Here is a 140,903-nt window from a genome sequence, read left to right as displayed (position 1 = left end):
AGGAGGAGGAGGAAGACGCTGATGACCCCGACACCATTCTACCGTCCTCCCGTCTAGTTGCCACACTCACCTGGGAGGTGGAAGAGAAAGTCAGAGCCGCCGCCAAGGACCAACCCGGACCCAGCGCATGTCCGCCCGACCGTCTGTTCGTCCTGCCTGACCTCCGGTCCGAGGTTCTCCAGTGGGCCCACAACTCCCGACTCACCTGCCACCCGGGGATCCAGCGGGCGAAGGAGGTCGTCCAGCTTCGCCTCTGGTGGCCCTCCCTGGGTGAGGACGTCCGAGGGTTCGTCAATGCCTGCCCCACCTGTAACCGGCACAAACCCTCTTCTTGCTCCTGCCGGTCTTCTACACCCACTGCCGGTTCCTCATCGCCCCTGGTCTCACATCTCCGTGGACTTCGTCACCGGTCTGCCACCGTCTAGCGACAACACTACCATCCTGACCGTGGTGGATCGGTTTAGCAAGATGGCTCACTTCGTGCCTCTACCAAAGCTCCCGTCGGCCAAGGGCACCGCCAAGCTATTGTTGTATCACGTCGTCCGCCTCCATGGCATCCCGGTAGATGTTGTATCCGACCGGGGTCCCCAGTTCGCCTCTGTCTTCTGGAGGGAGTTCTGTTCACTCCTGGGGGCCACCGTCAGCCTCTCTTCAGGGTACCACCCCCAGTCAAACGGCCAAACGGAGCGGAAGAACCAGGAGATGGAGACGGCCCTTCGCTGCATGACATCACAACACCCGTCGTCCTGGTCTGAGCAGCTTTTGTGGGTGGAATATGCCCACAACAAGTTCGGCCACAGGCCTCTCCCCCTTCCAGTGCGCCTACGGCTTCCAACCGCCTCTGTTCCCGGCCCTTGAGAGGGAGGCTTCCTGTCCGTCCATCCAGGCCTTCATTCGCCGCTACCGCAGGACCTGGACCCGGGTCCGGGCCGCCCTCCTCTGAGCCGCTGGCCGCAACACATCTGCCGCCAACCGCCGTCGTTCCCAGGCCCCGGAGTACCAGCCGGGCCAGAAGGTCTGGCTCTCCACCCGGGACCTCCCCCTGAAGGTGGACTCTAAGAAGCTGGCTCCTCGGTTCATCGGCCCATTCAAGATTGAGAAGGTCGTCAACCCGGTGGCAATGCGGCTCAAGCTCCCCAGGTCCATGCGTGTCCATCCCACCTTCCATGTGTCCAAAGTCAAGCCGGTCCAGGAGAGTGGTCTGGTCCCCTTGGCGCCTCCCCCGCGCTTCATTGACGGGGGTCCTGCCTTTTCTGTCCGCCGTCTCCTACGTTCCCGCTGGCGTGGGAGAGGCCTGCAGTACCTGGTGGATTGGGAGGGTTACGGTCCGGAGGAGAGGTCCTGGGTCCCTGCGAGGCACATTCTGGACCACACCCTCATCAGGAGGTTCTATCAGCGCCATCCTGACCAGCCCTCCAGTCCGGGTCAACCCTCCCGACCGCAGACCCCACCACCTCTCTTGTCTGCGTCCTCCAGCAATGTTTCAGAGGCGGAGGATGTCGACCCTGGGGATCCCTCCTCCGATGAGGACGTGGCCCATTTAGCAGAGGACGAGGAGATGGACGGGGTCTCCGACTACTCCGATGAGGATCTCGTGGCCCATTTAACGGAGGACAAGGAGATGAACGGGGTCTCCGACGAGTACTTGCGATTTCCTCCTTATCTTCCAGGGACCACAATCATAGACCATGATCCCTGGCTGAGTTTTGTCGATGCTAGAATCCATGGTGGACTCTCTGCCAATGTGACTCCTACAGATGCTTTCAAGTCACGTGGGAACAATACAATCTAACAACTTGCTGCTCGTAACTATTATCTGTTCGTTTAAATCCATAACTACTCTACTTATATTTGAACTTATGAAAAATATATTTGGAAATGGCTTTGAACAGAAGTGCCAGCTAAGTGAGGTAAAGTAGCCAAAATGTTTGTTATTTACAACACGTTATGAAATCAATTGTCACAATTCACAAGTACATATAACACAAATACAAATGGGAAAAGATTTAAAAAAAAACCACTACAATCTACAAATCCATATTAAGAGCCATAAATGTATTTCTAAATCCACAAATAAATAATGTATTACTTGCGTTGTCGAGGCCATTTTACAAATGAATGTAACAGCCAAATGAACAGAAAATAAAGACCATTTTGCTGTCATTTCTGGTCGTGCTGCTTGTGTCATCTCGTCTGCTCTCTGTCGGGTTTTCACCGTGGGTGGGGGGCGCAGGCAGGCAGGCAGGCAGGCAGGCAGTGCCACGCATGCACGCACTTGAATTAATATACAACTATATAGGTGGCAAAAAATGGTCTTAAAATTACAATAATATTGTTTATCACTAGAGTTGGGTCGATTTCTCGTATGACCGGTCCTGTCCGGTCTACGAGCCTAAATGTGTTTGTATGTGTTGTGATGTGATTTTATGCTAACCGACTGAATTTGTCAATATGAGACGTTCTGCAAGTTAAAAAGTAGCCTACATCAGCAACTTGTGCCGACGCCACAGACAGCATAACGGAGCCAGCGCCTCCATAGCCGCGCCTCCTCCCACTCACTCACTGTGCTGTCTTCGTCTCGCCACTCGTCTCATTCACTCCGGTTTCCAGTTGACAGAGAAAACAGCAGGAGTGCTGTTTTAAAATACTTCATTGGAGGCAAAACGTAAACCGAATTCAGAGAAATGGAGTGGAGTTTTTTTTTTCCTCCAGTTTCTCAAGTTGCACTAGGTCAAAGTCTAATTGTATTTATTATTTTGATGTTTAGAAGTAGTGAAGTTCAGTTGAATGGTTGTTAAAAACAAAAATAAAAACACGATGTGTCACTCAGTTGTCCTGCTGATTTTGGTGATTGCTGATTGAAGTCCTAGTGGTAGAATTCAGTGTCACGGTCCGGTATTTGGCTTCATATCAAACCGGTTTGAAAATGTTTACATTGCAATTATTTCTGGGACAATATACTGTCCAACAAAATAAGTTATCGTGACAGGCCTAATAGTAGTCACATGCATAAAGCAATTGCACTGGAGGACCACCCAAAGCTATTATAGAGGATGGTGTGGTGGAAAAATGCATGTATTCCTGTCTGAGGAATGTACTAAGTAAATGCGCTTCCTGGCAATAAAGAGACTCTATTCATGGAAGAACGCTGACCCGAGACGTTGACCTGGACAGAGTGTCTTTCTCCTCGCCAACTGGATTGGTGTCCAATTTTCAGTGGGTGAGTCTTGGCTGCCAAACATCTTCTGTCCAAAAATAAAATTGCCGGCTACCTTGAAATGCCTGTAAACAGATCCTTGCACTAAATGCATATGAACCCAGACTGAGAGGGGGAATCTCACTCCCAGCTTGAATATGCTACGTGAAGGCTGCGAGTCCCCCTGCAGGTGTGAATACAACCCCGCAACAGGGCTCGATAGATAATGTGCTTGGGACGAAGATCTTCTGTCCACTTGGGGGATGGCGGGCCTCTCCTTTGTGTGGGGCGTAGGTTGGCATGGAGGCCCGGCAGGGTTGCAGGCGGGCGGTTCGGGTGGGGTGCCGGTCTGTTGGCACGGGACCTGGCACTGGGCCTGCCGTCCGTGCCTGGCTTCCACGGCCCGGGTTCTGCGGCTGCGTCTTGTGCCTGCAATTGGGGGTGGGTTGTATGTGAGCGCCTCAGGGGTGCAGGATCTCCTCGCATTCTCTGGGAATGGGTAATGCTCCTCGGGACCAGGTGTGGGTATTGCTCCACGGGTTTCCGGCTTCTCAGGGGACTGGGGGGTCTTTCTTTGGCTGCAGGGCAGGGTGCTCGGGGCTTTCCTGTGGTCGTGGAGTGTCTATATGGCTGGGGGACTCAGGGGTGGCGAGGCGCTACAATATAATGCCGACCTCATACACCAGAACCAATTGGGACAAGTCCCGTGCACTCATCGTTGGACACACACACACACACACACAGTCTCATCACAGGCACACACACACCACCAGCATCTGCTTTGAACACACCTCCAACACCCTCCTGGTTACATCGCTGGAACAGGATGAGACAGGAAGAGGCCATGTGCCAAATTGCTTCTCTAGTTTTCCTGGACTTAATTAACTCTGTTTTGTCGATACATGTTGTCATCTGACGTTTCTATGTTTATGTTTTTCCATGTTCATGTTGTTGATTGGTTCTATGTTTATTTGCCTCACCATGGTGATTCTCCCCCTCTTGGAGTAGTGATTAGTGGTTTATAGAGCAAAACATGGTAAGATAGTTCTCCAAAGAGGAGGATTGGTGGCACTTCTGTGCAACAAAAAGCTTTGCTCTTGTCATCCTACAGGACTGAGTTATTGCAGCAGTTCTTGATGTAACGGGTGTGGTTAGGACCCAATTGCAGCACAAAGACAGGCAGGGATATTTGGTAATGTCTTTTATTTGTAGAGCAGACGGAAGACAGGCAGGGAGCAGGCAGGATACATCGTCAGGGACAGGCAGGTTCGATAACAAGGAGTGCAGACAGAAAACAGGCGGAGTGGCAGGCAGGATACGTGGTCCGAGCGAGGCAGAGTGGGTAGCAGGGAATCAGTCCGGAGAACGCTGGAGAGTCTGGTGCAAGCATCAATGACAATCTGGCAATGGGTGACTGGTGAGAGAGGCATATATAGGGGTTAGATTAAAGATCGGGAACAGCTGTGTGCGCAGGTGAATGGAGATGGACTAATGGGACAGGTAAGGAGAGGGAGGGGAAGTAGAAGAAGGCGGAGATCATGACACTTGATGATTAAAGAATGAAAAAAGGTTGAGAAGTTAAACCCTAGATGCAATGGCACAAATACTCTGTGTTGTATGTGAACACCAAAGACGACGCAAATATCCATTTATTATCTGGTACCAGCTGCACTCGGCTCGCTGTCTCTACTCTTCGACAATGAGGTGACAAACACACACACACACACACACACACACACACACACACACACACACACACACACACACACAAAGCCAAGGCTTTGTGTGTGTGTGTGTGTGTGGGGCTTTCATCTCAAAGTGCTCTAATGCTACACTAATGCGCTAGTCCTCAAGTTTAACTGAAACATTCACACAGATTTTTTTTTTTTTTTATATTTAAATACATTTCAATTTTTTTTAAATGTTATTGAATTAAGATTATCAGAAAAATATTTTTTAATATTATAGTTATTTTCAAATTTAAAATCCCCAAATTTTAATTATTGTTAATGTTTTATAAATATGTAAAAGTTTGTACCTCGTCGTCATGTTATAGTCTTGTTATATTTATATTTTGATAAAAGTCAAAAATGTTGTTCTCAACTTATGTCTTTGAATGGGGAACAATAAATATAAGTATTTCAATGGTGTTTTTATTATGCCACTAACAACCAACAACCATAGAGTAACGAAACAACATTTTTATTTTGGGACGTTTACATTTACTTCAGGACGGTTAAATTGGTTTTTCGGGACAGAAAACTGTTGAAGTTTGGGCTACTGCAGTGGAAGTAGAGCTGTGAGGGTAACCAACTCAGTGCAATATCAATTCATCTCATTTCATCAAAACACATAGACCTGGCTGACAGGAAAACGCAGTTTATATGTTGACTGTATCCAATGTTGTTGCACAGGGGTGGCCAATGACATTTTAGGTGTGGCCACACCTTAACCCCCTAGAATGGCCACTGGCTATACCTCATCAGAGTCACTTTAAAGTACTGCAGAGCAAGTTTTTCCGTCGTAAAGGGATTCAGGAGCTTGCATCACAGTATGATGAGCTTGATCGGCTCTATCCATGCCTGAGCAAGCTTGCTGCCATTCCATTCCTGTGGGCAGTGTGAACTCTATGAGTGTGATTTCTCCACCATGAATTGTCACACAACGCATGACTGCTTTTGATTGTAATCCATCCTTAAATTTAAGAATTTACAAAATAAAGTCAAATCTTCACTTTGGTAGGTGAAAACAGACCTTGGGAACAGGCTGCAAGGAAAGCACTTGGGAGCCTGCATGAAGATTTCAACAAATGGGTCTCCTGTGGCAAAATTTCCATATCCCGTTGCCATGGTGAAATTTAAGCCAAGGAAGATAAAGTGCAGCAATGAATCTTGCACACTGTGTTCATGATGTGCTCGAGTTTTGCAATGTCTACAGACAATTTCGTCACAAACAACTTAACGATGTTAAACAAATTTGAAACTCCACTTCGTTGCCCCTCCAATAAAATATGGTCTTAGTATAGGCTGCATATTATTTAAGAAATACACTTGCTAAATGTAGTTAGTTTCTGCCTGACTACCATGTACTACAGCACATGAGACTTAACTACGGTGACCAGATGCCCTGGTTTCGAGCTGTGTCCTGGCAGATAACTGTAAAACGTTCATGCACGGTGGAAATGCTGTCATAAAATATAATACTAAAACGGCCAAGCATAAGTTCAGGTTCAAGAAAGCGATAATAATAATTTACATTAAGCAGACGCTTTTATCCAAAGCGACTTACAATTGTTCAAACACCGACGGACGCAGCCATCAGGAGCTAAGCGTCTTGCTCAAGGACACTACAGCATGCTAGCAGGAGGAGCCTGGGATCGAACCAGCAACCTTTAGATCACTAGACCACCAGCTCTACCGCCTGACCTACCATCCCCTGCATCATCATCATCATCATCATCATCATCATCATCATCATCATCATCATCATCATCATCATCATCATCATCATCATCATCATCATAATAATAATAATAATAATAATAATAATATATTATTATTATTATTATTATTATAATAATAATAATAATAATAATAATAATAATAATAATAATAATAAGCACATACATGTGCATGAACTTGTGGCTCCCTGGATAAATCCCATGGCATAGAACTCAATTTTGGCCAGGTTCAAAGTGAATTAAAAGATATATCCTCTATCATCGACATTCATTCATATTGTATCAAGTTCCGTAAAATACAGAATTCAAGATTTCAATTAAATCTTCCATCCAGTTTTGAATCAATAGGGCATTTAAATCGAAACGATCTAAAATAAAATATAAAATATGAATATCTTAATTTACAATTTAATCTGACAAAGGCCTTAAATGTCAATGTTGCCAGGTGTAGGGGATCATGCATGTGTAATGTCTGCACATTACGGTTTGAACTCACACGGAACGATGTCCTGGGCTGGCACGGTGTCTCCAGGATGTCGCGGCTTTGTACATTCCCTCCACGCTCTCGTAGAACGCGGACTTCTCTCCCGGTGGACGGAGCGCTGTCTTGTCTTATGCCGGGTCTCAAACGGACTGCCAGAGGTGGACAGACAACCGCTTAATGACTCGGAAGTCGCGAGTCACTCCGGCAAAAGAGTGGCCGGACGAATGAATCTGCCACTCAAAAAAAATAACTATTGAGACTTAATTCGCTGACACTGACTTGAGTAAAATAATAGGTTGATTACAAAAGTACAGCATCACACCAGACTTGCCTAGGACGTCCAGGAGAGAACCGAGCCGGATGGATTCTCTGCTGAATGAAACTCAGGCGAGTCTTTGATGCTTGTCCAGAGACAACGTTGACCATCGAATTCCCCTACATAGGTCACAGGTCACATTTCACCCCCCTTATCACCGGGACCCCTGGTGATGTGCTCTCTCTCTCGGGACCGTCTCTTAGTAATTATCTTATACGATGGGGCTGTCTTGGGACACCACACATTCCAAGACACCTCACTATCTATCTATCTATCTATCTATCTATCTATCTATCTATCTATCTATCTATCTATCTATCTATCTATCTATCTATCTATCTATCTATTGTTGGGATCTGGAAACCGATCCCTCCCAGGTTGGTTGATTCTTCAATAAGATGGAGACGGATGCGATGCAGATTGGATCCTTTATTGGCACAATTACAAAGACCAGGAGATGAGCCCAAAGCAAGAGCGACCCAGCAAGAGCCAGAGAGAGTGTCTTTAGACACACTCCTATATAGTTCCTCCTAGGCAAGTCATCATAAAGGCTATTTGGCAAGTCGTCATGAAGGCTATTTGGAAGAGAGATGTCATAAAGAGACATTTTCTATGTTGGGCGCCATTTTAAGTAAAATGCCCTGTAATTTCTATCAGCCGCCATTTTGTGCTCTATACTACATCCAACAATCCCCCTTTTGACCTCATCAAATATGAGGTCACTCTAAAACAGTTATCACAACATATATTAATCAAGGGGAAGGCAAATAAAACATAAAACCCACGATAAACAATTCTTGACAGTGCATTGGACCAGGAGTGATTGGGTGGGAAAAAACCCCATTTATCTTTTAGTGGGAAAACCTTACCAACATCCATATTACTGAATGTCAGGATAGTGTTCGCTCACCCCCTGGACCAATTAATAACAAAATCTCCAACAAACTGCACCGATCTAACTCTCTCTTACCTTATACCAAACTTATTATTAAACTTTTATTAACCTTACACCAAACTTAAACATTTATTAACCTTATACTAAACTTAAACTTTTATTAACCTTATACTAAACTTAACATTTATTAACCATATACTAAACTTAAACTTTTTTTTTAAACCCTATACTAAACTTAAACATTTATTAACCTTATACTAAACTTAACTTTTATTAACCTTATAACAAACTTAAATGTTTATTAACCTTATACTAAACTTAAACTTTTTTAAACCTTATACCAAACTTAAACATTTATTAACCTTATACTAAACTTAAACTTTTATTAACCTTATACTAAACTTAAAACTTCCTAAATGAGCAAACAAAAAGTACGGGGTGATTTCTAATGGAGCAGTGTCTCCCCGGGCTGCTCTTAACCTCATGCAAGGTGTGCTTACTCCGCTGTTTTGATCTTTCTCTCTTGAACCCGGGTCGACTAAAGGCGGTTGTCATTTTCACCACTTTCATCCACACCCAATCGGAGACTCTTACAGCCTTACCCGACTATTGTGCGCTAGAAACCCACACACACTCCGGCTTACATGTCCTTTTCCTCCTAAGGGTCACATCTAAAATTAGGTCTTTGCATACTCATACACATAGGAGTCATCTACCCGGGGTTCGGTCGAGAACGACATCATCTGCTCATGCACACGGGGGTTCTCCTCTCTCTCTGAGTCATCCACCTGGTTCTCGGCCAACAACGGCATTATCTGTACGTGGGGGACCGTGCTGTCCCTCTTTTCTACTGATTATCAGGCGCATGCAGAGAGCACGACAGCACGGGATGCAACAACAACCGCAAGTGACCAATAGAGCTAAGAAGGTGGCCACAGACATTAAGATGGGCATAAGTATCTTCTTCCACTTCCCAAACAACAGGTCCAACCAGCGGTTAACAGGGTTGTCCACCCCTGAGTGTTCCTTCATAGTATCTGCTAGGGTTCGCAGATCCTCCAACGCCCGGGTCACCGACCCGTCCGGTGCCGTATTGTTGGGGATGAACGTACAACAGACTTCCCCAAACATGTGACATACTCCGCCCTTCTCCGCCAACAACATATCAAGGGCCATACGTTTCTTTAGGGCAATCAGGGAGGTGGCGTCCAACTGGGAGGCCAGTCCGGCCACGGCATCTCGGGTGAGGTTGGCCAGTCTTTGGAAATTATAATGGACGTAATTAATGCGGTCAACATTCTTATTGGGAGTCACGGGGAATAAGGCAGAGATTATGGGGATATTTTCAAACCCGGTCGCCACCTGATTGGCTAACTTATACTCCTCGGGCACTCCCAGGGGGATTCCAATGGCGTCGATGTAGGTGGCGGAACCACGGGTGAGGTCAAACTGACCCGAATCTGGTTTTTGAAGAACGTGCCCGCGTCCTTGAGCGGTCAAGTCCCCATTTCTTTTAGAGGGCCCTGTGGGCCGTGGCCTTTCCCCTATCAAAGTTAGAGGAGCCACAAGTCTAACCATGGCACAGATCCCTATCGCTTTACTAGGGATACGAGTCAACAGCCGTTGACCCCCGCAGTAATAGTAGAGGCCGCACCGAGCCCAATGGCCGATAGCGGCATTTCCTGCTCGAGTGGTGTTACACTAGTCTTCCGGGATCTATCCTAGTTGAAACTGGGGTCAATCGTGTGTCAAATTGAAACAGGTATAATTACTGGCGCTTTTATGGGGCATAAACGGTCCCGTATGTGTTTCGTTGTCAATTGGCGGGAATAACCGAGCTAAGGTGGTGCAATTCGGTGGAGTCGCCTCGCGGGTCAATCTTAGCATACAACCGTACCCCCAGGCGTCCTGAGGATATAGCGGCGCAGGATCGGTGACCAGGTAGGGTTAAGCCGCCGCACACACTATGCAGTTCCCCAGCCCCTGCTCCCGGGCCGTCTGGGCCAACCAACTCATCCAGAGATTACTCTCTCGGTATCCGGTGGCCATCTGAATCACGTCTAGGGGTTTTAAGGTACCATAATCCATGGCCACGGCTCCATCCGGAGCCCGGTCCGGCGGAGGCGCGGGATCCCCTCTGCTAGCCTCATAGGTGTCGGGGGTGCGCTGAGGGGGCAAGAAATTCTACCCCTAAGATCAGGTACCATCTACTATTGGACGGGGTCTGAGCAGGGGAAACATCCCACTCCAAGGACAGGGCCACGGGATTCGAAATCCAGTCGTAATTTCGTTGTAGCTCTAATTTGTCCCATATATCTCCTCGCAGTTTCCTGGCCATTTTAGTCGGGGTCCAGGAACCGCTGGTATACGCTACCACCTGGCTCCAGGTTCTACACCAAGGCCCACTCGTATAGCCCCTTGTCACGCATTGGCGATGTATGCTGGAGTCAAAACAGGCATACAGTTTATAGCCCTGCCACTTCTTTGTCTGGGTCCATGGTTGGGGCCCACAATTAATAACAGAGCATAAATCAAACACAAAGGTCGTTTTGTGCCCCTGTGTGTAGTTCAACTCCCACCCCCCATATTTATTCAACACGCGTCCTTCCCGGGGCCCACTGGGGCGCACTGGCTCCAGTGATACCACGTGTCCCCTTTTCCCTCGAGCCGGACGGCACGGGAGGTGTGCTCGGTGACCCGATGTGGTCCCGTCCACCGGGGGTCCTCCCACTTTCGCTTGATGACCCTCAGCAGGACCCACTCGGCCGTGTAGAGCGCGGAGTCACCTGGGCTTCCCCTCATCTCCTCCACCTGTGAAACAAAACTGGCAACAAGGGCCCGCAGGTCTGCGCGCATATTTTGACCAATTTAGTTTTTAGCGTCTGATTCATTCTTTCGACTTTGCCCTGCGACTGTGGGTGGTACACCGTCCCGAACGCATGTCTAAGACCTAGTGCCGCCTCCAACCTCTGGAGGTATTTATTCTTAAAATGGGTCCCGTTGTCACTTCGGACTTTGCGCGGGAACCCGTGCCGGGGGATGTACTGATTTATGAGAAACTTGACCACCGTGGCGCTGTACTCCCTCTTAGTGGGGCATGCTTCTGGCCAGCCGGTCAGAGCATCCACACACACGAGGAGGTACCGCTGTCCCCTCACCGGGACCATCATGTCGGTGTAGTCAATCATGATTTCTCCCCCTGGGCACTCGGGAAGCGGGAACTTTCCCATTTCCATCCGGATCCCCGGTGGTGCACACTGGGCAGGACCGCACATACTCCTTGATTATGTCGTCCAAATAGGGGTGCCACCAGTGGCAAAGGTTCCGTTTCACCTGAGCCACTCCCACATGTCCCAACCCGTGGGCTTCTCCCACCACACTCTGTTGGAGTCCCGGTGGTAGCACTACCCGACCATCTGGGCTTCTCCACAATTCTCCCCCACATGTCGCTCCCCTTTGGGCCCACAATGTCTTCTCCTGGTCTGTCGCCCCCTTTTGGGCCTCACTAACCGTGTCCTCGTCTAACTCTTCTCCCATGAGGCCATCCTCACACACCATCTGAAACGCCACGTGGTAGCCGGCCGCAGCCTTTGCCGCGGCGTCTGCCTGTCTGTTCCCTCTCGGTACCTCAATGTTCCCTACCTCATGCCCTCGGCATTTCACCACTGCCACCTTTCGCGGGAGGAGGAGCGCCTTTTCTAAGTCCTGCATTTCGTGAGCATGTTTGATGGGTTTTCCGCCTGCTGTGCGGTAGTCTCCCCGTTTCCATAATGTCAACTCCACCTGGGCTGCCCCTACTGCGTAGGCCGAATCGGTATAAATGGTCACAGTTTTCCCCTCTGCCTACTCCAGGGCTGCAATGAGTCCCATGACTTCTGCCCTCTGGGCCGATTGCTGCCCTTCCATTTTAACTGATCGTATCGTCTCGTATCCCGTCGGGGTCAGTCGGACTACCGCGTATCCCGCCTGTAGTCCGTAGGTATCGTGTTTGTAACAGCAGCCGTCTGTGAACAGTTGTTCGGAGTCGGGAATCGGGTCGGTCTCGAGGTCGGGTCGTATTTTAAGCTCTGTCTGTACCAGCGCTTCACAATGGTCTGAACAGTAAGTTTGGTAAGGTCAAAAAACGTCTCAATCGGTGCTGTCTTAGCGGTGTGAGGGTGAATTTTACCGAATTCACATAGGCCAGACACACTGCGTGGTTAACACTGTTAGCGGGTGCCCATTACCAGGTGCGCGGTTTTCTGTAGTATCTTCGCCACACCTGCGGCATGTCTTGTGCACAGAGCGGGCGTGCGCAGCCCGCATAGTTTGGGACATAGGCGCGACTATATCCTGTCAATCCTAAGAATGATAGCATTTGTTTCACTGTCTCCGGGCGTGCATGATGTAATATGGAGTCTCGATGACTCGTGGTGAGGCCCACGCCTGTTTTGGAAACCACACGGCCCAGAAAGGTGACTGTTTTACACCTTGTAATTTGGTTTTGGTAATTTGGTTGGTTTTGCTGACTTTAAACCCCGTGTCTGCCAATCGGTGGAGAACCGTCAACGTGGCGGTTAAGCAGGAGTCGGCGTCGGGGGCAGCCAGTAGGAGGTCATCAACTTACTAGATCAACGTGCAGCCCTCTGGGAGGGGGCACTCGTCCAGGGCCTCGCGCAGGGCCTGGTTGAAAAGGCCTGGGGACGCCCCGAACCCCTGAGGCATACTGGTGTAGCGAAATTGCTCCCCTTTGTAGGTGAATGAGAAAAAATCCCGGCATTCCTGTGCTAATGGTAGGCAGAAAAACGCATTGGCCAAGTCGATGCAGGTGAAATACTTATGCGTGGGACTGAGACTATTTAGCGCGGTGTAAGGGTTCGGGACCGGTATGATCGGGGTTTTCAGAATGCTATTGATTGCTCGGAGATCATGTGCCATGCAGTATTTCCCGGTTCCTGCTTTCCCCACCGGGAGAATAGATGTGTTCCATGGAGAGGTAGAGGGTTCTAAAACCCCTGAGACTTTCAGTCCTTCTATCGTCTCGGCTATCCCTACTTCAGCCTCCGGTTTCCTGGAGTACTGAGGGAGTACTGCCCCCCGGTGACCTCAAAGGTCACCGGGGGGCAAGGAGCCAGGCCGATGTCCGTCGGTCCGGCTGACCACAGGTGGGGAGGGAAAGTTTCCAGAGCCTGCGCCAACCTCGGGTGGTCGGTTCTCTCACAGCCGTGGTCGCGAGCTACTTCGTCGTGTTCTGAAGGACGGCATCGCGACGTGTGAGTGAGATTCAGTATATCTTGGTCGAGGAGGAGTAACACACCTGGGGGATCTGTGTCTGAGTCCAGTCGGTCAGTGACACTGCGGTCTTTGTCATGGGTCCTAGGTCCTTAGCGTCGTGGTCGGGGTGTATGGCTAAGGAGACATGGGGAACCGCGGTGGGAGCCATTTGATACCAGACCGCCTGTTCGGGCTGAGGTCCACCACGGTTGCGACACCTAGGGGACCGACGTAAATATTGTGAGTGACAATTTCCCACTCAGTATCCTCAATTTCTCTGAACAAATCCGCGTATATTTCAGTTTGGTCTCAATCGGAAAATAATGTGACATGGGGTAGGTCGGGGGGAACGAGGTAGGGAGCCAGCAGAGAAATCCAGGGTTTCCACTGGGTGAACTGGGATGTGGTCTGCCGGGGGTAACAATTAAACCCCAGTAGATATCTGCCATTTGAGGTTCGGGGGAGGCCAATAGCCACGGGCCCCCTTCTGTCAGGGCATAACCGCAGGCCAGTTCAGTTCCATCAGGGAGAGTCACAATTAGTCTATCTGGAGAGCACAACACGCTGGCCCCCAATCGTATTAGTAGATCACGGCCCATGAGGTTAACGGGCACTTGGGGAGACAGACGTACAGGTGGAGTAGTTTTTGATTCCCCAGTCTGGTTGATAATGGCTTGGTAATGGGCAGTTGTTGTCCTACCCCAGAGAAACCCACAACATTCACGGTGTTGCTCGACATATGGTGAGGTGACAGAGGGCGGTTGAGAGTCGAATGGGTGGCCCCTGTGTCTACCAAGAACAGCAGCGAATCGCCTAGCACTTCCATCGGGAGCATGGGGTCTGCCTGGCCCCCTGCTGCCGGCTTTCTCTGTGGGGTGTGTCACTGCTGGTTCTCAGGGTCTTCCCATCCGTAATCCCGGAGCGGGAAGGCTCCTGCTGCAGGGCCAGGTGCCCGGTGGGGGTTGGGGGCCACTCGACCACCTCGGTAAGGTCCTCTGGACCCACGCATTCCCCGCGGGTGTTGGGGCTCCTGCCCTTGATATGGACATTTCTTTGACCAATGGCCTATTTCTCCACACGCGTAGCATTCCTGCCGACGGTAGGGGCATCTCCTTTTCTCATGGCCCTCCTCTCCACATGCGTAGCATCCGCCTTGCATCGGACGCCCCGGAGGTCCCCCTCTCATACCTCGCTGTCCCCATGGTCGAGCCCCATAGCCCCGCCCCTGGCCCCATCCACGCCTTTGAGGCCCTGGAGGGTAGGGGCCCTGTAGTGGGATCGGGTGCAAATCAGGAGTGGCTGGACCCAGTGGGCCGGCCTGCGCGGACATTTACTTGGCGGCCCTCGCCTTCTTTTTATCGGTTGCATCCGGTCGGGCCTTGTCTAGTTCTAATTTTAGTAGTTGCAGCTGCAGGTCCTTGACCACAGAGGCCTCCTCTTCCTTGGAGTCGAGCGCTCGCTGCATGTGGTGTACAAAATGTCTTTCCCAGGTCATAGAGGGGCATCTCAAGATGTCGGGATTGGCCATCATGTCGTCGTCCTTTACTGTCCCCGGAGCCCCCTCTAACACGCCCTCCTATACCATTCGATCGAGTTTCGGTCCTTTTCAGGGTGACTACCTGTCAAACGAGTCCATTCGTCCTTACATGCCGTCAGGTGCTCTCTGGGGGACCGTCCTTCCTTCCAGGGAAACTTAGGGACGGTGGAGGCCACAGTAGGGGGAAACCGCTTACGTATGGCGTCATTAAGTGGTAGGGCAATCATGTGTAACGGTTCCTGATCGGCCGTGTGCGTGGTTTTAGCGTTGTGTTCGATCTCTCGCGCCTCCCCCGGAGTCATACACCGCGACGCCACCCCGCGGTAATCACCCAGGGCTAGGGTGTGGCCTGCCGTTAGGCCGCTTAATTTTCCAACCACACCATGCCCCCCTCGTATATGAGTGGTAATCTGTCCGCTAGGGCCTGGAGGTCACTCAGCCCGTACGGTCAGTACACCAGAGGACCTCCACTTTCCTGCATTAGGGGTAACACTAAGCGGGACTGTGGGCCTTTGGGCCCGTAGGGTAGTCCAGTGCGAGTGTGGGCCAGACTGGTCGCTCCCCCGGCTTGACGTCGTGTACGAGCCATTTTTGTGCGCTATACTACATCCAACACTATCTATGTATCTATCTATCTATCTATCTATCTATCTATCTATCTATCTATAAAGTATAAATCCGTGCAGGTCACCCCAGCACAGACTTCGGCTTTGAAGTCTACACCAGAGAAATAATGGAGAGGGTAAGTGTCAAAAAATGATTGAGTTATGAGTTTTGCGCCTGTCAAAATTTGATAGATGACCATTGACATTCAATGTCAATAGTAAGGTCAATTCCCATGAGAACTTGGTCTAATTTTCACCTAGTTCTCACAGAAATATGGAGGTAGGGAGGTTGTGAATTACATGCTAATAGGATGACATCATCCTGGTTTTATGGAGCTGGGAATGGATTGACCTTTGACTGTTAATATTCTGTTCCCACAAGTGGTGTGAATGTTATAGTAATAATAGTTTTGTGGGAAAACATTTTATGGGAAAAGGTGGCAGGAATGTTTATAATCAGTGTCTCCCTCCCTCCCCTGATGAGTGCATGGTATGTGAGCGTCAAAGTGTGTAAAACAGTAAGTGTGTGTGTGTGTGTGTGTGTGTGTGTGTGTGTGTGTGTGTGTGAGAAAAGGGTATCACAATGGGCCCCACCACCACAGGCCACGCATACCGTGCACAATTTCTGTATTATAATTATTTTAACATGAATGAATAAATAATGAATTACTTAAAATGAATATAACTTAAATATACATTAACCTCTTCAATTAAAATAAATGCACGTTATCATCTATAGAATAATACGTAACAGTATGAGGGCCGCGCAAAAAAAACCCAACAAAAAAACCCTGCATTTCGAGAATAAACTCGGAATTTGGACTTTAAAGTTGAAATGAAGTTTTAAGAATAAAGTCGGAATTCCAATATTAAAGTCAAAATACATTGTAAGATTTAGCCCAAGCTGGCTCTTGGTCTCTTTTAGTACGGGTGCCGTTGGACCCAGGCATGGGCGTGGGGCGGGTTCTGGAGGCTGTCGCCCAGGAGGTCAGAGACCAGAACCTGCCCTTCGCCTCCCTCATGAGTCGGACGGTGGTGGTGTTCCTCAATGAGAAGCGCTAGATGGCTCGACTGGTGGAGAGCAGCCTCTCGGTGGATTGCCTATTTGTGCAGGTGTCGCTGCTGGCGCTGCCCTCCACCAGGGTGGTGATATCAAGTGTTCCCCCGTTTATTTCTAAAATTGTCAGTCTGTTTAATACCATCCTGGGTGGGTGCAAAAACTAGGAGCTGAGACATGTTGCAGTCGTTACGTAGACAGGCTCTCATGCTGCTCAGCTCCCTGGAGCTGGACCTGGAAATGTCTTGGGTGTGGGGACTGGGGACGTGGGGCATATGAAGTCCGTGGGCCGTTCCCCGACAGCATGCACCGTCCCGGATGGGGGCTCTGTTCCCTCTCCGGGCGCATCTGGGAGCTCTGTTTTGAGTGGCCCCGACACTTCCATAGAATGTTATAACAAACCAAAGCACAAAATCAGCAGCAGATTTTTTTGACTAAATATACATACCAACTAGAAAATAAGCAGTTGGAAATGGAAAATGGAAAACATAACGGAAATGAAAAGACTTGATCAGTGACTTTGCTAGCAAGACCGTACCTTTACTCTTGGTGAGTAAAGGTTACACCGCCATCAACGGGGCGCTGCAAAGCGACAGACAGCAATGCATTTCAACGACGAGCTGACCGCTTCACGGCGACAAGGAAAGTTGGGCAGGCAGAGCTTTATGCAAGAGAGCAGTGCCAAGCACTGTGCGACAGCCAACAAGAGGGAAGATATGCTCAAATGGTGCTGGTCCTTTGAAAATGGACACTCGGATCACTGCATTGTTCCTATTTTTTTCAATTTAAAATGTCACTTAAACTATTGATAAAATAAGGAACATGTCATTTTATGTTTCTTCAACAAGGACAATTCTTTATTTTAAGGGGACAGATGGCAAAATTATTTAAGCCATTTCTTCAAGAGGTTATGTATTTTGCCAAGTAAACAAACAACCCCATTTTAATAAAAAATACAGTAAGTAGACACAGTACTACCTATCTTTATCATGTACATTAAATATGGAAAAGCAGAGAGGTTTAAAATGTTTGGCACACCCACAACAGACAGTTGATTTGGAGCCAAAATGCCCACAAACACCAGGGGCACAGAAGCCAAGTCACCAGCAGTGTTACCGTATGGTGACCACTGCTTCTTACATACCATTGTTTCCTGATCTTTACTCTAGCAGTTCCCATTTCACTGTTCCTTAGATACCAATATTTCTCCAGCTGGCTGGGACTCTGATTGGCTGGGAATCTCCTTATGATTTCTCTGTTACACCATTATTTCTTCGTTCATCCTGACAAGAAAAAAATATATATGGCTAAGTGCCTTTATTGACTCTGGTTCAGGCCTAATCGCCCTTCTAATGACTATGTTATTTTCCCACTTTCCTCCCCTTTGTAACTTTAAAGTCACATACAGAATAAAGAAAAAGGAGACAAAGATATAAATCATTCACCACCCTCACTCCCCGAGCCCAAATCCTTACCAATAAAACGCTGAGTGCCTAAAACTAAGAGCAAGACGCTCCAAGGTCAAGGGTGTAAGAAGTTGTGTTTGGGTCCCTGATGGGAGGCAAACCAAAAAAGAACCGGTTTAGCAAGAAGAGGAAAATGATCTGCCCTCATGGCTATCTAACTATGCGTGGTGGTCAGATGGGTCACAGTGCTAGAACTCTTTTGATACATGTCTTATTTCTGATACAGTCCATCTGTACTAGAACCAAGAATAAATCATCATAGATATAGCTTAACGCTGTCGTATTTGATTTATAATAAATAGGTGAGCAAGCAAATACATGTAAAATCAAGCGTGATGCCTATAAGTAATATATATCAGATTCAGCCTTGGTACTTTCGATTAACATCAATACAGTGGTTATTCAAGAGACATATGAGAATATAAGGTGATATTAGGTTATGAGTATAAAATGTTGTATATGGTTATGAGTATAAAAGGTTATATAAACTATATGCTATATGCTTGTGGTGGATGGGGTGGCTTAAGTAGCCACACCTGCTGCTCGTTAGTTGGGCTAACGAGCATCAGGTTGAAAAACCCTGTCCACACACTGGCACTTTCTCAATCTGCGTTCTAGACTGTACTTATGTTCTTGTGGACTTGTGAAATGTCATCAGTCGCAGCCCAAGTACTGTTCCAATTCAAAGTGCACATCAAGCCAAGTCCAGTCCAAATGCCCGGATGTGGACTTGCTCCACCCATTTTATCGAGGATGCATCGGTGGTGACTTGTGTGGACTTGGGACAGCCAAATATCCCAGAATGCATTTCGCACCAAGTGCTGGTAATGGTATTGGTCCCCGGGAGTCTTTACTCCCGAGTCGAACTTGCCAAGTCTGAACTACCAAGTCCTCAAGTCCGGACTTTGCGTACTTGGTATTGAGAAACGGCCCCTCAGTCAGGATGGGAACCCTGTGTCATGACATGTTCCATCTGCTCCTGGCTAATTCCACCTAGCCTCATCTCTACAATAAACTGATTTTTACAACCCCCGGTCGTCTGTGTCACTGTGCCGGAGAGCCCCGAACACGCCACTTGAGTGGCATATGGTGGTGAATCTGCCACAATGCTATATTAAAGGTTACGTATTTAAAGAAGTGGGAGGAACACAGGGTGACATACAAGAGTGGAGGAAGGTGCACACAGGTGGACTAGATCTTATGCAGGAGGTGCAATCTGAGAGAGATTAGGGACTGCAAAGTGGTGGTAGGGGAGTATGGTGATAGGCTGCATCAGATTGTGGTCTGTAGGATGACTCTGGAGGCCAAGAAGAGCAACAGAGTGAAAGAAGAGCCAAAGACAAAATGGTGGAAGTTGAAAAAGGAGTGGCGCGTTCAATTTAGGGAAGAGGTAAGGCAGGCAATAGGTGGGAATGAACAGTTACCAGATGACTGGGAAACAACTGTAGAAGTGGTGAGGGTGATGGCCAAGAAGGTACTCGGTGTATCATGCGGGAAGAGGAAGGAAGACAAGGACTCTTGGTGGTGGAATGAGGAAGTACAGGAGAGCATAGAGCAGAAGAGGTTGGCAAAGAAGAAACGGGATAGTCAGAGATGAAGAAAGTAGACAGGAGTACAAGCTGATGCGGCGCAAGGTGGAGAGAAGTGGCAAAGGAAAAGGCATACGACGAGTTGTATGAGAGGTTGGACAGTAAGGAAGCCGATTGGCAAGACAAAGGGACCAAGCTGGGGAGGACATACAGCAGGCTAGGGTGATGAAGGATAATGATGGGAATGTGCTGACTAGTGAGGCGAGTGTGTTGAAGAGAGAGAAGGTTGAAGGAGTACTTTGAGGAGTTGATGACTGAAGAAAATGAGAGAGAGAGAAGAGTGGATGATGTGGAGATAGTGGATCAAAAGAGTGCAACAAATTTGCAAGGATGAGGTGAGAACAGCATTAAAGAAGATGAAGAGTGGAAAGGCAGTTGGCCCAGATGACATACCTGGGGAAGCATGGAAATGTTTAGGTGAGATGGCAGTGGCATTCCTAACGTGTGTACTGGTACCCATCTTCAAGAAAAAGAGAGATGTACAGAGCTGTAGTAACTACAGGGGAATAAAGTTGATCAGCTACAGCATGAAGCTATGGGAAAGGGTAGTGGAGGCTGGGTTAAGAGGAGAGGTGGAGATCAGCGTGCAGCAGTATGGTTTCATGCCAGGAAAGAGTACTACAGATGCAATGTTTGCTTTAAGAATGCTGATGGAAAAGTACAGGGAACTGCGTCATTGTGGATTAAGAGAAAGCATATGATAGGGTGCCGAGAGAGGAGGTGTGGTATTGCATGAGGAAGTCGGGGGTGGCAGAGAAGTATGCAAGAGTGGTACAGGATATGTATGAGGGCAGTCAGACAGTAGTAAGGTGTGTAGTAGGCGTGAAGAAGGCATTCAAAGTGGAGGTGGGACTGCATCAAGGACCACCAGATGACATTGTGATCTGTAGTGAGAGTAGGGAGCAGGTTGAGGAGAGCGAAGAGAGAAGTGGAGGCATGAATAAGAGAGAATAGGAATGAAAGTCAGCAGGAGTAAGACAGACTGCATGTGTCTGAATGGGAAGGAGGGGGGAAAAAAGCTAGGATGCAGGGAGTGGAGGTGGAGAAGGCGGATTAGTTCAAGTACTTGGGTTCGACCATCCAAAGCAGCTGAGGGTGGGGGAGAGAGGTGAAGAAGAGAGTACAGGCAGGGTCGAGTGTGTAGAGAAGTGTCCAGAGTGATCTGCGACGGAAGGTAGGACAGGTTCTTATAGTCTGTCCACACAATAAACGGGTGTTCAGCTCCTTCAAGCAAGATCCTCCATTCCTCCAGGGCAAATTAAAAAGCCAGCAGCTCTTGGTTCCGGAAATCATAATTCTGCTTGGCACGGGACAAAGGGAAAAGAAGGCGCAGGGATGAAGCTGCAGAGGTGAACCACCTCTCAAGCTTTGAGAAAGCTGCATCAGCCTCGGGGGTCCTGAGTAGTGGACAGCAGGAGATGTGAGTTGTTTGAGGGGCATGGCCACTCGGCTCTAGTCCCTGATGAGCTGATGGTAGAAGTTGTTGAAGCTGGAAGGAACTGTTGGAGCTGCTTCACTGACGAGGTCTTGGGCCACTCTGCCACCGCCTGGATCTTTTCAGGGTCTGTCTTCACTTGTCCAGTCTCAATTATGAACCCCAGGAAGGAGACTTAACTGGCGTGGAACTCACACTTCTCTGCTTTAATCAAGAGCTTGTTTTCCAGGAGCTTCTGAAGTACCTGTGTGACATGCACAACGTGAGTCCAGGGGAGGAGATCAATGGCGCAGTCGTAGGGGCGATGAGGAGAAAGAGAGAGAGCACTGTTTACTGAAAACTGAAGATAAGGAATGATAAGCAGCTGAAAAGTCAGACTAAATGTAAATGTAATGTAAGTGTCGGGAGGCAAGACAAGAGGTAGTTGGACTCACCAGAATCCCCACTGTCACTGATACTCCCCTCTTGGACGATGGGGACAGGTGGCGAGGAAGTGGCTGATGACTAGCTATTTTTCTACGACTCTCACGGAGATGGTTATCTAGTCTGGTTGCCAGGGAAATTAAAGTATTTAGATTATCTGATTATATATTATTGTCTGCAAACCGATCCTTGACTTATTCGCTAAGCCCATTAAAAAATATCCGCTTAAGTACCTCCTCTTTCCACCCCGAGTCAGCACCTACAGTTCTAAATTGTACTGAGAATTTGGCTGCACTGTGTGAACTCTGACAGAGTGAGAGGAGGCATTTACTCTGGACAGGATGGTCAAAAACCTCCCATTTCAAATACAAAATCATCAAAAGAAGATATACGGTTGACTGACTCTCTCCTACCAATATCTCTACCCAATCTAAAGTTACCCTTTAAGTAACCCAATAATATAAGCTATTTTTGACTGGGTTAGACTGTATCTGTGCAGTGGGTGAGGAGCTGCTGTTCAAAATCCAGGGTGCACTGCATGAGAAAAGCCTGCAGTTGCTGCAGGTCTCCAGCATAATGCTTCAGGGAGGGAATATGGTGATCCCTGGAGAGGGGAGCAAGCGCAGCCGGAAAGGGTGAGAAGTCGAGATTATTTCGGCTCCGTTTGATGTGGGCGGATAGGTTCTGGAGGGCTCCACCACGTTGTAAGGGAGTCTGTGTCCGCTGGATCCATGCTTGCCAGATTGTTCTGCTATGAACTCAGGTGGAACCCAAATGCAGGACACAGAGACGTCAAAAGAAAGAAAAAGTTTATTAATGGATGATGGTCTGGCTTGGAGGGGAAGTCGGGGAGCTGGATCCGGTTGCAGCAGGAGGGAGAATGGGGAATGGAGGTGTGAAGCCTGTGGGTAGTGTGGAAGGGGAAGCAGCAGCAGACAGGCAGGCAGGACAGCGGGCAGAAGTGAAGATCCTGGGGCATGTAGACATGGGTTAGCCAGGAACAAACAGGACAAAGGAATCAATGAGACTTTGATCCAAGTTGGCTAGCATGTAGTACGACGAAGGTGAAACAACAATCTGGTGAAACCGGGGTTTAAATGCTGTAGAAGCGATAAGGCGCCGATTGCCTGCAGGTGTGCCAATGGAGCAGGGAGCCAGGAGAGTGGAGACCGGAAGCCACGCCTACGTCAACATACACACACAAAAACATACAGGAAGAGACAGGACACACAAGAAAAGGGGGACAAATAGAAACACAAGGTAAACCAACAATTCGAGGCATGGCTGGGGCCATGACAAAATGTTGTTATAATCCATGAATCGTGTCATCGTGTCAGTTTTTCATCAGCACACTTTTAAAAAGATGTAAATAAAGGACGTAGGACTGTGTTTTTCTTCTAAGCGCCGTGATTAAAGGCGAGACATCCAGTGACGCCCGCTCTACATTCTCACTCGCCATTGGTTAAACCCAGAGACCTGTTTACCTGTCACAAATAACACAGCACTACTTTTAACTTTCATCAATCATTGTACGAGTGTGAATATATTTTTATTTGTAAGATTATGTTTTATGAATTATTACTTTCCACGATCCCCCTAAATTTCAGCTTTCATTGCTTACAAGGGAGCTTTCACTTCGTTCAGCCCCTCCATAAAGCTGTGCTGCAAGACATACATTTTGGGGGGGGGATTAGATTCCAGGGGTGGCCCCAGCCCTTTGCTTCTGTCCGAAACATCTACAATTGAGCAAGTACGAACGCCCTGCAAACAATGATTAAAGTCAATTCCAATTAAGGGCTGATTCGCTCCCCAGCACTCCAGAGCAGGAGGAAGCCAAGAGAGATCAGAGCAGTCCCGAGCAGGTCTCCCAGGGCTGTGAGGTAGGGAATGGAATGACTGTCGGGGTCCTTCCCCTTTTGCCATAGCCAGTAAACCGTCCAGTCAGCTATACAGAGCAAGGAAAAAACCTAGCAGGAGGAGGGTTGTATTAGAAGAAAATCAGTGACAGAAAGACAACAATCATGCCGTGACGTAAAATCCAGAGATGTTTTAATTAAAAATATATATAAATATACTGTGTATATATATATATATATATATATATATATATATATATATATATATATATATATATATATATATATATATACATACACACTACTCACAAAAAGTTAGGGATATTTGGCCTTAGGGTGAAATGTATGTAAAATGTAAAAAGTTCAAGCTACAGTGATATTATATCATGAAAGTAGGGCATTTAAGTAGAAGCATGCATTGGTGATATCCCCATCTCAAACAATTTATTGAAACAAAAGCCAACAACAGTGGTGGGTCTGCTGAGGCATGGCACCCCACTCTTCTTGAAGGGCGGCCCTCAGGTCATTGAGGTTCTGGGGTACAGAGTTACAAGCCTCTTCACGGCGACTCCGCTGATCCCATAGGTTTTCTATGGTTCTATTGTTCATGCAGGGGCACAATGACTGGATTAATGATGTTTTTCAGGTAGTATGGGCTTGTCATTGTACCATTCACAAAGTGTAGGGCAGTTCTGTATTGACTAGACACACCTGCCCAGACTAACACCACCACCACCAGAGGCTCGTCTGGTGACAACAGTGGCTGACGCGTAGCGCTCTCCTTGACATCTCCAACATTGTTGGCGGCCATCATTTCTGCTCAACGTGAATTGACTTTCATCAGAGAACAGCACTGAGGCCACTGGTCCCTCGTCCAGTGTAAATGCTCCCTGGCCCGTGCAAGACGATGATGCCTGTGCCTGGTGGTGTGGTCAGGTACCCTTGCAGGTCGTCTAGCACGCAGACCACGCTGATGTAAACGGTTTTGAATGGTCTGACGTGACACTTGGGTGCCTCTCACTTCCCTTAAATGTGCCTGGAGTTGAGTGGCATCATCATCCGGTTCCGCAGGGCACTGTTCACAATGAAGCGCTCATCAGTGTGGGATGTGGCCAAAGGACGTCCACTTCTATGCCTTTCTGTGACTCTTCCAGTCTCTGTATCTCTGTTGCAAGCTGCTGATGACACTCTGTGACACTCTAAGCTCAGTGGCCACTTCCCTCTGAGAACATCCTGTTTGAAGCCTCGCAATGGCGAGGTACTGTTGATCAGTTGTTAGGTGTCGTCTTGGTCTCATTATGTCAAAATGTGAAGAGCATGATGAAGAGGACTGTTTAAATACCAATTCTAATTGAACCAGGAAATGTACTGGTCGATTCATGGATCAAACACCTGTTGTGAATTTTGCCGTTCAGCTCCTTGTTAGAGAACAGCAAGTTGTGCAAAAAGTACTGAAACATTGAACAGTTGGACATGTGCATTCAAAAGTTTAGAGAAGGTCAAATTTAGTTCACCTGTAAGGTTATAGTGCATTTTAGGTTCATCCTGAAATTTCACCCGAAAGCCAAATATCCCTAACTTTTTGTGAGGAGTGTGTGTGTGTGTGTGTGTGTATATATATATATATATATATATATATATATATATATATATATATATTTTTTTTTTTTTGTAAATCTAATATCTTTTAATATCTAAAAACTATATTAAAAACAATTTTAAATTCAAAAACACATTTTAATAAAGGGAAAAATAAATAAATGAATAAATCCAGAGAGATAGCAGACGTACTTGAATCACGGCAGCAGACAAGAAGATGACAATGAAGAAGGCGGTTGGTAATAAGTGACCTCCTTTCATCAGGTGAACACTATATAAGAAGATCAGCTGACCGGGAATGACCAACAGCAGCAGCACTTGGGCTGATCGATGGTTTGCTCCTGCGCATTGAAAAATAACGCTTTATTTGTATAGTAGATTGTAGTTAACAGCAGATTGAGGACGTACGTATAATTAAATATATGTTACTTTACCTGGGCCGCAGAATGTATGGCAGGGCCTGTAACAGCTCTTCCGATCGCCAGGAACCTCCCCAGGTAAGCAATGTGAGTGCAAATAAGTGGCAATACGACTACACTGAATGGAAACAAGATTTCCACCAATGCCTGTGTTTAACAGGGAAAAGAAGAACCATTGTTTTTTTTTCAAAATGTATAATGGGATGTAGATGTTTTTAAGCGCAAGAAATGTATTTTTTTTCATTGTCCAGAGAAAAGAGCTCACCATTTATGACTGGAACATAAACTATGATTCCTGCCAAGTTTGGCTCTGTCACAGTTTTTTCAAGGATAATCCCTCCCAAACTAAGAGATGGGTGACGACCAAAATACATTTATTTAGAGTTTTCAGGGTTTAAATATGTGGCTGTTAATACAAATGTTCTTATATAACATTTTAAGATGGTTGCACACCTGCTAATGACCATTGCTGTAATGATTGGCTCCCAGGCCGTATAGAGGAGGATGCGACTGGCTGGGTGTCTGGACGAGAGGACTACCCAAAGAGGGATCAGACACAAAAATAGCAAATCCACCAGGTACAGCACATAGGAATAGAGTTCTGTGAGAAGAAAGCGTGGTTCCTATTTTACATGTTCATTTTGAAATTCACACTGTTTTCTAATTCAATGCAACGATGATCTGTAAGACTCAAGTGCCATCTGTTGAAAAAACTGAAACATGACAGATGAGAAGGTCACTTGCCGTGAAAGAAAATACCCAGCATACTGTATACTGTGTAGCAGCACTGGTTTCTTCAGGTTTAACATTCTGATGTCATATTTTCATTCGTCGCTAGATCTGTGGTTATTATTTTTACCTATCCACGTGTAGAACCACTGACTGAAGGTGGCCAGGAAGGCAAGAGTTATGAGGTCCCCGAAACTGGCCGCCATCGGGGTAGCCACATTGTCAGGATTGACACCCATCTTCTTGAAGCCTATGATCAGCCCCGCCATGATAGTGCCTGAAAGGGTCCAGAAGAGTTTGAAAAGTCAAGATACAAAAGATAAACTTTGGATTTCATTGAGGAGAAATTGAACCTGGCTAGGACGATCTCTCGGTTTTGCTGCTGGTTCACTGCTCAGTCATCCCCTAACCCTCGACCCCCGCACAGCCTCCTACCACTGGTTATAGTCGCCGATATAAACAGGAGTCGCTGGAGAACTTTTGTAAAATAGTCCATCCAGAGTTGATCTCGACCATATCTCACATGTTGCATCCCAGTCTGTGAAACCATGTTTTTCCCTCTCTGGAGAATATACACTTAAGGGGGGTTCATGCTACAAGATAATAAAGCTGATTTTGGGGTAAATTACCCCCTTCCAACAATTGTGAGCAAAGTGACGATTTTTTTATGTTTATTAAGATCATCGTACCAGATTATCCTGTGGTGTGAGGTATGTTCCCATTGTTTTGTACTTCCCCGATCTGCTTGGAAGTCCGTCCTGACGGCGCCCATTGGCAAATGGCAAGTATTAAATATATTATTTATGATTTGATGTCCTGTAGTGAGGGGGGAACCCCGAGGACGGCCAAAGACGGAGGCAGTGGATTGTAAGGCTGGAAGAATGAATGCCAATTGGGAGCCAAGCTGTTCTTTGATATGTTTTGTCTCCCCAGTTAACAACCCGCTCTCTAATCAGTATGTACCTATATAAGAGACCACTGGAGACAAAGATATCTCCCGGGTGTGTCAAACGCCTTCTCTTGAGATCAATAAAGAAGAATCTTGAAGCTCCTATCCTGGTGGGTTCTAATTGTTTCTCAGAGTTTATAGTTCTTGCATTTTATAGTTTCAGTGTATTAGAATTTACACAACATATAACCTTCTAACATACAGAGCAGTTTACCAAAGCAAACATTTGGAAAATAATTTGGTGTACGACTTGCAACTTTCCAGGTACAGCCACCAGAAGTTTCCTTGCAGGGATATATTCAAAGAATGGCCATGAAGTTGAATAGTTTTTGGAAATGGGAAATATGGAGATACTACTTAAGAAAGGGTATAAAACAGGAATAATGTTATTTTGAGTATTATTATTTGGGTCTATCCCCCCAAAAAGCTAGTTCTTTTGTGAGATTGGCGCCTTCTAGGAACTGCTAGGGGCAAGTTGAAAGCCAAAAGGATCAATTGTAATTGCAATAGCAATAGCTGTGCCTTCGTGTGTCTGCGTTTTTACAAAATAGATGTTAGGAAGAGGGGATTGGAGGAGGACAGGTTGTGCCCTTACCTTGTAGCAGCGAGGCCATGAAGGACGTAGCAATGCTGGCAGAACACAGCAGAACTGCATGGCTGAGGAACATCTTTCCCTCCATCATCCAACCTAAAACAATGGCCATCAGAGAGGCAAACAGTCCCAGCACTGTGGCCTGCAGCTGTGAGCAGGGTGCATGACAGAGTTATGATATACTGTAAGAGTGTTTCAAATAAAAAATTTGCTATTTCAAAACATTCTACCTGCTTGACAGCCAGGTTCCCGATGATCAAACTCCACTTCTCCCTCGCCGTTTCCATTTTTCCCATATTGACCTGACGACAGCAGACGACAACAGACTTTCAAATGTTACGTCATGACATCATGCAAAAAATTTTTTATCATTGTATACCGTTTATGAACGGCATGAGACCAAAGAAACATTTCCAGTCTTCCAGTTGAACAATAAATAATGTGATGCTCCAGAATAATTCTATCTGATTTAACCGTCAATAGAATATTGATTATTAGGGCAAGTACTCATGCATCCGTTTACAGTTTATGTGAAGCTTGTAATTCATGTTAATTTATATAATTTATCCCCTAATTTGGGAGGCACTTCACACTATTCTCACAAAGAGCATTAAGATGCCTACATTTACATTTACATTTAGTCATTTAGCAGACGCTTTTATCCAAAGCGACTTACAATTGTTCAAACACTGACGGACGCAGCCATCAGGAGCAATTAGGGGTTAAGTGTCTTGCTCAAGGACACTACAGCATGCTAGCAGGAGGAGCCTGGGATCCAACCAGCGACCTTTAGATCACTAGACCACCAGCTCTACCTCCTGAGCTACCATGCCTAAATACTCACGGTAATTAACAATAACAGCATTTGTATTCATTTGGTGAGACATCCTTGCTTAAAAAGCTAAAAGTAAATGTTATGTATGTTTTTGTGACAAAATATTTTATTTTTTATCTAAATCTTCTTTACTGACAAATATGGTTAAAAATAGATTTATGTACATTTTTACATCTAGTAAAAACAGGAGTTAAGATTTTAGAAATACATTTTTAGATAATTTAAGATGTTTTCATTGGCTATGAACTATTTGGCTGGCACACTGACTTTCACAGGTTGATGGGGATTTTCACACTAGAACAAAAACCCATGAGATGAGTATCTCATACCAAGAGAGTAGACCTGGCTTATTTTAATTAGTCCTTTGTATTTAAATGACTCTATCACCAGCCTTATCTTCAGATGACCAAAATGCTTAAGTCAATTTTGGAGACATTTCCATCTACTCAGAGACTATGTTCAAGTACATTTGAAGTTTTTTCTTTGGAATATGTTCGAGGCCAGTGCAATGCCACTCAGATTGTGCTATCTATGTTATAATAGTGTAGTTGTGTAGTGTTTATATGTTCCAAAAGTGTCTGTCTGTGCATAGGTTTCTTTCCTTACAGCAGTTGAAAGTCTGGACGCGAGAGTCATTTCCAGGTTCCCCTTCAGACCCAAAACTGAAGGCACCAGAATGAAGAGCTCGGTGATCTCCTGAAAGACATCCCAGTGCTTCACACACACACACACACGCACAACCCATCCATTTAATTCTACCAAAGTCCCAGTTGACGTCGGAAGGGGCTTCAAATGTGAAGAACTTATTTCACCACATGTTTTCTGAAACAGACAGCTCACACAAAAAAACGGACTGAGTTGTCTTATTTCAGTTTGTGTGTTAGTAGGTCCATCAGAGACCCAAATGTATGTGTACAAGCACTGAAAAAGTTAAAGTTTTGCATAATAGGTCCCCTTCAAACAACACACCTAAACAGTTAAATGCAGTTGGGTATAGAAGGCATAATAATAATAATCATAATAACAATAATAATAATAATAATAAGAATAACAATAATAATAATAATAATAATCATCATCATCATCATCATCATCGGCGGTAGAGCTGGTGGTCTAGTGATCTAAAGGTTGCTGGTTCGATCCCAGGCTCCTCCTGCTAGCATGCTGTAGTGTCCTTGAGCAAGACACTTAACTCCGAATTGCCCCTGATGGCTGCGTCCGTCGGTGTTTGAATAATTGTAAGTCGCTTTGGATAAAAGCGTCTCCTAAATGTAATGTAATAATAATAAATGGAGCTGCAGGCAGCAATACACAGGGTCCAGTTTAGCCATGTTAGATAGGTATTAAAGTTCTCCAGATTCTATGCAATGTAGCATGAGTTACAATTTTTACAACCACTAACGAACAAACCGTGGATTTATATAGTATTGGTTCATGATGTTACAAAGTGACTGTGTTCTCAATAATTGAAGCGCAGCATCACTTCCTATCGAGCCGAATGACAATTTTCCAAGTTCCCATTGAACGCAGCATCCGTTCAAACAAATCTCCTGAGTTCCCATCAAACGCGGCATTAATTCCTACAAACAATTTTTAGAGTGAAATGCAGCATCGGCTCCTTTTCCTCTCGACCCAGCGCAGATTCTGAGAAAAGCAACCAATACACACCAATGGAGTCTAGACCGCAGCGCACCGCACACCTCGGCCCATGCGACAGCCCCCCAAGAGCCACAACCTGCACATATATAACAAATTGGATGATGATGTCACAAAGCGCCCTGCTACACCAATATTCGGCTACTTACAGTAGACTGGCAATAGTTTTTAACTAATTCCTGCTCCAAAAATAGATCGTAGTGGATCAAACTTGGACCACAAAATGTCTGAACGGCCCCAAATCGAATGACACTTCATTCATGTCCGTGGGTTCAAGCGCAGATGACCACCATTTCAAGTCTACAGACAGCAGTGCCTGAGGGCTGTTCTATCCTCATTGACTTGTCTTCCTGCTTCACTTTCAGTCGGCAAAATGCCAAGAGGAAAAATAATAATAAAATTCCAAACTAAAACAATAGCAGGCTGGACTCCTAATAATAATAATAATAATAATAATAATAATAATATATAACCTATATAATAACCTTTATTTCTATAGCACCTTTCACACACAAATCGCAATTCAAAATGCTTTACATCATAGAAGCCTATTTAAATAGTAATAAAAAATTTAAAAAAACAAGCCAGCAAAATGCATGAAAATAATGTAAATATTATACTCAATTTCAGTTTGGGGTCATTGATATAGAACTTGAAGGATCATGATCATTCCTCAGGGAATGATTTTTAGTTATTGGTCTTAAATTATTAGTCTTTAAAACTGTACTCCATACAATTCTCATTAAAACATTGTCAGGTGGGTCTCCTAAAAGACGATACAGTAACTAAATAGGCATGTTTGGTTCCACTTTTTTTATATTTATTTATTCTATGACAATTTATTCCTGATTCCTTGCATCCAGAGGTGGGGAATATTCCAGGTTTGCCACATTCCAGGTTCAGAAAGTAAAAATACTACCATGTTTTTTCTCCAGCCGTGCCCGGGTCCAGTTGATTTCACTTATTGTGGACCTCTGGGTGAGCAGAGGATAATCTGTGGGTTTGCTCCTAATCCATGTGGATAATGAGCACCACATGGTTGACTCAAAATCCTGGAGTGTGATTTTACTTTCTTAATCCAGATTTTCCACCTCTGCTTAAATCCATTTCCCTGTTATCCCTCACCTGCCTATATTCCCCACTCTGTGTCCTCATTGAAGCTCCAAAACCTATAGTCCCTTTCCCTGGCTCCACCTTTTGCTTATTTCTGCATTTTAGACATCAGATTCAGATGAGGTCAGTTAACAAATGCATGAATGGACTAACAAACTAAACCTCTTCCCATCTTTCCATCCCCCTCACCTGGACCACATCAAGCAGCGTCCCGGCCAGGACAGTCCCTAACCCGGCCAGCAGAAAGGGCACAAGGATCTGCAGCAACATGGACAACGTCGACTCAGCTGGCAGGTCCTGGCCAGCGCCCTGCACTGCCACAGCCCCCCGGATCCCGCTCCGCGATGCTTTCACCAAAGTCCACCCTGCTGCAGTGTCTGGCGTGAAGCCGGGGGTCTTGCTCATGATGCAGCCTTGGGTCAGAGGAGAGTGTGGCGCACGAGTGGTGGGCCCCGGGGTCTCAGCCGCCTTCGGGGGGCAGATGGGATATGGAATGGTTGGAGGCGTAAAGGTGGCTGTCGATGTTTCCCAGGTCACTGAATGTGTTTTGCTCATGATGGGATACAGCATGACCCATAGCGTGGAGGTGTGGAAGGAGAGCTGCTTTTATAAGGTCCAGTCAGTTTATCAAACCCCAACTGGCAATGACGACCAAAGCCACCATTCAGCACTGTTCAGGACAGGACAAGACTGGAAGTCCTTGAAACAAACAAAAAGAAGAGACGGAACAATGTGTTGAAAAGTGAGGGACGTGACTTAACTTTTTTTTTTTATTATAGTATAGTATGATTATATATTTGTATATTATTTATATAACTTTGCATATTTATTGCATATTCTGTATATTCAGTGCACTGGACTGACAGACTGTGGTGTGAGGCTCTATGGGGCGCATGTTACGGGTGCTTGTGTCACCTTGTGAGGCGCACGGTGTCCACGCACTGCGTGACATGGAGTTTAAATCGAATTGCGATGACGTGTTATGACGTCAGAAACCCCTACCCCACCCCCACCTAAATTAAAAACACAAACACACACACAATTAAACTTAACTTGTGTGTTACACATGTTCAAGTTCAAGTTCAAGTTCAAGAGATTATTTGTCACATACATATACATACGGTCATACATATATGCAGTGAAATGTCATGACACCCGGTGATTAGGCACAATAAGCTCTAAAAATACTAAAAAATACCAAAATGTGCATAATCGACACAAGGTGCTCGCTGAAAGACCATATGGGCGTAGGTATAGGATTTTTACATTATTTAAAATTGAACGATAGGATGAGGAACACACTTTTTTTTATTTAGAGTTAATTTGTATTGGTTAACGCAATGGCGCTTCCTCGTGTTCCTTGTGCATAGGAATATATATTTGTTTTTTTACTTAGAACGAGGATGAAAGTTACTTTTTCTAATATTAAATAGGACGATTCCCTCTTACAGAAAAATAGGTTTCTCACCGTATCGCTTGGATTTTCCAAAATACTTAATATAGACATCTTATTTGTATAAATAAGGGATACAACTAAATGGAATTCCTTAACATAGTTGCTCCCGACTCTAATGAATAACTGAACAAATGTCAAAATAACTTGACATTATAACTTTGTATCTCGTGAAATAACTGAAATATACAAAGAAGTAATATATATTCGATAATGTGATGGTAAACAATGCAACCTCACTATGCAACCTCACTGGGTTTAAAAATGGGTTTCAAATTTTTACAGTTAATATAACAGTACAATTATTTTTAGATAATAAAGGTAAAGTTTAAAGATAGAGGTAGATGAGAGATATTACAGCATCTTACTTTATTTGACGTCAAGTCAGAAGATTTAAAAGAAAAACCCCACCTTATTCCACTTGTGAGTTCCCATTCACTGCTGCCCATGGCTCCTTTCTCACACCCTCCTCCTTTCTGAAAAAAAGTATGTTGGACCTGGTTCTCTCTCTCTCTCTCTCTCTCTCTCTCTCTCCCCCCCCCCCCCCCCCCCACACACACACACTATTTTAATTTGATCTTTAAGTATCTGTATATTTGTATATATTTATGGGATTGAGAATGATAAACTATTGAAGTACATTAATATGTATTGCATTTATTAATATTATTATTATTATAACTGTTATTATTATTATAATTATTATTATTATTACTAGTAGTAGTAGTAGTAGTAGTGGTAGTGGTAGTAGTAGTAGTAGAAGTAGTAGAATTAGTATAATTAGTATAATTATTATTATTGTTATTATAATTAGTATTTGTTTGTTTTACACTTGCTTTGGCGATGTTGAAGGATGTTTGAATTGAATTGTATTGAATCGAGCGCGCCTTCGCATCGAAGAACTACATTTCCCACAAGCACCGGCGGCTATGTCGCGTCATCATGAGACACATCATGGGATCGTTCACTTTCTAGCCTAACGCCAGTGGCTGACAGCTACTTGACAGTATGGCGGTGGAAACCATCGCGCCTGACTGGGAATTTGACCGATTTGACGACGGGTCCCAAAGTAAGTGTTGCATTCCGTTGTTGCACATGAATATTTGCACTTAGCTGGCTCTCAAAACACCGTGGGATCCGCCTAACACAGTGTTGCATGGCTAGCCGATTGGCTTCCGGGCACAGTGTATGTGCTGAGCTGAAACTATCTTAAAAACAAACCCTAAGTTTCCTCTCCTTAAGGGGCATTTGAAAATGTTGTCATTAATTCACCCTCACGGGCAACCCAAGTTAAATCTTTATCGATAACGCACGGTTTTTTGGCCGTTTTTGGGCAACGCAAAACCATTAAGCCATGTCAACATTCCCGGTATTAGTCCGAGCTAAATCAGGGCATTGTGTCAAACTACCGAGACTACTCTGAGTCTTGGACGGAAGTTAGTCTCTCCAGCTAAAACCAATAGTGGATCAATCATTACGCATTGTAAATGACGAGCAGAATGGCTGCCCGCTCATCAGGAGGAGGCTGTGGACTGTTGATTCAGTTGAACTTGGGAGCTGTGGGAAGGTTCCTCTACAAGCTGTCCAGTGTCCGCTTGGTCATGAGTTTCCCTTTTGATAGATGTGTTATCTGTTTACAACTGACTTTTGACACTTGAAACCCCATTGACGTCTACCATAATGCAGTGAGTAACTGTAGTATTGACATAAATTGGCTCATTTTGTTTAAGTGGACGAGGCTAGGGTTAGCAGCTTAGGTAAGAGAGTCATGGATCAAGTGTCACAGTCCGTCTAGATAGTACTTTGTTTAATTTTTTACACGTCTTTTATTTGGAAAAAAAAATGTCACCCCGAAGAGATACACACAGAGGTTCAGCTCAAGAATTATGGGAAGTTCCTGGAAGAATACACATCTCAGCTGAAGGGCATCGAAGAAGCCCTGGATTATTCAATAGGAGATGTCTGGGACTTTACGCTGGACCCCATTGCACTAAAGGTAAATAATGGAAAGATTGTCTCTATGATTTGCCACTGTTTGCTAAATACTGATACTGTACCACTATCTATCGGCGATCATCATGAAAAGATTCCTGTTGAAACTGTCACTAATGGGTAATAAATAATAGGGGTGGGCCGATTGCTGAGAGGAAACGACTATCCATTTTGGATATTGTGTTTTGTCCAATTAGGATTATCGGCCGATCATTTTAAGTTTATATCGGTGATTGGAGAAATCATGGTCTCATTGGGTATATCTGCTGATGTACATGTATTCATTGGGTATATCTGCTGATGTACATGTATACAGTATATGATCTGATCACGGGCGCGTGAGAACAGCTGCACACTGTCCCTCCCACAGATATAGCAAGGTAGATACCACGTTTGTGATTTGACGTGGGTGTGTGTGGTTGCCATATTGGTGCGGTCAAGATCCACTAGTAAACAAATAAAATGTGTATAGAGAGATGCAGACTTCTCTACAAAATCAACTGTAACTCGCTTAATTCTGAACCGATTTTCATGAAATTTGGTTCATGCCAAATTGCTATACGCAGACGCATAGCAATCACATACAGCAGCAGGCACTGAGGTATCTACATTTCTGTATCTATGGTCCCTCCGCTAAGCTATGGCGCAAATCAGCAGCAAAACTGCTTTATGGCAATATTCACCGTAGGGCGGAGACGGTGTGCATTACAGTAACAGGATAAAACAGAAGCTTACAAATATGCATATGGATAACATTTCAATGAGGAATTAGAAATAAGGAGAATAATATATTTCTATACGTGTCAATCGTCCAGCTCCTCCAGCTGTCAAACACAGCTCTCTGTGTGCCCCGATTGCAGAGAGCTGTACCTTGTTCATATTCGCATTGAACAGCCGAATCTGATTTGACTGATAAAATTCTGATTTGGGTACAGCCCTTGAAATTAATAATAATCAGGGGGACACACAAGAAATCCCCCATATGTTTACATTATCTGCACGTGGGAGCGTTTCACAAACATGGTTTGTGAAGCGTGGAGCTGGGAAATGACTCATTGGATGGCACAGGAGCGTCAGTTCAACTTACTTTGCTTTGTACTACCAGCCTGACCTTCTAGCTAAAATAACATCTGTTTTCTTTTCACAATAAAAATGAATAGCTCTTTTTACTACCTTTTTTTTAGGCAAGTTCTGTTTTTTCTGATTCTGACCATCTGATCACGACTATTGGGATACATTTTACGGATACAATCTGATTACGGCTATCATGTGATCGGCCCAGCCCTAATAAATACCCATTGCAAACATTCCGTTCACTGTAGCAATGGTTAGGTTTTATTTTTCTTTCTTTTTATGTTTAGTGTATGTTGACATTTCTTATTGTGTACAGTTAACTGTTAGGTTTTATTGCATATTTTCACATTTTCCCATATATTTCTATTTTCTTCGTCATATTTTTATTCTATTGCTTTATTATTATTAACTATTTTGATGTGAGCTGCTCTGACACTATAATTTCCCTCCTGGGATGAATGAAGTATTTATCTATCTATCTAGATATCTACCTACCTACCTACCTATTGCATTTCCTCAAATAAAAACCGGGCCTCTAATAAATGCCGGGGGTGTGGTCTACACAAACAAATAAAAGCCTGCCTCAAATACAGACCAGGGGGAAAACTGATCAGAGCTGCAGCACTGTTCCGGTGCGGAGCTCCGCTACCAAACAAAGCAAATAAAAACAGTGTTTTTATTGTAGATGTATTGACTCCATTTCCTACTGCTGTATAGTAGATTGCAGATGGCTTCTTGGGGGAAATGCCCTGCTCTTAGCGCTCTGGCTTTCCAGCGCTCCAAGCATGAAGTGGTGCGTTCAAGGTGAACTCGGAAAACCGTAGTTCCCCCGTCGGCTACCACCTTGATTGCGACTTTTAGGGTAGTTACTAGCTCTCTCTTTTTCCACCATACATGTGTTTGCATGGCATGTCACCCAGGCCGAACTTTGATTTAAAATTCATACTAAAATATGATCAAATGTACAAATATACTAAACAGAAGGAATTAGATACAAAAGCCTGCATCTAATATAGGCCTGCTTCCAATTAAGGCCTGGTACCCTCTGCAGTTGAGGTAAATAAAGGCCCTGGTCATTACTTGAGGAAAAACAGTATCTATCCATCCATCCATCTAAACTAACTTGTACACCTTGTTTCTTTTCTAGCTTGTTCCCTATGAGCAGTCGTCCCTATTGGAATTAATCAAGACAGATAACAAGGTAAGGTAATCCAGATGCCAAATACCACTAAGTGTGCCGTTATGGCCGTTTTTTGTAATTGTGTGTGTGTGCGTGTGCGTGTGTGTGTGCGTGTGTGTAGGTTCTGAACAAGGTCATCACAGTATACGCTGCTCTCTGCAGTGAAGTAAAGAAGCTTAAATATGAGGTAAGCAAGCACGATTTTAACTCTTGTCAAATCTGTCTTGTGAAAATCTCGATCTGTTCCCAGTGCCAGAAATCTGTGTCTCCTTTTAGGCGGAAACCAAATTCTACAATGGACTGTTGTATTACGGAGAAGGAGGTAACACTTTGGGAACTTTTCCTATTTCTTTTTCAACTTGTGATGAGACGAATTACATCCCCATTCACAGATTGTTGCGTTTTTCTTTTTGCGCGTGTGTTTTTTACTCCCCAGTGTCGGACACCAGTGTCGTTGAAGGAGAATCCCAGATTCAGATGGGAAGATTCATCTCCTTTCTCCAGGTATTGAAAGAAGCCGGTAGTGGAAGTTGGTGTTGGCTAAAATTTTGAAACGCTGCACCTAACCTTTAATAAGTTAACCGTTTCTATCTCTGCCTCAATAGGAACTGTCCTGTTTCGTGTCCAGGTGCTTTGAGGTCGTTGTCAACATAGTTCATCAGCTGGCCGCGCTTTATAACAACAGCAAGTAAGAACAAAAGGAACATGATGTAGTTACACTCGCTGGTTTAGCCTGCTAAACATGTAATTCATTCTGGAAAGAATGTCAGTATTTGGTAGCCGTGGCCCCTTTTTAGGACAACAACCCACAGACCGCTTCACTCTGTAAGTTGATCCTAATATTCGTGTCTGATTCTCCTACAATGGGATATGAACAAAAAACATGTCTGCCAAAGCCATTTTTCAACCACATTTCTCAAACCATTATTAAATTTCTATATGCTCACACTTACGCCAGTATGTTAAAAACACAAAATCTTAATATTAAAAAGACTAAAATGCTTTAGACCGGAGGAAAAAATAAAAAATAAATATATATATATATATATATATATATATATATATATATAAAACCCTATTTCTTCTCTCATAACTTTAGGGGTGCAGCGAAAATCATTGAGTCCTCTGGGGTTCATTTCCAGGTAATTTATTGTAGTGTGGGGTCTCTGCCCTCCTTCCTATATATTCTTGTTGGTACATCTATTGGAATCCAGTTCCATTTCTGTGTCCTGATATGTTAATTTTTCTGTCCCATCTCCTGCAGACAGTGTACGAGCACCTTGGAGAATTGCTGGTCGTACTGCTCACTTTGGATGAGATCATGGAAAATCACAGCACGCTTAAAGACCACTGGAAGATGTACAAGAGGTAGAGACACTCAATCTTATACATGCTTTTTAAGAAGCTGTTAACTAAAACTAGTCCAATGAACAGAAGCTTTTCAATGTTCTGCCATTGAAAGGTCCCATATTTATCCAATTTATCCATTTCTATATCGTCCCACAAAGGCTACCCGGTGTGCCAATATGTTGTTGTTTTTTCTTCCAAAAAGAATCTATGTTAATTACTATTCAATTAATTTTTTCGCATGCCCAAACCTGATTGGCTATCAGACTGAGACCTCTGCAACCTCTCCAATAGCCTGCCTACTTTCTCACTGAGCAAGTTTTATGCGAAGAAAGGGTTAAAGATGTTTGACTGAAATCCAGAATCTTTATTGGACTTGGAGCTGAATCTGATTCACTTCATTGGTATTGTGGTTTTGCTCAGAGAGGAGCTCTGGCGAAATGATGCCTTAGTTATGTTTTACATTCATTCCTATCAGAATTCTTTGGGTAACACAACTAGCAAATGGGATAACAAACAATGGAAACCAAAAGATTAGAGCTGATATTGGAGAGAATCTGAAGATATAACATGAATCACAATAGAGGCCACATTGCCTAATAAATCACAATATGTTGCAAAGCTGTCAAGTTATTTAGTCCTCATCATCTGGTGAACTTCTCCCATGGCAGGTTACTCAAGTCGGTGCACCATAACCCTGGTAAATTTGCCATTCCTGAAGAGAAACTGAAACCATTTGAGAAGCTCCTGCTGAAACTGGAGGGACAGCTGCTGGATGGCATGATACTGCAGGTCTTTATTTCTGTTGGCTGGAGGTGGTTTAGCTCACTGACCAGTCAGAGATTAAATGAAAGACTTTGTTATGATATGTGGCTGTTGTTCCTCTTTGCATCCTCTGAGTTCACCGCTGGTCTCTGTGACAGGCCTGTGTGGAGCAGAGGTTTGACCATCCCAAGGAGGGTGTGGCTGTCTCCAAAAACGGCGCATTTGCCGAAGAGTTTGCCTTTAACATACGCACCATATTCACTAATGTGGAGTCCAAGATCGGTACGTTTTGCTTTTCCCTTCCCCCACAGTTTGGATCTGGTATACGCATCTGGTGGTGTAGTGGAAAGTTGTATCACTCATGTGATGTATCTGTGTTCCAGGTGAACCTTCAGAGATTGACCAGAGGGACAAGTACGCCGGTGTGTGCGGCCTCTTTGTGCTTCACTTTCACATATTCAGGACCGTTGACAAGAAGCTATACAAATCCCTCTTGGATGTCTGTAAGAAGGTAACGCCTGGATGCCTGAATCCTTTTCCTTCCGGTCCCCTGTGCCCTGTGTCTCGCCGACCTCCAGGCTCATCTTCACCTCCTCCTGTTTCGCCCGCTCTCCAGGTCCCAGCTGTGACTCTCACAGCCAACATCGTCTGGTTCCCCGACAACTTCCTCAGCGCCAAGGTCCAGGCCGCCGCCAAGCTGATGGACAAGAAGAGTTTGCAGGCCATCAAAGCCCAGAGGGATGTGTACCTGCAGCAGAAGGCACAGACGCTCGTCAAGTCAGTCCAGTCGGAAACATCACACACCTTACTTCCTTTCTCTCTACTTTCAAATTCAAATTAGAATGTCTTTTTACGTTTTAACGGGTAAACGAAACCACTGTCCTTTGTGGCTGTTTCTTGTCCATTTTGCTTAGGGATGTCCAATCTTATTATGTGTTTGTGACTTCCTGGATGATGAAGATGGAGGCCATCCTGTCCAAAGAGCAGCGAAGTGAGAGGTTGGCTGAAGACCTGAGCAGCAGATGTAATGTCTTTGTACAGGTAAAAAAACAGGGATTGTACAACTGGAAACATCCTCAACTTGTTATCAATTTCTCAGCAGTAAATGAATGAATGGGAATGTTTAACACTTTCAACAGCTATGGCCTACACATGTATGCATTTGGAATTTCAAGTTGAAATATTTTCACGAGTACACAAGCCCCGTTTAATCCTGCTGTGACTTTTTCTGAATATGCGCATTGCGAAGGACGCATTCTAACAATGCAGGCATTGTTAGAATTTAAAAAGTGCACTCAGAAATATAGATACTTTACATTTGCTAATGTTCTGCCACAGCAATCACCACTGGAAACAGCTAAAGCCACGCTGAAAGATGTATTGGTACCAGCAGGGCGCCGTCTGCCTCTCCTCAAATTGCATAATTGTCCATTATGCAGAGACAATGGCAGGGGAGTGGCTGGAGAAACTGATAATCCCAAGTGATTATACAGTGAATCTTCTAATTTAGATCATGTCATAATAATAATGTAATGAATAGCCTGCCATACACAGATCAGCCACAACATTAAAAACACCACTAATAACCACTAATATTGTGTGGCTCACCCTCGTGCCGCCAAAACAGCTGTGCCCTGTCGAGGCAGGGACACACTATAAGACCTCTGAAGGTGTCCTGTGGTATCTGGCACCAAGACGTTAGCAGCAGATCCTTTAAGTTGTGAGGTGGGGCCCCCATGGATCGGTCTTGGTGTTCCAGCAAGTTCTACAGATGCTCGATCGGCTCGGACCCTAACCCCGGCCATCCACATGATGTACAAGAAAAAGTGATTCATCAGACCAGGCCACCATCCTCTATTGCTCCATGGTGTCCAGTTCTGACGCTCATGTGCCCATTGTAGGTGCTTTCGGGGGTGGACATGGGTCAGCATTGGTACTCTGACCGATCTGCAGCTACGCAGCCCCATACACAGCAAGAGCCAAGGTCTTTGATGTAAACGCTCCCAATGGGTTCCTCAATACGGTTTGAGATCCAATAATTCAGACAACATTCGTAGGTGGTCTGGCCGCATATGGCCACATTCTTTTAGCAGTGTAAACGTGAATCTGTCCGGGGCCACATTGTGGCATCCCCTACTCAACTGGCGTCATCTGCATAAGCGGAAGTACATACTCATCGTGCACCAACGGTATCATAATCAGTCTGGTTGGGTATAGTCTCCCGATTAAAGAAGTGCAGGATTTATTATTTCCAAGTAAAGTATTTACACAAAGGTTTTTAATAAATGAAGTCCCATAGCAATGGAAAGCAACGGGGAGACCTGTGTGACGTGGCACGGGACACACAGGTTTTGTTTTGGTTTATTCCATTACGCATTGATTGGGACAGCTTAACTCAGTTGTGTTTAAAATTTTGATTTCATACAAGTGGGAAAATAAACAAAAATAAATACATCTAAAATGAAAACACAGGAAAACTGTCACGGCGTGTACGGCACATCGCTTTAGAGATGAAGAAACTCCACATAGTTCTCTGAGTTATGTTCACGTTTTTAATAAAAAAATTTACTGTATATTTTAAAAATCAGGAAACTAAATAAATCTGTTCAGCCTGAACACTGCACTGCCTACAGTACACAGGGACCCAAAATTTCAGCCTGTATTTTGATTTTGCCCCAGCACCAAGGTTTTTGTATTTGGTCTTTGCAAATGGACATGATGTACGTGTTTATTTGCATATAGAACGGGGACGTGGGATTCGATCACAAGTGGTTACTCGAGACGCATGTGGAGATGCATTCTAATGCCAGGTGTGAACAGACATACTTGGTTAGAGCTGTCCACTTGTGATCGGATCACGGATAACCCAAGATGCATGTCAATGCCGGGTGTTAACAGGGCCTCAGGCTCCGCAAAGCCAATACCCACCCTCCCCCTCTCCACTCTGCATGTCATCTGTCTGAACAATAGGATGTGACACGTACGGGTGCGTCACTGATCGCTGCTTACTGAAAGAAAAAAAACAGTTGTTCTAGTGCAAGGTGCAGTCGCTGACATTGAACAATTAGTCTTGGTAATTAGTATTTGACAAATCAGAAATGTGAATATGCATATTGTCAATTGTACACTAATTTCAAACGGTCCAAGACAAGATTCCTGCTGTGAGACCTTTACCTCTGTCTGCCCTTCACTCCTAGGGAATCCTGTATGCCTACAGCATCGGCACCATCATCAAGACCACCATGAACATGTACATGTCCATGCAACGGCCCATGACCAAGACCTCTGTCAAAGCCCTCTGTCGACTGGTTGAGCTGCTCAAGGTTGGTCTACTTAACACAAATCTGGATGACACGATCACTTGTAAGTCGAGATTGGTAGAGTACTCAGAAGTTGTACTCAAGTTAAAGTATTTTACATGAAGGAGATATGGCCTGCGCTCTCCCCAGGCTGTGGAACATACCTTCCACAGGAGGTCCATGGTGGTGGCGGACTCTGTGTCCCACATCACCCAGCAGCTCCAGTCGCAGGCGCTCAACGCTATCGCCACGGCCAAGGTAAATAGCCAACTGCTAAAAACATACGTAGCTATTATTTATTTAGGGGTGGGATGGTACACTCAACTCATAATATAATATCATACAAATACAGGAAAGGGATCACAATACTATACTCTCACTTTAACGTGCAAATTTTGAACTCAAAATTCCTAGTCATAACTTTTGGTGGGATTACAGCCCAAGAAAGATATGAAAATATGTGAAATATATTGAAGTGCCTAAAGTAAATTAATACATTTTTAAATCTTTTCAAAGTATACTATGCAACGTTCCCTTTGTTTTTTTGCATTACCTGTGCTTTCCACTACAATTATTAAATGTTTTTATATATATTACATATGCTAATTCCTTATTTGGCAGCTGTCACAAAACCCTTTTTTCCCTCATGGTTTCTATATTGCTTGATTTTGTGGTTTGACATTTCAGCCCATACCTATTATTTTCAGACTGGGCTCAGAGCGAACAGTGTGTAGTAACTGACTTTGTCGATAATTGAATAACAATTTTATCATTTTTATTTTCCCCAAGAAAAGAGTGATCTCTGATAAGAAATACAGCGAGCAGCGTCTGGACGTCCTGTCGTCTCTGGTGCTGGCAGAGAACACCCTGAACGGCCCAAGCACCAAGGAGCGGCGCCTGGTCGTCTCCCTGGCCCTCAGTGTGGGCACCCAGTTGGTATAGTCACGTCCACTGAATTTCCACCGTTTCCCATTCTTTTCCCTTTTCTGCTCCGTGACCTGACACCGTGTTCACTCACTCTCTTTCCTCCTCATAGAAAACGTTCAAAGACGAGGAGCTGCTGCCCTTGCAGCTCGTGTTGAAGAAGTTGGATCTGATAAGCGAGCTCAGGGAACGGTGGGTGGCGGCTTTTTGTTTTGTTGAATGCAGTTATGAAAACAAAATACTTATTAGTGGGGTAAGTGGGGCTGTCACGATCACAAAATTTTAGTTGATGATTAATTGTCGTTAATTGTTGTTTTCATTTTATGTCACTGTGTAGGAGTCTAATAACAGTGAAATAATACTGCATCCCGGGTACACCCCACAAGACCTGTAGTTTTGGAGATGCTCTGACCCAGTTGTCTAGCCATCACAGTTTGGCCCTTGTCAAAGTGGCTCAGATCCTTACACTTGCCAATTTTTCCTGCTTCCAACACATCAACTTCAAGAACTGACTGTTCACTTGCTCCGTAATACATCCCACCCCTTGACAGGTGCCATTGGAACAAGTTGAGCAATGTTGCTCACTCGACCTGTCAGTGGTTTTAATGTTGTGGCTGACTGGCGTATGATCGTGGAATCTGACGATTTTACAAAAAGATTGCGATCTACACAAATAACTGCATGGGGTGATTACGCAATAAGTGTCACAGCTCTATTGCCTATGAACTGATAGAGATAGCAATAGTTCTCTGGTTTCCTCCTCAGGGTCTGGCTTCAGTGCGACTGCAGCTTCCTTTACTGGCACCGAGCCGTGTTCCCCATCTACCTGGACGACGTCTACGACAACGCTGTGGATGCGGCCCGATTACACGTAGGTTTTTTTCTGTTGAGGGGTTTGGGGTTGAGTTTGTTTATATCCTTCATACATTGTGTTACAATATACAAGACTTATTTTTGAAGCATAATTTAACCATCGGGCTCATTTCTTATCCTTTTGACATAGCCGCACAAGCCTAGGTAGTAACTTTCGTTTCACACTTTGGATAATCGTTTCAGTCGATCGCACTTTGTTTTTCTTTCTCCTCATGTGCCAATTGGCTGCTCTGGCGGTTTTCACCTGTGTTTGGACGGAGCAGTACATGTTCAGTGCCTTGAAGGACTGCGTGCCTGCGATGCTGCACGCCAAACACACAGAGTCTTGCGACCAGCTGCTGGAGAGCTACGACAAGGAGATCATGGGCGTGTTCAACCAGGTGAGGAACAAGGACGGGAAAATTCATGATGAAAGTCAACTATAGCTGAACTTTAAGATCAAAATGTAGTTGTGGTACTCCCTATGTTTTTAAGACGTTGGTTGTTGTTTTTTAAGTCTGAAAGGCTTGAGTGTTGTTACCATAGCAACCTCTCAATTTATGTAACATTTGGACTAAACGGAGGGTCCACATCTTTCCACATCTTGCCAGCAGTCACTTCCACTGTGGTCATTATCTTCCATTAAAGAGCGTCGGGGGGGGGGGGGAAGAATTTCCCCGTGGGGTTTTTTACTCACTTGAAACTTTCATCTGTGTAGAAAGTAAATAAATCTGCAGGGAAAATGGATTTCTGCATTTGTTGCCGTCATGTTACCAGTTATCCTGTGAGCAAAACACAAGACCATGCGTCAACTCTCCTGGATAGATTCACTATGATACAAAGTCCCCATTGCTGGAAAGTTCTATTAAAAAGCATATAAAAGCATATAAATAATTTCTTTTATTTTTGATGTTGTTAAGCTCCAAAAACATCGGGGAGCTGCAGATTATTATTTTCTTGTAGAATCTGTAATTTTATGTAGGAATAAAAGTGACGTTTCTTTGCACGTTAGCCTTTTTTAACATTCATTTTCATATTTCATCGCTGTAGGAGGGTGTTACAGTGAGTATTAGAGCAGGACCTCACTGTATACTGTACTTTTTTTGCAATGGTACATTGTAATGCAAAAAAGGTTTTATAATTAAGAGAAAAATGCACCTGGCTCGTTTTCGTGCACAAACTCGACCCCTCTCGCGGACATACGGTTAATTTCCTTTATTTCACCTGTAACGCGCACCTTTTCCGTTTAGCAACTGCTGGATAAGCTGTGCAGGGAGATTGAGAAGGACCTGCGTCTCTCCGTCCACACCCACCTGAAGCTGGACGACAGGAACCCCTTCAAAGTCGGCATGAAGGACCTGGCCCACTTCTTCTCCCTCAAGCCCATCCGCTTCTTCAACCGCTTCATACACATCAAAGGTGGGTCTCCAGGGTTACCGTTCAGACCCGCTGTATGTACCTTAACTGAGATACCAGTTCTTAAACAATTACAGCAAATACTGAAAAGCTCTGATTTGAAGTAGAAATTTCTCTGTTGATCTTATAGAAAGATTCCCCAGTTAGTCTCACTGTTCAAAACATATGAGGTTTATGTTTGGCTCAATAGAACTGAAGCTATTTAACTACTTGCGCCTCATAATTCGGCATCATTCACTGCAGGATTTTCAGATACTTTATACAAGGTTCTATTAGGTCCTTGAGATGCTTGAATTTCAGTCTCAGGAATGTAAGTACTGGAACACCTTGAAAAGGGCCCGTTTAGTGCTGAAGTGCTTGAAAATCCATGAAAGAAAGGCAATAATTGAAAACAGTGATATTCCCTCTGGTTTTGTTAGTCCAATCGTAACGTGATAAAAGTTTTCGAGAACCGCTTTCACGACATTGATGATGTCAGGGAAATGTACATTTAAATCAGAATGGTTGGAAAAAGAGACATAACTAGGACTGGGTATTGGTACTGAATAACTTTTAAGGTATTGACCGAATTAACACAATACCAAGTAGTATCGAAACTTCACCAGTCAAACGATACCTGCATTCACTCCTTTCTGTACCCAGATCTAGAAAAAAATGACAATTTGTTTGTATATTTGCTCGCATCCAATCACCGCAAGCATTTTCAATTTATTTATTTATTATTTATTTAACCTGTGCTGTCAGCATGCTGGGCATACAACACAGAGTATTTGTGCCATTGCATTCAGGACAGAGTTAGTCTGCAAGTCGAGTTCAAGTTCTCGACCTGCAATGCAACTCTTTATTAATTCTTAAATCATCAAGAACTGCTGCAATAACTCTGTCCTGTGGACGACCTGTAGGATGACAAGAGCACCGTTTTAGGTGATAGAGAACCACCACCAACCCCTCTTCGGAGAACTATTTATCATGTTTGGGTCTATAAACAACTGATCACTACTCCAAGAGGAGGAGAATCACCACGGTGAGACAAAAAAACATAGAAACAAACAACATTTACACAAAAACATTAACACTGGATGACAACATCTAATGAAAAACAGTGAATTTTCAATTTAATGCGACATGTGATTGACTCACTACAGCAGTCTGTTAAAGGATGGGTTCACAATTTTTCAAGTCATTCAGGTGTCCATATGAAGAGTGAAAGAGGTTTTCCTCCTGTACTTGCTATTTGTTTAAAATGACACTTCCCAAATACTTCACTGTATATTTATTTAATAAATATTTCAATAATTTGAACACTTTCAAAATTAATTTGTGTAAAAATGATTTTGATGGGGAGGAGTGGTGGCATTTTACACAACTGAATGCTTCCATTCACATGATGGGTATAGCAAAAAAAAAAGGTATTGAATGAAGTACTGGATTGGTATCGGTATCACTTTAAGGGTATGGCTCTATGGATCTGGGTTCTGTATTTGTTATCGACTGCATTTGGGTATAGACAATGAGACTAAGATTACATCATATTTTAATTAATAAAGGTCACATTGAAAATGGATTTTGTGTGAAAAAATAAAAATACTGAAGTCCTTGAATTTCAATTTGTAATGCCAAAATCAACCCTGTTTATAGAGGCAACTCTATCATTTGGTAACATGTAAATTAATTTATTTTTTAAGTATTTATCTTCCGTTAGTTGCTGTTAATGGACTGGCTGCGAGTGGTCAAATGACAGTAAAGCACTAAAATCTCTTGCGTTCACTCATCACAATGAGATGCTATTGCAGATGGTTTGGTTGCAAGGCCTGTGGAGAAACAACGTCAGTAATATTACTTTGTGTGTCTTTTCTCCCCCCGCAGCCTACGTGACCCACTACCTGGACAGAACATTCTACAACCTGACCACCGTGGCTCTGCACGACTGGGCCACCTACAGCGAGATGAGGAACCTGGCCACCCAGCGCTACGGCCTCACCATGACGGAGGCCCACCTGCCAAGCCAGACGCTGGAGCAGGTCGGGCCAAAGCTGTTGTCTGTTGAGTGTTTTTTTTTTTTTAATCGAGGGGTTACCCGGGCCATACTAGAGCCTGCTTTATATTCGCCGCAGCCATAGTGTCGTTTATTGCGCGCGCCATAATTGGCGTCATTTCAGTGCTCGCAATTGCACGGCATGGCGATTTGGCTGGGGGATGCGCACCACCCAATTTTTGGAACTCCGCACGGCGTGCTTCAGGTAATTCAGGATGGACGCGTTCGGAAGGAAGGTTGTGCGAAGAGGTCCACAGGTACATTCTGTACAATCCATCCATGCGTGACCACAAAAATTACCAGATGGTGTTGAATTCATGGAAGGAGATAGCGCTCTCTCTGTGTCTGTCCAAAGATTTGGAGTTCAGGTGCTCCTCACTTAATAACCTAACTTTTTAACGACCGTTCAGATTTACGACCAGCTCTCTGACCAATCTGCATTGTATGCTACAATACTGCAACGCACACACTGCGTGCGCAGTGTCTCAGCATCAAGCATCTCATCGCGCATCACCCTTTATGCACTATATACACTATATATACACTTTATGCACTCTATATACTACACACACTGTATACATCTCATCTCATCACCGTTCTCAGTCAGTCTCGTTCTCGCAGTCCGTCAGTCTTCACTACCCTAGTGTTGGCAATGGCCACGCCCCCTTACCGTGAAATAACACGGGTCCTCGGTTATCGACCAATTAGCTTAAAAAACACCAAAGACAGACCTCTGGGTAACTGGCAACTGTAATGTATCCATAAAAAACATTATTTCTCCTGGCAATGGGAAAGGCATTAATTGCCTATTTTTAGTGCTAATTTTGTTGTGAAAACGGTATTAGTTGTCTGAATACAAGCCAATCTGGTAGAACCTCTTGTCCTTGCCTTAGCCCAAGCCAAGTAAGCTCATGAATAGTATCTGCTAGCTCAGAGGAAAACCAGGCGTTATCATGCCCCTTCACTCCGTATCTCCTCAATAGGGAATGTGTATTTATTATTTGCGTAAAAACATTATTAAAGAATGTCAAGGCTGTCTCCACATCAGGGATCAGCTCTATTCCACTCCAATTAAAATGAAACAAATCATGATAAAACCCCTGTTCATTAAAATGTTTAAGATTCCTCTTACAAATGATGCGTGGTTTCAATTTAGGGACCCTAGTGTTCCTGATAGCTGCAACAACACAATGGTCACAGAGGTCATTACAAAAAACACCAACACCATGTTTTTGCATTTATATGAAAATGACAAGGTATCTCTGTAAGATTCCGTTGTGCGGTCGTAGTCAGTATTTTTCCTCACACTGTTTTGGTCGCATATCTGAGTGCATTGGGAGCTTCAGTATTGCAGTGGGGCTGTCAAACAAGTACTGGGATTGTATCGATTGATTGCAAAAAATGTATATGCAATAAGTAGTTAGTAAAATATAAGGCAAAAGCCTAATAAAGAACCTGTTTACAATTTGCACTAAGTGCCTCCAGGGGCAATAGATAACTTTTTTGCTTTAACTTATCATTATGAAGTTAATCTTGATTGCACAGTGTAATGGCTATAAAATAATGACACCATCGGTGGTACCGTCGGCATCGCCGTGTCCCGCTGTGTGTTCCCCACCAGGGTCTGGACGTCCTGGAGATCATGAGGAACATCCATGTCTTCGTCTCGCGGTACCTTTACAACCTCAACAACCAGGTTGGAACGCACGTCACCGCATTTGTCCTTTTCCTCCAGCCTCGATGCAAGTTTTAACTAAAAAGACGTTTTTTGTTTTTGTTTTTTTACAACAGATTTTTATAGAGAAGGCGAGCAACAACAAGCACCTAAACACCATCAACATCCGTCACATTGCCAACTCCATCCGCACCCACGGCACAGGCATTATGAACACCACGGTGAGAGGAGTGTGATTGATGGATGGATACTTTACTTATCCCTGGAGCTCACATCAAAACAGTAGAAAAAAAGAAAATGGCCATACATGGCAAATTTTGAAAATATACAATAGACCTAACTGTACATAATTGAACTGTGGCAGTTTTGGCTACCGCACGCCATCCAAGTGGCGTGTTCAGGGACCTCCAGCGCATAGACACAAAAGACAGGGTTGTAGACACCAGTTTATTGAAGTGAGAAGGCGAGTTGCATTTAGCCCAGGAGCAGATAGAGATGTGTCATGACACGGGCTCCTCTCTCTTCAGTGTGTGTGGGAATGGGGGTTTTAACGTGTTGCTCGTTAGACCAACCAACAAGCAACAGGGATACAGCCACCCTGATCCTGGGTCCCTAATTACCGAGATCCAGGTCAGGTGTAGCTGCTCGAACCACACCATCCCCACACCACGAGAACATGGCAATATACACTAAACCTAATGATATATGACGGATATCATCTAAAAATATCAGGAATAATGATAAAAAATCAAAGATAAAAATGAAAAAGACCAAAGAAAATAAAGGTGATTCAAAAGTCCAAAAGTACAATATACAATCCTATACAATAACTTGTGAAATAAGCAGTAAAGCAGAAAGATGAACTTAAGATAGAAATGGTGATAACCTTTAAACTGTAAACAAAATGTTGGCAAGCCTATAAACCCAAAGAGTGCGAGTGCATGGCTTTAGTTTCCCTTAATTTGTTCTATTCACTCTTGGCTTCCCGTCTCTTCCAGGTGAATTTCACCTACCAGTTCCTGCGCAAGAAATTCTACATCTTCAGCCAGTTCATGTACGACGAGCACATCAAGTCCAGGCTGATCAAGGACATCCGCTTCTTCAGGGAAACAAAGGACCAGTCTGATCAGAAGGTTGCCGTGGGCTCCGAGTGGGCAGCATGTGCGCATGGTCAACTGGGCCATTAAGCCACAACAGGCTCAGGAATTTCAGTGATTTTTTCAGTGAACAGCCAAGTCATTGTTAGACCTAGTGCACACTGACCTTGACTGGCTAATGGCTTTAGAATGACCAATGACCGCATGTAAATATATCTAAGTAATGCACTGCTTTTAAATGGAACAATATTTCTTTAGGGTCAAATTGAAGTGAAGTTTAACATTGCGATTAACTACACAAATATCATGCGATTAATCGTCATTAACTACACAAATATGCGATTAATCGTTATCAGCTGCACAAATATCATGCGATTAATCGTCATTAATTACACAAATATCATGCGATTAATCATTAACTACACAAATATGCGATTAATCGCCATCGGCTACACAAATATCATGCGATTAATCATTAACTACACAAATATGCGATTAATCGTCATCGACTACACAAATATCATGCAATTAATCGTGATTAAATACACAAATATGTGATTAATCGTCATTGGCTGCACAAATAGCATGCGATAAATCACACTTAAATACACAAATATGCGATTTATCGTGATTTTACTACACAAATATGCGAGTATTCATGATCGAGTACACAAATATCATGCGGTTCATCGTCATTAACTACATTAATATGAGGTTAATCATCCTTGAGTACACAAATATCATGCGCTTAATCACACTTAACTACACTAATATATTATACAATTATGCATGTATGGTAAGGTAATTTTAATGTAATAATTCATATTAATGTGTGTATATTTTTGTTATAATTTATTTCATCATGAGTTTAATTTTAATGTCTGTAATTTTTCAATTATATATTTTCAATAAGCAACATGTGTAACTGTAGCTCAACTGACAAACTCTGACATGTGGTTTGTGTTGGTAGCAGAAGTAGGAGATACTAGCAATTAGTCAATAATTAATAATTACTTGTATAAAATCGACATGACCCATCATCATACACCAAGCCACAACATTAAAACCACTGACAGGTGACGTGAATAACATTGATCATCTCGTTGCAATGGCACCCGTCAAGGGGTGGGATATATTAGGCAGCAAGTGAACAGTCAGTTCTCAAAGTTGATGTGTTGGATGCAGGAAAAATTGGCAAGCTTAAGGATCTGAGTGATTTGGCCTCCAAATTCCCTAGATCTCAATCCGATTAGAGCATCTGTGGGATGTGCTGGAACAACAAGCCTGATCCATTTGGGGCCCCACCTCACAACTTCCAGGACTTAAAGGATCTGCTGCTAATGTCTTGGTACCAGATACCACAGGACACCTTCAGAGGTCTATGGAGTCCATGCCTCCACGGGTCAGCGCTGTTATTGCAGCACGAGGGGAGCTACACAATATTAGGCCGGTGGTTTTAATGTTGTGGCTGATCGGTGTAAGTAATCCAGTGTTTACATGCAACCGTTATTCAAATTGAGACTTCAATAGGTAATATATTTTTTCTTTACTCATGTCGCGAATAATTAAACCCTTTGGCGCCACCTTCACCCTGACAATGTTTTTCCATCCTTGTCCCGTGTGTTTTATCTCGCGGTCCAGTACCCGTTTGAGCGTGCAGAGAAGTTCAACCGCGGCATCAGGAAGCTGGGAATCAGCCCTGACGGACAGAGCTACCTGGACCAGTTCAGACAGCTCATCAGCCAGATTGGTGAGACAGCCACACAAACTCAGAATTGTTCAGTTCAAGCAAAATAAATGATAACGCACACAAATGCACATAAATGATAAAGTAAACAATGCCTAAGGTGGAAATTAATTGTGCCACAAAACGCATTGAAAAGTGACTGTGACGACAAAATCGAAAGTGCATGCCTGCACGTGCCTTTTCTGAAGTCTTTATTTCATCTTCGATTTTCTTTTTTCATCGTGAGAGCCCTTTCCCCATCTCCCTCCCAGGTAATGCCATGGGCTACGTGCGCATGATCCGATCTGGCGGACTTCACTGCTGCAGCAGTGCCATCAGGTACGTGGCATTTTAGCAGGACATTCAACTGACCAGCTCCGTGTCAGAAGTCCTCACTAGGATGTTAACAGCGGACGTGTCGCTGTGTGTCATGGTCTCCAGGTTCGTCCCAGATCTGGAGGACATTGTTAACTTCGAGGAGCTGGTGAAGGAGGAGGGGCTGTCAGAGGAGACCCAGAAAGCTGCCAGGTAGAGCCGATCACATCTAGAAACCCCCAGCACTCTAACTCTGTGACTTATTGGCTGTACTGGGCATTGGGTATTAGACTTATGTAGTATGTGATGGTTAAAGGGACCAGGGATAGAGAGAGCGCACAAGAGAGTCAGTTTTGATCCATCATATGCATACGTCATTTATTTACTCATTCAAATCTTTGTTTTTTCCAATTGTTTGGGGCCGAAATTGCTGCTCTAAAACAAACAGAGCTTTTAAGGGGACCCTAATATGAAGAACTCACTTTTTCAGTGTCCATAACTCATACATGTGCACATACATTTGGGTCTCTGATGGACCTACTAACACACAAACTGTGAAATAAGACAACCCACTCAGTTTTTAATTTTTATTTTTTGGTTTTTTTTTTTAAGCAGCCTATTTCATAAAAGAAGTGATTCAACAAGCCGTTCAGATTTGCGATCCCTTCCTACGTCACATGCAGTAGGTTAGCTGTAGGTTGCGCCGTGCGATGTGCTGTGCCTTTCTCCAAACAAAACCAATAAAAATTGTTGTTGTAGATCTTTTTATTTATTTTATTTTCGACATTTACTAATTTAATGGGGGGGGGGATAATAATAAAAAAGGCGCGTGCGATGTCCCCCATAAGCTTCGAGCACGGCCAAAAGACAGAACTGGGCCCTCAGCAGGGAGGCACAACCCACTGAAACAGCACATCAGGAACAAAAGTAGTTTTGAGGCATGTTAGAATGGCTAGAATGCATAATCTGAGTGGTATTTTCAGCAAAGAAAACTTCAGACATGTTTTAGGGACCTTAGAGACGTATATTAACTTGTTGAAAAGGAGTATAATGGGTCCCCTTTAACCACTCCCATAAAAAGTTTCTGCCTGCCTCAAATTACCCAAATAACACTTGGAGAGGCTCCGGCATATCCTAAAACTGACCGGACAGACTGAATGACGAATCGATATAAATAATGAATGCCCTCAAGCACGCATTAATAATGAATGTGTTGGCCAGGTAGCACGGCCCGGTTTTAATCCCCGATGAGAGATCTGGAGGAAAAGGATTCATACGCTCATCCATACAATCCATACAATTTGTAGAGAAACTCGAGGGGCTTAGAAAGTGCATAAATATATGAAACCTTTGGTGAGAGCGGCAACGTGGGAGCAGAGTTGTGAATTAGGACACAAACGGAAAATGTATATTTAATACAACACAGACAACTAATACTATTATATAATTATAGAACCCAGAATCGCGATTGTGGCGCCGCCCCTTTACAGCTTATTGTGCATAATCTCCGGTTGTGTTGCAGTGACATTTCACTGCATATATGTATGAGCGTATGTTTATGTATGTGACAAATAAACCTCTTGAATCTTGAATCTTACCACATGCTGACTCGAACCCCCCTGCCAGTGTGTTGGACGCCGTTTTGGGCGATCTGACCAGTAACTCCGCCGAGGGCACGGAGTACTTCAAGATGCTGGTGGGAGTGTTCGCACCTGAGTTTCGCAGCGCCAAAAACATGCACCTGCGCAACTTCTACATGATCGTGCCCCCGCTGGTACGTCCGTGCCCCGTGCACGTGTCATTTAATAACATTCATGCGGGATCGCTCTCCCCTGTCGTTCTCCTCTGACTCGTCTCCCTTCGCGCGGCGCAGGTGGTCAATTTCGTGGAACATTCCATCGGCTGTAAAGAGAAGCTGAACAAGAAGAACAAAGGCGGCGCCACCTTCACAGACGATGGCTTCGCGATGGGTGAGCGAGCTCTGGGCGCCGCCAGCTCTGGCCTGCAGCGGCTTCAATACACCCAGTGCGCCCCCGCTCATATAACCCTGTCCCCACCGCCAGGGCCTCTGCAGGGCCCGTGAGGAAGTCTTAAAATGACTTAAAACGATAGCCCTGAATTTATGAGCTCTTAATTTCGTCATAAACATTTTGTCCGATCTGTCCATATATATATATATATATATATATATATATATATATATATATATTATTATTATTATTATTATTATTATTATTTTTTTTTTTTTTTCAAAGTTTAGTCTAAGAGTCAAGTTCTTATGCATCACAGTCAACATTTCTGATGATTTAAAACCCTAAAACCTATCTTCATACTTAAATCTAATAAGATAGAATAAATCTAACCAGTATTTTTATTTTTTTTAAATTCCTAGTTCACTAACTAAGCGCTATCCTTGCTATCTGTCCTAAAGGAAACTTATAATAACTGTTCATGGAATCATCGAGTTCATAATGTTCCCCGTTTCTACCTAATACTCACCTCTGCCCTGTACTAAAGCTATAGTTCTTACCTGCAATACTTTATTGAATAAGAGAGAGGATTTGTCCAAAAATCAATCTCACATTTCATTGAAATTTGTCTTAAAAAGGTCTTAGGACATAAATGTTACTTTAATTTTAAATGTGTACTTATTTATTTTGGCACCTCTATTCAGCTGCGTTACGGTATTGATTTAACCCTCGCCCTCTCCAGGCGTGGCGTACATCCTGAAGCTGCTGGACCAGTACCTGGAGTTTGACTCACTGCACTGGTTCCAGGCCGTCAGCGACAAGTACCGCAAGGAGATGAGCGCCGTGGCCAAGGAGCAGAACGTCCAGTCCACCAGCCAGGACGAGAAGCTGCTGCAGACCATGAATCTGACGCAGAAGCGGCTCGATGTCTACCTGCAGGTACCAGCAGCACCGCCACCACAGTAGTCTAACGATGAATGGTTCGACTCTTCCTTTGAGATTCGGCTCTCGACGTCTCCCTCTGTAATAAGAGAGTCCGTTTTGCGACTCGATTGCAAACTGCGGATTCCCGAAAACTTTTAAGCCAGATCGTCTCCCAGTTTTTTACGCTTGCATTTAGCCTTTAGTCCTCAGTAATTATTTTTGAGTTTGTTTGACAACTCCTGAATCCATTTGAAAGATTTGTTCACGATGAACGACGCGTGCACGAGTTTGCAGAGGGCCTGTAGCTTATTGGTTTGATGGGAGAGGTCTGACTGGCAGCTCCTCTGTGTCCTCGTTCTCCCGCTGCAGGAGTTCGAGCTGCTCCACTTCTCCCTGAGCAGCGCTCGCATCTTCTTCCGGGCCGACAAGACGGCAGCAGAGGAGACGCAGGAGAAAAAAGACAAAGGTGAGGCTCCAGAGGCTCGTACTGACCGCTTGGCTTTGTACCATTAATAATAATAATAAATATTTACTTAATTTGAATGATGTTTGGTCCTTTTTTTTTTTTTTTTTCCTCTCGCTACCGAAGCAGAAGGTTCTCCGAGCGGCTCCACCCCCACGGACCCCGTCTCCAAGTGAGAGATGTGTTGAGATGTCAGGGTGGGGGGCAGCACTGTCATCCCACGACAAAAAGACTGGAATGCTGAATTCTGTTTGGACGCAGATTTTTGTTTTGTTTTGTTTTATTTTATTGTCCTTGAAACTCTCTTAATTTTGCATCACGTGAACAGATTCCTTAAGGAGTCCCAACGTGTATACTGCGCGGGCATGTCGTTTTGGTCCTCGATGTTCCGTTTTTACTTTTATTTTTTTATAGTGAGAACATTAGAACCTCCTGTCGCTGTGGCGTCTGCTCAGCTGGCTCTGCATTGAGTTAGTAGCGTTGGGACAGAAAGCACTGTTCAGCGCCACGCGGTGGAAATGTGACGGTTGCAACGCGGAATGGAGAATGCTGAGAGATTACAGCCTTCGGTCCGTTCAGACTGTCTTCAGACTGTTTACAATGAGACCAAACAGACAAGAGGCTGGGTTTAGGATTATCATGCTTTTGACAATACAACCCCATGGTGAGGTGTAAACTCTCCAACGATGTAAATCAGTGCCATTGGTGTTTGTATCTGTGATTTTTTCCTGTTCCTTTTTTTTTTTTTTAACGCTCTTCTCCTTTCCTTGTTTATTTTACTATGCCTCTGCCATTACCTGTTATATTCCCATCTTAATCAAAAAAAAAAAAGAAATGTAATTGTCTGTGACATTTTACGGCAGCTAATCTTAATGTATTGCTTCTGTCAAGCAAACGCTGATGCGACTTTGTGAATGTTTTCAAATTGCATAATCACCTTGTGTGTTAGTGCCATTTTTGGGAACTTATAAGTTGAGGTTTTGTTTGTTTTTTTCCCATTGCCCATTTTATTCTATGAATATCAGAAGGCATGTGTGCCTTCTTCACCTGTCGATCCATGTGTATCGTGTTTAGATATCTGCCATTGAGTAATTGATACAATTAATAAAAAAATCTTTCAAACATGACCTTGATGTGTGAGGGGATGTTGAGTGTTCTGCAAGTTGCTGCCTGTAAAAACTAATACCAAGCCCAATAAAACTTGCACTTTTAGTGTAGAATCTACTGCAAGTGTTATTTTATCTGTAAATGTATTACTAACAAGTTAATTCTGTCAATTCTAACAGAATTCATCTTGTAGCGGGGAGCGCTTGCAGTGCGGGGGGGGGGACTATTTTGATCCTTACGGGCGATATTTTCAGAAAGCAGGAAACCTGGCTGTTGGAAAAGTAATAAAAAAGACACAGTGGTTCAGGAAAGCCTTTTCTGCTTTAATACAAATAAAAGCTTTTGAACTTCAGAAAATACAAGATCGGTCTGGAGTAATTTTTTTTTTTTTCTCAAATTATTGTCCGTTTTCCTTTTCCTATGAAATGTTGCTGTTTAAACAGCTTAAAACGAAATGCCCTTTTGCTTTGGCCTCGGTACTTGAACAATTTTGGATGTCCCCCGTCCCCCCTCCCCCACCCCCCGCGAATCAGGCTTTTCCTTGTTTTGAAACATTGAAAGTTTTTGAATCGGTTTTTAATCACTAAGTGCCCATAACGCTAATCGACACCCTGTCCAGCAGTTCCAGAAACGTCCTGTTATATCCACATATTGCATCCATGCTCCTCATAAAAACGAGGTACAAGGCAGGGCAATTTTTTTTTTTTTTTTTTTTTCCAAAATAGATGTCATATATATATATACATACATATATATATATAGCAATCATATATACACATTCGTACATACATATACTCATTCATGTGATGCCAAGAAACTAAAAATACATGTACACATTTATTACAAAATTGTGACAAAGACTTGAAAATGTTTTAACTTTGCTCTAGAACGACGACGACGCCTGGTAGTTTGTTTTTTTTTTTTACCTCGAAGGACTGACTGGTCTGCCTACTGAGAAAAAAAAAAAAAAAAAAAAGGAAAAAAAGTCTACTTCCTTTTTAAAGTCGCACGAGAAACCACAAGGAGGCAAAAAGGTACGGACAGAAAGAGCGAATACAGGTTTGTCGTGCTGTTTCGGAGGGAACGCAGTGAGGGAGGAACTCAAGTGTGGAAGGGAGGGAGGGATAGAAAAGTGAGGAAAATTAACAGGGTAAGTCGTAAGTCGGTCGTTACTTTTCCCCCCGCGAGAAAATAAAATAAAAAAGGATGTCGGGAGTGTTCTCACATGAAAAAGCACAAACCAATTTTGTGTTCTTTTATTACTAAATATAGTGCAACAATAAACATTGCATTTCTTTTGCCCTTTTCCACTCGACTTTCGGAGGAGGATGGCATGGGGGGGGTTCACAATACCTTCTTCGCCTTTTTTTTGTTCTGCTCTTAAAAATTGCTGGAGACGAAGAAGACAAAAAGAAAACAAAAAGAAAAAGGCATACAATGCCTGTCGTGTCTCTGTCCGGTCCTCTCGCCTCATTTGGGGGGGGGAGTGGGGGGGGTCGGATTTCGGGGGCTCCAGAGACTTAAACATAACAGACCCTGCTCCGAAAACAAACAAAAAAAAAAAAAAGAAGAGACGTGTTGTGGTGTTTTTCGGGCAGCATGTAATTTGAGAAAAAAAGGAGAAAAAAAAAAAGGCAATTTTGCTACACCCTTCCATGATGGTGGCAAACCACTCCCTCCCTCCCTCCCTCCCTCCCTCCCCAAACCCTCCCCCACCCCCGCCCCCCCCGCCCCCCCCGGAGTCAATTAGCCAAATCCTCGAGGAATAAAAACCAAGGTGTCTAGACCAGGGTGGTGTGCAGGAACAGCTGTAACTCTTGGACTGGTCAGGGGCCTCAGAAGGCCTGCTGGGCCGGGTTGTAGTTGAATGTCGTTGGCACGTGAGGCCTCTCTTCCAGCTTGTCGTACTCCAGGTGGAATTCCTTCAGAGCGGGAGAAACAAAAGACATTGAGGGGCGGTGGGACCTGAGACTAAATCACACTTTTAACTGCAACGGTGTTTTGCAGTCATGGTTTAAAATGGTCTCAGACTTAGCCGTAGTCCTGGTTAAATAAAAAATAAAAACATCTGATTTCCAGAAGGAAGATCAGAGCTAATCTGGGTCTAAGTGAAGGCTTGGATGAAACCTGGCCAGAGGCAGGTTTATATTTGGATTAATGGATGTGGGTCTCCAGGTCAACTTTGGCAGAGAAAATGGACTATCTGGACCAAGACCAGACAAAAGGATGTAACGAGTCCTTCATTACCTCAGTCAAGGCATTTTTAAGTTTTGGATTTAAGTAGGATTAGCCTCGTCCTGATTTGGATTAAACCCTGTCTGCAAAACCTCCCCATATCGTTTATAATTACATTTATTTTATGTTAACACACTTTGTTTATTTCATTCCTTTTGTTATATTGTATATGACGACATTTTCATATTTTTTGGGTCATTTCTATTTATTTTCTGTGCACTTTTAAGATACAATGTTGTTTATAATTAGATTAAGTGTATATTGTCATCTTTTATTCTGTACAGTTATTGAATATTTGCACATTTGAATTGCCTTTTTCTCTCCATAGCTTTATCATTATTTCCTGTTTTTTATGTAAGCTACTGTGATCCTGCAATTTCCCCCCGGGAATGAATAAAGTATCTATCCATCAAGAATATCTATATATTAAATGTTGTCTTTATGGCTTCATAGACTGTTCTTTTCAACACAGCTTGGTCATAACATGTACATTACTAATGATTGTTTCTTGGATGTAAATGTTTATTTACACACTTTTTTTTTAATAATAATATATATATATTATTATTATTTTTTTTTTTTTAATCGATATAGAGGCTTCAGTCATAAAATATTGCACTATTTGACTTTAGGGCCAAAGGAAGCAGACGGGTCTGTAGCTGGTACCTTGGCTACTTTCCTCCAGTTAAGACAATCAAAGAAGTAATAGGTTCCCCTCTCGTAGGTGTTGGTCTTCAGTGTGGGCTCCATGCCGGGCGCTCGCGTGATCCACACCCGCTCCTCCTTGTGGTACCGCCAGTCCCGGTTGAACCTGGGAGACAATGAGACAAAGGAAGAGGGATTTACGAGGTTGCAGGTCGCTGCGATTTAGCTTCAGCTACAAACTAAAACTATTTGAATTAACTAGTAAGACATTATTAGACAGTTTAACGGCAAGTTTAACAAAATATCAATGATTCATGGCTGTGTTCCACAATGGAAGAAGAAACTGCCAGCGAAAGTCATACACCGGGGAAACACACTTTTTGTGACTCAGTCACAAAATTATGTACACGAAATAAAAGAGCATTTTCCTCACCTAAATGAAATGCCACTGTAGCCACAAGTGATTTTAAACATTAAACTCTGTATTAAACTGTTTTTAAACCAAAATTTGTTCAATAATTTTTTCCCCTGGGATGTCACATTCGACATCACGAACACATCCCAGGCATGTCATGGTTACAGTGTGATTGGGGGAAAAAAAACGTAGAAGCAGCGCGCCGTATCCATGCCCGCACCCACGCCACAGCAGCGCATCGAGCCCGGTCCTTGGGCGGTGGGGAGGGGAGCGGAGCGGAGACGGCCCTCCAGCTCGGAGGCCGACTTGGGGAAGTGCTGGAGTGGCTCGGAGCCCAGTGGGGAGCGTGGGGGGGTTCTCTGCTGAGGTCTCCACGGAGCGATCCCCACACTCAAAACATTTCATGGTCCCACATGCAGGAAAAAGTCAATAACTTTACTGATTTGGGATTTTAAATGGGATATGAAATGATCAAATGGAACTTCAACACGCGTCGCATCGTGCAGGTAAAGGGCAGCAAATTAGTGTCTACCCGGGTGTCTTGTTTCCATCACTGCCGCTAGGAGTTGGAGCCGGTAAAAAGCTGTGACTATTGCAGGGTCATTTGTCCCGGGGCTGAATGCGGGGGGTAATCTTTCCCACTCAAGGGAAAAGGCAGATGTTAGCGGGTTTTTTGTGCAGTGGAAAAGAGGAATTAGACTGGATTTGTTACGTGAAATATTTTTGTCACGCAGGTCAGATGGTAGACTAAAAAGCTAGCAGAAGTTCTCATTAGGCTTCGGCGAGGGGGGGCAGCGATTTATGATTCTATGTGGAAGGGGGGGCGTGCATATAACATAACTTAATGCGGCCTCCCCATTACAGAAGTGCAGGATTTATTATTTACAAGTTAAGTAATTACACAAAAACATCTAGTTTTTACTAGATTAAGTCCCTATTTTGCACACCACTGTCTGAAAGAGAAATAAAAGAAACTCCATTCAATTCTGATACCTCTTTTCAACTGTGAACGTTGGCGTGTAAATAGACAGGAATATCCGTCTATCATTTCATCTGAATTAGAATCCAAAATCAAAATCAGAAGTTATTGACTTTTTCCCGCATTTGGGACCATAAAATGTTTTGTGGGGAGTGTGGGGACCACTCGGTCTGCGCACAGAGTGGAGAACCCCCAGGTTCCCTGCCGGGCTCCAAGCTACTCCAGCACCGCCCCAAGCCGGGCTCTGGACAGGAGGAGCATCTCCGCTCTGAGCTGCTGAAGGACCAGGCCTGATGCGTGTGCACTGGTAATTTTTACGTTTTTCATTTTCCCATACAGGTAAGAAACTAAGGAGACTTAAATAAATTCAAGATGAAAGAAATTCCATTTCTGCGGTCGTAGTTCACTCAGACAATAGACTTTACAATGAGGGTTAGAAGAACACAGTCACAATGAGAGGGAAAACATCACAGTAATTTTATATATATATATATATATATATATATAATATTTATCACGCAATACAAGAACACTGTTACTAATAATCAATAATAAATCCAACACAGCTCTAAGTGGAGAGGGCGAGAGCTGCTCTCTCCCTCTCTCCTTCTATGCTCTCACTCCTGGAAAGGGAGAGAAGTGGCAGAGGAAGAGAGCAGCCTCCCTCTCTTCCTCTCTGCTCCCGCTCTGAATCAATCAGTTTTGAAACACAGTAAACTTGACTTAGAGTTTCAATGTTCGGATTTTCCCTAGCAGATAAAAAAAAATAGTCTTATTAATCGTCAATATGCCCAAGCCTAATTCTCATCATGAATAAAATGTCAATTTGTGGATATAGAGTCATATTGTGACAGTTTGTATGGAAATCAAATCATGCCAGCCCTAGTACAAAACCTCAAGCTTTCAACCTTTCACCAAATATACAGAGTCCCAGGAGGTTCGCAAACAGAGTCTACTCACAGCTCCACCGCTGCCAGAAGCTGCAGCAGGTCTCCTCCGTTCATGTAGTACAGGTAGAACAGCAGGTCTTCCCCGTATCGGGCCAGTTTGATAGCAGCCAACTAGAGCACCGGACCGGACCAGACAGGGGTTAGAGCCAAACCTACCGCCACAGTACGCACACTGCTGCTGTTCAGGAGGAGCCCCTTACCTTGTCCCTTATGTGGATGTTGGTTAGGTATTCCGAAGGAACATGGAAGTCTGGGGAATGAGGAGACAGGCGCAAATTGGAGTTAAGTTACTGGCTCTAAAAATGACCGGCCCTGCTCGGTTATGTTGGCACACCGAAAACAATGCTTTCATTCTGAGAGTGGACCTCGCTGCCAGGCTTTAAGCTGGTTAGAACGGAGAATGTCTCATGTGGCAAAGAGGGTCCACTGGTGCGTATTGATAGTCTAGAACAGAGGCTCTGCACCGTTGTATCAAGGGCCTTTGATTTGATAGGCATTAGGCCGCAGACCCCATTTGATAAGATTTTGTCTCTGGGACCCCAATCTAAGAAGTTTTTTATTTATTTATTTTTAAGATATGATTTAGTCCAAACTTCCATAGCGGTCTATACTATACTTCGAGAGATAGCAGTGAAACTAGGATCAAAAGAGTTGTTGTACATTCTCTATGGTTCTAATGTCTTGTAAATAAATATCATTAATATTAATCGTTTTACTAGGGATCCATCCAAAACGAATTAATTCATTACAAAGCCGACAAAACAAAGAGCTTAATAAGCAATAGCAACATAAATTAAATTCAAAGAACTTTGTAAAGCATTCAACTTACTTGGTAATCTCTTCAGACTGGCTTTGAATAAACTCTTTCAAGTTGCTTGTTATTGTCTTAAAAAGTTATTTTAAAAAAAGTTCTTGTTGTCTAATCTCTCACCGATGTCTTGGGGTCGACACGGTGCTGAGGCCCATGGAGACGCGAACTTGGGATACAGATTTCTGTCGGGAAACAAGATGGCGTTTGTTTATTTCGATGGAGGCTGAACAGATTGTACGTTCCCACTCGGCGGCCATCTTACTCTGGCGAGTTGAGGTTGAGTCCCAGTGTTGTGAGGTCGCTGCCCAGCGCCAGATGGACCATGCCAGGATCCGTCTCCGCAGCCCGGATAAACGTCAGGAGTCCGATCATCCCAAACTGGTCTGTCACCATCCCGGAGGGAATGTTTGTCACTCGACCTGCAATGACGCACCACACATTGGAGGCCCGTTTACTAATTTTAATTTATTTTTTGGGGTGGGTGGGTGGGGCTTAGATAAATCGAGTTAAGATAAATCAAGATTCCGGACAGGATGGTCCAATTATAAATGTCATATTAAAAAGATTATTTGTACATATAAGCAGTTTAGACGTCTATAAAACAAAACAAAAAAAAAAAAAGTTTCAATCATGATGTTCTATTCACCCAAACTAATAGGCTGAGGGTATAACGTTCAGTAAAATGTATAAGACTGGATCTGGCCATTGCTCTGTAATTGGTTTTGGCAATGAGTAAGTGGCATCCGTGCATCCATAATTTACATTCAAAAGGCGATGCATCCACTTTAATTGCATAAAATTTGTGACCTCTTAACGTCATAAAAACACTGTGCCATCATCCACAAAACCCCCTGAACCGCAGGGTGTATCCCAAACAAAGGATTTGGGATTTGGGAGGGATGAAAGAGTGCAGGTGGAGCCGTGATTGGCTGCCAGGTCTCACCATCGGGCAAAACCTGAATGCCTTTCTTCTGGTTGTTGTTCTGTGCCGAGCCTGTCTTGTCTCCCGGGAACTTGGGCCCATCTGCATTGGATGCGCTCTTTCCTGTAGAGTTTAGGTTCTGAAGGGGGACGACCAACAGTAAGCTGGAGAAATGTATAGACGGAGAAAGGTGTTTTTAATGCAGGAAGGACGCCCCCACACTCACACTTTTGCTGTCGTCGTTGCTTAATGTGGGGTCCTTGTAGTTTGGACCAGGCAGCGCGGGGAAGTCCTCGTTATGGATGGAGAAATCCTGCGTCTGCTCGGTTGACGGTTTGGTCACCATGCCGACTGGAGAGGAAGCAGAGGGAGAGCAACTTAGCCACCACAACGTGGCAAAAGTCTATTTGTAGTCTCTCCCGAGATGTCATCTTTAACCAGGTTTTAAAGTTTATATATAAATAAATTGCTATGGCTCAGTACATGAGGCCAGTCTTTGACCGTTTGACAGTCTTGGATTTTGCTGTTGTAAATAGTGAAGATAATCTATAAATGTTCCAACAGTGCCTCAGAACTAAAGTCAAATTCATTAGGAAAAGTAAAAAAATGTTGTATGTGACCAAACCATGAGATTTCACTTTTGGATGTTGGCAAAGGTCAGTGCCTAAAATTTGACATATTTTTACAAAACCAGACAAAAAATAAACATATATTTTCCTCGCATGGGTATACAGCCTAGGTGTTGATATTACAAAAAAAAATGCCTTGTCTTTTTCTACACTCTGGGATTCCACCAATTGGATTCTCTTGCAGAGTTTGAATAATTTCACATAACATAACATTTCTGGCAATTTATGTATTGACCATTTACAGTAAAAATCAACATGTGGTGGCATATTGAGAATTGGGTTGTCTGTCTAGAAATATTCAATCATTTCCATAACCAAATTTTAAGACAAAATTCCTTAATTAAAAAAGAATCGCAGTCTCCCTGTTTGATTTAACACAGCCTCTATGTTATAACATTAACCCCATTCTGAAGGTTCTTAGGGGCATCGAATGCAAACTACCTCAATCTCCAAATTAGCACCCTACCGTAGGGAGCCCGTCCGGCTAGCGGGTTGAGCAGTGGCGTGGGGTTCCCGCTCCCTTCTCTCCGACTCCTGTCCGCCAAGGCCGGGAAGTCCGACAGATCCAGCCCCGTTACGTTTTCACTTCCGTCTGTCGACACACAAAAATGTAGAGCCATGTAAACCAGGAGGATACATTAGAACTAGTGCAATAATAAGATGCCAAATACGGATTTACACTTATTTGCTTAGAAAAGACTACCATGCAAAAATCAAACATAAAGTCTTATTACATGTTATTGCAGTGTTACACAGAGAAGAAAAAACAACCACAAGATGTAAAAGCCACAAACCTGTGCCATTGAAGATGTTGCTGGATATAGAGTTGTTCATCCCAAAAGCTTGGTTACGGTTCATTCCAAATCCTGACATGCTGGAGGGAGAGGGAGAGATTGCTTCAAACCACTACAATAACGTAAAACTAGATGGGTTTTTTTGTTGTTTAAAAAGGTGGACATGAAACAAACAAGCAATTAAAATACATGCCATCACATCAATGATAACCTACGACTGATAATATATGCCACAAATACGCACCGTGCAAAAGATACGAGATGCATACATAACATACGGTTAATATTAGCGTACGTTTTTACCTCGGGTGTGAATCACCATTAATTTGTGTGTGTGTGTGTGTGTATATGTTGGAACGCTCATCTACCTGTTGATGGTGAAGGGCTGGCGTGCTGGCTGTTGTTTGGGCATGCAGATGATGCTCGGGGAGCTGCGGTTTGGGCTTCCCAGCCCAGAGCTGCCCATACTGTTGGTCCTGCCTGTCATCCCAATGCCCTGGCCGACCTGGGAGTGGTTCAGCATGTTCCTCGAGTTCATCGGCAAAGTCCCCCTAAACGGGAGGCGGACCAGTTCAAACCGAGTTTATGTTTTAAGTTTGAGTTACTATCCCATCATGCGGCGTCCTCACAAAGGCCAACACCTGCTACACACCTGCTTGGCGACGGAGGGGTATGGAGGGACATGGAGGGCACCCCTGTCGTGGGGGTGATATGACTCGGTAGTTGGGTGCCTTGCGTTAAGTTCCGATTTAACTGAGGTGTATTGTTGCTCATTCCCCGTATCGAGAATCCGAGAGCACCTGGTGAGAGAACAAAGGAGGAGGAGGTAAAGACTCAAACAAAGGAATATGGCAACAGTACTTCTTAATGCATCCCTTCGCCGGGAATTCATTGTCACGGGTGTCCGGATTTAAAGGGGGATCCGATGCAGACTCCCCAAATAAATGGCACCATCTTATCAACGCAATACTTATCCAGCTCTGGTTAAGTTACAGCATTATTTTTTTAAACTTCCAAAACAACTTAAGCTCACTTTGTGGACCGTACAAACTGGCACCGAGCTGTGACAGTTGACCTGATGATGACGGTGATGGAGACGACAGCATCTGGGGAAAGGGAGGAGGAGCGGCTGGTTAGGTTAGGTTCTTTCGGGGGACAGTTAACCCATGCTGAGGCCGACACGGAACTTACGTCCTTATCCGACCGATGCGGAAAGATGGACGGCTGGCTGTAGTACATGCTTTCATCAGGAAAGTCGTTGTCGACCTCAACAAACTCTACAAACTTCTTTCTAGAACCGAACATGCCTTCGTCACCTATGGGGGGGGGATAAGGAAAAAACACATCAAGTTTATGCTGCTGTTGTGACCCAGTTGGAAAACAATGTGTTTAAAAAGAAGTTGCCACAGGAAAATATGGTTTTAAGATTTAAAAAAAATATATAATATCCAAATTAGAAAATAACATCTAATACATGTATAAGCAAAATACAACCCCCCCAAAAAATCCATACTCATAATATGCATGTATTTCAGAGTTGACTTGGCCAACTTATTCGGAAGGGTACCCACCCTGTCTCTTTCAAGGCATTAGATACATTTTGGGGATGGATGTAAATAGCATCACCAACAGGCAAGCTTTGTCTGGAGACATCCACATTATTGTTACATTGCCCCGTTATTATTTAATTATTATATGAAGCGCCATCACGCTCAATAGTTTAAATTAATATTTTTCTCGACTTGTGTTACATTGGGTAGTTAAAGTGGGACATCGGCTATTCGGACTATCGATTTGAAAGGAGCGTTTTTATTGAAGAAAACGGGTGTAATCGAGACTTATTGGTGCCGTATCCCCACGGCTAACAGGCTAACGCTGCTTAGCCCGATGCTAGCTGGAGCGAACACATCCACACTCATTTTCACGCTATCTTAGCTTAGCGGGCTGAATGTTAGCCTTTAGCCGGAGCTAATCCCTGTTATGTGCTGGGTCCCGGTCCATCCCGGTTAAACCGTCCTCCAAACTAACAAAACGGCGCCAGCAAATAAACAGCGACAAATACAAAAAAAAAAAAAAAAAAAAAGCTGCAGAGATTAACCAGGGCCTGGTTCCCCCCCGTTCCCCCCGACCAGCCAGCTGGCTCTGCGGCTAGCAGCAGACACAACAGAAGCAGGGACCGAGCTGGATGCTGCTCGGCCTTTTCTCCAACAAAACGGGAGAAAAACGCCAAGGTCCGCGAAGACGGGACGCTGGGTTCTCTCGCGGTGCGCGGTGCATGAAAACACCCGGACGCCGACGGGAAAATATCGGAAAATATCTCACCGCATCAATTTCCCTTCTCTTCTTGTAAATCCAAGATGGCTGTGTGTATTCTGGATGTAAAGAACAGCCTTTACCCTCTGACCTCCCACCCCGTGGCCCGCTTCCGCAGCGCAACAACCACTGGCATCACAATGGACGAAACCCCAAATGAAAACACATCGACACGCAGCTGAACACACGATCCAGGGAATTAAGAAAGAAAGGGAATTTATTTATTTATCTGGTTGTTTGTTTTTTTGATTATTTCCCACTCACACGGTGGTGGAGGAACCACTTCAGTGAAAGTACAATACACAGCGAAGCACCTGGAGTATTAAAACATGTGCACCTGAAGTATTAAAACATGTGCACCTGGAGTATTAAAACATGTGCACCTGGAGTATTAAAACATAAGCACCTGAAGTATTAAAACATGTGCACCTGGAGTATTAAAACATGTGCACCTGGAGTATTAAAACATAAGCACCTGGAGTATTAAAACATGTGCACCTGGTGCATCTGGAGTATTAGAACATGTGCACCAGGAGTATTAAAACATAAGCACCTGGAGTATTAAAACATGTGCACCTGGTGCATCTGGAGTATTAGAACATGTGCACCTGGAGTATTAAAACATAAGCACCTGGAGTATTAAAACATGTGCACCTGGTGCATCTGGAGTATTAGAACATGTGCACCTGGAGTATTAAAACATGAGCACCTGGTGCATCTAGAGTATTAGAACATGTGCACCAGGAGTATTAAAACATCTGCACCTGGAGTATTAAAACATGTGCACCTGAAGTATTAAAACATGTGCACCTGGAGTATTAAAACATAAGCACCTGGAGTATTAAAACATGTGCACCTGGTGCATCTGGAGTATTAGAACATGTGCACCAGGAGTATTAAAACATAAGCACCTGGAGTATTAAAACATGTGCACCTGGTGCATCTGGAGTATTAGAACATGTGCACCTGGAGTATTAAAACATAAGCACCTGGAGTATTAAAACATGTGCACCTGGTGCATCTGGAGTATTAGAACATGTGCACCTGGAGTATTAAAACATGAGCACCTGGTGCATCTAGAGTATTAGAACATGTGCACCAGGAGTATTAAAACATCTGCACATGGAGAATTAAAACATGTGCACCTGGAGTATTAAAACATGTGCACCTGGAGTATTAAAACATGTGCACCTGGAGCATTAAAACATGAGCACCTGGTGCATCTAGAGTATTAGAACATGTGCACCAGGAGTATTAAAACATGTGCACCTGGAGTATTAAAACATGTGCACCTGGAGCATTAAAACATGTGCACATGGAGTATTAGAACACGCGCACCTGGAGCATTAAAACATGTGCACCTGGAGTATTAAAACATGTGCACCTGGAGTATTAAAACATGTGCACCTGGAGCATTAAAACATGTGCACATGGAGTATTAGAACACGCGCACCTGGAGCATTAAAACATGTGCACCTGGAGTATTAAAACATGTGCACCTGGAGCATTAAAACATGTGCACATGGAGTATTAGAACACGCGCACCTGGAGCATTAAAACATGTGCACCTGGAGCATTAAAACATGTGCACCTGGAGTATTAAAACATGTGCACCTGGAGCATTACAACATGTGCACATGGAGTATTAGAACACGCGCACCTGGAGCATTAAAACATGTGGACCTGGAGCATTGAAACATGTGCACATGGAGTATTAGAACACGCGCACCTGGAGCATAAAAACATGTGCACCTGGAGTATTAAAATATGTGCACCTGGAGTATTAGAACATGTGCACCTGGAGTATTAAAACATAAACACCTGGAGTATACGAACATGTGCACCTGGACTATTAAAACATAAGCACCTGGAGTATTAAAACATAAGCACCTGGAGTATTAGAACATGTGCACCTGGAGCATTAGAACACGCACACCTGGAGCATTAAAACATGTGCACCTGGAGTATTTAAACATGTGCACCTGGAGTATAAGAGCATGTGCACCTGGAGTATTAAAACATCTGCACATGGAGTATTAGAACACGCACACCTGGAGCATTAAAACATGTGCACCTGGAGTATTTAAACATGTGCACCTGGAGTATTTAAACATGTGCACCTGGAGTATTAGAACACGTGCACCTGGAGTATTAGAACATGTGTAAAAAACTAAAAAAGTAGAAGCATGCGGCTCGATAGAATACATATTATCGTATAATACTTTTATTCTGTAGATCCTGATTCTAAATGACCCAAAACAACTGCAGGTGATGTTATATTAATTTAAAAATGTATACAAATATTAATATTAGTCCAGATTTATTTTTACTTAAGTCATGCGACTGTGAAATATATATATTAAAAATATATATTTGTGAATATACATATATATTATATATTTACATACAGTATATCCTTATACATCCTTATACCAACTTTGGCACAGTTAGGAGCTAGGATCTCACTTTTCCTCCACACTTTTTTTGTTTTGTTTGGAGAACATTTTATTGACATTTACTGTATATTTTATACATTTCCAATTGTCTCATGTGGCGACTGGCAAGGAAATCCGATGGGGAACACAACTGGGATGGAGAGTGGGGGAAACTGGCCACTGCTGCCCTTCCCATAATAAGGTACCCTGGTCAAAAAGATACGTATAGCCCTAATTATATGATAAATTCACAAATCACACCAAGGAGTGAACTGTACCAAAGTAGTTTCTATACGCAAGAATAAAATATTCAGATACAAATTACATTTAAGTAATGAAATATATAATATAATTAATATTAGATTATGTCTATAATATGATATGTAATATAAAATATAATATAATATAATATAATATAATATAATATGATATAATATAATATAATATAATATAATATAATATAATATGATATAATTAGAGTTAAATAAAAAACAATCGCAATGCAAATACAAGTAAGACATTCATTTTAAATACATTATAAGGAAATTAACTAATTTAATTCATCAGTCGCTTGGATCTTCAGTACATATTAGAAGTAAGCAGCTCAAACAGGCCTCCAAAATGTGATGCTAACAAGACACAGGCGTACCCAGGCATGTTTCTGTCAATACACCTCTTTACTTTTATTTCATTTTCCAGTCCCCCCCTGTCAAACTGCCCAAGGATTACTTGAAAAACCGTCTAAGTAAGAGACAAATTAACAACCAGGATGAAGCGGGAAGCCCGCTTCAGGCTTTATTAATGCCAACACCCAGAGTGGTGCCAGAGATAAATGGACAGAATTTAGATGACCTCACCTACTCTTCAATCACCCAGCACCTCTTATGCTTATCTGTGGCATTCCGAAACCCCCACACTTGCCCTCTGCTTCGCTCTTTCTCTCTCTCTCTCTCTCCACCTCTTTCCCTCCTCTCTCTCTCTCTGTCTCCACCTCTCTTTCCCTCCTTTCCCTCCTCTCACTTTCTCTCTCTCTCCACCTCTTTCCATCCTCTCTCTCTCTCTCTCTCTCTGTCTCTCTCTCTCTCTCTCTCTCTGTCTCTCTCTCTCTCTCTCTCACACACACACACCTCTGTCATGTTTAAAAAGGGAGAAAAGTCATTGGACGCAGATGGGGAAGAGGAAGCCGCCGGTGGTTGCTATCGCCGGAGTCGGTGCGAAGTCGGGAGCAACCAAGGCGTAGTGGGACCACTACACCGAGGGAATATCTAATGGGGGAATACAGCATGTCTTCTCCTCATTAAGTTAGATAAACAGATCACATAATTTGGAGGAAGCCGGAACTCATGGACAATAGAATGGAACGCGATAGAAAAGTAGGTGTTCAGGATAATTGTGTTTCTATATGAATCTTCTAAAGTCAAGCATGGGTGATGGTGTGAGTTGTAGTATAGGGAAAAATCTACAAATGTATTAATCGCATTTTGTACTTTTTTTACTTTTGTTTCCATGCCTTGTTCACCGACAGAGTTCTTGGGCAGCCGTGAAGTTTCTTGAATGACCGGTGGCCTTGGACTTGGTAATTTACATTGACCAATGACCTGTGGGGGTGATTTCCAGTAAGCGGTCAGGATGGGGAACGCCATGCGAGGCGTCGTTGCTTTCATTCCATCTGAACGCTGCCAGCGCTTCTTAGCAGGGGACTTGAAGGAAATGCCCTTTGACCGGGCCGTGGACCTGAGCAGCCGGCAGCTACGCCGGCTTCCCATCGCCGTCTGTGCCTTTGACGAGTTGGTTAAGCTTTATCTGAGCGACAACCACCTGAGCAGCTTACCGGCTGAACTGCAGGACCTCAGGAAGCTGCAGCTCTTGGCCCTCGATTTCAACCTCTTCGAAGAGCTGCCGGCGGTTGTTTGCCGGCTCTCCCGGCTAAACATCCTGTACCTGGGTAACAACAGGCTGTACACACTCCCCCGAGCGCTGGGGGACCTCAGGGAGCTGAACACTCTGTGGTTGGAGACCAACTGCTTCACCACCTTCCCCGAGGTGGTGTGCGAGCTCTCCAACCTCAAGACCTTGCACCTGGGTTACAACCAGATCCGCGCATTGCCCCCGGGAATTGGAGGACTGGAGGAGCTACGGAGCATCTGGCTGGCGGGCAACCAACTCAGCGAGTTCCCCTCTGTACTGCTGGAGATGCACCTCCTGGCTGTCATCGACGTGGACCGGAACAAAATCCGCCGCTTCCCCCGCCTATCTCACATGCAGAGCTTGAAACTCGTCATATACGACCACAACCCCTGCGTGAACGCGCCGGTGGTCGGCGAGGGGGTCAGGAGGGTCGGGCGATGGGCAGAAAATTCAGACGACGAAGAAGATGAAGATCTCGCCAAGCAGGGGAGTGAGGCCACCGCCGGGCTCCAGGACGTCCAGACAGACGGGGAATAGACTCTATCCACGAGGTCAAGGAGAAAAGTTGACCCCTGGCTGTGGCAGGGCCTGCCACATTACAAGGCTGCCACTCAAGTGGAACACTTGTGCATGTTGTGCGTCACACAAGTACACTACAAATATTTGTTCCAAATATGGAAAATCAAACGAGGACTTGTAATAAGCACTTAGAGTTGTTAGTTGACATTACTGATCATTGAAGTCAGAATACTTGACTGTGAGACCATGTAGACTTTTGTTACTGAATAAAAACAGGGGAAAAAAACAAAATAATCCAAGTGAATTTGCTGAATTTATACGGCATGCTAATGTTCATCTGAGTGTCATTGCCTTCCTGGTGTGTAAGTGTAACACAAGTATATCATAGCAACTCTTTCAACTATTTAAACTCTGTTGTGAATTAAAAGGACTATACATAAATGCAATGTTATCATCAAAATTCCCCTCCTTAGCATTAAGTATTTTTTACTTTTATTGTTAATCAAAGTGGTGTCATGAAAGTAAGGGGGTCTGCAGACTACAAATTCAGCTCCCAATAATTTATTCATGCACATAGATCTTCATCAAGAATTCAGGTTTAGCTGGGAGTGACACCACATTTCTGTATACAGTGCTGCAAGCCCCAGGAACCAATCACTACAGGGAGTACATTCTCTATTGATACTCGCCCAAGTTGACACAATCAGTTTAGCTGGTGCAAATATAAACAAATGAGTTGAAAACTATAATAATTACAGGGTTACAACATCACACCAACATCCATTTGGTATCCGTCCATTACCAGATGATACAGTGACAATGGCTACAGACAGAAACCGACTTACATAGCAATGCAGCAAAACATGGAAAACTATCGGGAAAGATGAACTTTTAATACCATGGCATCGTGAACAAATATCCATATTCAAGTCAGATCCTCGTTTCGTCCAAGGGCACCAGAGGGGGCACTCGTGAAAAAAAATGGAAATAACAAGCTATGAAAAAAGAGGGTTTACTGTCAAAACTCCACAGAGGTTATATGTGAGTTTTTGCTTCCATGTGTTTAAAAAGAACTGTTATCCTGAAGCAGGATGTCGGATGGTGGAGCTACCAAGGCTAAATGCAGAAAAGTATTTAAAACACTTGATGGATGACTGAGATCTTCCCCACTGCACTCCCAATCCAGACCAATGCATAATTCATCTGACAGATTGTGGTCGTTGCTTTAAATAACGAACACTAATGGGCCATGCATGATGGCTCTGATTAAAAGCCAACTAGTGGTGTGCCTATTTGCCTGTGACTGTTGGGCCTGTAACAGATGACGTGGCCCAAATGACAGCACACGCTGACCGGTCAGTGTGCCCAGGCCAAAGCAGAAAACAACTGTGGACTATTTTCAGATCAAGTCATTTACTGTTATAAAAACAGAGTAATTTTGATCAAATAAAAGAATCTAAATGCAATGTTCTGGGGCGCCAGGGGACCCTGTCTCTCTACCTGTCTGTCCGCATAGCAAGCTATATTAAAAAAAAATATATATATATATATCCCAAGTTTCAGATGTATGTCATGTAATCATCACTGCGCAACTTGCCTTGCACCGTCAACTAGCTGGATGACAGACAGACAGACGGACGGACAGACGGACAGAGAGCTAGGCAGACGGACGGGCAGACAGACGGACAGACGCGCAGATGCAGACATGAACCCGTGAATGTTTCGTTTAGTAGAATTGGACACAGGGTGGCGCCATTTCACTGTAAGGGGCAGTGGATGGCGACAGTAAATATGATCGTCTGCTTATTGGGTGATAACGATTGTCCAATATATTTTTACTATATTTACCAGATACTCGAGAGGATCACTGAAGCGACACAACGGATGTCGTGTCCACCAGTTGTCCCGTTTTTATCTTCCCTTTCTTTACAAACCAAACTTATATCATGAATAAATTATATTTATGTGTATGTCAATTAGATGTATATGTATATGAACTATGTGATGAACAGCAGGTTCATGTCCGCCAGGCTTACCTTCACGGTTGAACGAGCGGTCATAACAAAAGAAACCTTATTGACAAAAATGTCGTGTCATTCGAACAACGGGATTGTCCCAGTAAAACAGGAACATCGTCCCGTCGAATGTCACCTCTTCATTGCCGCCCAAATGTGGCGATACAGGGCGCTGCTCCGTTTAGTGTTTAAAAAAAAATACAAATGGATCGGCATTTACGTCAAGGTTTCAACAAGGTTAATTGAACTAAACTTGGGATTATCGCTGCGAAAATCAGATAAAAATCGGAAATTCCTCCCCGTCCGGTGATTAAAAAAAAAAAAAAAAGAATAAACAAGAAAAAAACATTTCAATACTGGATACAAACAGTTGCTAGTTCATCCCTTGGTTAAAAAAAACCCGTTTATTTCAAATTTTCTGAAAACAGAAATTCTCTCAATCAGGGCTTGAGTTTCTGTTGTCCTGGCAACGCTGCTCTGTCATGTGACAACGACGCCCATGACGTCATCACTTAGCTCTCTCTATATATATATATATATAAATTGCTCGACGTCTCCTGGGCAAGATGAGGAGGGAGGTCACAGGTTGAGGAGGGAGGTCACAGGTTGAGGACGGCGGCACGAGCTGCCGTCACACACACACACACACACACACACACACACACGCACACACACACACACACACACACACACACACACACACACACACACACACACCAATTGGATCCAAGCGATCCTTGAAACACCAAGACACACACAGGTGCAAGAGCGCCTCAGTGAGAACACTTAATGCAATAGTACAGGATGCAAGCCACCCTGAAGGTCCAAAAAGAAGAAGAAGATGCACCCCTCATCTCTGTCAGAAAGTCTCCAAAGCGAGTTACCAACTTGGAAAGGCCAGAAGCTCCTTGGACCATAGATTGTGCATCACAGCAGTCGCCATTGAGGACCATTGAAGTGCAGCCCTGTTGTTCTGTTCAATCAGACAACATGAAAGAGGGCAATAACCATCTGCAGAGAGTGCATCACCCACTTATCGGAGCGGGCGAACCCACAACTTCAACCCTTCCAGGCATTGAAGAAGTGGAGTACTTTCACCCCTTTCGACTGCGTCCGACGATCCACAACACCAGCGGTCTGAAGGAACACGCGTGGGAAGTACAGGAGGACGATCCAGAGGAACCGGAGGGCACGGGGGAAGCTCACCTGGAGGCCCCGACAGAAACAGAGGAGGACAAAGAAGCTCTGGATGAAATACAATCGGAGAATAGTTTTCTGTTTCGAGTTACACATTGGCTCAATGAGAGATTGAAGCAGCGCAACATGAGAAAGATCTACCAAACCTTTGTGAGAGAAGAGGAGTATGGTTATAACCTCTACAGTGGTGAGTTTGTTGGATGACCTCCCCTTTAATTGACATCATCTTTAAACCATCTCTACGATTGTACATGTGCACACTTAATTTGGAGACGTTCAAACTCTGCTTGTGCTCAATTGTCGTGTGCACGTTCTCTTTCACAGCGGCGGTTGCAGGACGCTGCAGAAGATCAGAGCAAAACAGAGCTCAGAGAGAGCAGATTAAAAGGGAAGAATTAGTCAGACGAGAAGAAAATAGACGGACGTTCGAGGCAAAACTGAACAAATACTGGGCAGAGAAGAAGCAGAAGGAAGAAGCGCTCAGGAAAAAAGAGGAGGAGCGATATGAGAAATGTATGCTCGAAATTGGCCTTGATGTCAGCTCGGCTGACCTACCAAAGAAGAGAATGAGCATATGGGAGAAGAGGGCACTGACCCTCTCATTATGTTGGGGGTCAATTAAGATAAGATAAGACAACACTGTATTAACAGTCAATGGGAATACAGGTGTTGCAGCAGCAGAGTTCTCAGAACAGTGTGGGTAAAAAAAAGTGATAAAAAATAAATTCAAAAATAAGTATAAATATGAACACATCTATAAACAGAAGCTAACAGGTAGGTAGACTATACTAACTCAGCCAAATATGGGCAGGTGGCAGTTACGCTAAGTAAGTACAAAGAGCATATGATGTGAATAGTACCACTGGTCAAGGCTGACTGGTGCTGGGGTCATGGGTGGTGTTAAACAATGTGACTGCCACTGGCAGAAAGGAATGGCTGGAACGCTCCATTGTGCCACCTTGGAGGGATGAACCTCTGGCTGGAGGTCAGCCTGGTCAGGCCACCACCTCCAGACTGTCCAGTTCAAGCCCAACAACAGTGTTGGCCTTCCTCACCAGCTTGTTGAGCCTGTTGACATCGCCAGCCTTGATGGCGTCTCCCCAGCACACAACGGCAAAGAAGAGTGCACTGGCTACCCCCGGCTGGCTGGTTGGTTGGTCGTTGTTATACCATCTGACCAAGCTCCCTAACAGACCTCTGTTATTGTCACTCACTGTCCTCTGTGATGAGGTGTCGAGGGTGAACAAGAACGGTGACATGACAGTTCCCTGGGGTGTGCCGATGTTGCTCATCACCACGTCTGACTGGCTGCCCTGCAGATTGACATACTGCAGCCTGCTAGTGAGGTAGTCGGTGATCCAGGCCACCTGTGCAATATATAATAATTACTGTAATAATATAAACCTCACCCATCCATTGTTCTCTGTGTTCATACTATTGTACACATATTATTCATCATGTATAGATTCATCACAGAAATATCTAAATATTTATATTCATACACAGTCAATACTTACATCCATACTGTCACTAAGCCCCTCTCAGCCTTTTTAATGTATCTTTATCTGGTAGATATAGAGACACATTTTGTATATTCTGTATATATTGTACATTTTGCTTTTTTCTAGACTGTTGAGCCTGTCTTTTTTTTTTGCTATTCATCTGTCTGCACTACAAGTCACCAACCCTTGCTAAGACAAATTACTTGAATATGAAAATGTACTTTGCCAAATAAACAGATTCTGACATGTCGTGGTCTATCTGCATCGCTGGGAGCTTCTTTGCAAACAGGAGTCACTGGATGGTGTTGAAAGCACCGGTGAAGTCAAGTAACATGACTCTCACCGTCCCTTCAGGCCTATCCATGTGGGGGTATGCTTGGTAGAACCTCCTCCACGGGGAGTCTAGGGTGCTGCAGAACCAGTCTCTCAAAGGTCTTCATGATGTTTGATCTCAGTGCCACCAGCCAGAAGTCACTGGGACCACTGGGACCTCCCTCATGGGTACTGATACAATGCCGGAGGACTTCCAGAGCGGTGGCACCTTCATCAGCCTCAGGGAGAGGTTGAAAAGTTGCTGGAACACAACTTAATGCCTGATTATGGCCACAACAGGAAATATTCCCGCTTCGGACATGCAGATATCTAGAGATTTCTGCAAGAACTGTGAAATATTCTTGGCCAAGGGCTTTCCATTAGCAGCTGGGGTGGTGGTAGATGTACCGAGTTTGATAAAAATCCCCTTTCTAGTCCAGAGAACAGAAATGCACTTCACAATTTTGCCTCACATTCATCGATTCTCACACATCCAACACCATTGGCCACCTGTTCATCAGGAGCAGTTAGGGATTAACGGCCTTGCTCAAGAACACTGACATGCTACCAGGGGACAGAACTGACAACCTTCTAATTACCAAACAACCCGCTTTACACTATTCGCCCCCCAGTGAATGTTAAGAAAAAGAACCTAGACTGCGTTATTTCAACCCACCACAGAACATAATATGCAGTACAAGAGACATATCTCTTTGGACGATGCAAGCAAGAGACAGGTGAGCCGATCAACACCTTATATCACTCCTGTGGGAGATGGCTGCAACATCTGTGTGCCTGAGATGATACGGGACCACCTGGTATTGGACATTTCCAGTGAAAGCAACAGACATGGGTGACTTTGATAACGCAAACTGACGTTACCAGAGGCTGTGGAAACGAACTGTCTGGCTGAGGTTACCGAAAAACACTTGACGACCATTCCACGACCAGTTCACATGTATGACATCAAAGGCTGTTCAATGCATCACCTGGCAAAGTTCCTACTAAGCCTGTCTGAGGGTTCTGAGCCACGTTGTCTGTGTTTGACAAGGACAGTGTGTGGCACTTTCTGTCTTAATATGACCAGTGCATGAAGTAAAGCCCTTGGTCTCCAATACCTGTCCTCCTGTAATACTATGACGTCACTATCATGGTAACTATGGAGAGTGTTGTGTGCAAATTTGGACTGGGGTGCTGCATTATGCAGACTGGGCATCATGTGGTATTTGTCTTGCGGGCGCTGATTCCAACAGAGTAGACTAATTTCAGGAAGATTAAACCACTGCCAAACGTGTCTGCTGGCAGAGTTGTCACTCGCTGGATTGTCCAGTTTGCCCGCCATAGACATCCAGACGGTGTCATAACAGACAATGATGGATGTTTTGATTTAGCCAGATTCAGACAATTTGCTAAGGAGTGGAGAATCACACATCAAGTAAAGATAGTGAAAGGCCTGTGCAGAAAGGCCAAAATAGATATCATGGGTGTCTGGGCAGTCAGTCTACAGTGGTGCAACATACCCACTGAGGTGATGGACAGTAGCCCCTCGCAGCAACAAAGAGGCTATGTTAAAGCCCAAAGCCCCCTAAGGTATCTGCTGGAATTTGACTTGCAAAGCTGGAATATTGACAAGTTTAATGAGGAAGCTTTCACTTTTCACTGCACAATAAAATTAAAAGGTGGAGCTTATCATGCAGCCACCTCCGCTGAAGAGTGGCCCTCTAAGTTGCTCTTGGCTCATTGAATCAGTTCCTGAGCAGGCTAGGAAGTTAACGTAAATTGCCATAGTACCCTAGCTGGCATATTTTCTAGCTGGCTCCCATAAATAGTTGTATCCAAGAAGTTAACCACACTTTACTGTAGGAAATAAGCATTGCTCAGAGCTGTTGAGACACAAACAATAGACAAAAACTATATTTCACAACCCTACCTCACAATAGTATTATTTATAATGTCAATTCTAATCAATGTGTTCTTGTTTACCCATTATGTAACTTTATACAGCATTACATTATTTATTTATTTTGAACTCTAAATCTAATTATTTTATAAAAGACTGTATTTTGCTGTATTCATTTAAATATATAATATTGTAATAATAAAACGCTAAAGGATTATGGAATCCTGAAAGTGCCACAATGATAAATAAATGAATAAATAAATGTGTGATATAAAGAGGAATAAAAAAATGAATACAATAATAAACAAATGTGGAAATATAAAGAGATACAAAAAAAACTTGAGAAGCCACACCTGTCCTGGGTCTAGGTAATTGGGCCCAGGACCAGTGTGGCTGCATATCTGTTGTTGGTTGGTTGGTCTAACAAGCAACAGGTAAAACCCCCAACCCCACACACACTCAGGAGAGGAGCTCTTTTTATGACACATGTTCATCTGCTCCTGGGCTTATTTCACCTAGCCCACTCTCTACAATAAACTGTTTTTTCAACCCCATTGTCTGTGTCTCTGTGCCGGAGGGCCCTGAATACGCCACTCGGGTGGCGTGTGGCAGGTGGAACTGCCACACCGGGACAAGATCTGCCTGGGTTCTCTGATCCTGGATCATTTAATATGACATTTCCAAATCTGATCAGCTCTGATGGAGATTAAAAGAACTCCCAGCCACAAGTGATTTACAACTAACAGTCACATTAAAACCACTGGCAGGTGAAGTGAATAAAATTGCTCATCTCGTTCCAATGGCACCTGTCAATGGGTGGATATATTAGGCAGCAAGTGAACAGTCCGTTCTCGAAGTTGATGTGTTCGAAGCAGACATAAAGGGTAAGCGTAAGGATCTGAGAAACTTTGACAAGGGCCAAATTGTGACGGCACATCTCCAAAACGGCAGCTCTGTGGGCTCATTGATGCGCATGGGGAGCGAAGTCTAGCCCACCTGGTCCGATTCCACAGACGAGCTACTGTAGCAGAAAATTGTTGAAAAGGTTCATGTTGGATATGATAGAAAGGTGTCAGAACACACAGTGCATCACAGCTTGCTGTGTATGGGGCCCCGTAGCTGCAGATTGGTTAGAGTGCCCATGCTGAGACCTGTCCACCAAAAAAAACGCCTACAATGGCCATGTGAGTGTCAGAACACAACCAAAATGAAACCAAACTTCAAATCAGGTAAAAACCCATTTTTCTTACCATTTATTAATTCAAGCATTAATAACATCTACATCACAATGGGTTTCGAGGAAAGGCTGCTATTCTAGTAACAGTGCAGGTGACATATCACAGTTTCGAAGACGTCTTATCTTACATTATCTTTGGCCTAGAATTTCACTTCAACTTTCAGCTTTTACATTTTGCAACCCAGCCCTAAATAAACTTGCGTAAAGCCAAGCTCCCCTGAAGGTTATATGCTGTTAATACTGTTACAAACTGGGTAACAGACCATTTCCGTGCAGCAACATAGTTCCATTAAACAGCAAGAGCTGAGCGATTTGCGACTTCATGAATCCGTCCTTCTACCACGCATCTGAACAATAAATAACTAATTGTTAAATTAACAAAAGACAAAACCTAACATACGTCAGTTGTCCCCCTTGTGACAGCAAATTGTCACAGTCAAGCTACATTGCACCAGATAGTGAATGAAAAGTTTTGTAGGACTGGAGACCGACAAAAGAGAAATACTGTACCCGTTAATTCATCCATGACAGTAAGTGAGACTGGATGTGTCTCTTCGATGGGAATGTACAGACATTGCAGCACATCACACATATCCCCCAGGCTTAGTGGTTTTACTAGGGATTCAATCAATACAAAAGCTGCTCTCCTAGACAAATTCTCTGAATTAAGTGGTCTGCATGAGAAAGTGCATGTCCTGGTGTGAGCGCCGATGTGCTTGCCCATTGAAATAATCCATTATCAGAAAGGACTACCCACACACACACACCATGGAATACGTAAAGCATTATGTGAGGTGAGCCTTTGTTTAAATAGGAAATATGTGCGAAAGACAACACTAAAAGTAACATCTTGCAAACAATATAGGAAATAGCTTGTCTCTTTCTCTTTTTACATTAGTTCTCTATAAATATCCATCCAATTTGCTTCTAATCTGACAAGTATGTTAGAGATATATAGCTATCTATATTTCAATATCAATATATATCTATATATTTATATCTACATATAGATATAGATATAGAGAGAGAGGACTGATGTGGTTCACAGGCTTGTGCAGGGCCCGGGTCTCTGTCGGAGCATGGTCTCGCTCTGCAGAGTCGAGTCGCAGTTCTCCAGCGGGATCTCAGAGCCCTGTACCTCCTCGGTCCCATTGCGGTCACTGGCTCCATGACTGGCCGCAATGTTCTCATCCTCTCCGGAGTTGTTCCGCACTACCGGGGCCTCGTTTGTAGACGGTTCGGGCGGCGTGTGATTTCCCTCCAAACCACACAGTTCCTTCACAGGACCTATCACACTGGGCGCTCTGAGGTCTTTCTCAGATGACACCTTTTCCATGCGCTTCCGAGTGGATTCCTTCCTCAGCTGGAAGCGGGTGTCGTCTCCCAGCATCACCCTGATTTGATCCGGAGGCCAAATGCCGCCCCATAACAACTGCAGGTAGCTGAAAAGCACGATGACACTGAGGAGGACCAAATTACTTGCCACGCCGATGACGGCAGAGGTCAGGGGGAAGTTGTAGAGCACATATCGGACTCCGGTGAAGTAGGCATGGATGCGGAGCTGGGCCGAGTAGATCTGCACCAGCTTGGACCGGATCTCTATGACAGCACCGGTGGTGGGTTGGTAGGCGTTGGTCTTGTAGTCCGCGTAGAGCTCCACTTCGATGAGCTGCTTCTGCTCCGACACGCCAGTCACCAGAAGCGGGGAGAAGATCAGTGTGCTCAGGGTCTGCAGGAGGCTGGAGCGATAGTGCAGCATTGCGGACCTGGCCACCGTCGCCACCGTCCCGCCGCCCTTGGTGTAGCAGGACATCTTGATCATGAACATGCCGATCTGCTCGTTGACAGGGGACTCGGGCATCTCGAGCTCCAGGGAGATCCTGTAGGGCTGACCGTAGGCCATCACCTGGTCCCTGCCGCTCTTCAGGAAGGAGATGTTGGCCATGGGGAAAGAGCAGAGCGCCGAGCCGGAGTCGCAGTCGGACTTGTAGTAATAGTGCACGGGGGTGGAGAAGCTGGCGGTGGGCATGTAGGAGTAGTAGAAGCTCCCGTAGAGAAATATGGACACCCAGAGGAGAAAGACGAGGACGCTGAACAGGATGGCGGCTTGGAGCAGCGTCCGGCGGGCTTTGAGGAGAGTCACGGCGGCCACGTCCTGCAGCCACAGCAGAACCGGTCCCATCATGCCGCCCATTAATAAGTGTCTATCTGGACACTGTCATCCGGTCCCTCAGTCTGAAGGTTCTTTCTTCCGCTCACCAGATGTCATTGGAAGTGGGTGGGTTCCTCCGCTCTGTCGCGTTTTCTCCCTATCTCCACCCTCATGCGACATCGGTCTGCTGAGCCCGCCGCCACTCACCGGAGCCGGTCGTAATGACAATTCACACCCAGAATTAGATCGAGAATCTAAACAAGTAACAACAAACAAACACCGAGGTTGGTATCACGCATACACCTGGGGGATTGGACGGCCCCAGCCCGTCAAGCCGCACGGCACCAACAAGGGGAGCTGGTGTCGAATTACGATCACTACGCGACTGTGACGCGATGACGCGCCGAACGTCAAGATAGATGTGCTTCCGACGCTTCCGACGTCACTGACACACCCAATCAGATGTTTGCGAAGTTTGGAGCGTTTATATTTTTCCTATATTTTAAACATGAAAAATAGAAAGAAAAAAAAAACCCCGGTGTTTTACAAGATGAAGCTTTCTTTTTTTTTTTTTATGTTCGTCAGCGTAGCTAAACCTGAAGAGGAAAATTGTTTCCACCCGGACTGAAAAACAAACCAGAGGAGCCATTTCCGGGGCGTGTGGTTTCAAATATGTTTAATTACATAGAACTTATGCTGCATTTATTGACAAATACACAGTAATAAAGTATGTATTTGTAAGTAAGTATTTGTGAATTTATTATTAATATTTGTATTTATCAATTAAGAGTTATGTTTCAGTCTTTTTTTTTTTAAATCTTAATACTGATTTGTGGAGAGCTATATACATTTATTTGTAGATTTAGAAATATATTTTTATTTCAGCTTTTTTCAAAATTGAATAATCTAAAATGTTTTTCTTTGCATTTAAAGCCCTCAGTACGGATCTATGGATTGTAGTTCATATGGATGGATGCATTTATGTTTTTTGTATTTGCATTTCTTGCATTGCATTGCGTTGTTACTGATATTTTTATTGAATGGCGTTGTGATACAAGCGTAGCATGTTTGTCATTTAAAATAACGCTACAATTGAGCTGTCGTTATTATATAATTATACACGTTATTATACGTTTGTGGCGCAGAATTCTTTCAACGCGTACGAGCTCAGCGCATGCGCAGAGGAAACGGCGACTCCACCGACGCGACTAATCGCAGCCCAAGCAGCGATGGGAAAGAAGACGCGCCTAGCAGGGGGCACGGTCGGACGGAGAACAATACTGCAGCTGTCGCCGCCCGGTTTTCGCAGTGGAACGGGATCTGAAGGCAAGTTACGTTTCTATTAAATATCTATAATTAAGCGTTTGATATCGATTTGTCAGTTGACGTGGAAAGAAAGGCCCTATTTATCAGGTTACTGTAGTTATCAGTCCACACGCCGTGAAAACCTGTTTTAGGGGAAATATTCAGATAGTAGCTGTGTCGCATATTTTTCGGATTGTAATTGTCGTAGCCGTTCGCCACACATATTCCTGTGTTTGTTTTACATTTATACAGGCTAGAAATTCCAATTCCGAATAGAAATGTGACGCGCTAGCCATCGAGCTGGCTAACGTGTACAGCTAGGCTAACTATGCTAGCGGAAAACAGGCCGCGATTTCTTCGTTTGGAGGAATGTAAAATACTTTTTACTTCAAATAATAGCAAACGTTATGCGTGTACGTCCTCGTCGATGTAATCGAGCTCAACGTTTCCGACAGATGAACCAGAAGGTGACGGACACCCGTTCATAAGTGAAGAAAGAAACGTGAACATGAAGGGCCCCGCAGTGAGGGCTACAGGTGAGTTGTTGTATGTGCGTGGAAAGTGTCTAGTTTTTTTTTTTTTTTTTCTCTAGCATGGGCAGAAAAGTCAGTTGTTGCTTTTGACTCATTATGTTCCAGAGGGTTTGTCCCTGCTTGGGGCCTATGAGGACAGCGATGAAGACGAAACAGACTCCCACCATCCCGTCGCAAAGTCGCAACACAACCAGTCGACCGACATTGACAGCACGTTGGCCAATTTCATGGCTGTAAGTAGCTTTTTTCACCGATCTAACATAAATGCATTGTGAAATGTGCTATTTTCAGTTGCAATTTGGATCACCAGTCAGTGATAACTTTCCATAGGTTTTAGGAAAATGACCAGAATAATGTGGGAGGCATATATAGTTGTTCAGATGGATTTCTGGAAGAATTGGAAGGGATTGAAATTCACACAAAAACACTAATGCCGACCTCAGACTACGTGATTCTGGCCTGATTTTTCCACTCGCCGACAGGGTTTTGGAAATCGCAGAGCAAAGCTCCAGATCAGACGAAAATCATAGCAAGCTCAGGCTAGCTTGTGTTGTGTCAGGCTTGACTCAGGAGAGCCACAAGGAGCTACAGCCAATGACAGCAGACATGGGGTTGGTGGAGGTTGAGAAGGAGAGATGGGAGTACGCAGAGCAGCAGTCAGAATCACACATACCTATTTAAATTTTTTTTCTCTTATTGTTTATATATATATATATATATATATATATTTTTTTTTTTAAGCTGATCATGAATATGAGGATGATGACGATAATAAAATATTCATAATCCTGTCCCACGCATGGTATTGCGTAATTTCCAGTGTCTCTTCTCACGTGTGTTTTCATGTCAAAATGTAGTTTGGAGACCCGACAGACTCATCTGAGATTTCCTCCTGGTGAAAGATCTTGTAAATGTGTGACCCCCCCCCCCGTTCCGATCAGTCAGGTAGTCTGCAGATCACAACGCTGCAAGACTCCCGAGCACAAGATAGAACATTGTGTAGTGTGAACAGTACAGTGATCTGACGACTTTGAAAGTCCTGTAGTGTGTTTGTGGCATAATGCTGTTTTGTCTGTACAGGAAATCGATGCAATTACCACTCAGCCAACTTCGGATGATGCAACGCCTCACCCCTCGACCCCAGCGGCCACTCCGCCTAGACCCGAAGGCAGTGTCCAGCAGGAAGTTCCCTCCAAAGGACAGGAACAGCCAAGTGCTGAGGGGGACTTCCAGTACAACACCCAGTACTCATTAGCTGGAGGTAACAAGCTCAGTGTTGTCACACTTTGGTTTGACAATTTTACTTTTTAGAAAAGTCAAATTTTCCTTTGCTGTTCACAAAGTTTGGCCAATTTAATTGTGGGAATACAAACCTTGCAGATGCTAAAGCCCAAATTATTGATTGTAATGCTTCAAAGTGCTCTTGTGAGTTAATCTGTTGTTTGATCACTTTGCATCTCCTCCTCACTCAAGTTGCCGTGGAGATGGGAGACTGGCAGGAGGTGTGGGACGATAACTCTGGCTGCTACTACTACTGGAACACTCTGACCAATGAGGTGTCCTGGGAGCTTCCCCGTTACCTGGCTGATCAAGTGCAGAGCCTGCAGCAGTACGGAGACAGGCAAGGGTCAATTACTAATATCTTATTAAAGGCATACACTCCTCCATAAGTATGTATCGTCTGCTGTTTGTGAGGCTCAGAAAATGCAAGATCACATGAGAAAGCCTCAACCCGTGTGGTATAATCATTCACTCTATGATAACTTAACCAGTGGAGAAACTCTATTTTATGTCTATAGGGGAAAATGATGAAATGTGTAAAAGTATCATTTTGCATATTTTCCATTGCAGCTCCACTGTCAATGGCAATGGCACAGTGATGGCAGGTTTTTATGCGGAGGAAAAAACGGCATCCGCCCCTGCACCAACAATCAAGAAAGAGGCAAAAGCGAAGGCAAGTTAATTACTCAGTCGGTTAAGCATTCAGTTTCATCCTCATTCCTTGCCAACAGTTATAATCCTTGTTTTGTTTGTTTCAAAGGAGGTGATGGAGAGCGTCGTAGCTCTCACCAGTGAAGAGGAGGAGCGCTGTGGAGTTGCTGCCTCCCTCCTCGGTCCCCTGATCCCCGCTGACGTGAAACAGGCAGAGGAGAAGTGGAGAAAAAAGTTGCTCGGAAGTGCGGTGGACGAGGGGGAAAACAGCGTGGACTCGGACAGGGACAGTGGCAGCCGCCTCCCTGGCTCTCCCTCTACCCCTCAGCAGGACGCCGAACCCCTCCCCTTAGGCCAGAAGGATCCACGCAGCAAGAACCAGTCAGTGGAAAACTCCGGTGCCGAGGAAGAAACAGAGGAAGACACCATGGAGCTGGAATTAGCGCTCGAGAGGAAGAAGGTGGGTTTGGGAGCTGCAGTGGATCTGGCTAGATCTCTCTGATGTAGTCAAAATAGCCCTCATAAATTGCTGAGTTAGGGTCTCAAATGACCGCTGATTTTCATATCTAGGTCTGCCCCCTGAAAGCTGACGAGTCTAAATCATCAGTTGGAAACCCTCAGTCGATTGAGATTCTTCAAAGTCAAGTCAGTGTACATTACAATAACAGGATAAAACGGAAGCTTACAAATCGTCATGCCTCGTTCCTCCAAATAAAACAACTAAAAAGCGTTTGAGGACGGGGTACGGGAGAGGACTCACGGACTCGTTAAGATTATTTCCTACGCATAACGCATGGAGAGGGGGTGATTGGGCAGAGAGTCAACTAAAAAGTGTCCCCATTAAGCGTAGCTTCATTCCACACGCATTTGTTGAGTTCCATAAGCTTAAAAACAAAAACACTGTTTTAGTGCGCCGATCGCAGGCATCCCATTGCTGGCGCGCTCATCATCGGTACTGTCAGAAGGAGATAGGTGCGCAAAATGCTCCCCAATGGCTCTTGCTCTCATATCACTGCAAACTAGTCCTAAAATTGACCCCCCCCCCCAGGCTGAGCTGCGGGCCTTGGAAGAGGGCGATGGCAGCGCTGCCGGTTCCAGCCCGTGTTCTGAGACGAGCCAGGAGGCCACAGCTCCCCAAGGGCAGCTTGCTGTAAAGAAAGCGCGCTGGAAGACAGCCTTCATTCGAGCACCCAGCCCCGACTCCAACAGCCACGGATCGGAAGCACAGGACAATGCTGACACAGGTAAGTCTATATGTGGCAATGTGAAGCATCTTAAACGGCAAGTTATCAGTCAATTCTTAAAGTTGATTGGTTGGAAACAGGAAAAATGTGCAAGCGTAATGGGTCAGACCATCTCCAAAACGGCAGGTCTTGTGGGGTCTTCCCGGTATGCAGTGGTTAGTACCTACCAAAAGTGGTCCAAATGAGGACAACCGGCGACAGCGTCATGGCAGCCCAAGGCTCATTGATGTGTGTGGGGAGCCAAGGCTAGCCCGTCTGGTATGATCCCACAGAAGAGCTACTGTGGCACAAGTTGCTGAAAAGGTTAATGCGATAGGAAAGTGTCAGAACACACGGTGTATTGCAGACATAAACCTGTAAAACTTGGTTTAAAAAAAAAAAAATATATATATATTTATATATATATATATATATATATATATATATATATATATATATATATATATATATATATATAAATTTTGAGGAGGGTGTCAAATATCGGGACTACTGCTAAAAAATACCACCACTAGCATGGCCATATTTTCCGGCCATTTTTCAAGCTTGAGATTTTTAACTATAAGTAATTAAATATGTTTGCTTTTCTTTCCTGAAGCAAATTTGAAATCCCCAGAAACGGCTGCAGCAGCAGGGGAAAAGGACGTGGACAAAACCGAAGAGAAAACTGCTCCAAAGGTGCCTGCAAAAGAGGAAGTTGAAACACCAGAGCTCAAGGTAACATTACCCCAAAGACAGAACCATAACAACAGTATCAATTCTCAGGCAGTGACAAACTATTTCATTATAAACCATTAATCTATTGATTTAGAAGGAAAATTACTTATATGTAAAGATCGATGAGTTTTGATGCAGCCCTAATCGGTAATAATAAATATATTAGTAAAAAGAAATATTGTCTGACATCTGCCTCGTGCTGAGAAAAATTGTATGCTAGTTTCAGATCGGAGAACTAGCGAACACTTTAACCAGCAAGATGGAGTTCTTGGGGATAAACAAAAAAGTCATCTCAAACTTCCACCTGCTTCTGCTGCAAACGGAGGTGAGACAGAAGGATTCTATCCAGATCATTGAAGTGCTTGGATTTTGTCCTCAGAAATGTAAGCACTGGAATACCTTGAAAATAGCCCCTTTTGTGCAGGGATGCTTGAAAAGTCATTAGAAAAAACATAGTCATTGAAAACCTATTATATTATGCCTGGTTTTGCTATTCAAATAGTGACTTAAAAAATGTTACAGAATTGCTTTTACGGCATAGATTTTACTTGGCAAATGTTACTTTAATCCAGCATGTTTTGAATTACACTTCTAAGAATAGATGACAATGAAATGAATAATGGATATACTAGTTTAAATAATAGACAGTGAGACTAAGATTATATTATAATTAATAAAGATCACATTGAGAAACTTGATTGTATGGTTTTGATTGTCCTTGAAAATCCTTGAGGCCCTTGAAAATGGAAAAAAATTGTGCTTTAATAAAAAAGTACTTTAAAGTCCTTGAATTTAATATTGTAATACTGGAATGAACCCCAGTCATAACAAAAAATTTGGATGTTCACTCGGAGTTTATGGCACGGACATCTAAAATATAAAATCCTCCATTGTGTGCTGAGCAATTTTTCCTTTCACATAGCCATGTGGTAGCTTTTAAATATTTGACATTCTCATTATGATCCATCACAAGGTGTCGCCATCGTTACTCGTCAATCTGGTGGCTCTTCTCTCCTGGCTGTTGGCCTTGTTGCTCTCACTCCCTCCCTCATCGTTTGCTTGTTTGTTTGCCAGACACGGATCGCCGACTGGAGGGAGGGCGCTCTGAACGGGATCTATCTCCGCTGCAGGCTGCAGGAAGCTGCCGAACACATTAAACATTACGAAATTAACGCCACCCCTAAAGGCTGGTCCTGCCACTGGGACAGGTATGCCCTCCTTACCTTTCACACTTCTAATCTCCCCGACCCCACCTCCCTACTGAGCCAAAATGTCCCCCCCACCCCCCCCCGCAACACCTGTGCTGGGGTTGCAGACTTTCTGTATAATGACTCGGGGAGAGGCATGACCATTTCAAGGGGATCAGTCCATGCCAGAAAGACTCTCTGGGTTTCTGTGACGCTCCTCGTCCGTAGTAACATGGCAGCAGCCATAGAAACTCACCACAGAGAGAGGGAGAGGAGGACTCGGCTCTTCTAGACTTTCGAGTGGGTCCATCAGTGCAACGGGAGGGGAGGGGGGGGTATAGGGGGAAGGTTTGGTTTTGCGTGGGAGAGCTTTGCACTTTACAGGACTACGACCCCGCCCCCCCCAACTCGCCCCCTGCCCCCCCTCCCAGCGCAATGCAGACACAGAGTGACTCCCCGGAAAAGGCGACGAGTGTCACGCATCAAATTAAAGGTGAAGACGGAGCGTGGAAGGGGATCCAGCAGGTCAGACCAACTCTTATTTCATGTCTTCCTGTATTTCTTTATTCTTACTATGTGATATGAACAAAAATGTGATTGTTCTTTTTGGTCAATAATGCGTTTTTTTTCTATGCAATCTACCTGTGTTTGGGAGGGAGTGGTTGTCTAAAATGAATAATTTCAGACAACTATGGTGTTAACTTTGAAACCGCCTTTCCAGACCAATGATGATTTGTGTTCATTTAATTTGTTTGTTTTGTTTTTTTGAGCGCAAGGTGGGTTCCCTGTTCACCTCCACATTTCAATTCGGCCCTCGGGGATGGCTAAAGTCGCCGTTCCAGATCAACCCGCCTCTAGCTTGGCTCGTTCATTCCCAATTCATAGCCCCGTTCGGGGGTCATCACGCCGCACAGCCAGTTGCAAGGCAGGGCGCTGAGACCCCCGTCTCTATCTCTGTTGTCCCACTCTAGAGAGCACAGGCGGTATTTCTATGTGAACGACCGGACCAACGCCTCCCAGTGGGACTTCCCCGCCGAGGACGACAAGCCGGAGGAGGCCAAGGGCAGCCAGGCCTCCCCAGGAGAGGCCAACACCACGTTGGCATCCACTGGTGAAATCGCAGGTTAGTCTTGACATGGCAACACAGTAATGACGTCATCAGATGAAAAATGAACTTCCGTGCAGCATATTACAATGTATCTTCTGCGTCCACATACTCCACGGTTGTTAAATAGCAGTTTGTTGTTGCTGCCTGTTCTTCCACAGTGCCGTCTGATTTTGTGCCGGTGGCGCCACCGGCCCCCCATCAGCCCACGGCACCCCCTAATTGGTCTGCCGCCCAGCCGCCCCTTCCCGACACTCCGCCGCCGCCTCCTCCTCCCTCAGAATACCCACCGCCTCCCCCTCCGCCCCCGGCCTCGCCTCCGCCACCGCCTCCCCCACCCGACAGCGACAGCGAGATCATGGAGGTTGAAATGGAGATGGACGACGAGGATGCAGAGCCACCGGCTCCCGGGACGGAGGAAGATGGCAGCAGGGCGGTAGCAGCCGTGCCCTCTGCCACATCGAGCACTAAGGTAACAGTGCAACAACAGTCCTTCATAGAACTTTCTGGGGATACCATATATGTGTTTTTCAAATATCAAGGGTTTACGCTTGGTATTTATATTTCTTGTTATTACCTCACACAGGTCCTGGAGTCTCTGGGTCCCATTGGGAAAGGACAGAAACGCAAAGCTGGTCAGCTGTCCAAGGCCATCACTATCGGCAGCAGCCCGATTCTCTACACGCAGACCGCTGCCATTGCAGGTAAACGGACCTCAAAACTTCTTGTATAGCATCGCCCTAGAAATTAAATGAAGGTCTGAAAAATACACTTCATTGCATACATTTTTATTTTATTTTATTACGTGTTTTTTTTGTATTGGCCTTGAGTTTCACAAACAAGACGCCTAAACATTTGCCCTCAAATGATTTACCCTCAAGATTGATGATAATTTACATTGTGGTCCATGTATGTCATAAAACTCAAGCCAGAAAGAAGAGCAAGTATGGCTTTGATTGAATGAAATTGAGATGAGTCATAGCTAGACCATAAAAGTCAGCATTTTAAGGAAATCTGTTTTGTCTGGCATCATTATGGCCAAAATAACATTTATTGCTTCTGTCTACGCAGCGCCTGTGATGTCAGCGAACGCCTACTGGGGGGTGTCGGCCGTTGCCGCCCCATCGCTCCCCCCTGAGCCCACTGCCGCGGCGCCACCTCCACCTCCGCTGCCAGCTCAGCCCCCACCGCCCATGTCCCAGCCACCGCCCGATCCCCCTGCTGCCAAAACCCTGCCCCCGGACAAGAGCAAGAAGCTGAAAAAGGACAAGGTTCGTAGAGGTGAAATTCAAATACTACTGTTTAAAACATGCAAGGCTTTGACTGATATACCCCCCCCCCCCCCCCCACCACCCAGTCAAAGAAGAGCAAGACCAAGATGCCGTCCCTGGTGAAGAAGTGGCAGAGCATCCAGAAGGAGCTGGACGAGGAGGAGAAGAGCAGTTCCAGCGACGAGGACCGGGACCAGCTCAACAAGAGGACCATTGAGGAGTGGAAGCAGCAGCAGCTCGTCACGTAAGCGTTCTCCTTAAATGGCGACTGTGGTGCACAAAGGGCCTCTTTGGTTTCTTCACTCACGAGTTTGCCACGGCTGCTCTGAGGGCAGATTTGGCGCATTTTGTAGGGTTAATTGAAAGAAGACTGGAAATGTATGTATATGATTTATGAATAGCGGGGGTGACAAATAACTTGTATTCTGTGAAACACTTAAAGCAAGGAACTTTTGTCCATGATCTTGAATGGAAAAGAAATATGACTAAATTGGCCCCCAGTAACTGAATTGAATTCCAATAAGTAGCCACTTTCACTTTCAATTTCTCACATTTAAAACAAACTGAATCTCATGAAAATCGGTTCAGAATGAAGTGACTTACCACCAACCCTGGTGTAAAAACGGTATAAGAACAACTTGTATTTATGGGGCTGTCAGGTTTACAGAGCTTGATGCAGGGTTCTTGCGAGGTCCTTGAAGTGCTTGAATTTCCTCCTCAGGCATTCAAGTACTGGAATACCTTGAAAATAGCCCCCTTTTTCTCCAAAGCATGGTTGAAAATACACTTATAATAGATGACAATTAAATTGTGAAAAACTAAAAATATATATTATAATGGATATATTTAAATAATAAACAATGAGACTGAAGATTAGATTATATTTGAATGAATAAAAATCACATTGGAAATGTTTTTGGTTTTTTTGCGTGAAGTTCTTACAATTTGGGGGGGGGGGGGAGTTGCTTAAAAGTATGTGAAAGTCCTTGAATTGAATTTTGTAATGCCAAAATGAACCCCGTTTAATGAATGTATTATAACTCTTGAGTTTGGTTTATTTTTGGTCTCTCAGAGGGAAATCTTCAAAGAACGCCAACTTTGAAGCGCTTCCCGAAGACTGGCGGGAAAGACTAAAGAGGAAGAAGCTGATGAACAGCACGTAACGTCGACTTCTCAGAAAACACCACCAAGCGTTCAACCCCTACCCTCTACGGCCTGCTCGAGGGACCGCAATGGAATCTGTTTATTTTTACTTTTTCGTACTTTAACTAATTGCTAAGGCCGTTGTCCAGAACTGTTTTGTACGGTGGAGTTTGAATGTGATTTTTATTTTTAGAGATTTTTTTTTTTTTTTTTACCCGCTCTGTCTACGCTTTGTTTTCTGTGTACGACACGTGAAAAGAAACTCTTGCTAATATTGGTGCACACTCCATTATTGCAGACTGCAATTTGGATCTGAATATCAAAGTCCCTTTTTTTGTTTGAAGTACTCTGAAGGACTTCATCCCCATTGGTCAGTTAAATCTCCAATTCTCTTAACAGAAGAGTACGACAGCCAAGTGAGAAATGGTGCCAAAGGCACTGGGTTTAACAAAAGGATTTCACAAAAATCTTTTTCTTTTTTTTGACCCTGTGCACATGACCTGAGAAACCGGTTTAATGTGTCGATGAACTGTTTTAATGAGCTGTATTCTATTTGAAATTTTTTTTTTTTTTTTTTTTAAGACATCTCTAAAAGCAGAATATCTGATACATTTGAATGGGAAAGCTTTTTTGTGAGGGGAACAGTCAAACTTGTCATCAAACTTGTACATTTTGTAAAGTTATTAAACTGATTTTCTAAATCTGTCTTTTATGGAAATCTGTTTAGGATCTCATTCACCTCGGTTTGGTTTGTTTATTTTTTTGGTTAAGTGAACAGGTACTACATACTTCCAATAACTAAATGGTTTTTTTTTTTTTAATTATCTGCATTAAGTACAATGAAAATAACACGTTGCTCCAATAAGCATGATTAATGATAGAGATCTAGATCCCGGAGATTCTATAGTTATCATATAAAATCCTAATGACAAATATTTCATAATCGGTGTTTTCAAAACTTGCAGCAAAACCTTGCTCAAACGTTTCCTATGGCAAAATGGAGTGCAGGCAGAGAAATCCTGTCGTCATGCTAACGAGTAAACATTAGGGGGAGGCGGTGTGACGTCACCACCATCCGCCGATAACCAGCGTTTAGTTCACGCGACACGGCACACTATCTGTAACCGCAACGACGGAAGAAAAAGCGCTGACCCACGTCACAGTACGTAACGTCAAGGGACCGGTGGGACCTGGGCTCCGTGGGGAAGTCCCCAGATGTGTTTGCATGTTTCCATGACGACGCTATCGGGCAAAATGTCGGCAAAAAAGTGGACAGACATTTCGTAAGCCGTTGTCCGAAACCTTTTACACAATAATAATAATAATAATAATAATTATAAATACGATCCTGGTAAGAGTAAGTGAGAGTGTTGGAGTCAAGCATGTGTCCCGCCCTGAGTAAAGACTCTCCGGTAAGTGCTCACACCACAACGCCGAAGTGAAGACAAAGTGAGAGAAGGAGCCGGTGGTTGTTATGTCGCTGGGTGAAACGAACATGTGTTTTTGTTTTGAATGATTCTACTCCAAGAGCCCGAATGAACAACCGTACGACGCAGTGGTGTTGAGGCATCTTCGACACTTGTCCTGTGAGTTGGAGGGGAACGCCTCCATGCACCACACACAGATATGGAAAAAATACTAAATGTTTTAAGTAATTATTAAATGCCTTCAAACTATTTTTTCATTACTTTAACACAATTAAATAATGGACAAATTAACTAATTTAGATCAAAACATGAATTTTATGAATACACATTATGAATACAGTATTATATATATATATATATATATATATATATATATATATATATATATATATATATATATATATATGTTTATATTATATATAAACTATATATCCTGCAAATATAATTGTATCTTAACAATATACAAAAACTACATAATAACCATACTTTATTTTCTTCTATAATTCCAGTATATTTTAAATATATTACTAAATTATATATTGTACATTATATGTCTACATTATATAAAAACTGCCAATAATTCCTCATATTGATTAAAAATTATCCATATATTTATTACAAATAATGAAAATATCCTCAGAATTCTTGACAATGAGAAAACCAAAATGTCAATACATTTGATAATCTCCATGTATTGTTGCATGAATGCGTTAAATCGACAAGAGGAAGAAGAAGGTTATGGTTGTTTTAGGTACGTTAAGATACGTTTGGCACGATTACTCACGTTGCCCTGATCAAACCGCTCACATACTGTCATTACAATACACCACAACCAACACGGTCCAGCTGCGTGCCTAGTTATAAAATGATGCAAAAGTATCGACAAAAGTGGCCATAATTAACCGCCCCAAAAAACATTTTCCCTCCCAGGCAAAGAGAACACCTCTCATGGCAGTTCACTCGTCAACGCACATCAGAGGGAACGCTGCTATGTGGAAAACCCCGACTCCAATGACTCCGTTACGAAGGATGAAGTGCTAAACTTTTGGAAGAAGCAATGTAGGAAATGTTCATATTCACATTTGGAATGAGTCGATGGTTGTGTGTGTCTAAATTAACTGGTGATTTACTTTGGATTGGCGTTGACCTGTTCCTGCGCACGTTGATTTGCAATTAAACATTCATCTTTCTATACTGCTGAGCGTGATCAAAATTTCCGTCCCTCGTGTTGGAATGCAGGAGCTAACCCTAACCCAGACCCTGCTCCACCTGTAATGAGAAAACATAAAATCCATGTTAATAAACGTAAAAAACACTTACCTTTTGTTCTTTTAGGAGGGGGTGGGGTACATTGTTGCCCATCCCAAATAGGAAACCATGCAAAACACCACCCTATTACCCAACCTTACCCTGATCCTTACCTTAACCAATGCAAAATTTGTGTCTCCACTCCAGTCTCTTCTCAAATAAACCAGGCTCTGAAGACCACGCAGCTGCTGGTGGACCTGACCGGGGACCATCCCGTCTTCAAACTCAAGCAGCCCGTGGACCTGTTCACCTTCGGCCCCAATTGCTACCCCTTCAACGGGGTCCGCTGGCCAATAGAGTGTGAGGTCATCAACGACGTGATCCAACATATCGGTGCGTTGCTGTCACACCGACGCCAACGAACCCAAATGGAAATTAGTTAGTTAGTTAGTTAGTTAGTTAGTTAGTTAGTTCCTCCCGTTCCTTCTGGAACATTGGGCGACGAGTCCCCACCATTTGCTCCTTACCAGAATGGCTTCTTCTCGTCGTTTCCGTAACATGCTTTTTTAGGGGGCCAAAATTCACATCCAGTGTGTTTCATCGCTGTCTTCCAGAGTGGGACCCACCGAAGCCAGAGGAATTCTACCAGCTCACAGGGGAAGAGAGAATGCCTGTCCCGGTTGCGGAGGAGAATGGCCTTTTGGTTTACTGCACTGACATCTGTATTCCAATATATAAACCCATATCTCTTCAAATTAACCTGATATTTCTCATTTGAATCAATGTCAAGTTATTAGTGCAGTCCTGCTTTCATATTCCCTATTCATTTCTCTTCCTGCTCTGTTGTGTATAGCCACCAAGACCCCCTATTTCACATGCTCTCGCATCGGGGGCAGCGGGCCCCTCAAGAAAGCCCACGCTGGCGCCAGATACAAGAAGGATCCCCCTCTGGATTTCGAGTCGCGCTTCGAGAGCGGGAACCTGCATAAAGCCGTGCAAGTGTGAGTCTGTGGATCCTGGATGTTGAGTAATGCTGTTTCTGATATTTAGAAACAGAATCAGAATGAGCTTATTCCACCAAGTACATTTTTTCAGATTTGAGTTATTTGTCGTATAAAAACAAACGAAAACGCTTAACAGTCTAAATTTTAAAAATAGCCAACATCACAGATAGAAATAGCCAAAATACTGTCAATATATACAGAATATGCAAATTGCGATCCTATGCACAGGATAAATAATAGTGTATTTCGGGTATAAATGATCAATTATTACCATGTACTTTAGTCTATGGTGTTCAGATAACAGTGCTTCGCAATTCATTGTTCATTTACCCATTATACCCACACTTTCATTTCATTTCCTCTTCCTCTCGTTTACCTCCCCAGGAGCGATTACGAGTATGAGCTCACCCTGAGCACGGACATGTACACCAACAAGCACACGCAGTGGTTTTACTTCAGGGTGAGGAACATGAAGGCCGGAGTCACCTACCGCTTCACTATCGTCAACCTGATGAAGGCACGCAGCCTGTACTCGCTGGGGATGAGACCGCTCCTCTACTCTGAGAGGGCCTCCGCCTCTGGCATCGGATGGCAGCGAATTGGCTCCGACATAAAATATTTCCGCAATTACATGACGGTGAGGGGATTTCAGTCTCGGTTCAGCCTGTGTGCCCGGCTACAATTAGCGAACAGCGAATGAACGACTCTTTTGCCAGAGTGACTCTCGACTCCTGAGTCATTGCTACGAATGACTCGTTCGCGAGTTTTGCATTCACTACTACAGCCAGCAAACATGTACGGAAACGCTGAGTAACCAAATTCTAGTGCATTTCGTCACTTGTCTCTTTCTCATCAGGCTAGGGAGGAGGCCGGCGACAATTCCACTCTGTACTCCCTCACCTGGACACTGCAGTTCCCCTACGACTCGGACACCTGCTACTTGGCCCACTGCTACCCCTACACCTACTCGCACCTGCAGCACTACCTGAGCCGCGTCACCTCCGACCCACTCACCGCCGCCCACTGCAGGCTGCGGGTGATGTGCCACAGCCTCGGCGGCAATCCCGTGCACATGCTGACCATCACCTCGCCGGCGAGCAGCTGGGTGGCAGGGAAGACCAAAAAGGCCGTGGTGGTGACGGCCAGGGTGCACCCGGGGGAGACCAACTGCTCCTGGATGATGGAGGGCTTCCTCGACTTCTTGCTTGGGGACTCAGATGACGCTCAGCTCCTCAGGGACACCTTTGTTTTCAAGGTGACGGGAGGAAGGAGGCTATTTACTGAGCTAGAATAAGTATTCAGACCTTTCATTTTTGCTGTCCCTCTCCGGCCCCCCGCAGGTGGTTCCCATGCTGAATCCAGACGGCGTGGTAGTAGGGAATTACCGCTGCTCTCTCTCCGGCAAGGACCTCAACCGGAACTACAAGTCGGTGCTCAAGAATTTATTTCCCTGTGTATGGCACACTCGCAATATGGTGCAAAGGTGAGACCGGACACGCACTCACTCATATCACTCTTTTGCTATAGTCACCCACACACGCACCCATGCACGCACACACTTCTAGTGGATTGTACCTCATGCAGCGCCGTCCTCAGTCTCCCTTAACCAGCTCCAAATGTCTTGGTTGGCTATCAAGCTGCAATAACCATTATTCAAGATTCAAGAGGTTCATTCGTCACATACATATACATACTTCCATACATATATGCAGTGAAATGTCAATGCAACACATTTTGATTATGCACAAACATCACAATTATAGTTTTTACTCCCATATTATTCCATACTTCGACTCCATATTTTCCCCAGATTGATGGCTGAGAGGGACGTGGTGCTTTACTGCGACTTCCACGGCCACAGTCGTAAGAACAACGTCTTTATGTACGGCTGCAATGACCAGGATGCTTCTCAGCATCTTCACGAGAGAATCTTCCCACTAATGATGAGCAAAAATGCCAAGGACAAGGTGATGACTGTTTCTTTTCAATGATCTCAAAGAATCTATTTATATTTCATCAGCACAAATTCCGATTTTGCCATTCTCCTTATGCGTCTTCGAGAGTAACGTTGAATCTTCTCTCAGCATGCTAGTAGTAGTAGGTATGCAAGCACTTTCTTTGTACAGAACAGGTCCTCAAATTCCAACGTCTCAAATTTGCACTCTGCTTTTCAATTGTGTTGGGAAAGAGGGATCATTCTTTGCTATAATTTTGATTTATGAATCACTGCAGTGGGTCACACATGGTTTTAAAATTCAGTTGTCTATTGTCGAATCACTCGAGCGAAAACAACTTACCAGCCTCTACCTCACAGTTTTCATTCAGGAGCTGCAAGTTTCGGGTGAAGAAGAGCAAAGAGGGGACAGGGCGGATCGTCATGTGGAGGATGGGAATCAGGAACAGCTACACCCTAGAGTCCACTTTTGGAGGCTCCACTTTAGGTTGGACTGTGTGTGTGTGTGTGTGTGTGTGTGTGTGTGTGTGTGTGTGTGTGTGTGTGTGTGTGTGTGATGCAAAGCTCATGAACAATTTGTTTGTAGCGAACAAATCTTTTAAATCAGTGGAGTAAATCGGGAGTCACTCCGTCAAAAGAGTGGGCGAGCGAGTTTACTCACAAACTGAAAACAATTACCAAGGACTTCCTACCAAGGCTGAACCTCATCGTTCAGGAAGTCCCTTCTCACTCACAGTGCTTTACTTCAAATGAATCAAAACAGAGAGTCAAAAATTGAACAACTCCTTTTTACTGAGCAACTCATCAACAACCGAATCTCAAAAAAAGAGTCAAACCTTTCATCACTAATAGTCCTCACCTTCGGAGTGAAACTTCCAATGGAGCTGCTATTGTGTCTGGAAGTGGCTTATTAGTGTAGCCTTGCTAATTTGATCTTGCAGCATAAGAGCTCATTTCCATTCCATTCTTCCATTCTCCTTTTTAAAGTATAATTTAAAAACAAAAAAGTCACGGCACACCCGGCGAGCACTAGTGGTGGCACAGCAGTTGAAAAACACCGCACTAGGATGCATTCATTGCATTTAACTGACTCCAGGTAGCCGGAGAGGAACTCACTTCACCACACGGGACCTTAAATCTCTGGGCTACTACTTTTGCGACACCCTGCTGGACTACTGCGACCCTGACCCATCCAAGGTGACTGTTCAACCAATTCTCCACATTCAACGTATCCACAGTTAAGATGTACGACTGGAATTTTGTGTGTGTGTGTGTGTGTGTGTGTGTGTGTGTGTGTGTGTGTGTGTGTGTGTGTGTGTATGTGTGTGTGTGTGTGTGTGTGCCTGCGTGCGTCTGTGTTCGTGTGTGTCAGACCGCCTACTGTCTGACTGAGCTGAGACAGGAAGTGGGAAAGCAAATAGGCGAAAACATGAGGCCCAGCGAGGAGATCTCCATCTCGGACCTGGAGTCCAGGTGATGAAGGAAGTGCGGCGACACTGAGTGTAAATTTTCACGTCACGTTTTTCTCTTATTTTTAACATTTCATTCCTGCGTTCACAGCACGAGCGGTTCAAACAGTTCAGACTCCGACGGACTGCTGGTTCATCTAATAAACCAAACCGGATCTGGGCAGAAGCAGGTATGTTTGGAGGCCTTCCCCGCCCGAGGCTTTGGATTGTCTCACACGAGCAGTTCGTCGGCTAGCAACCTGATCGTTGACGTCTCTGAAATCGATGTTCCCCCCTGATTAATTGGTCTCCGCCTTCACGTGATCGCTGCGCTCCGCAGGGGAAAAAACACCTTCGAACCTGCGAAGAGAGGAACCGGCAGCGGGAGAAGACGGCCAAGACAAACACAGGGTCCGAGGTCAAGAAGAAAAGCAGCAAAAACACGGTAAGAGGCCGTGGAGAGGGTTCCGCCGGTACAATCCCGCTTGAGTCGTGAACGACCTGCGATTCACGGGTGAATTGTTCTTCACAGGAGCCCGCCCCCAGCAGCAAAGCCACGCGGATCGAGAAGAAGGCGGCAGCGAGAACTAAACGGAAAGAGAAGGTAGTAAAAGTCTGGAGACGATGTAGGAAGAGGTTATTAGTGTCCCGATATATATTTCCTCCCAGAAAACCCACATTTCCTCATCCATCTAGTACACACGTTGGTCGCATGACCCTGGAGATAATAAGATGGATAGAGAAAGACGATAAGCCAGTCAGTTTATGATCCTGCGCATATAAAAAGTGATTCCTTAATATAAAGGACAAGGGAAAATAAATGATTTAAAGGTCCGCCCAGTACCATCAAACAAATAGCGAAAGGAAGCAATAGAAATGACACCAACATCGCCAAACGTGATGGTCCTTCTCCTCAAAGCTTCCTAGCCTTCGTAGCAGAGGTGTCTGGCAACGTGGTCGTTTTGGTTCTTAAATGTTTCCTCATGCTTTAGCAAACTAAAATTAAACCAGATCGGGGATAGTAAGCGGTGTAGTCCAGGGTTTTGGGATTGAGCGGAGACTGACAGGTTACGGGGTCAGGGACAACTGCTCCTGGGTAGAGAGTCTGGACCGGACCGCCAGTTGTGAGAGCCAGAATTCTCAGCAGCCACCGAGGTAACAGTGGACCGACTGGCCTTGATCAGCGACATTTGCAAACCCTCCGGCTCATACATCATGGTCATCTTGCACAAGGATTGATGAAAAATGTAAGGAGATGAAAATGTCAGGTTCCACCCTTCCGTTGTCTGTCACCCGCCACCCGCTTCCTTGTGATCTTTAGAAAGAATGTCCCGAAGAGCCGCACTCCACCCCGAAACTACGTTATCACAGTAGGTCATGGACAGAAACAAATCATAACATGACCTGATCCTTATTGATCAAATGCAAGATAACGGTTCTGGTCTTGTGTTGTACGCCATGTTGGCCTTTTTGCCATTTCACAGAGGCGGCAGGAGAGGCTCAGAGAGTGCGTGCAGAATGTACAACTAAACTGCTGTACTTGACCGCCCTCCATCCGCCTAAAGAGCCCCAGGCCTCCAACAAGCTTGTGCAACGTGAGTCCTGACATCATTCTTTGAAAACAACATCCCCAAAGGTTTGTTTTCCAGTCGTTAACGCCTCCTTCTTCTCCTGCAGGTGCACTATGGTCTCCACAGGCTGCAGCTATTTACAGGTATTGACCGCAGGACTATTGTATCTTCACTGAAAGACTGAACAATGTAGCCCCATCACATTTTGCAGCACTGACGGTAATGTTTCTTTGTGCGTCAGGCCTCACTCGGGCATGCAGGGCAAGATGGTCCCGAAGCACTGCCCAACAAGGAGCAGCAGTGCACAGTCTCACATTGCCAGAAATGCCACGAAGGTTTCAGTGCATTACTTTGTGCCCAAAGAAACATCCTACATCTCCTTCATGAACTTGACTAAATCAAATCCGCAGGATCAGCAGGGAGACGCCACAGAAGGTGACTCAACTCCTTACATAGGTTGAACATGGTGGGCCGCATATAATAACCCTATTGGTGGAGTCAGGTGGATCCGACAACAAACCGCGCCTTCAACACCTTCTCCTCTCCCATTTCTACAGCTAACATGCTGACGGAGAGCATGGCTATAGACAAGGCTGTTCAAAGACTGCGACATGAAGCCAGGCCCACGCTGAGCGAGCCAATATTAAGGTAAGAGGCAGAAAGTCACACTCTCCAAATCTGGAAAGACATTAACTTTTCTTTGGGTCATGCTCTCCATTCACGCTGACACTCTACTGTGCCCTCACCCGCCTGCAGATCATCCAAGCCTGAGCCAAACAAAAGGGAACGGGTTCTGCCCCCGGTGTCTAGGACTTTAGGCCTCTTCCGGTTGGAACTGCCCGATTTCCAACTGAAGGATCTCCGGACGCTCTGCCTCGCTCCGGGCACCGGCATCTCCAAGGCGGCGAGCAAGAGCAGAGACGGGGCGGCGCCAGAAGAGGGGAAGGGAATCATGCGCTCGCAGTCTGCTCCTCTTCACGCCGCCACAGCTCTGAGCTAGAAACCGTGTTCACTTGTTCCTAGTTTGTACTGAATTTCTATGTATGGATCCTCGCACTCTGTGTTTCTGGTGAAGTGTCAATACCCATGGCAAATGTGAATAAACAAAATGTCTCCACTTCAGGTAAACATTGTATGGCTGTGCCGTTTTATATTTGTATATATATGACGTCATTTTGGGACATGACGAATTCAACTGAGATCCCTCGTATTTGAATTTTCGCTCCAAAGTTCCCCAGCAATGTACAACAAAGTTCAGTCAAACCAATTACTGTGTAAGACTCATTTATAAACGAAAGTATCACCATTGACACACACACATATATATGTATAAAGCACAAGATGTGATAGAAATTTGATATAAAAATATGTTTAAAGGCATTGGAGCACTGTTCACATTCTGTAGAAAAAGACAAAGACAAATGTTGGCCAGGTGCAAAATAACTCCGGTCAGATCCAGACAGTCAAGGTTCAGTTGAACTGCCGCAGATGGAACTGGTTCTCGGAGCGTCTGACCATCTCTCGCAGCGCCACAAAGCCTGAGATGGCCTGGTGGATTGGAGAAGATAATACATGGAAAAATGAGTCTTCACACCAGCAGACTGGACACATCCCATTCCGATCAGGATTCTAACCGCCGAGACGATCCTTCCTCTATAATAATTTGACTCAAGACAGGCACTCGTTTTGCATTTGGCACATACCTGAGTGAGCAAGAACAGAGCGAGAACTATGTGAACGCCTCGCTCCAGCGGCTGAATCAGAATGGCCTCATTGAAAAGCTGGAAGAGGATCAACGGGAGCTGCAGCAGGATGCTCAGCAGCCAGAAGCCCGCCAGCTCCGGGACCTACCAGGAGGAAGACACTAGACACTGGAACAGCCACCTTCCACAGGCCAAAGTCCGGCGTCCACATTGTGGTGGCGGAGAAACTATTGTAGTCTATTGTGTGCTAGGTTGACAGTTACGAGGCAAACCGGATTTTCGTAAAAGGATTTTGCAATTTTGAAAACAAAAATGCCAAAAGTCGACAATACAAAGCACTCTGGTTACCTTCTCCTGTAGATTCCCAGCATAGCCCAGGTAGAGTCTTATGACCTCTATCAGGGTCATGAAAATGACCACAGTGACAAGGATGAACCTGTAGTAGTATGGGAGGGCAGGATACTGGGGAGAAGCACAATCAAAATCGACATTAACTTAATTGCTCCTTAATCGATACAATCTTGTATAATCTTAGTTTTTACGTAGAAAAAAAAGTGCATAGTTTGTCTTATTTCACCTTGAGCTGGAGCATCACAACCTCACTGATCCACCACAAGGGGAAGAACCACATGTTGAAGTACAGAGACATCTGGAGTGGGAGACTGGATGTTACTTCTTTCCCTAATACAAAAGAAAAAAAACAAACAAAAAAAACCCAAAAAACCTGACAGATTATTGGACTCCAAAACAGCTTACTTTGTATTTACTACTAGTGACGTCACGGACGTAAACATTAATGGCCGCAGCTCCGTGTGCGCATCAACAGCAATAATTCCACTCGCCGTGGCCCACAATTGCAGCGTGGTCCTCCGGGTTCAGGTCGCTGAACACGTTTCGCGAAAAGTCTCCCAGACGCCTTCTCATCGGCTGCGCTCGATCCATTGTGCTGTGGGAGCAGACGACGGCGCCGCCGCTCCGCCGCTCTCTGCAGGACGGCCCGCGCAGGCTCCTGGGACACGCTGCAGGTCTCGCGGTATTCGCTCAAGTGTCGCGAGAGAATTTCCCTTTGTTGATGTTCTCGTGGGCCGGTGTTCAAATTCACAAATCGATGTAATTAGGTAAAAAGAAAGTTACAATTCAGTCAATATATTAGATACTGCAATCCGGGATTGTGTGTTCATTCCGCCAATAATCAACCAATCAATTAATTAATTATTTCATAACGTTATTTATTTATTGCATGTATTTATTGTATGTATGTATGTATGTATGTATGTATGTATGTATGTATGTATGTATGTATGCATGTATGTATGTATGTATGTATGTATGTATGTATGTATGTATGTATGCATGTATGTATGTATGTATGCATGTATGTATGTATGTATGTATGTATGTATGTATGTATGCATGTATCTATGTATGTATGTATGTATGTATGTATGTATGCATGTATGTATGTATGTATGTATGTGTGTATGTGTGTATGTATGTATGTATGTATGTATGTATGCATGTATGTATATATGTATGTATGTATGTATGTATGCATGTATGTATGTATGCATGTATGTATGTATGCATGTATTTATTTATTTATTTATTTATTTGTGGATGGATATTGGTTTTGTATTTCCTTTTTATGTTTTGCATTTAAAATGCAAAATAATGCTTACGGCAGATTTAATACAGATTGTACAGTTTTCCTAATGCAAGGAAAGTGACATACATTGGAGGATGCATTTTTATTGCATTTATTTGTCGGTGAATGTTTGTGGTTGTGTCTTATGCTTTGCATTGACAAAATGCAAAAAAAATCCTCAGAACAGATTCAATACAGATTATACAGATATCTCAATCCAAAGAAAGTGATTTTGAGCGGATGCGAGGGTGTGTCGTGTGGTTTCTTATGGATTACTACTTGAATTAGTTGGATTTATCTATATTTTGTTTACTTGACGATACCATGCCCTATCAATGCATCTGGAACTAATATTTAATACAAAGTTGGATGCACTAAACCTCAGGTTAGGTTTTTATTTTGTGTTGAATTATGCTCAATACCAATACCTAGATTCCGAGAAGATTCCTAAAATACATGGTGCATTGCTTTTTTGTGTCTATGTTTATATTAATATGAACGTATCATAGCCAACTAGTTTACACACTGGATAATTGTATACACTGGAAACAGAATACAAATCACAAAACTCAAATCATCAAAATCAACATTTTGTATTATTTTGTATGAATAAGCAGATAACAAATAGTGTGATGTGCACTTCTGTGTTTGTTGTTTCCAGCTGTAGAGAAGTAGATTATCTGCCTATGTAAGAAAAAATAATTACTGTACATCATCCACAATTTACAGCATCCGTTCCCAGACAAAGTTCAGTTACTTTCTTCAGACATGCAGGATATCAGTCTTTATATTTACATGTAAGGAGCAGGTGTAGCGCCAGCACTACAGAGTGTATAGCTCATAATGGAGTCACAAGATGGATTCAGTGGAGGTGTTAGTGTAGGAGTGCTCCACGGTGTCATAGAACCGCAGACAGGCCTTGTACCGCAGCAGCTTCTCAGCGAGGGGGCTGATGGTCAACCCCCTTCCCTGGACACTCAGGTCTATGTACCTATGACAAAAATAAAATAAAATGAATAACTCACAGGCTGGTTAAGGTTTGTGGTGATACATTTTTGTCCTCAACTCAATGCATTGTCTTATTTGGTCAGATCTACCTGTAAGATATCTTCCAGAACATCAAGGTATTTATTGCCATCAATGTGGCCAAGAGGAAGAAGAACCTATCCAGATTCCCATCGTGGAGCAAGGTTGGGTAGAAATTGCCTGAAAACAAATGATTAAATGAGGACATATGTTATTGAATATGAGAACGTTTTCACAATATGATATATATATATATATATATAAATGTCTTTCTATTCCCATTCCTTATTCTCTAGTCTGAAACAACTATGAAATATTTTTTTTTCCTTTACCCCCTGAGATGAAGTACATGAATAGAGTGATGAAGGCTCCCAGGAAGCAGCCCCCTCCGTAGGACAGAGTGAGGAAGTGCAGCGAGATCCCTCGGATGTGGCTGGGGGTCAGTTGAAAAGAAATGAGAGAACCTACCAATGAGGTGATGAGATAGCAGTGAGCGACTTATTTCCTTTGTATCATTGTATGTGTATTGTGCCTCAGTCTTTGGTTTTTCAATCCCTTCTACCTACAGGCAGGGGTGACCAGGGCCTCGGCAAGGCCCAAGAGGATGTACTGAGGAGCCAGCTGGAAACACGGCATGGAGGACACCTGCAGCACCTTCCCAGACAGGGTCTGCTCCACCAGGGGGTAGGTCTTCCTGTGCAGCTCAGACAGACCAGCTACCAGGACGGACAGAGCCGCACACATGTGGCCCAGGGCTGGAAGGGGTCCAGAGAAAAGACTGGATGAGAGAGAGAGCGAGAGAGAGAGCGCGAGAGAGAGAGAGAGAGTATGGAAATTTACATAAATGTATAAGTATTTGCTCACTGATGACTTTAGCGGGTGCCAGGGGGGTTTTCTCCACGGAGAGGGAGCAGGTGGTGATGCACTCTATCAGCGGTGCCAGGAGCAGCAGAGGGAGGATGCTGATGACGTTCATGGTGCCGATGGGCAGGAGGATGTCGCGAAAGTGAAGGTTCGAGTGCATGGTCTGGATGTAGTAACCTGAGGGAATCTGAAATGCAGGAATTGAATGTGTCACCGCAAGATATAGTATATGTACAGTAGAGACTTTATGGATATGCATACTTGCACAATTTCCCACCTTTGTCAGGATGTGAACTGTTCATACAGGTTTATTGTTTTTAAGCTTCTATTATACATTTGTTTTCTAAGTTTTAGTAAATACTATCAAACCTAAACTCTCCTCCTCTTCTATCGTGGACCTTGGGATAGAGAGCCGCTGGACGCGTCCCATTGACCTGCCTGTGTGACGCAGGCTCGGTACAGCAGCTGAAGGCTGTAAAGCGGGAAGAGCCTGGCCAGGACCTTGACGTTCTCCACGTGCGTCTCGCTGTAGCGGCCCCCGTTGTTCTCTTTGGCGCGGTCCAGCCAAGACGTCACGTCCCCACTCAGGTGTCGGTAGTGAAGGCAGCACATTTTGATAGAGTTCAGGAAAACCCCCAATGTGGTCAGTAGGGAGCCACCTATACGGGGAAGAATAAGGAATTCAGTCAGCGTCCTGGTCTTGAGCGTGATATTAGTGTGTAAGTATATGCGAACGCCTTTGAATAAACGCCTCCGTCCCTCTCGTTGACATCTTTTTCCCTTCCTGTGCTTCTTACCTTTCTTTGGTTTGAACGTGAGATTGTTTCGCACCATGTGTATGGCGATGAGGGCCAGCAGCACCGAGGTGAAGGGGATGAGGAAACCCAAGTTCTTGGCCACAGACTGCTGGATGTAAGCAATGCCCAGAAACACAATAGCGGAATTCAAGTTGACCAGCCAGTAGAACCTGAAAAGAAAAATGACAATGGCGACGAAAATGGTGATAATGGTTCCATTTTGTTTAGGGGAACGTACTAAGATGACACCACGCACCAGTTGAAGAAGGACAGGAGCTGGTGCTGGTTGTAGCCCTGCAGGCTGTAGGCGCCCATTGGGCAAAGGATGGCGCGGATCCCCCCAATGCCCAGCGCGGCGGCCAGCAGGCCCGTGTAAAACAAGATCTGCTGCTCCCTGGATTCCAGCTGGTGGGTCATGTGATGAGTGTTGATGTAGAAATCCTCAAATGGGAACGCCACTACAGGGAGCATGGCCGTGCCTAGAGAGCATCATGGCAGTTAAAAGACAAAAACGATAGAATAAGGTGTGTCGGATTGTACCCAACTAATCTCAAGCTGGTGGTCCCAAACTGTCCCAAAGTCCCAATGGATAAGAACCTGGGTAGAATTGTTGGCAGTTTGAGCTCCCTTGAGTTTAGAGGGTTCAACCCTTTGCAAATTACAAAACAACAAACCAACAAACATATTGATGCAAAAGCCTGCTTTGTGTGATTTGAAGGGGGTAGTCTTACCAAAGAAGTGAAGAAAAGCGCACAAGTAGAGCACCTTGGTCCTTCCCAAGCAGGTCTCGGCGAACCAGCCCACCAGGACTGGGGTGAGGGTGCTGGCTCCCACGAAGCAGAGGTTAACCGTGGCAGCCAGGTAGCTGTCGTAGCCTAGTTTAACAGTGCAGAAAATGATCATGTTGCACACGATCCCATAGAAGGTGAAGCGCTCGCACAACTCCACCAGGAGGACGCAGATGATCACCTGGAGCTTTTTACGCGACTTGCGCCGCTGGTCACGCAGGGGTCTCCAGTTCGGACGCGGGGTCTTGGACAGCCGACGCTGCTGTTTTTTACCCTCGGGAGGCAACGGCTGTAAGTCTCCTGCCACCATAGCCCCTGGCCGCTGTTCTGGCTGCCCGTCGGTCAGTGGGTCCTCGGTCGGGTTGAATAAGTAACAACAAAAAAAAGTTTATCCCCAAGTCAGGCTCTGGATGAGAACTCATAGGAGAACTCATTGGACAGGGCGAGCAGAACAGAGTGAAGAATCCAGGACCGGAATTCCACACCTCACTGCCACTGTGCTGGAAGTGGAATGTAGATAGGATTCATCCACAGGCCTGGCACACCTCTCTATAGACACGTGCCAGTTGACACTGTCAGGACCGACCACAGGCATGAACATCTGATGGGCCATTTAAGACCGGAATATAAGAATACTTCTATGTCGGGATGGGCACGAGTAATCCACTGTTAGAGGGATATTGGTAGCAGCTAATCCATGAGGTGTGAAGTAGAGAGGTAGTCTGTCCACAGTCACTTAAAGTGTTTGGGCTTCTCGCCAATGTTATTGCTTGTATTGATCAACTAAATAAAATCGACATCCTTTGAAAACGGTGTTAATACAGAAAACTTGCCGGCTAGTTTAGAGTTGTAAACTAACCAACTAAACAAACTAACTTAAGCCTGGGGCCAGCCCTGGTCCCTATTCTTTATGTAGCTTTATTATGTATTGGTACTGACTTGGATTTGAGATGTTTGATAGTGAACATAATCATCTACCATAGTAAAATAACAAAAACAACCATTTCATGAAACTGTAATAACACTGTAGACATGGCAATAACGCCATAGTATTGTATTAGTTAGTCATAGGCATTAATTTGTACAGTACATCCAACTATTTTTTGATTTTTATGTTATTTATACCCATAACCATACTAGCAACCAAACTACCACTTATTAGTGGAAGTATATTAAGTATATTAATGACCAACAAATAACTTCTTTGTATATTCTGTAAAAGATGTTTTGTAAAGGTACAAATAAAACGTTTTTTCCACAATTACAAAATACAAGTTCTTGTCAACAGGGCTTTAGAAAAGCGTATGTAATGTCTGCCATTTTAAAGCCAATCACAAACATGTCGCACCACTTTGTGAAAGCAATCTCTCAACTTAGAATCTCATTTTGGCTGACGTCGAAGGGGTGCTGCTAATTAGACTGATGCTGTAAAGTGTGAGGATGAGTTAGATGACAGGATAACAGACTGTAGCACTGGAATAGTGCTGGGTATCAAAATGTGATGTGCTTATGAAATTGAACAGTTTCGGGTACAAAGACATTCTGTGGCATTTAATATGAGAGTTTAAGATCCAAGGAGTTAATTTCTGTGAGCTGGAAAAAAACCCAACCCTTTTAACGTTAGAAGTTCCATTGTTTTTATTTGTTTTTGATTTGATTTAAGAGCGATGATCAGTAATATGACATTCAATGGGGTATTTTCAATGTGAGAAATTAAATTTAAACTTAAATTTTAAAAATGAATTGGTATCAAAAAGTATCAGTTAGTAGCAGCAGGACTGCACTGGGTCATACCATTTAGGTCAACTCCCAAAAGGTCCAACTCCAAACAAGCCTGCTGTAATTTTAAACTTGCCTCTGTAGCTAAAATGTAGAATAATGGATATATGATGTTTTATAATGGCTGCTGAGATAGCCATCATGGATCCCTCGCTGAGTCATTTTAGTTGACAAAATCTCTTGACATTGTAGTCACTGCTACGTCATATCTCACCCACTCACTCAAATACTTATAACACTGTACAACCTGAAACAACCTATTAAAAACATAGAATTATTTTTAATCATAACTTATACCAATACCAATACCAAGAACCTATCTCACAACCTGAAACAACCTATTTTAAGTGAATAGGATCGCATTATTATTATATATACACTGTATTTTTTTTTATAATTGACTATTTCTATTTTGCCTTTTTCGGCTATTTGTGTCTACTTGGCAAATTTTTTTTTTTTTACTTCACTTTTTATTATTTTTTATTTTATTTTATTTTATTTTTTATTTTTTCTCAGAATGTCAAAATGTCCATTTTGAATGCTTATCATCAGGTGTAATTTTTCCTGTCGGAATTAAGCCATTGTGTGTAGCTCATTCTCCCACCTAGATCTGTCACGGTGAGATGATCAAAAATAGGAAACCAACTTTTCACCACTTTTATTCAGATTTATGTCACATTTTATACTCCTCAAAAACTGATTCGCACGGCCAGTGTGCATGAATATGGTTTCTCAATCAGGTAAGAAATGGATCGTCGCACCCTTGTCTAAGGTAGATAAACGGTGTTTTGCAGGTGTGCAAAAGGCACATGTCATGTCAAAAGGCTGGTCCAGTACCATAGCCTTTAAAATGATTTACCTTATTTGTATTTTTTTTTTCTCTACAGCGGATTGAACCAACCAGCCATTGTTGAAATATGTTTTTTGCCTATGCACACACTGATCAAACTCCATGCTTTGTTGAGAAAAATCACAGCAGCCACGACCATGAACACTTGAATACACATTATACACTGCACGCTGAAAACAACACGGATGTATTGGCTTTTGAGATGGATATTATTGAGTATTCATCCAACAATACATACATTTGTAAATGCATGTATTGTTGGATGATTATTTTATTATTGTTTTATATTGCTTGACAAAGATATACACAGGCACGTTGCAGTTGGTGTCGCTATGGTTACAGAACCAGCGTCGTTTTCGGCGTGGAGGCGCGCCGCGGTGCATTGTGGGAAAGGGGCGTTGTGTACTTCCACTCGCGCGGCTGGAGAGCGGGAGTGCGTCCAGTTTGGTGAGATCTCCCAAAAACCTCCTTATTTTTTATGGTCAAGAAGTTCATTGCGATGTTTGTCAAGCAGGGGTTTAGTGGGGCGGACCACGCTTTGGGGCTTGCTTCCGATTTACGCCGAAAAGAGTCGACGCTTCGTGTTTAAACGTTGACCTTCCGATATTCGTCTTCTATTGTTTAAGTGCTGCAATAATAATAATAATAATAATGGATAAGCTATCGTCTATGTCGATATGCTACACGCGTGTTTTGAAATAAGTACATGTTAAGTTATTTGTTTCACTGAAAGCAGGCAGCAGAGGCCATAATCCGTTTAAGCATAAAATGACTGCTTCAGAGTGGTATCTGCACTATAAACGCTCCAATTTCCTTCACAATTTGCATTTATCATTCATCTGAGTAGAAAGCGTGGTTGTGCAACGAGAGCGAAAAGGAAACAAACGTATATGTATGTATATGTGGCCAGTGTGGGGAAAAGTACAGTAAAATCCCCATTTTTCCTGTTTTCACGAAGAGAATAATACTTTCACAAATAAGAAACTATGTTAGAAATGCAATATGGCCGTTTTATTACAATCGGGTCCGGGTTTGACAGCTATGAGTACACATCTAGACCTGGATTTAGGTAGTCTGCGTGCACAAAAAAAAGTCTGAAAACTCCGAGGAATTTGAATGCATCACGAAAACAGTCGCCGCTCACTTCGGCGTTAAGTTGAATCGGAAGTTCCCTTCACGTTCCCCTTTACGGTGGGATCGGAAGCTACGTATCTGAAGCTAACGTCAGCGTCCTAAACGTGCATGAGGCTGACGATTCTGACGTCATGGTGCGCTCACAAACCTCGGATTTTCAGTGGCACTTGTCAAGGGGTGGGACCGCCAGACTAATCTTTCCGTTCGTTTTCGATTTCCACAGGGTGGTAGCCACGCAACATGGCTCTGGATGCGATTGGATCGACCTACAAGCAATCAGAGCAATGAAACGCGTGACGTTGCACAGAGCGCTGAGCGAGTGAGTGTGTAAGTTAGACCGTTAACAAATGCTCTCAGAAGTACAGCAAAACACATCTTTCTTATAAACAAAAGCGTTTGGTTGGTTTGTTTAATACTGCCGCGGCAGGGGATTCAACAGACCGTTCCGTGGTCGGCGGCAGCAGTTTTGGTTGTTTACAAAAATGCCTCCACGGCTCTCCTCTGTATCGTCATCGTATCAAACCTACCCCATATTACATAAACGGTTGTGATTGGCCCGACCCTGGCAAGGTCGAGTGGATATCTGTTTGCGTGGGAGGGTGGCCAGACATAGCCTGGGAACCAGACATATCTGCAAGCTCATCTTTCATTTGCTCTGCAAAATACGTCTCAAGCTGGAAATGTGGGCAAGCGTAAGGATCTGAGCGACTTCGACAAGGGCCAAATTGTGATGGCTATGTGACTGGGTCAGAGCATCTCCAAAGCGACAGGTCTTGTGGGGTGTTCCCTGTCTGCAGTGGTTAGTACCTACCAAAAGTGGTCCAAGGAAGGACAACTGGTGAACTGGCAACAGGGTCATGGGCGCTCATGGGCTCAGTGATGCGTGTGGGGAGCGAAGTCCAGCCCATCTGGTCCGATGCCACAGAAGAGCTACTGTAGCACAAACTGATGAAAAAGTTCATGCTGCTATGATACAAAGGTGTGAGAACACACAGTGCATCACAGCTTGCTGTGTATGGAGCTGCGTAGCTGCAGACCAGTCATAGAGTGTCCATGCTGACCCCTGTCCACCGCTGAAAGCGCCTACAATGGGCATGTGAGCATCAGAACTGGACCATGGAGCAATGGAAGAAGGTGGCCTGGTTTGATGAATCACGTTATCATATAGATGGTCGGGGTTAGTGTCCGATCCGCTCGAACATCTGTAGGATGTGCTGGAACAACATGCCTGATCCGTGGAGGCCCCACCTCACAACTTACAGGATTTGCTGCTAACGTTTTGGTGCCAGATACCACAGGACACCTTCAGAGGTCTGATGTAGGCCATGCCTCAATGGATCAGTGCTGTTTGGCGGCACAAGGGGGAGCTACACAATATGCGTGGTTATTAGTGGTGGTTTTAATCTTGTGGCTGGTGGTGTAGCTGGTGCATGCCTGAATGTGGTTGAAGTCACAACCACGGTCTCACATCAATGTGTTCCAGTTGTAAATACATTAATTGACCTTTAGAGTTAAGAGTGAGAAAAAAAATTAAAATAAATTAATTTGCCTGTGTATTACTTAGTACTTCCTACTTGTCTAAAACCCTCCCCAGCTCCATGACAGATAACACTTGATGGCTGTATCACATTTTGCTTGTTTTACTTTCTTGTGCCCCACCTCAGCTAGCAATGTCGGAAGGAAAGAGGCCACCCGTCCCGGCATTTGCTTCCGATGGTTTCAGCTCCACCCCGGTAAAGGGCAGCGACAGAGGAGGCGTCAACATTTCCGGGACCATGATCTCTGACGTCCTGTCTGAAGACGACACGTACTCCCTGCTCTCCCCGATCTATCACGACAGCTTCGACAGTGATGATGAGCTGGATGCTGCGGCTCAACGTTTGCACCAGACAGACACCCCGAGCTCGCATAGTGACGACCCCATTCGCCGCATCTCGCCAGTTCGGTATTTTACAACGTTTATCTCCAGTAGGATGCACTGTAAGGGATAATGTACAGCCGGCCGGTCGTTATTTCCAAAGAAGCACAAGCCCCTGACTTATATTAGATTGTTTTTTTCCATAACTATGGTTTCTTTATGTTGTAGATGTGAGTTGCCAAAATCTTCTATAGGCCAAGCTGTGAAACCTGCCACCACACCTGAGCTCAGTGCCTGGGAAATGTGGCTGTTGAACAAAACTAAACTCGACCTGATCAAATTGGACAAGAAAGCAGAAGAAGTAAGCCCCATCACCTTTGCTGCTATATTGTACAGTCATTGGTCCTTTCCATCAATTTAGTTGTGACTTTTGATACGCCTTTAAGATTCTCCTTGCTTTTGAAATCCAGAAGGTGATAACCGTAATTGATTATCAATAGTTTTTTTTTCCCCCCTGTGAATCCTGCAAATTAGGAGTGCCTTCTGCAGAAGAAAAGAGAATGCCAAGAGAGAGAGCAGAAACAGAAGAGAATTGCTGTGGAGGAGAGAATGGAAGAATGGCTGAAAGCCAAGAAGGAGCAGGTAGAGCGACTCAAAAGAGCCCGCCAGCTAGTGTCGTCGGAAACGTTGTATTTGTTATTTTATCGTCCGCAGGAGAAGCAAGAGAAATGGCTGAAGGAGAGCAAGGAGCAGGTGGAGGCGCAGAGGCAGAAAGCCAAGCAGAGGGAGACCGAGAAGAAAGCGCGGGAGAAGTACAAAGTCTGGCTCCGCAACAAGAACCAAGAACAAGGAGAGAAGGAAAAGAGGGAGAAGGTGAGGCGTGGATCTCGTTTTCGGAATTGTTCCGGTCTTTTCCACTGATTCTTGGTTTACTCGCCACGCGATGCCATCACTGCCGAGGAGGAGTCGCCAGTTTGTGACTCTCGGATTCTCAAGAAGCCCTGTTTCTATGACAGGAGGAAGCTGCCAGGAAAGAGGAGCAGGAGAAGGAGCGCAGACGGGTGGCGGAGGAGCGCTTCAAGGAATGGCTGGCAAGCGCAAATGCAAAAGCCAGAGCTAGCCCTGTGTTGGGTAGAAGGGCGCCTTTCTACCCAAGAAGTAAGATCATTTTGAAAACGACATCTTGGTCATCTAGAAACAACTCCATCGTTGCTCTTCCCTGCATTTGTAGAAATTTTTCCTACCTACAGATTAAAATTAAAAATAAATAAATAAAGGCCAGCGATACTGCGTATAAGATATACAGTGGTGCCTCGGCTTACGACTGCATCTACTTACGACTACTCCAAGATACCAGTAGCGATAGTCAGGAAAATTTGTATTGACTTGCGACCGACTGCTCCAAGATACGACCGTAGAAATTTGCAGTTGGCGCGTCGGCGGCCAATCAGCAGTCAGTCAGCAGTCAGTCAGCGGGCGACCTACATCGTGTGTGCACGTAGTTCATGGCTTATCGATATTTTTTTTCATATCTACTGTGTTTGTGCTGTGTATTTTGTTTATTTTCACCCTTCATGATTTCATAATTTATATGGGAAAAATTGCTTCGACATACGACTGTTTTAACATACGACCGTTCTTATAGAAGGAATTACGGTTGTAAGTTGAGGTACCACTGTACCTATAACCTTCCTGTCTAAACTTGGCAGACTAGTTATAAAACAGCATTTATCTTACAGCCTGCATGTGATCTCATCTCAGAATCATTTCACATCAATATTTCCTGTCGGCATATTAATCTGTTTAGTAAGTTGGGGTGTAACAAGCGCCATAACGTGTGGCCGAACGTCATTATCGCAAAATAACCCCCTTCAAGTGTGACCATGGTGATCCTGAAGGGGGGTTATTTTGCTTCTAATGACCGACTGGCTGCACATTTATCCCTTGCATATACAGTATACCTCTCCATGGCCTCCTCTTTGTCCATCCAGGTCCCTTCAACAAGGCCTGCTCGTCCCCCAGTTTCTACAACCCTGTCCCATGGAAGCCAGTTGACCTCCCGCCGGCAGAAACGCCTCAGAAGAACAAATCCTCAAAGAAGCCACAAAGCAATCCAAAACACTAGCCAAGCTTCAGCGCTGCCGAGAGACTGAGGAACACGGCCAGTGCAGCACAGCTGCGGCGGAGACCGTAGCCTCCCGCCGGCGTGGACAGAGCTCCTGACCAGCATCTCCTGGTAGGAGGGTCATCAAGCCTCTCCTACACCGTGCCCGCTACACGCCTGGATCCCCCTCATGTGGAAGCTGCGTTGAATCTCGTACTTATTGGTTACTAAGACGACCGCAACGATTTATCGCTCATGTACTACTACTAGAATTGTTTATATTTGAAAATGTGAAATATTAGGATATTACATACTTTAGTTGATGCCATAGTCTGAAGTTAACATTTTTGCTCAGTGGAATGATTAGAAATCCCTCTTTTTGCTCTTTATCGGCTTCTTTTGTTGCAGTCAAAGCGGTCTACTTTTTAAATTCCTGGTATTGCCTTTTCGTTTAATCAATGATTTTTCATATCAAAAATACATTCTTTCAAGAAGAACAGTGATGCATTAAAGGGTCCACAGCGTGTACCATACAGTCTCGCAGAGGGAGGCGGTGGCTCGCTCCGGCCCTAGAAAGGAGCCAGGCCTGGCCAGTGTCCCCCACACTCACACATTGTTCTGTGTCCTGCTGTGCCTTGTTCTTCAGTGGGCCGATATGACGACAGAAGCCAGCGTGGAGGGAGGGAGAGGGGGAGAGAGGGAGAGAGAGAGAGAGAGAGAGAGAGAGAGAGAGAGAGAGAGGGAGAGAGGGAGAGAGGGAGAGAGAGAGAGGGAGAGAGGGAGAGAGGGAGAGAGAGAGAGAGAGAGAGAGAGAGAATTCTCACAAGATCCAGTCATTTTCTTGTCCATTGCAATATATCGATATGGATGTGTCAAGCCTGTGGCTGATTTAGATTAAAACTTTTGTTTTTCACCACACTTTTCCCCCCTCTTTATTCTTTTGGGGGTGCGGGGTGGCTTTTTATGCTTTTCATCATCTACTGAAGACTTTATAACGGAGGATATTGTCCAAAGCATGTGATTTTGTGAAGGATTTCAACGCCCCTCTTGGGTCCAAAGGACAGGCCGGTAAGATAAAGAAGACATGTTTGCATTTTGTCGCCAACTGTATGGAAATAAGGAGTGGTTTAAGTTGTGTATACAGTTAACCTTCCACAGCAAGGCCAGGGGCCTCGTACGAACTTTGTGTTGATGTGTGTGGGTTCGAGAGATTATAAAACGTTTGAGTTTAGAAAAGAACGGCTGACTTCTTTACTTGTTTATCTAACCTGTTTTGAAACCAGGATGGAGCTTGATACATGTGTGAGGTACTGCTTTTCCTAATAAATGACAACCGAATAATGAAATTCCCCTACAGCATGTTTTATTGAGGAACTAACTTTTTTTTTTATTCATGGCCCCTGAACAGGAACGGCCGCTTCCAAGATGCAGTGGTGCAGGTGGGCTGGCAACTGGAAATCCAGACAGGTAGGAGGTGTGGCTTGTCCTCTGTATTTGTTCCTGTTTCACATTGAGTGGCAGAAGTCTTGGGAAAGAGCAGAGGGCAGATAGTCACAGCATACACGCTGAAGTTCATGTTTTCTTTTTTGCCATTGCTGATCTTGCCTAAAGAATATGGCTGCTAAACTTAAAAAATGACAGTAGAACGACTAAAGGTAAGGAAAATACCTTTTGACGGAGCAAGCAGAGTGCGTTGTTTGGAGGGACTATGCATTGGAGGAGAAGACCCTTTATGATGGCCAAGGAGACAAGTTGACAAGAGGAGAAACAAGACAATGAATCAAACCTGCAAATACACACATTTTTAGATCATCATTATTTGGTCCTACAAATTTTTTTTTTTTTTGCTGTATTTATATGACTGCATGTGCTGTGTCTTGATATCTGATTGGGACAACTGGGTACACATTCAGGAATAAGTATTGTAAGTTACAAGTGTTCCAACATTATCTGGTAAAAACGGATTTGCCCTTTTTTTTTTTTTTTTTTTTTAAGAAAGCGCTTGTGCTGCTTGTGCAAATAGACACAATTGTATTGACACAACAAAGGCAGAACCAGTTTTTATTACACTCCAGGGCACCGAAGGGCCCGGACCCTGCATTGGAGTCTTGTGCACACCTCTCCTTATCATGCAGTCCACAGGGCCAGACGTTGAGGACTCTTTTGACTTTCTTTTTAAAATCATCCTGGTGGGAGACTCGGACGTGGGCAAGACCTGCGTGGTCCAGAGTTTCAAGTCCGGCATATTTGCTGAGAAGCAGCAGAACACCATCGGAGTCGACTTCACCGTTCGAACCCTGGAAATCGATGGGAAAAAGGTCAAGGTGGGTGTCGTGGACTCAGTTACCCTAACCATAACCCTACAGCACTGTGCTTACTGCTTACTGTGTCCCGTGCATCCCCCATATGAGACTTGTGTTCATTCTGTTCTCCAAAGCAAATAACCTCTGAGCTATTTTCAGTCAGAGTGGCTTACTGCTACTTGTGATACCATTTGAATGTTAGCTTTCTGGGTGTGTATTAGTCAACAACAGAATGGCTGTCCTGCTAAGCTGAAAGGGCTGTTTTTTGGCCATAAAAAATACTGGCCAGTCTGAATTACGGTTACTTCACTCTAGGCTTCTTGACTTGCGTGTCAGTTGAATCCCCAGCGTATTGGAATTTACCCTTTTCATTCACTTTTTTTCCCCTACGCAATTCCAGATGCAGGTGTGGGACACGGCGGGACAGGAGCGTTTCCGCACCATCACCCAGAGTTACTACCGCAGCGCCCATGGGGCCATGGTGACCTACGACATCACACGCCGCTCCACCTTCGACTCGGTGCCCCACTGGATCCATGAGGTCCGGCACTATGGGGCCGCCAGCGTTATACTAATACTAATCGGTGGGTTAAGATGATGATATTGATCCCGAGGGAATTTTAGGTGTGACGTTCAGACCAAAACGCATGTATTTTTAATCTGGAGACTCATACTCATAAGGGGTTTAACCGTCTTTCAACCATCCCCACTGCGCAGGGAACAAGTCTGACCTCCACACACAGAGGCAGGTTTTGTTTGAGGAAGCGTGCACGCTGGCGGAGGACAAGGGCGTGCTGGCCGCTCTGGAGACCTCGGCCAAGGAGGCCCAGAACGTGGAGGCCGCCTTCATCCTCATGGCCCGCGAACTGCTGGCCCGCAACGGCATGACCATGACGGACGAGTCCTCCCAGGAGGTGCCTCACTTTCTGCTGGGGAGCAGCTCCCACCCAGTACCCGGACCCCTGTCCTTAGATAAAAAGTGCGAATGTTGAAGGAACTCCTGCTCCGGTCGTAGGATCTAAGGCTTCATCGATCTAAAAATCCTCTTCCCCCTAAAAAGTCATGTGCACATGCTTTTTTGTGTTGTGAGTGGGTGTGAATAGTTGCAGTTGGAGGGGGGTTGGGTTAGACAGGGTTTTGGATGTAGGCTAAAGTTCATTAAGAGTAAATAGAGATTTTTATGTGTGGTGTAAGAACAGTTGCTTTGTAGAAGTTATTAAACGTTTCCAAGACTGTGATATTTTCTGAGTAATTTAAAAGTCCAAAAAATTCCTGGTATATTCCCAATTTTTCACTCAACTGCAAGATCATTTCTACGCAGCTTTTAAATGTGAAAACATTTAACAGAACCGGTGTGAAGACCACAATGCTGGCTGAGGTTAAAAACGACAAAAACATAACTGTTCAAATCACTTCAGTCAATGAGGTCTTAAGATCAGGTTTATTTTGGAGCACAGTGATGTGGCATAATGTTTAATCACTTAGATCAATTTTGTTTCCAAAATTGTTTTATTTTGGAGAACAATAACTTATTTCCATACCATATCTGGGGGACATTCGTACCATATCTGACAACCCTTCACATTGGTACACATGAAGCACCACATGAAATTGATTTAAAATAATGTCTGTTGTCTAAATCTTTGGCATAAAAACAATTACACACAAAACAAAAAAAATATTTTAATTGACCCTCACCTTCACAACTATGGAAAATGTAATTGATAAGGTACAGAGGCACTGAATTAAAGTCTGGCAGTTTCTTCAGTAGTAATAGGATGGTCATCTTGCTGAGTTCACATGAATTGTGTGTAAAAATATGGCAGCTAAAAATAATTTAAAAAAAAGCATAAAACCCACGACCTGGATGGTGAGGGGGAGATCGGAGGAGGACGGACTGTAGCTAGTCAAAGTACAGCGCAAGAATTATATCTAGTTTTAACTCGTGGCTCCAAAGATGAACTGATTTTCTTTGGAACAAACTGAGTGTCTACTGATTTTCTAATCTCATCCAGCTGCATCAAATAGTTCTCCACCAGATCGGAAAAAAAAATGCATGCGGATGGCATTGAGGAATCACACGCACACCATGAGCCTTTTGTCTGAACCTGCTATCGTGAAACCATAGTAAAACACACTGAAGCTTAACATGTCTTTCATTTAGCTGAAAGCAATGGCAGGGCTGGCAAAAGTAACAGCTGATAAAAGAAAGACACAATATAAAATACCTCAGCAACTCAGAGACCAGCGGCGAGCCTGCATTTGGGTTGTTCCATTGAAGAAAGTTGGGGGGGGGGGGGGGGGGGGGGGGGGGATGCTCAAGCCGCTGCCCTCACCCCAGCGGGCAGCCTTCCTGCTGGAACACCAGCTCCACGGCCTCGCGCACGTCCTGCACCACGAAGGACGGCTGTGTGAGGCTGGGGTCGAAGCAGAAGTCCCTGTGGCCGTGGAAGACACGGTGTTCCGTGACCGCCTGGTCGGGGTCGGTAGGCAGCACTGGCTGCTCGCGATTGTACACGCCCGTGCACACCAGCACGGAGTCGCAGCGCTCGGGGAGGGGCTGCTCCGCGGTGTAGGTGCCAAACATGCCCCCCATCTCCGCCGGGCTCATTTGGCCCGCTTCCTCATGGAGCTCTGCGGCTTCTCTGCCGCCGCCACCGCAGCCTTTAGACTGGATCTGAGCCCTGGTACGGTGACATGCCTGGAGGTAGCGGTTGTAGAGGTTGGCACCGTAGATGTCTGCCATGGGGTTGTCACTGCAGGGGAATGGGAGAGCGATGGCAGAACTAAGTTTTTAATTTAATTCAGAATCACAATCTGTTTATTTCAGTACAAGTACATTTTCATAAGGAGTTTGCCTCGGAAAGGATTGGTGCATTGCTGTACAGATAATTTGCATAAAAAAGCTTAGACAGCCTATAAAAAGAAAAAGGGAGAATATACAGAAATATACAAAATGTGGATCTATACACAGGATAAACTAAATTCAAGGCTATGACATGGGCTAAGTGACGGTATGGTCGCAGGTATGGACGTCTAAATATAAATATAGATGGGATATAAATATAGATATTTCTGTACAGGATGAATAAATATGCATACATAAATAGTTTTATTTTGTGATGTTATTACTATGTTATAACAATGTCTACTCAACATGGAAGCCGCCACAAACCACATGTTTATATACACTTCATTCAGTGGGAATTCAGTATGAGCTGAGATATAGTGACGAATCAAAAAAAGACATCTGTTGATGTTTATAATAACAAATAGTAAGGTGGTTCACGGCATGCACAGAAAGCACATATCTCCCTTATTAGAGATGTTTACACTGGGAGAATCTGGGAAAAACATACTCGTGTGATCATCACTTCTCCACCTCAGCAAATAAGAGTGTTTACACCTCTTAGACTTTGGTACGTTTTTGGGGCTGACCTATGAATTTCCTCCCGTTCTGTTGGAATGGGGCTTTTGGGGTACCCCCTTGACTTACCCAATGGCGTAGAGCCTCTCCACAGGTCGGGTCCAGCCCAGACTCTCAGCCTGCTGCCTGATCAGCAGCTCGGCGTAGTTGTACGTCACCACGCTGGGCTTGCCGATCAGGGCCTCGTACTTCAGTTTGTGCCCCGTAATCTTATTGTACAGGCTTTCCAAGCACACCAGGAACATGCCGTGTCCAAACCTAGTCGATTGAACATTTACTGTCACTTTGTAGTTCATCTACGGTGACATGTCATTTTGTTGCTACTGACGGCATCCAAACACAGACAGTACTGTACCTGGGATTCTTGGCCTCAGCCATCCACATGAGGTCCATGTTGCATGCGAGGACTGGGATGTGAGGGTACTGCAGTGTGGTCAGTGCATTTCCCGGCTTCCCGTTGGTTAGGAGGACATCTATAATCAGCTGGAGGTTGGTCTCCCATCTGATAGGCTCGCCAAACAGGATGACGGCTGTGGCGTGACGCAGGGGAGATTTGAATTCAGCACGGGGGACTTCTAGAAAAGGATTTGGCCATTTTCAAGCATCACTCCGCCGGGTGTGTCCGCTTACCTTCTATTGGAGGTAGACTGTTGGTTGGGGCAACCTGGGAGATATTTCACAAGTTACTTTCTGTATACACACTATGAAATAAAATCATCGCGTTAACGTGGACACTTACATTGTCCTTGGGCCTTCTGTTCTGATCCACAACATCCAAAAGAGGACATTCTTCTCTCAGCATATCTACAGTAATGACGTTCTGAAAGCCCAGGCTGGAATCAGGAAGTTTTAAGTGAAAAACAGGTCAACAGAAGAGAAGGAGTTACAGGCTTTGGGAAGGGGTTTGCAGACAGGGTTTAATCTAAATCAAGACTAAGAGGTAATCCAGAATTAAAAAATGCCTTTCTGAGACTTTTCTTACTTTTACGATGAATTAGTTCTCGACTAGGAAGTCCTAGACTAAGGTCATTAGGGACAAGTCAGCTCCTTCTGGCCAAGTTTAATTTAAACCTTGACTTAGACCTGATTTGCGCCTCTCTTCTGGAAACCAGATTTTTTAAACCAAGACTAGTGCAAGCCTGAGACTATTTTAAACCATGACTGAGAAAGGCCATTTCAGTCGGTCCAGATTTGACCATTCTAGGAGTGGTTGGCCCAGACGTGAAAAGCCTATCTTTCAAAAGAAAGGATACTTATGAGCCACTTCCTTGATGGGGCCCTGTCCCGACACCAGCACGCACATGTTGTGGAACTGCGGGAACATTCGCAGAGGACTGTGGGACAACATAACTTGGTCCGGAGACACCTGAAAAATGTATAAATCTTTTGTAGAGCACCTTTCAACAGCTCGGTGGTCACAAAGTGCTTCACAGAGTTAGATAATCATAGACATTCATACATAAAACACAATAAAAAAAAATAAAATAGAAATAGACAAATTACACAAAGGCAAGTATAAACACATGGGTCGTGAGCTGCTTTTTCAAGTGTTCACAGTATCCACGGAGCATAACGCCAAAGGGGTGAGTTTGTGGAGTGGAGTCTGAATTTGATGGGGAGCCAGTGAAGAGCAATGAGAATCGGGGGCCACAGAAGACCTTTTGGAAGACCTGGTCAAGAGTTTAGCAGCAGCACTTCAGACTACCTGTAAACAATCTATGGATGTTCTGCTAAGGCAGCCGAAAAGGGAGTTGTAATACTCAAGATGAGATGATATAAAAGCATGAACTAACATTTCCATCTCCGCTTGAGACACATTGGGCCTGAGCTTTGCAACGTTTCTCAGCTGGAAAAAAACAAGAGCGAATCAAATACTTGACATGTTTGACATGATTTCTTAGGTCAGATTTAACTGATGAGGTAAGAGACCAAAGAGCATCCCTAGTCTTAGGGACAAGGCTGGGAGGAGCAGAGATAAGCACGGCTGTTTTGTCTGCATTTAGCTGAAAGAAATCATCTGCCATCCAGTTTTTTTTGATAGTGTTAAGGCAGTTCATTAAAGCTGACAATATAGCTATGTTTTGGGGTTTAAAAGAGTCCTATAAAAACATGACACTTAAATAGATGAAACTGAAATAAAGAGGCCAGAGGAACAGGAGGGATTATCAGGCCTGGGCGGTTTACCTCTACGTCCAGCAGATGCGAGAGCTGTTCGGCTTTAGTTTGCCTCATGCAGTTCCCGGCGTTCGTCACAAACACCACAGGGACGTTGTACCTCCCTCTGCGGTCCACGAGGACCCTGAAGCACTGCTTGGCGGCTGGGATAGGGGTCCGGCCCCGCACCAGCACCCCGTCGATGTCAAAGAGGAGACCGAACGAGTGGTGGCCCTAAAGAGAGACACGCTCGCTTCATCGCTGGATTTGGTTTAGGCCCTCATAAAGACTGTGATTCATACAATGTGGGTGATACAGGTCGAGGTTCATCGTTAACAATAATCTCATAAAAAAAACTGTTATGTAATACAGAACACATAAGCAGTGCGTTTGTTCTTTCTTTCTTTGATTATGACTTTTATTTCTGAGACGAACCACTGAGACCAGGACTGAGAAGGAAGCCGCTTGTACTTTTAACGTCATAAGTATTGGACGCTGTGGGCTCTAAAAACCTCATTTCCCACCTTCTTCTCCTATCTATGATTTTATTCATTGAAAATGGAAAATCGAATTAATTACGACTCCGAAGTCTACCTTGAACTACAAAATGTCAATCATGATTTGGAGAAAATGCAGGAGTTGTTTTTTTTATTATCATATTATTATTATTATTCTATTCTTTTCATTTTATTTAATCATGATTATAAATTTAAAAAATGGTGTGGCTTCTTTTGAATCCCTTCTCCCTCCCTATTGGGCTTCACTTTAAAACATACACATTTCCCAAACCCAACAATCAGAAATTACTTTGTTTGTGTACTTAAGTACATTTTTAAAGAGTTTCAACTTTCATTACACTACATTTCAAAGAAAATATCCATACTTTTTACCGTTCTATATTTCTACCACAGTCATGTTACTTTACTATTTATAATTTTTTAAAATCAGGATTTATATCTATATACATCCATCAGATGGTAAAAAAAAAAGGGGTCACTTTATATCAACATCATAAGCTGTGAGAAAATGACATCGCTATTAAAGATAAGCCCGAGCTCTTACAACCGTTTGCCATTTGTACTCACATTATAGCTGTCAGTTCGTGGGAATGGAGGTGAAACGTGCTTTGTTTGTAGTCCCTCTGCTTGAAGAAGTCTCCTGCATATAGTTGCGGGTCTCGCTCGGATCATTGTGGTGAACATGGAGGCGAGTTGATCGTCAAGTGGCGACGTGAAGGGACCCGCGGCGGCTCTGACAGGGGGGGGGGGGGGCGGGGCGTGGCTTGTGTCGGACCGAGGCCACGTGGGTCACGGGGGAACTGGAAGTGATTCGCTCGGTTTGAAGGTTTCAGCGCCGCCAACGAAGCCGAACCAGCGGCCCCTCCGTTTAATGGCCCTCCGGTGGTCGGCGGAGGAGTGGAGAGATCTGATCAGAAGAGCAACGAAAGATGTTGATCGAGGAATAGACAGAAATAGGATGATTAAATAGCGAAAGAGTAGAAAGTATATTCCAGTCTCCAGACGCAGGTCGCTGTGTTCTCCGAGTTTTTTTTTTTTTTTTTCCTGGCACAAATCGGAATAAACAAACCAGTTTCCCAAGGCTGTGGGTGACTCATTCGAGATTTTTCAAGGAATCGAAAGTTTATGGAAACATTGACTACATAGACTCTAAAGTTTCAGTTAATCAAAAGTGTCAAGTGGTGACGGTAATATCAACTGTACTTCCGTGGGGCAGAGAAGCCATGTTTACGTTCCAAATGCGGATGAAATAAATACCACACAAATAGAAACAATTTAATTGAGAAAAACGAGCTTGGATTGTTTCAGATTTCAAATCAGAAATGGTCATAAATGCAATATGGGCTTCTTATTACAATCTAGTCCAGGTTTGACAGGTATAAGTCGGTTTTAGGCATTCTACGTGTACAAAAAAAAAAAAAAAGGTCTAAAAATCCAGGGGAATTTGAATGCACCATGCAAGTTAACCTCAGCGTCATTAAAGAATCTGTATCATTCGACCTGCCAAGAAAGTTACTGAAAATAAAATCCACGAAAAAAAACTCCTTATCAAAGTATTTCAGAATGTAGTTCAGTTTTAATTCTAAATGTACAAACTGTAGCTTTTTCCCCCAAAAACCTGAGCTTATTTCTGAGTCATATTAGGAATTTATTCATCACTCTACTGAAAATGTACCTGTTGTAAGTTATGTAGTCACCCACCAGATGTAGGTTGTCGGTATAAATCCTGCCATCGGACGACTATTTCAGTCGGCAGCCTCCGCCCCTTCCCCTATCCGTGTCACCGTTTTCAACATCCCCTTCACTCTGTGAAACAACTCCAGCGGTGGCACAGCGCCGCTAAAACAAAGTGTAGAGATAAGTCTGGCGTTGTGAGCCATACGTCTTTTACTGTTTTATGTGGCGTTCTTTGTGGGGATTTCGCCATTTTAATGCCATAGCTTGCCTCCCCACGTGCAGAGATTCCACCGAAACAGGTTCAGAATGACAGTGGGTTGAGCCAGATGAAGTGTTGAGAAAGGTCTGGCTATGCAAGACTGATTATTATGTAATATCATTTCAATTTGAATAACAAATTTACCGACTGTAGGTTAAAAAACTATTTTCAGGCATTCAGCCATGACCCATAAAGTATCAAAATGTAATCAAATATTTTTATTCATTACAAAAGTACAAAATAGAAAAATTAAGTAGTCTAGTTTCAAGAATACCCCGACAGTCTCAAGAATAAAACATAAATATTCACGACAGTGTTAAACTTTGCATAGCAAATCACCTAGTAATCATAAGTCTACACACATTTTACAATCATAGAATTATTCGTGGCCTGTTCTCAGCAAAACCGTAGGTCGTTTTCCAGCCCGTATATCTTTGCTTTCAGTGCCATCAGCTCTCCCTGGATCTTCTTCGTCCTGGTGTTGGACTGACGCACCTCATGGAGAACAGCCAGGTCTTGGTGGGGGCCAACATTGAGAGTAACCTGAAGCACAGTGAATAACATAGATCTCTAACTAAACCTTCAAAAAAGGACACACATAACTTTTTTCTTTCAATCCAAAGAGAAAGAAAACTACAGTTTGGAAGTGAAAGACGCTGCTCGACCTACCTTTACCAGCTGTTTCTCCACATCCTTCAGTTTCTGGCGAAGGAGTTTGAGGTCCGCCTTGTAGCCTTCGGCCTCCATGGACCTCCTCTTCTCCAGCGCGTCATAGCGTTGAGTCATCAACTGCAGTCGCTTTACCATCTTGTCTGAACGCTCCTGATCACGTAGAGGATTCATTTAGACACTTTGACTCTCACAAGAACTCCCACAGGGTCTATTGTTCATTATTTGGAAATTCAAACCTGATTCACACCTAAGACGACAAACGACGAGAACACTATATGAAGGAACATGGTAAATGTCCAGCTGAGCAAAGTACTCGCTGTTGTACTGGAAAAAACAAGCTCTCCGGTTTTCCCTTTTGGGGGTGGGGGATCCACCTGTCACACGCAATTACGGACTAGGTGTGAAGGACACTTCGGATCGTACCTTAAATACCCCCCTGCCCACATCTCCCTCCTCTCTAATCTGGGCCAGGTCGTTCTCCATCGTGATGCACTGTTCCCGGTACATTTCTGCCAAACGATGGGCTTGCTTCAGATCCTCCTGCAGGGACTGAAAGAGAAAACAAACAATTGGATGAAGTCAGCAATGTAGAGCAAAGTCGTGGAAAACTGACATTCATTTTTCCGTTTCGTGGATAGGTTATTGGGACCTAAGCGCTTGGCCGTTTTCCTCGCGTTAAATATAACCTCTGCGCATTGGTATCCATAAACGGGTGCGGGCGTACCATCAGCTCCTCTTTGTGTCTCTGCTGGGACGCTGGGCGTGGCTGAGCGATGGGCAGGGTGGTGACGGCGCTCCGCTGACGCGACCGACCCGGACCCGGACCCGGACCCGGGTCTCGTTCTGGCTCGCGGATGCTGGACCTGCCCTTCCTTAGACGCTCCTGGTGGGAGTCGAGCTCCCTCAGAAGCCGGTCCTTCTCAACCATCCAGCTCTTCTCGTTGGTCCGGGTTTCAAACTTGAGCTGCAGGAAGTCCCTGGTGCTCTCGTACAGCAAGTTCTGAGTCCGCAGGAGCCTGGCGGTGGGATTGTGAAAAAAGGCTGAGAATCAGTTCAAAATTGTAATTTATTCACCAATGTCCTAACTAATGACACTGGTATCCGATTCAGCCCGATATCAGGCTAAAATGGGGCATCAAATGGTTAATTAGTCTAGACTTGTTCATTTTTAGTTGGAAAAGATAAGAAAATTAGCCTATAATGGATGGAATTATTCTTTGAAGAAAGCAACTTAATTTCCTGTTTTATTTTTGACACTTGTATCGCTCTAATGAAGAAAAATAAAATATATAGCAATCTTATGTTTTACACTAATCTCTGTCGCAATGTAGCTGAATGTTATTCTCCCTTGTAAGTCGCTTTGGATAAAAGCGTCTGCTAAATGACTAAATGTAAATGTAAATGTTATGTTCCACTGACACCAAAACCACAGTCCATGTCTACACTGTAGAGTAAAAGTCATGGGTGGGATAGGTCGTCAGTATTGATTACATACAGTTTAATGTGTGGGTGGACAGTCAAAATGGTACAGCGGTAGATATGTACCATTTGAAGTATATTAAAAAGTTTTCAGAAATGTAATGTATTATATAGCACATATATTCTATTCACTGTCTAAAACACTTTTAAGCCACAAAACTCCCCAAAAGAGTGAACTTAAAAAAAAAAAATTGGTTTCAAATTGAGCGTACTTGAGATTTTTGTCCTATTTCATAGCTAGTTTATTTTAATGATAACGGATTCAGACGCGCAAAAAAAAAAGAAAAAAAGAGCGACATGTCACTGACCCATGCCATGATATATACGGTGACCATCTTAACCATAAGATAGTACTTCATTGACACCCCAAAGGGGAAATTCAGGCAGTGCAGCAGCTTAGTGGGGAAGCATAGAAAGAAAGAGCCTCAATGTGAGGTGTGATCACATGAAGACATTAAAGCAATATCAAAAGAACCAACTTGTCAGTCAGGGCGGTGATGCGCTCCTCGTCTCTCTGGTGCTGCACCCGTCCCTCCTCGGTGTGGATCCTCCGCTCCTCCAGCTGAGACTCCACCTGCTCCTTCGCTAGCCGGGTCTGCTCCTCCATCTGAGCCTGCAGCGCTTCCACCTGGAGACATGGGCACACAGCTGTCATCAGCCACTCCAAGTATCAGAAGTACAGGATTTAAGTTGGCAGGAGACATCCGATCTTATGAATTTCATTTTTTATAAAAGCAGGGTTTGAGGAAGATGAAAGAGACTTCTGCCTTTGTTCAGCATCAAAATAAAAGGTTTTTGACTTTTTTTAAGCATAAACTCAGCTATAAGTTGCCAATTCATGGAACTCTATATTCTATATTGCTGCCAGCAGTCAAAAATATCAGAAAAAAAATAAAGAGAAATGTCTTAACCCCCCCGATTGTTTTGATGTCAACAAATTTGAGTTTTGGTTAAAGATACAGTATTAAATATGCTTTTCTTTGTGCAACACAGGATTTTACACACAGCGAGAATATTTCATCAAATTCATGTGATAACATCACTGCGACAGATATAAACATGATATTGTTTGACAATATGCCAGGTTTTCTTCCGTTCAATTCTGTTTGCTCTGAGTGACAAAACGATAAAACAAATTAGTTTTTCTCAGTTGGGGAAAGTGTGTACCTGCAGTAACAATGTCTCATTGTCCTTCTTGCATTTCTCCAAACTCTCTCCGTTTCGCCCGTCCGCCGACGTGGTCCTTCTGCTGCCATCTGTGTGGACTGTCGGGAAGGGAAATGTCAATGTCTGCAAAAATCAGTCGCATTTTCGTGAGAGAAATCCAAATATTAAAGAACTTTAACCAAACCTTTAATTGAGCCAGGTTTTTTTATTGTCTGTCTTAAACTCAGATTCTCATCCACCCTGGCGCCAAGCTTCTTCTGTGGAATGGTGACCTTCAGGTATAACCATGACATTAGTTAAGCATAGGAAGGTAGTAGATTGTAAGCCCATTTTACACTGAATGCGCAATCGCATTTTCAGTGATTGTGCATATACATTTGGGTCTCTGATGGGCCTGCTAACACACAAACTGTTAAATAAGACAACCCAGCCAGTTTTTTTGTGTGAGCTGTCTATTTCAGAAGAAAAAAGGTAATAAAAAGCTAAATCGCCGTCAGAGCAATAGCCGCTGGGTTCCGAGATTGCCTAGAACTCCTCCCTCTGTGTCTTTTGACGTAATTAGTAAAAGACGACAAGCAACTGCAATTATGGGGAAGAAATTGGCAAGTAAAAATCAGTAATCGTGAAAACCCTACCGCATGCGGTGTCCCGGTGTGGTGTTGGCAACGATAATCGAAACAAACTTTTAAATGAGGCCTTGTAGAACTAATGTGAAGTGAAGATTCAGCAACTGGATTGCCTATTTTTCACCTCAAATTTGTTCAGAAACAGATTTTGGTGGGCTGATGAGGTGAGATCAGTTAAAGGGACTAAAATGGACTAAATACAACGGAACCCAGAGTAAAGCTCATACCCCATTGGCTCATGGAACCTGGAACTTGTGCTCAAACCCCATTGGCTCACAGAAATAGGGGCCTCAGGAGGCGGGCACCACACCAACAGAAACAGAATGTCCTGGAACAGGATGCTTTAGAGACATTTTAGAATGGCTTAGAATGCATAATCTGAGTGGTCTTTTGAGCAAAAACTTCAAAAACATGTTTTGGAGGCCCCAGAGACCTACAATAGCTTATTCAAAAGGATAATATTTCCCCTTTAACATTAATAACCTCATTATTTTGAAATATCTGACAATATGTGTGATAATATGTGCAGGTTGAGAACTCCACTTGCAGACTAACTCTGTCCTAGATGCAAGGGCATACAAATACTCTGTGTTGTATGCCAAGCATGCTGACAGCACAGGTTACTTTTATCTAAAAAAATAAAAATAAAACTTGCATTGGTGGAAACAAATCTTGTCTTACATATTCACCTTATGTGGTGGGTCTCTGTGGAAGTATGTAATCTCTCCGACATCTGGACCCACCAGAGCCAAGAGGTGTTGGATCTTCTTCCTGTCATCCAACTCTCTATCAAAGAACGGAGAACATCCAAGCTTGTTAGGTAGGTATTAGGTATTGTATACTGATCTATTATTGTACAGCAGCGCTATGTTTGAGTTGATATTGTTAATCAAGCTTTTATTTTTATCATTTTCCGTTTTTTACCAACCTGATCTTCAGCCGGTCGTTTTCGGCGTAGAGCCGCAGGGACTGCTCTCTTTCTTGGAACAGGTACACTTGCACGTCACCCAGAGCTTTCTGCAGCTCGGAGATCTCCCCCTCTCGCTGACGTACCTCCCACTGCAGCTTGTGCTGTGGGGAAAAGAGAGGAGAGAACAGGTAAGAGGAACAGGATTCGTTCTGGCATTACAAAATGAAATTCAAAGACTCCCAAGTACTTTTTCAAGCACTATTTCTTCCATTTTCAAGCGATCTTTCTTGTGATCTGGTTTGAGCTTCATTAATAAAAAAATAATCTTGGTGTCATTGTCCCTTATTGATATATCTATATATGTATTATTAATCTCTTTGACAGCTACCATTATATATGTCTATTTCAAACCATCCTGGTTATAGTTTGAATGACAAAATCCGGGGAAATATCACAGGTTTTCAATGATCGCGTTTTCTTCTAAGCACTTCAACACAAAGGGGGCTATTTCCAAGGCATTCCAGTGCTTCAATTTCTGGGGGATGAAATTTAAGCACTTCAAGCACCTCAATGACCTGGTAAGAATCATGTGAAGAAAATCGCATCACACTGTCCACCTGTCTCTGTTATCTGATATTTCAATAAAGTGAGCAGTGTCTTACCTGGTCATCTGCAATGCCTCTGTACTTCTCCAACATCTGCAGCAGCTCTTCGTGCTCGCTGTCGAACTGTGCGATCTTCTGCCGGTAGAACTCCAGCAGTTCCCTGGAGGGTCGGAGGAAGGCCAGGCGCTCATTGATCGGGGGGAGAGGGGAGTCCTGTTCCTGGCCTGGGGTACAATTGTTGGATCTGGAAGAACAACAACAAAACCCCAAAAAATAAACAAGGCTCTCAATGTGTCAACACATTGTTGTGTGAATTAAGTTTCGAAACAGTGCATTCAGTGAACTCTTTGTGTAAAACCCTGTGACAATTTGAGTATTTTGTACATCTTGCACAAAACACGGCCCAAAGTCAGACTCAGTATGTACTCAATGTTAAAAATATTAGGGCAATTATTTTATCCCATTGTGGATAACAATTTCCAGGCATTCAAAGCACAAGCCTAAAGTGGTACGTTAATTTTGTTTAAAAACGACTGTACTTATAGCTGTCAAACCTGGACCAGATTATAATAAGAAGCACATATTGCAATTCTAACATAGTTTCTGATTTGTGAAAGAATTATTCTATTTGTGAAAACAGGAACAATGTGGATTTTTCTGTATTTTTTCCACATCGGTCACATAAAACCATGCATATTTCAAAAACTACTGTATTCACTGCATATATGTATGCCCGTATGTATATGTATGTGACAGATAATCTCTTGAACTTGAAGTCAGAGCGAATCTTATAGAACGTATAGAATCGGAAGCTAACTTCGGCGTCGCGATTCTCAGCTCGCACCTTTTTTAAGGAACAGGCCTTGAACCCTGGCCCCTGTACAGGCGCCCACCCACACAGGCGATTTCCACTTTAAGCCCGAGTCCGACTGTCCACGGGAAACACTTGTATGTGGTTAGCCGTTCAGGAATATCGTTCAGCTACTTCGTCGATGCCTCGCTGACTCAGAGCTCGCCGCGCTTTGTATCCTTTGTAATACTTGAATGGAGGCGCCGTCATAAATAGACCACATTATGTATGCGTGTGCACTCACCTCTGTGGGGCTGGCTTTCTCGCAGGAGAGTGCATCTCGCAGCGGGTTGTGTGTGTGTGTGTGTGTGTGTGTGTGGATAACAGAAGGGGGCAGGATAAAACCAGCGTAATATCAAGTCTTCAGTCCAAGCTGAAGGGGCATTTAACTGCACGCCTCGTTCGGTTCAGTGAGGAAGTAGCTCCGTGGGGGGCACTAGAACTCAGAAGGCTTCCACTGATAAACAAACACCCCAGAGCCCCGGCTCAGCTCACGGCGCCGCCTTCGTCGCTAACCACATAGGGCGTCTGACGGCTGGTTCACGACCCGGAAGTGGATGAAGCGGCTTCTTTGTCCCAAGCGTTTCACTGCCGCCACCCAACGACACCCCAAGGTCATAACATGGAAACGACGCTTGCCTTTTGGCGCGTTGCTCCTCATTCCTTTGCCGTCTTTGACTTGTGGGTTTTTGATACTGCTCAATCTTTCGTTAACGAAAAAAAAAAAATATATATATACGAGCGTTGTTTATTCGCAGAGGTTTGTTAACTTTGTTAGGAAAAAAAAGCGGTTAAGAAAGTTGCACAGGCGCATTGGTGCTTCCTTTCTGTTCGAACACAGTATTTGACAGTGCCGTGGTCAGCGGTCAGCTGTGAGGATGCCGTCCCACTCTAGGAACGGAAAAGTGGTTTTCAAGGCAAAGGTAAAACCTAAAGGACTTGTGTGACTAGTTTTGTAATCTACCATTTATTTCAAGTTTCAACATTCATGAAGAGGTTTATTTGTCATATGCACACACGTTCATATATATATATATATATATATGCAGTGAAATGTCTTTACAACGCATCCGGAGATGATGAACTATAGTTACCAAACCGAACATAATAGCTAACTAACTGATTCCTAAAACGTAATGCATTAAGGGAATAAGAGTAATATAAATACAGTCAAAATAAAAGAAGACTCAAAAAGATAATACAGAGTGGGGGGTAGAAAATATTATTGTTATACATATTAGACATATTGTTATTGTTATACAAATATATTGCAGAATATTATACTTGTCAGGACAGAAAAGCATCAGATATCCGTAGTTCACTCCGAACAGCTGAACTCAAGTGGACACAACAGAGCTCTCTTGTGGCCAAATCACGCATTTTAATACGAACAAAAAAAACCCCCCGATTTAACGTTAAGGGGGAGTAAAACAAAAAGAGGAAAAATATTAGTACGACCCCGTATGTGAGTGAGCACACAGTTATTTCAAAAGTCTACAATACTCAAAATAAAACTCTCACAGTCAGTAGTCTCAGTAGTTGGTTGTGTTAATAAAGACGTAAAAAAAAACCCGCAACAAACACATGTTCTGTTCAGTTCAGTTTATTTTAGATGTATTTGTTTTTATGGAGCACGGCACCCAAACGGGAGCTGAGGTGAATAAAAGCCCCGGTCACTATTCGAGGAAATATGGGTACTGTCAATAAATGACATTGGGTTTGGTTTCACTATTTTTTTATTGTTCTTATTTTCATCTTGCAAAGCCCCTGCCAACTCCTCTCGCTGTCGAGCGCCGCACAATTCTTATCGAGTTGTTATTGAGAATTCTGCTGACGGTGCTGTGGGACATGTTCTCCGCTGGTTCTAACGTCTTTTTTTAAGTTTACTTCCTGTTTAAAGACCCAACGGATAGAAGAGGGAGGAACACTTATTATCTCCAGCAACTTGATGGCAGCAACAACACATGACTAAAATACATTTTAACCCTTCCCCTCACGTCCTCGACGTCCAGCGTCTTACTCGGCCCCACCCATCCTCTTCTTTCCTCTGGTTCCCAGGTCAGGTGCCGTGGCTCCGCAACTCCGCAGCACGATCTCAGTGATTTATGTTTCGTCTTTATAAAGGAATGCACACATCATAAAAATATGACACATTTTAGAATGGCATATTAACGGAATGATATGTTATCAGGTATGCACGTTTCCCCCATCCCTAAAGAAACACACACACACACCGGCAATTCAACGCTCACCCTCCTCATGAGCTCCCTCCTCCCGCACTGGCCTGTCTAGGCCAAAAATTCCAGGGCCAATTTTTTGTCCCAGTCCAGCTAGCTGAATAAAAACATTTGCATATTACGATTACTTTGGTTACTGGCTGATTTAATGAATAACTGTGAGGGAAAATCCAGATGATCAATGCTTTGAATGATGTTTCATATGTCTTATGTCAGTCAACAGCCTTTTTTGTATCTTACGTGGCTTTTTAAAACACACAACAAATGACAAAGACAGAGAATCATGGAGTCCAGTGGAGTCCACATTCGAATGATTGAATGATTGAATTAAAGAAGAGTGTGGTGAAAAGAAGTAACTTATCATGCAAATCTACCCAAGAACTGGGTAGGCATTTGCGCACCAATTATGTTAGATATGCCAATGATGTACAATCAGGGAATTTGTTTTTAGTCACACAAACTATGAAAGAGTTAAGTGATGACTCAATGAAAGACCAAGCTGACAATGTGTTTGATGCTCTGCTGCTGCCTAGCGTGAATTATACCTATCCTTTGCAAGATAATTACTAATATGATGCCGGCACAGTTTGTCTCCATACCACTAGATGATCGTTATCTACATGATGAAACCACTTATGATGATGACAGAGACGATAAGACATTGAGATGTTGAGATGGGAAGATGTTTGTCTAATTATGTTTATCCTTACTTATAGGATGTCATTATTATTAGTCATTGTGTTCACACAATGAATTTTGTTGTTGCATTATTAAGTGATAACCATTGCTTAATCTTCATAGCATAAAGTATTTGTGGAATTTCTCCATATTCATTTATTCTATAATCTGGTTCATGATGTTTTTTGTTTTCTGATTAGAATTGTAGAATGGCCTCACACAGGATACCCACCAGTGCAACTTGGGTTTTTCTGTAGTGTGTTGTCATAGTATAGTGTAGATAAACCCTTATTGGTATTTAACTCTTCGGTAGTTAAATGTGGGAAAAGAGTTTTGGCCAATTTGAGGTGGAGATGTCCTGGGATTCTCTCTGGGATGTTTTTTATTTTTATCTTTTATATATTTATGGTTATGTGTTTTATATTAGACATGTGTTTCCCAGTTGATTTCAATGAGGCAGAATTTGTGGGATATCTCTGCAGTATAATTATATTGTATTCAATTTTATGTCATTTTCTGATCCCTTTCCTTCAATTATATGAAAATCTTAGCATTATTGCATTTTCCTTGAGGTATTGTTCCATTAGGAACAAAAGGAGGGAGTGTGACAGAAAATGCAAATTACCAATGCTTTGAATGATGTTTCATGTTTTATGTAAGACAAGTGCGTTTTTCATGTCTTACGTAGCTTTTTAAAATACATTGTCATGGGTTTTTAACGACTCACTCAGAGCTGTTCAGAGACACTGTTCTTTAAAATAATACTGTATTGTCACAAGACCAGACCACATTCCATCTTCACTCAATTGTGTATGTAGATAAGAATAACCCCAGGGGGCTTGCCAGAGCATTATGGTTTGTTTTGTAGCACAGTAGGATTGTATCTGTGACCAGAGTTTGACTGTTAAATCATTGTATGAAGGAAACACCAGGAGGTGATGTGATTGGGGGCACAGTCTTGTGAATCACACCTAACCAATGGCACGCAGCCTCTCATCGGTATATAGGCCTCTTTGACGGACGCTAGGGTAGAATGAGCAGCATCACTGTTTTGAAGTGCATCTGTATCTTTCTCTTTATTCTGAGAATAAAAATCTGTAATACTCTGTTTCCTGTAGCAAAACAGGTTTACCCAACTGACCACGCAGTGAGAATTCTCCAACATAACACATATGTATACTGCTTCTGTTCTTAAATGCGGGATGCACTGTGGGAACTTTTGTCGGAAATGTAGATCCTAGTTTTATGGTGGGCCTGGAAAATCTCAGAGATAGTGTTGTTGTGATAGAAGGGGGTTGATTGGGTGTTTGTCCTGTGTGTGTGTGTGTGTTCCCAAGAAGGTCTACGGAAAGAAGGTTACACATAGGAAAGTGTGAAATTGTCCCTTTGTTATATTTATGCATGAATGGATACCAACATTGTAACAAAGGAGGGGTAGAGGGGTTTGCAGTTTACTGACCCCCTACGGGTCACTAAGTAATTTTACATCTCACTGCTAATCCTTGTAACGCATTTGACCATCTCCCTTTACAGTGGTGGAGTGTCCAGTTCCTCTCTGGTTAGTGTTATTCATACCTTTTTACGTTGCGGGCATTAAACAACTTATGAAAAAATGACAGTTCTCCACACACAGCTTGTGTGTTTGAGCCTCACAGCAGTAAAACAGTGTTCCTTATCGTGAGACTAGAGTTCAAAACCTGGAAGGTCTGCGAGGGGTCAAAAAGGAATCCAGTTTTATGAGGGAATTGTCTGCTACATATCGCCCACTTGGTTAGATGTTCATTGTCCAGGGAGCTTCGGGCCGATAAGATGAGGACAATCATGGAGAGTGGAACAGGTGGTACAATAACAGCTTATCATGATCAGAGTTTGTGTCGGTTCCCTGAGTGTTATAAGTAAAGGACAAAACTATTATATGAAAAGGCTGAATAATGGATTCTAACTTAGAAAGTTACAAATTCTCGGATAGCAGGGTTATCTTCCTCAACTGTCTCCAGTTCATTGGGAGCACTCTGCTGTTCGGATTTCTTACGTCGTGGGTGATGGTCTCATGGTGGTTATCAGAATCAGAATCAGAATCAGAAATACTTTAATAATCCCAGGGGTAGGTCAGGGTAGCTGTTCTCGCAGGAGTGTAAACTAGCCAGTGACCTCATACAATATCAGCTGAGTTGTGGTGACCTGGGATCGAGGTCTGGTTGTTGCTGGGCATCGGCTGTTGTCACTGGTTTGAGACCGCAGATTCCATCAGTACTGGTGCGTATGAATGGCTTGCTGGGGCACAGGTAATGGATCTCTTTGGTGAGTGCGCAGATGCGCAGATGCACTTTAATGTGCGTTGTGCATGTTAGCCACGTCTTTTAGCTTGTTAATATTCTCGGAGGCCACAATTGGTAAATTGACCGATCTTCTGATTTAACGTAGATGAGTACAGCCTTCCCTAATGTATAAGCTAGGTGGGCCTGAAGGGGTGTGACTATTTCACTGGTGGCAGCAGTTAAAATAACCTGTACCAGTAACAGAGGGATAAGATATGGGGGAATCCTACCTGTGGCTAGGCTGTCTACTGAGAATCCGATGTCGCGTAACATGTCTGACATCAGGGAGCATGAATGTGGAGAGTGCCATGTTAAAGACACCCAGCGGCCATGGCAGCAGCTAGCAGTACTACAACAAACTATTTGAACCTTCGACTGCACCCACTCAATTGAGATTGAGTCAAAGTAAACTTCTGCAGGCTTCGAATCTTCCTTGAAACCATTTACATCCTCTCCTGACGATTTTCATCTTATATTCAAGTCCTTCCTGACCAGTTAACTTTTCACCCACGCATACACCAAGTTCGTGCTAGCTGCTTCTGACTGGAATAGAGTAAGCGTCGCACTCATGCGAGTGCATCCCAGCTGAGCCTTTCAAAATAAAAGTCCTACTAAATGAAGCAATATATAAATAAATTACAGTAACTGAAATGAATACTCAATTATTGGTCCCAAAAAGTAAACTAATATTATAGGCATACAAATTATGACAAAGGTAACCAATATAATGTCAACAGTTACACTACCACCAAATCATACAAACCATAATGTGGGATTTCTCTAAATGCAATAGTTGCAAGTAAACATTTCAACCTTTTAATAAAACATTTCCTGTAATTAACCATTTAACATGGAATTTCAGGCAAAACTTTAAATACCTTATTCTGCCTCAAGCAGATTAACAACTTTCTGTACAGGTCTTTCAATGAACACGGTTGTGGATTTCCCCTTTTCAACAAATGTTGTGTCACTAACCTGCAATCTTAGCTTTCTGACCCTATCATCTGACCCTGGATTGACTTCTGTGATTCTGGCCAGCTTCCATTCATTGCCTGGTGCCAAATCATCTTGTAGAAGGACGATGTCCTTCACCTTCAAGTTCCTTCTATTCTTGTGCATCTTTTGTCTTGGTTGTAAGTTCAAAAGATATTCTTTCTTCCATTAAGTCCAAAATTCATGAGAAAAATACTGTACTCGGTGCCACCTCTTTTGGAGATAAAGATCTTCTCCGACAAATTGCCCAGGTGGGGGCAGAATGATTTTTGACTTCATTGTAAGAATGTGATTCAGAGTTAAAGGTTCTGGTCCGGATGGGTCATTCAGCGATTAGTGGCCTGCTCTTAATGATGGCCATAACCTCATCCAGGAATGTCCTTAGAGAGCTGCTCCTTATGGTTCTTATCTGCTTCTCCCAGATGCCGTCCATATGGCTTGCTGCTGGAGGGTTCATAAGAAATTTGCATCCTAGAGCCTTCACTCTTTCTTGATCGACTCCTTTCATGAGTTCTGCAAACTCTCTCCTTGCACCAACAAATTTGGTTCCTTGGTCACACCTCAGTTGACAAACATCTCTTCTGGTAATGAACGCTCTTAAAGCATTGATAAATGCATCAGTTTTCATGTCAATCATCTCTATGTGTATGGTCCTTGAACATAGACAGGTAATAGGAGACCGTATGTTTTGAGATCTTTTTTTCCTTCTTTAACATAGATCGGACCAAAACATTCTGTGGGGGTTTCTCCCCAAAGTTAGGGGTTCAGGGAAGGAGAGTCTTTCTGGCTGTGGTGCGCCAACATGGCTTGAGTTTTATTGTCCATTTCAGTATGGCACGAAGGCCACAATTATATATACACTTCTCACAAAAAGTTAGGGATATTAGGCTTTCGGGTGAAATTTCAGGATGAACCTAAAATGCACTATAACCTTTACAGGTGAACTTAATTTGACCTTCTCTAAACTTTTGAAAGCACATTTCCAATGTTCAATGTTTCAGTAGTTTTTGGACAACTTGCTGTTCTCTGACAAGAAGCTGAACGGCAAAATTCACAACAGGTGTTTGATCCATGAATCGACCAGTACATTTCCTGGTTCAATTATAATTGGTATTTAAACAGTCCATCATGCTGTTCACATTTTGACATCATGAGACCAAGACAACAGCTAACAATTGATCAACAGTACCTCGCCCTTGCCAGGCTTCAAACAGGATGTTCTCAGAGGGAAGTGGCCACTGAGCTTAGAGTGTCAAAGAGTGACATCAGCAGGTTGCAACAGAGATACAGAGACTGGAAGAGTCACAGAAAGGCATAGAAGTGGACGTCCTTTGGCCACATCCCACACTGATGAGCGCTTCATTGTGAACAGTGCCCTGCGGAACCGGATGATGAATGCCACTCAACTCCAGGCACATTTAAGGGAGGTGAGAGGCACCCAAGTGTCA

The 140,903-nt window shown here is 44.0% G+C and overlaps 13 protein-coding genes across 14 annotated transcripts; 6 read left to right on the top strand and 7 right to left on the bottom strand.

The window, feature by feature from the left end:
- Positions 1-23,506: 23,506 nt before the first annotated feature.
- slc41a2a (solute carrier family 41 member 2a) lies at positions 23,507-32,019 on the bottom strand (the record flags this gene model as incomplete). Its single annotated transcript, XM_080002375.1, has 10 exons — positions 23,507-23,683; positions 25,364-25,512; positions 25,606-25,737; positions 25,856-25,935; positions 26,044-26,191; positions 26,450-26,596; positions 27,864-28,008; positions 28,091-28,162; positions 29,302-29,409; positions 31,654-32,019. The coding sequence occupies 10 exons, from the start codon at positions 32,017-32,019 to the stop codon at positions 23,507-23,509; spliced, it is 1,524 nt and encodes a 507-aa protein (XP_079858501.1).
- Positions 32,020-33,898: 1,879 nt separating this feature from the next.
- On the top strand, positions 33,899-57,284 carry washc4 (WASH complex subunit 4). Of its 2 annotated transcripts, none has more exons than XM_080002255.1 (33): positions 33,899-33,986; positions 34,774-34,913; positions 37,131-37,184; positions 37,285-37,350; positions 37,440-37,485; positions 37,600-37,667; positions 37,769-37,851; positions 38,263-38,305; positions 38,428-38,531; positions 39,182-39,302; positions 39,434-39,557; positions 39,659-39,786; positions 39,892-40,052; positions 40,190-40,316; positions 42,473-42,598; positions 42,725-42,832; positions 43,364-43,510; positions 43,611-43,690; positions 44,264-44,369; positions 44,635-44,751; positions 45,601-45,769; positions 47,633-47,787; positions 49,423-49,497; positions 49,593-49,697; positions 50,475-50,609; positions 52,215-52,323; positions 52,572-52,638; positions 52,741-52,827; positions 54,241-54,388; positions 54,488-54,584; positions 55,327-55,523; positions 55,878-55,974; positions 56,101-57,284. In XM_080002255.1, exons 1-33 carry the CDS (start codon positions 33,926-33,928, stop codon positions 56,145-56,147), a joined length of 3,498 nt encoding a protein of 1,165 aa, XP_079858381.1. In that variant the 5' UTR covers positions 33,899-33,925; the 3' UTR covers positions 56,148-57,284. The 2 variants fall into 2 exon arrangements, with proteins under 2 accessions (XP_079858381.1, XP_079858380.1); XM_080002254.1 differs by having other exon boundaries at positions 56,098-57,284.
- A 1,536-nt stretch (positions 57,285-58,820) lies between these two features.
- Positions 58,821-67,843, bottom strand: cnot2 (CCR4-NOT transcription complex, subunit 2). Its single transcript, XM_080002257.1, has 15 exons — positions 67,781-67,843; positions 66,650-66,774; positions 66,492-66,564; positions 66,111-66,258; positions 65,827-66,009; positions 65,459-65,538; positions 65,131-65,256; positions 64,262-64,386; positions 64,057-64,174; positions 63,376-63,532; positions 63,234-63,295; positions 62,503-62,552; positions 62,313-62,413; positions 59,980-60,124; positions 58,821-59,000 (listed from the first exon to the last, which is right to left on the bottom strand). The coding sequence occupies exons 2-15, from the start codon at positions 66,761-66,763 to the stop codon at positions 58,914-58,916; spliced, it is 1,569 nt and encodes a 522-aa protein (XP_079858383.1). The 5' UTR covers positions 66,764-66,774; positions 67,781-67,843; the 3' UTR covers positions 58,821-58,913.
- Positions 67,844-71,835: 3,992 nt separating this feature from the next.
- Positions 71,836-72,651, top strand: lrrc10 (leucine rich repeat containing 10; the record flags this gene model as incomplete). The annotated part of the gene is made up of 1 exon (XM_080002374.1): positions 71,836-72,651. One exon carries the CDS (start codon positions 71,836-71,838, stop codon positions 72,649-72,651), a length of 816 nt encoding a protein of 271 aa, XP_079858500.1.
- Positions 72,652-80,858: 8,207 nt separating this feature from the next.
- On the bottom strand, positions 80,859-83,250 carry LOC307231513 (seipin-like). Its single transcript, XM_080002258.1, has one exon. The coding sequence runs from the start codon at positions 82,988-82,990 to the stop codon at positions 81,839-81,841; it is 1,152 nt and encodes a 383-aa protein (XP_079858384.1). The 5' UTR covers positions 82,991-83,250; the 3' UTR covers positions 80,859-81,838.
- An 893-nt stretch (positions 83,251-84,143) lies between these two features.
- fnbp4 (formin binding protein 4) lies at positions 84,144-94,077 on the top strand. Its single transcript, XM_080002256.1, has 17 exons — positions 84,144-84,274; positions 84,709-84,789; positions 84,892-85,019; positions 85,867-86,047; positions 86,260-86,407; positions 86,638-86,740; positions 86,828-87,178; positions 87,767-87,962; positions 88,558-88,676; positions 88,897-89,001; positions 89,751-89,884; positions 90,835-90,986; positions 91,130-91,440; positions 91,555-91,672; positions 92,040-92,239; positions 92,326-92,483; positions 93,312-94,077. Exons 1-17 carry the CDS (start codon positions 84,178-84,180, stop codon positions 93,400-93,402), a joined length of 2,673 nt encoding a protein of 890 aa, XP_079858382.1. The 5' UTR covers positions 84,144-84,177; the 3' UTR covers positions 93,403-94,077.
- Positions 94,078-94,764: 687 nt separating this feature from the next.
- Positions 94,765-102,184, top strand: agbl2 (AGBL carboxypeptidase 2; the record flags this gene model as incomplete). Its single annotated transcript, XM_080002373.1, has 17 exons — positions 94,765-94,794; positions 96,285-96,450; positions 96,672-96,779; positions 96,911-97,058; positions 97,446-97,698; positions 97,918-98,316; positions 98,402-98,544; positions 98,872-99,028; positions 99,376-99,512; positions 100,116-100,212; positions 100,388-100,488; positions 100,576-100,654; positions 100,804-100,908; positions 100,996-101,067; positions 101,785-101,833; positions 101,948-102,058; positions 102,141-102,184. The coding sequence occupies 17 exons, from the start codon at positions 94,765-94,767 to the stop codon at positions 102,182-102,184; spliced, it is 2,199 nt and encodes a 732-aa protein (XP_079858499.1).
- Positions 102,185-102,968: 784 nt separating this feature from the next.
- Positions 102,969-104,743, bottom strand: tmem17 (transmembrane protein 17). Its single transcript, XM_080001975.1, has 5 exons — positions 104,580-104,743; positions 104,315-104,418; positions 104,086-104,199; positions 103,738-103,881; positions 102,969-103,582 (listed from the first exon to the last, which is right to left on the bottom strand). Exons 1-5 carry the CDS (start codon positions 104,677-104,679, stop codon positions 103,505-103,507), a joined length of 540 nt encoding a protein of 179 aa, XP_079858101.1. The 5' UTR covers positions 104,680-104,743; the 3' UTR covers positions 102,969-103,504.
- A 1,359-nt stretch (positions 104,744-106,102) lies between these two features.
- On the bottom strand, positions 106,103-109,167 carry slc15a5 (solute carrier family 15 member 5; the record flags this gene model as incomplete). The annotated part of the gene is made up of 9 exons (XM_080001743.1): positions 106,103-106,373; positions 106,480-106,588; positions 106,741-106,872; positions 106,975-107,163; positions 107,273-107,459; positions 107,711-107,931; positions 108,070-108,239; positions 108,326-108,548; positions 108,801-109,167. The coding sequence occupies 9 exons, from the start codon at positions 109,165-109,167 to the stop codon at positions 106,232-106,234; spliced, it is 1,740 nt and encodes a 579-aa protein (XP_079857869.1). The 3' UTR covers positions 106,103-106,231.
- Positions 109,168-111,883: 2,716 nt separating this feature from the next.
- On the top strand, positions 111,884-117,249 carry ccdc34 (coiled-coil domain containing 34). Its single transcript, XM_080003143.1, has 8 exons — positions 111,884-111,933; positions 112,844-112,939; positions 114,285-114,565; positions 114,707-114,839; positions 115,013-115,120; positions 115,193-115,351; positions 115,495-115,636; positions 116,470-117,249. The coding sequence occupies exons 2-8, from the start codon at positions 112,871-112,873 to the stop codon at positions 116,601-116,603; spliced, it is 1,026 nt and encodes a 341-aa protein (XP_079859269.1). The 5' UTR covers positions 111,884-111,933; positions 112,844-112,870; the 3' UTR covers positions 116,604-117,249.
- Positions 117,250-117,608: 359 nt separating this feature from the next.
- On the top strand, positions 117,609-120,020 carry rab19 (RAB19, member RAS oncogene family). Its single transcript, XM_080001893.1, has 5 exons — positions 117,609-117,650; positions 117,991-118,049; positions 118,718-118,906; positions 119,286-119,469; positions 119,603-120,020. Exons 2-5 carry the CDS (start codon positions 118,008-118,010, stop codon positions 119,875-119,877), a joined length of 690 nt encoding a protein of 229 aa, XP_079858019.1. The 5' UTR covers positions 117,609-117,650; positions 117,991-118,007; the 3' UTR covers positions 119,878-120,020.
- Positions 120,021-120,316: 296 nt separating this feature from the next.
- On the bottom strand, positions 120,317-125,678 carry hdhd5 (haloacid dehalogenase like hydrolase domain containing 5). The gene is made up of 8 exons (XM_080002489.1): positions 125,552-125,678; positions 124,497-124,700; positions 123,566-123,678; positions 123,052-123,145; positions 122,943-122,976; positions 122,668-122,842; positions 122,382-122,570; positions 120,317-121,641 (listed from the first exon to the last, which is right to left on the bottom strand). Exons 1-8 carry the CDS (start codon positions 125,666-125,668, stop codon positions 121,218-121,220), a joined length of 1,350 nt encoding a protein of 449 aa, XP_079858615.1. The 5' UTR covers positions 125,669-125,678; the 3' UTR covers positions 120,317-121,217.
- A 1,407-nt stretch (positions 125,679-127,085) lies between these two features.
- Positions 127,086-133,630, bottom strand: ccdc77 (coiled-coil domain containing 77). The gene is made up of 11 exons (XM_080001845.1): positions 133,474-133,630; positions 132,437-132,623; positions 131,793-131,935; positions 131,554-131,650; positions 130,423-130,510; positions 130,239-130,336; positions 129,551-129,699; positions 128,317-128,608; positions 128,016-128,141; positions 127,590-127,742; positions 127,086-127,463 (listed from the first exon to the last, which is right to left on the bottom strand). Exons 1-11 carry the CDS (start codon positions 133,506-133,508, stop codon positions 127,317-127,319), a joined length of 1,515 nt encoding a protein of 504 aa, XP_079857971.1. The 5' UTR covers positions 133,509-133,630; the 3' UTR covers positions 127,086-127,316.
- Between the last annotated feature and the right edge of the window lie 7,273 nt (positions 133,631-140,903).

Source organism: Zeus faber (assembly GCF_960531495.2).
Source record: "Zeus faber genome assembly, chromosome: 6".
NCBI lineage: Eukaryota > Metazoa > Chordata > Actinopteri > Zeiformes > Zeidae > Zeus > Zeus faber.
Note: the sequence above shows the minus strand (reverse complement) of the source record. Positions and strands in the feature narration are given on the sequence as shown.

What these genes read in the sequence shown, in the direction of transcription:
- ccdc34 (XM_080003143.1), top strand. Translation starts at nt 112,871, where the DNA reads ATGCGATTGGATCGACCTACAAGCAATCAGAGCAATGAAACGCGTGAC. An exon ending in TTGCACAGAGCGCTGAGCGA is followed by an intron (nt 112,940 to 114,284) that starts GTGAGTGTGTAA and finishes GCCCCACCTCAG; the next exon opens with CTAGCAATGTCGGAAGGAAA. An exon ending in TGGACAAGAAAGCAGAAGAA is followed by an intron (nt 114,840 to 115,012) that starts GTAAGCCCCATC and finishes CCTGCAAATTAG; the next exon opens with GAGTGCCTTCTGCAGAAGAA.
- LOC307231513 (XM_080002258.1), bottom strand. Translation starts at nt 82,990, where the DNA reads ATGGGCGGCATGATGGGACCGGTTCTGCTGTGGCTGCAGGACGTGGCC.
- tmem17 (XM_080001975.1), bottom strand. Translation starts at nt 104,679, where the DNA reads ATGGATCGAGCGCAGCCGATGAGAAGGCGTCTGGGAGACTTTTCGCGA. An exon ending in TTGTGATGCTCCAGCTCAAG is followed by an intron (nt 104,200 to 104,314) that starts GTGAAATAAGAC and finishes GCTTCTCCCCAG; the next exon opens with TATCCTGCCCTCCCATACTA. An exon ending in CTCTGTTCTTGCTCACTCAG is followed by an intron (nt 103,583 to 103,737) that starts GTATGTGCCAAA and finishes CCAATCCACCAG; the next exon opens with GCCATCTCAGGCTTTGTGGC.
- cnot2 (XM_080002257.1), bottom strand. Translation starts at nt 66,763, where the DNA reads ATGTTCGGTTCTAGAAAGAAGTTTGTAGAGTTTGTTGAGGTCGACAAC. An exon ending in ACCCCTCCGTCGCCAAGCAG is followed by an intron (nt 66,010 to 66,110) that starts GTGTGTAGCAGG and finishes CCTCCCGTTTAG; the next exon opens with GGGGACTTTGCCGATGAACT. An exon ending in CATTCAGGTTTTGCCCGATG is followed by an intron (nt 63,533 to 64,056) that starts GTGAGACCTGGC and finishes GCGTCATTGCAG; the next exon opens with GTCGAGTGACAAACATTCCC.
- ccdc77 (XM_080001845.1), bottom strand. Translation starts at nt 133,508, where the DNA reads ATGCACTCTCCTGCGAGAAAGCCAGCCCCACAGAG. An exon ending in ATCACCGCCCTGACTGACAA is followed by an intron (nt 128,609 to 129,550) that starts GTTGGTTCTTTT and finishes TCCCACCGCCAG; the next exon opens with GCTCCTGCGGACTCAGAACT. An exon ending in TGGAGAAACAGCTGGTAAAG is followed by an intron (nt 127,464 to 127,589) that starts GTAGGTCGAGCA and finishes ACTGTGCTTCAG; the next exon opens with GTTACTCTCAATGTTGGCCC.
- rab19 (XM_080001893.1), top strand. Translation starts at nt 118,008, where the DNA reads ATGCAGTGGTGCAGGTGGGCTGGCAACTGGAAATCCAGACAG. An exon ending in TCGATGGGAAAAAGGTCAAG is followed by an intron (nt 118,907 to 119,285) that starts GTGGGTGTCGTG and finishes ACGCAATTCCAG; the next exon opens with ATGCAGGTGTGGGACACGGC. An exon ending in CGTTATACTAATACTAATCG is followed by an intron (nt 119,470 to 119,602) that starts GTGGGTTAAGAT and finishes CCCACTGCGCAG; the next exon opens with GGAACAAGTCTGACCTCCAC.
- washc4 (XM_080002254.1), top strand. Translation starts at nt 33,926, where the DNA reads ATGGCGGTGGAAACCATCGCGCCTGACTGGGAATTTGACCGATTTGAC. An exon ending in TGGATGGCATGATACTGCAG is followed by an intron (nt 39,303 to 39,433) that starts GTCTTTATTTCT and finishes TCTCTGTGACAG; the next exon opens with GCCTGTGTGGAGCAGAGGTT. An exon ending in GATGTAATGTCTTTGTACAG is followed by an intron (nt 40,317 to 42,472) that starts GTAAAAAAACAG and finishes CTTCACTCCTAG; the next exon opens with GGAATCCTGTATGCCTACAG.
- fnbp4 (XM_080002256.1), top strand. Translation starts at nt 84,178, where the DNA reads ATGGGAAAGAAGACGCGCCTAGCAGGGGGCACGGTCGGACGGAGAACA. An exon ending in AGAAAGAGGCAAAAGCGAAG is followed by an intron (nt 86,741 to 86,827) that starts GCAAGTTAATTA and finishes TTTGTTTCAAAG; the next exon opens with GAGGTGATGGAGAGCGTCGT. An exon ending in TGCTTCTGCTGCAAACGGAG is followed by an intron (nt 89,002 to 89,750) that starts GTGAGACAGAAG and finishes TTTGTTTGCCAG; the next exon opens with ACACGGATCGCCGACTGGAG.
- hdhd5 (XM_080002489.1), bottom strand. Translation starts at nt 125,668, where the DNA reads ATGTTCACCACAATGATCCGAGCGAGACCCGCAACTATATGCAGGAGA. An exon ending in CGCATCTGCTGGACGTAGAG is followed by an intron (nt 123,679 to 124,496) that starts GTAAACCGCCCA and finishes TACATTTTTCAG; the next exon opens with GTGTCTCCGGACCAAGTTAT. An exon ending in ATCAAGGAAGTGGCTCATAA is followed by an intron (nt 123,146 to 123,565) that starts GTATCCTTTCTT and finishes TCCTGATTCCAG; the next exon opens with CCTGGGCTTTCAGAACGTCA.